At 37.2% G+C, this 121,896-nt stretch overlaps 6 protein-coding genes across 19 annotated transcripts; 2 read left to right on the top strand and 4 right to left on the bottom strand.

Moving 5' to 3' along the window:
- The first annotated feature begins 2,151 nt into the window (after positions 1-2,151).
- On the top strand, positions 2,152-13,254 carry sgtb (small glutamine rich tetratricopeptide repeat co-chaperone beta). 4 transcript variants are annotated; one of them, XM_058789473.1, is made up of 12 exons: positions 2,152-2,226; positions 3,029-3,144; positions 4,716-4,819; positions 4,948-5,023; positions 5,222-5,321; positions 5,401-5,505; positions 6,721-6,859; positions 7,048-7,110; positions 8,828-8,865; positions 9,049-9,132; positions 9,349-9,469; positions 12,481-13,254. In XM_058789473.1, exons 2-11 carry the CDS (start codon positions 3,045-3,047, stop codon positions 9,458-9,460), a joined length of 921 nt encoding a protein of 306 aa, XP_058645456.1. In that variant the 5' UTR covers positions 2,152-2,226; positions 3,029-3,044; the 3' UTR covers positions 9,461-9,469; positions 12,481-13,254. The 4 variants fall into 4 exon arrangements, with proteins under 4 accessions (XP_058645456.1, XP_058645461.1, XP_058645457.1 ...); XM_058789474.1 differs by having other exon boundaries at positions 2,221-2,342; XM_058789475.1 differs by lacking the exon at positions 2,152-2,226 and adding an exon at positions 2,318-2,336.
- A 79-nt stretch (positions 13,255-13,333) lies between these two features.
- On the bottom strand, positions 13,334-32,227 carry trappc13 (trafficking protein particle complex subunit 13). 4 transcript variants are annotated; one of them, XM_058789469.1, is made up of 13 exons: positions 32,096-32,227; positions 30,492-30,560; positions 26,665-26,764; positions 25,746-25,830; positions 25,523-25,650; positions 21,202-21,274; positions 20,844-20,888; positions 20,470-20,487; positions 18,961-19,094; positions 17,829-18,027; positions 17,206-17,306; positions 16,973-17,120; positions 13,334-13,662 (listed from the first exon to the last, which is right to left on the bottom strand). In XM_058789469.1, exons 1-13 carry the CDS (start codon positions 32,175-32,177, stop codon positions 13,555-13,557), a joined length of 1,290 nt encoding a protein of 429 aa, XP_058645452.1. In that variant the 5' UTR covers positions 32,178-32,227; the 3' UTR covers positions 13,334-13,554. The 4 variants fall into 4 exon arrangements, with proteins under 4 accessions (XP_058645452.1, XP_058645455.1, XP_058645454.1 ...); XM_058789472.1 differs by having other exon boundaries at positions 30,482-30,560; positions 32,096-32,127; XM_058789471.1 differs by lacking the exon at positions 32,096-32,227 and adding an exon at positions 26,995-27,028 and having other exon boundaries at positions 30,492-30,548.
- Positions 32,228-39,287: 7,060 nt separating this feature from the next.
- On the top strand, positions 39,288-48,053 carry pum3 (pumilio RNA-binding family member 3). Its single transcript, XM_058790067.1, is given in 19 exon segments — positions 39,288-39,366; positions 39,686-39,761; positions 39,935-40,108; positions 40,229-40,367; positions 41,093-41,168; positions 41,251-41,344; positions 41,438-41,504; positions 41,671-41,845; positions 41,956-42,059; positions 42,468-42,546; positions 42,631-42,729; positions 42,831-42,884; positions 43,035-43,115; positions 43,242-43,384; positions 43,537-43,759; positions 46,691-46,778; positions 46,993-47,083; positions 47,827-47,855; positions 47,858-48,053. Coding segments are annotated over 18 exon segments (1,881 nt in total). The 5' UTR covers positions 39,288-39,366; positions 39,686-39,691; the 3' UTR covers positions 47,953-48,053.
- Positions 48,054-48,203: 150 nt separating this feature from the next.
- kcnv2a (potassium channel, subfamily V, member 2a) lies at positions 48,204-53,147 on the bottom strand. Its single transcript, XM_058790068.1, has 2 exons — positions 50,232-53,147; positions 48,204-49,703 (listed from the first exon to the last, which is right to left on the bottom strand). Exons 1-2 carry the CDS (start codon positions 51,543-51,545, stop codon positions 49,461-49,463), a joined length of 1,557 nt encoding a protein of 518 aa, XP_058646051.1. The 5' UTR covers positions 51,546-53,147; the 3' UTR covers positions 48,204-49,460.
- A 1,299-nt stretch (positions 53,148-54,446) lies between these two features.
- Positions 54,447-73,824, bottom strand: vldlr (very low density lipoprotein receptor). Of its 3 annotated transcripts, XM_058789395.1 has the most exons (20): positions 73,473-73,824; positions 68,693-68,812; positions 66,049-66,171; positions 64,750-64,872; positions 63,504-63,875; positions 63,066-63,188; positions 62,583-62,705; positions 60,280-60,399; positions 60,020-60,145; positions 59,576-59,747; positions 59,178-59,396; positions 58,914-59,032; positions 57,968-58,107; positions 57,706-57,847; positions 57,387-57,536; positions 57,090-57,152; positions 56,590-56,631; positions 56,208-56,288; positions 55,566-55,735; positions 54,447-55,315 (listed from the first exon to the last, which is right to left on the bottom strand). In XM_058789395.1, exons 1-20 carry the CDS (start codon positions 73,537-73,539, stop codon positions 55,280-55,282), a joined length of 2,631 nt encoding a protein of 876 aa, XP_058645378.1. In that variant the 5' UTR covers positions 73,540-73,824; the 3' UTR covers positions 54,447-55,279. The 3 variants fall into 3 exon arrangements, with proteins under 3 accessions (XP_058645378.1, XP_058645376.1, XP_058645377.1); XM_058789393.1 differs by lacking the exon at positions 56,590-56,631 and having other exon boundaries at positions 73,473-73,823; XM_058789394.1 differs by lacking the exons at positions 56,590-56,631; positions 57,090-57,152 and having other exon boundaries at positions 73,473-73,823.
- A 3,354-nt stretch (positions 73,825-77,178) lies between these two features.
- On the bottom strand, positions 77,179-107,953 carry sh3bp2 (SH3-domain binding protein 2). Of its 6 annotated transcripts, none has more exons than XM_058789402.1 (14): positions 107,887-107,953; positions 105,010-105,047; positions 86,990-87,129; positions 85,059-85,161; positions 83,340-83,457; positions 83,172-83,239; positions 82,797-82,867; positions 81,834-81,890; positions 81,063-81,591; positions 80,031-80,142; positions 79,539-79,594; positions 79,118-79,196; positions 78,308-78,367; positions 77,179-78,057 (listed from the first exon to the last, which is right to left on the bottom strand). In XM_058789402.1, the coding sequence occupies exons 3-14, from the start codon at positions 87,123-87,125 to the stop codon at positions 77,902-77,904; spliced, it is 1,545 nt and encodes a 514-aa protein (XP_058645385.1). In that variant the 5' UTR covers positions 87,126-87,129; positions 105,010-105,047; positions 107,887-107,953; the 3' UTR covers positions 77,179-77,901. The 6 variants fall into 6 exon arrangements, with proteins under 6 accessions (XP_058645385.1, XP_058645381.1, XP_058645384.1 ...); XM_058789398.1 differs by lacking the exons at positions 105,010-105,047; positions 107,887-107,953 and adding exons at positions 94,559-95,058; positions 96,458-96,525; XM_058789401.1 differs by lacking the exons at positions 105,010-105,047; positions 107,887-107,953 and adding an exon at positions 96,458-96,540.
- Between the last annotated feature and the right edge of the window lie 13,943 nt (positions 107,954-121,896).

The raw sequence follows: 121,896 nt of genomic DNA, 5'->3' as shown, positions 1-121,896 counted from the left end.
TTCACGTGCTGGTCCTAAGCTGCTCATAATCAACTAGCTCCTGCTCAGAACCAGCTTAAACCAGCTCAAACCAGCAGCCATGCTTCAAAACATACCTAACCAGCATATTATGCTGTTTTTTTCAACAGGGTTGTGAATAGCACACTGACACTGTTTGGGTGTTTATATAAGTCAGTTTAGCTCTAAACCACACCTTTATTCTCATTTCATTGATTGGACTCCTGGTTTGTTAACATCTGATTCCAGTGACACCAGAAGCCCAGTGTTTCACTTACTTTTTCCATCACTTTGTATGTTTAACGAGCGTGCTCAATAAAGACACGAAAGATGATGATTGTTTGTGTTTTATCAGCTTAGAAATATTGTGTTTGTTGATATTTGTGACTTTGGGGAAAATTCTAATTTCATGACCTATTTATGCAGAAAACCAGAAAATTTAAAATGGTTCACTTTTTCTTGCCACTGTATTATACAGGTGCATCTCAATAAATTAGAATGTTGTGAAAAAGTTATTTTTTTCTTGTAACTTATTTCAAAAAGTGAAACTTTCATATATTTTAGATTAATTACATGTAAAGTAAAACATTTTAAAAAAAATATTTTGTTTTAATTTTGATGATTAGAGCTTACAGCTCATGAAAGTCAAAAATCAGTATCTCAAAATATTAGAATATTTACATTTGAGTTTGAATAAATGACCATCCCTACAGTATAAATTCCGGGTATCTCTTGTTCTTTGAAACCACAATAATGGGGTAGACTGCTGACTTGGAAATGATCCAGAAGACGAACATTGACACCCTCCACAAAGAGGGTAAGTCACAGAAGGTCATTACTGAAAGGTGTGGCTGTTTACAGAGTGCTGTATCAAAGCATATTAAATGCGAAGTTGACTGGAAGGAAGAATTTGGGTAGGAAAAGGTGCACAAGCAACAGGGATGACGACCGCAAGCTTGAAAGCCGATTCAAACACTTGTGAGAGCTTCACAAGGAGAGAACTGAAGCTGGAGTCAGTGCATCAAGAGTCACCACGCTCAGACGTCTTCAGGAAAAGGGCTACCAAGCCACTTCTGAACCAGAAACATCGTCAGAAGCATCTTAACTGGGCTGTGGAGAAAAAGAAATGGACTGTTGCTCAGTGGTCCAAAGTCCTTTTTTCAGATGAAAGTAAATTTAGCATTTTGTTTGGAAATCAAGGTCCCAGAGTCTGAAGGAAGAGTGAAGAGGCACAGAATCCATGTTGCTTGAAGTCCAGTGTGAAGTTTCCACAGTCAGTGATGATTTGGGCTGCCATGTCATCTGCTGGTGTCGGTCCACTGTGTTTTCTGAAGTCCACAGTCAATGCAGCCATCTACCAGGAAATTTTAGCGCACTTCATGCTTCCTTCTGTTGACAAGCTTTATGGAGATGCTGATTTCATTTTACAGCAGGACTTGGCACCTGCACACACTGCCAAAGGTACCAAAAGCTGGTTCAATGACCATAGTGTTACTGTGCTTGATTGGCCAGCAAACTCGCCTGACCTGAACCCCATAGAGAATCTATGGGGTATTGTGAAGAGGAAGATGAGAGACACCAGACCCAACAATGCAGATGAGCTGAAGGCCACTGTCAAAGAAACCTGGGCTTCCAGACCACCTCAGCAGTGCCACAAACTGATCACCTCCATGCCACGCTGAATTGAGGCAGTAATTAAAGCAAAATGAGCCCCTACCAAGTATTGAGTACATATACAGTAAATGAACATACTTTCCAGAAGGCCAACAATTCACTAAAAATGTTTTCTTTATTGGTCTTATGAAGTATTCTAATTTGTTGAGATAGTGAATTGGTGGGTTTTTGTTAAATGTTTGCCTAAATCATCACAATTAAAAGAACCAAAGACTTAAACTACTTCAGTCTGTGTGCATTGAATTTATTTAATACACAAGTTTCACAATTTGAGTTGAATTACTGAAATAAATGAACCTTTCCACGACATTCTAATTTACTGAGATGCACCTGTATACATAAGAGTTAATTGAATTCTATTATAATTAAATAAATAATGGCCACACACACAGCACACATTATATAAATTAGCCCCTTTTCCGTAGTAGGATCCATAAAATCTTCATTGTAGTCTTTGAGCAGGCATATTTCCGGCGCGGCGGCGCATGCGCAGTGCAGAGCGTCAGTTTCACGCGACGCTGTGTCTGGCGCGAGCGCTGCAGCCTCTTTCTCCAGGTAGGTGGGCGGGGGCGCGCACAGCATCCACAAGAATATATAACCGTATTGATATTTTTGCGCTGAATATGAGATGCGAGGGTCCTGAAGAGCACCAGAGACCCACGCTTGTAAAGGTTTCTCCTTCTCTCCGTTAATTAAACTGCGAATGTGTTCAGCCATTGCAGCCTCCTGCAATCTCCTCTGTGTAAACCAATGTAAACATCAACCATCTGTGAGGCTCATCTACAGTTAACGGGGTTATTCTGACATGTACCTGAGACTAAATCATATTTCATGTTTGTGGGATGAAATTCTGATTCCTTTGTCAGCATTACATCACAACTGCATCATATGTGTTTAGGCTTGTGTTATTTATGCATGAATAACTCACTGTGTGTTACAGTTGCATGAAACTATTCTATGTACTTTGTAATGGGATCAGAACAGATTTATGTTTCAGAATACAATCATATAGCTTTGGTGAGTAGAAGCTTATAAAGTAACTGATAGATGAATGTTATGTAATTAACCCCTGCAACAACATGGCGTGTATAAATATGCTTAGTTATAGATAGTCAAGTTGGTTAATCGGATCATTTTATTTGCACAATGTACTGACAGCCTTGACAACTTATAAAGCATGTTTTCTGTTTTATTGGAATATCTTGGAAGTGGAAAATGCTGTCTCTCTTGGCCTCTTGTTTTATGATCATTGCTCTTTCAGCTGACCCATCCACGCCAGCCTTTCCTGTACTGTTCTGCCTGATTCAATTAAAAAGGAGCTTTTTCAGCGATCCTTTTCCAACAAATCTTTCCCCAGGTTTCTCCCAGACAAAATGGCAGTGGAAAAGCGCTTGGCGTATTCTATCGTTCAGTTCCTCAGAGATCAGACTCACTGTGGCTCGCTGAATTCAGATGAACAGGAAAGTCTGGAAGGTAGGTCACCCTCATGTTTAAAACATTTAAAGTCACAGGCCTTTTTTCCTCTTGGGCTGGCTGTTCAGATTCTGCTCACTGTCGGATCAAAGGACTGAAAATCAGCACAGCAAACTATTGTACTTACCTGTTTAATGACATTATTATTATTAGTGATATATATGATTTATCAGGCAGGTGGATTAGCTGGGTGATATTTGGTGAGATTATCCGTATGGACTGATAACCATCATTTAAATTTGACTTTAAAGTATATTTTAAACATTTATGTTTTAAAAACCTTTTGTTGTGTTTTAAAGAAGTACTAAAGTTAATATATTAAAGTTAAAAATTGCAACTTCATCATTACAAATGTGTTTCAAGAGAAATAACATTATATTTTTGTTTATCATCATAAATGCTTGTCAGTGCATTCATCGGTACACTTTAACCATGCTGTATTTCATAAACAATACAAGAAATAATGAAATTATATATACAGATGTACTGAAGTGCTGCAAAGCTCAGCAAATTGTATTTAATATAAATTTAAACGCAATATATTTTAATTTCATTGTAAATAACATGCAATTAAGTGTCTAAAAGCAAGGCATTCAGTTTGCACTTTTCATATTTCTTAGTATTTTTTCATATTATTATTATTCCATTTATTTATTTATTTGTACTTTTTCAGAAGAGCATATCCGCGTGGGCCGTTAATGCAGCGGATAGCTAAAACTCTTGTGTCAGTTCCACAATCTGAATGATTTTCTGCTCTTATTCTATTTTTTTTTTTAATCTCATTTGTAATAATTAGATTAATTTGTGTGTACATGAAATAATCTTTCAGATCTTTAACCTCTTTAACTGTGGGCACAGTGGACCAAAAAATAGAAAAAAAGCAGAAAAATAAACTCAGTTTAGAAAATAAGCTCCCACACACTTTTCACACACTTACTAGTTTATTTTATTCATCTACCAACATTGTCCAAAAGTGTGTGTACATGCATTACAGGAGCATCCTGTAATTTCTTTCTAAACTGGCTCCATCACATTTCAAATTTTTTGATGTAATTTAAATGAAATTTTAAATATTTTTATAATAAAATGGCCAACTACTAGTCTGTTTGCATAGCGAGCATTATATGCATCCTAAATAGACACAAATAACTAATAATAAATAAAAAAATGTCATACTTATTGCATAATTTAACTAAAGTGCAATTCGACTGGAAATGATGTTAATGAGTAATATTTCTCTGTTATCAAACATTATTATTAACATGCTCTTCACTGACCATGTACCAAGCACACTGATTATTAATATAAAAATGTATGTAAAATATACATATTATTATTGACAAAACCAAAATTTGTGTAAAAATGGGTATCATTAATGTTTACAAAATAATTCTGTATTTATTTATATCTCAGTAAATCATAACATCACAGTAGCATTTTACATTATATTCACAGAACAATTCAAAGAAAAACACTGAATTCTTGTTAGTTTTCACAAAAGCGCTCATTGTTGAAGAAACACCCACATAATTATGACACTCTTTCTGGATACATTGCTCTCCTGTTTGCAGTTGCAGTACAGTGTCTGGAGACGACTTTCAAGATCAGCTCCAGTGACAACCATCTTGCCGGCCCTCAGCCGCTGAGAGAGATATTCCTCAATTCCCTCCTCAAAGTAACTACATTTATTACACACCGACCTTTCGTTATTTTGATGACTGTTGTTATTATTCACTGTATTATGCAGCTAGCAAGATTTTAGACACACTTTCCTAAAGCTTCCTGTCTAACTGTTGTTTACAGAATGATATTGTTTCATTACCTGAGACGTTTCCATCTCCAGAGGACATCGAGAGAGCTGAGCAGCTGAAAAATGAGGGCACGTCACACTTTCCTTCTGTATTTAGACTCAAAACAAGTCATTTCTCAGAATGCATTATGTGTAACTAAATGGCATCTGTCATCACGTTTTTCCACTTTGATGATGCAAATAAAAACTCAATTCATCAATAATTGATGAATGATGTATTCCCGATGCTCTGTGCACTCACACGCTGTTGTCTTTTGTCTTTATCAGGGAATAACCACATGAAAGAGGAGAATTATAGCAGCGCTGTGGACTGTTATACAAAAGCCATTGAGTTGGACCAAAGAAACGCAGTGTATTACTGTAACAGGTGAATGCGTTGAGAGTGTGTCAGTCATAGAGACGTATGTTTCAATGTTTGGTGTTGACTGCTGGGATTGTTCTCTCAGGGCTGCGGCACATAGTAAACTGGGAAACTACACAGAGGCTACGGGAGACTGTGAACGAGCGATTGCCATCGACTCGACGTACAGTAAAGCTTATGGCAGAATGGGGTGAGATGCTTTAATTATTGCGCTATAACTGGAAGTGTTGTTATTGTTAACTAGAACTAAAACTGTTGAAAATAGTTGAAATCAAGCTGAAACTGTGTAAAACACAAATATTAGATGAAAAACATTAACTTAAATGAAACTTAGAAATGTTGCCATGAAGACTAACTATAAAAAAAAGTTCTACAAATAAAATACAATTATAAAATAAAATAAGTATTAAAATGGCTAAAACTAAAATGGAAATAAAAATATGAAAGCTAAATAGAAATATTAAAAAACAAACCAAAACTACATAAAAATGACAAAAACCTGAACTAAAATGAAAATGAACAATTAAAAGTATAGAAATAAATTTTAATTTCAAATATTAGTAAATAAGTAATAATAGTATAGAAATAGTATGTATAGTATAGAAATAATACTAAATATTAACAAATATTCGATAAAAACATGAACTTAAAAACTTTTGCAACTAACTATAACAAAAACTATAAACAAAACACAACTGTAAAATAAAATATGTTTAAGTATTAATATTACTAAAACTGAAATAAAAATATATAAAAGCTTAATAAAAATATTTAAAAATACAAAAATGAAAATATACAAATAAAAGCTCATTTAAAATATTGGTAAATAAATACTATAATAGGATAGAAATAATACTAAATATACTGATAACTGTCCTTTCATTATGATTCTAAACAGCCAAGTTGTGTTTATTTATTCATATTCCCATAAAGTTATCAATTTGCCTGAATTAGGAATAAAATTTGTTTTGAGAACAAATTCCAATTTGGTTTTATTCTTGAACATCGGCATTAATAATACATGAACACTGTTGCCGTCTAGAAGAGAATATGATGAAAGAGAAAAAACGAGTGCCATAAATAGCAACAACAAATTTTGTAATTGCAAACAAATCACTTTTTAAAGAGTTTAAACCTCAAGTCTTAAATATTTGGTCGCGATGGAACTTCTTATTTAGTATTTTTGGTTAGGAACAATTATTGGACTAAAATTCATTAATGGAATCATTTTGGAGCAAAAAAACAACAACAATCAATCAAATGAATCAGAATCAGAATCAGTACATGCCATTTGATTCCCGTCCCTGCTGAATTATACAACATATTTGAAAAGTTAATCTAAAATGTTTTTTTTTTAACTGTAACCATTTGACAAAATGACGGTACTTTATCTTTATGATTCTAGATTGGCACTAACTTCTATGAGCAAGTATCCTGAGGCGATATCTTATTTTAATAAAGCTCTGGTGTTAGATCCTGAAAACGACACCTACAAATCCAACCTAAAGATTGCAGAGCAGAAACAAAAAGAAGCGTCCAGCCCTGTGAGTAGAAGAAGCTGCTGTCATAAAAATCTAGATCATTGCATTTAAATTTGACCTATACTATTAAGACCATCAGTCTATCTTAGTTTTTTATGAATGTATATTGAGTATCCCAGTTGAGTAATTAAATATGAGAGCTAGCCAGTAATAACTCCTAACATTAGCTTTTACATGTTGTCTTCCTGCAGACGGCCACAGGACTGGGGTTTGACATGGCCAGCCTCATCAATAACCCCGCTTTCATTAGCATGGTATGCGCAAGTGGGCGGTTTCGCATTTCTCTGTTAATAGTATTTATGAAAAGGGTCATAAATCGTCCCTGCGACCCCTTTCATCTGTCTGGAATGCAGCCCATGCCAGAGTTAAAGGGCCAGTCAGCTGGTGGCCTGAGCGTGAGCGTGTGGTTTCTAGCACACTGCAGCAGTTTAGAAAATGGGACACATTCATAAAAAGAACTCGCACAATTTTAAGACCTAAATGCACAAAATCTAAGACACGGTATGAAAGCTTTGGATGTGCTTTTAGGTTTAGAAGTTCGGAGTAGCATACGTCCATGCAGTAGTACTGTCAGTATTTCTTGTGTATACTGTGCACAGTTGTATGCCGTTTTTCTGTATGCATGGATGATCTGCTAAATTTACATTGCAACGGAGCATACTGTGTGGAATACTGTATCCCACAATGCAGTGCTTTTGAAATGAGCTTCAATTTCTGATGTCACCATTAAGCCAGGTGCCATTTATTCTATTAAGTTATTTTAACAAGCTGCCAAGATTTAAGAAATCATATGCAATATGCAATACGTTTTTATTTTTTATTTTATTTTTTAACTGAAATGTAAGTGTTTATTGTTGCATAATGCATACTTATCATTTTAGAAAATTGTAGACAATAAATATACAGTACGCAGTAGGCTAGAATTCATAGTTTTTGATAGAAGTCTCTTATGTTCACCAAGGGTGCGTTTGATCAATAATACAATAAACAGTAAAATTCTGAAATATTATTACAATTTGCTATTGTAATATATTGTAAAATGAAATTGATTAATTCAAAGCTGAATTTTCAGCATCATTAATCCAGTCTTCAGAAATCATTCTAATATGCTGATTTACTGCTCAAGAAACATTTCTGATTATTATCAGTGTTGAAAACGGTTTGTTGCTTCATATTTTTGTGGAAACTGATATATTTTCAGGATAAATCGAAAATCCAAAAGAACAGTATTTATTTAGAATAGAAATCTTTTGTAACATTAAAAATCTCTATACTGTCATTTTTGATCAATTTATTGCATCCTTGCTGAATAGAAGTATTAATTTCTTTACAAAAAAAATCTTTCATATGGAAGTGTATATCTAAAAGTTTATTTGGATGGTTTTTAAAGTGCCCCTATTATGGGTTATGAAAGGTTCATATTTTGGTTTTGGGAGTCCCCAATAACAGGCTGACATGCATGCAAGGTCAAAAAACACTTTCATTTTCTTATAATATGCATTTATTTTTACCTTATTCGCTCAACGATTCATTTTTCCAAACCCCTCCTTTGCGTGACACTAATCTGCAGTGATTGGTCGATTTCATTTAAAGCAGTGTTTGTGAGCTTTTAACGCTCCAAAAGCGGCACCTAGTGGCAAAGAATGAATTTGCATTTTCATTCAGACCAACACGAAAATCAAGTTTTCCCGGGTCTGCGCGCACAACAAGTGGGCGGGCAATATGTTTCATGTCAACATGAAACGTCTTGAGATTCTTTCAGAGTCGACTCTTTCTTTTGAGAGACAATAACTTTATACACGGTGCACTTTCAGATTTAAAACGTTTTCATTCACTTAGAGCTGTGTTACACACTGTGTGAAATCTCATTTTCAAAAATCCATAATAGGGGCACTTTAAGATAATAAACATTGTCTAAAAGACTAAATTTGATGTTTATATCCACTCAAAAACTTTCTCTTTTCACTATAGGCTGCCAGTGTGATGCAAAACCAGCAGGTGCAGCAACTGTAAGTTTAATCATTTTGACTCTGCACAATTCACACAGCTGGGATTCTGTTTGCTCAATTAAAGCTTTTTTGTATGAACTATCCCTTTAAGCAGCTAATATTACAACAGATAACTCTTAATATAGGTCACACACACTATATCATCTCATAGCACGGTGTTTGTGATTAACTCTCCAAAACCAGCATGTCTGGCATGATGTCTAACGCGGTGGGGGGACCTGCAGCCGGAGTCGGTGGATTATCTGACATATCCAGTCTCATTGAAGCGTGAGCATCTTCCCTTTGACATTTGATTGACTTGACATGTGTTACACTAGCAGTCTTAAGAATGATGAGCTACACAGATATTCAAAGGTGATGTGTATAATAATATACAGCTGCACCAAGCAGAATTATAATCATAGCATGATGCTTTGATGTGCCACATGAAGAGTTATTCATCTAACTGTGGTTTGAGATGTTCTGTGTTGGTGTTTCTCTCAGTGGACAGCAGTTCGCCCAGCAGATCCAGCAGCAGAATCCAGAACTGATCGAACAGCTGAGGAACCACATCCGGAGTCGCTCTTTCAGCGGCAGCGCCGAGGAACACTCCTGATCCCAGCAGGTCTGAGACGCCACACTCATCCTGTTTAAAGAACTGTATGCTTGCATGCTGTTTTAATGGGAGTAAATGCACTCGTTAGAGTTGGAGACGCGAGTTAGTGGTTTTAGTGCAACACATTGAGCTGTGCTGCTAAATACAGCTAAAAAATACAGCTTGTGACATTTCTAACCCAGACTCAATGAAAAAATGAGCTTCTACTTTCATTTTTACTCCAAAACATTTACTGCAATTTTCATCGGAATTGAACACTAGAGGCACGTAAAACACAAAACTTCTTTCCATACAAATTATGAATAATAGATTACTAGATTATTTTTTACTATACAGGTGCTGGTCATATAATTAGAATATCATCAAAAAGTTGATTTATTTCACTAATTCCATTCAAAAAGTGAAACTTGTATATTATATTCATTCATTACACACAGACTGATATATTTCAAATGTTTATTTCTTTTAATTTTGATGATTAGAGCTTACAGCTCATGAAAGTCAAAAATCAGTATCTCAAAATATTAGAATATTTACATTTGAGTTTGAATAAATGACCATCCCTACAGTATAAATTCTGGGTATCTCTTGTTCTTTGAAACCACAATAATGGGGAAGACTGCTGACTTGGCAATGATCCAGAAGACGAACATTGACACCCTCCACAAAGAGGGTAAGTCACAGAAGGTCATTACTGAAAGGTGTGGCTGTTTACAGAGTGCTGTATCAAAGCATATTAAATGCAAAGTTGACTGGAAGGAAGAATTTGGGTAGGAAAAGGTGCACAAGCAACAGGGATGACCGCAAGCTTGAGAATACAGTCAAGCAAAGCCGATTCAAACACTTGTGAGAGCTTCACAAGGAGAGAACTGAAGCTGGAGTCAGTGCATCAAGAGTCACCACGCTCAGGCGTCTTCAGGAAAAGGGCTACCAAGCCACTTCTGAACCAGAGACAAAGTCAGAAGCATCTTAACTGGGCTGTGGAGAAAAAGAACTGGACTGTTGCTCAGTGGTCCAAAGTCCTCTTTTCAGATGAAAGTAAATTTAACATTTCATTTGGAAATCAAGGTCCCAGAGTCTGAAGGAAGAGTGGAGAGGCACAGAATCCATGTTGCTTGAAGTCCAGTGTGAAGTTTCCACAGTCAGTGATGATTTGGGCTGCCATGTCATCTGCTGGTGTTGGTCCACTGTGTTTTCTGATGTCCACAGTCAACGCAGCCATCTACCAGGAAATTTTAGCGCACTTCATGCTTCCTTCTGCTGACAAGCTATATGGAGATGCTGATTTCATTTTCCAGCAGGACTTGGCACCTGCCCACACTGCCAAAGGTACCAAAAGCTGGTTCAATGACCATAGTGTTACTGTGCTTGATTGGCCAGCAAACTCGCCTGACCTGAACCCCATAGAGAATCTATGGGGTATTGTGAAGAGGAAGATGAGAGACACCAGACCCAACAATGCAGATGAGCTGAAGAGCAACCTGGGCTCTCATAACACCTGAGCAGTGCCACAGACTGATCGACTCCATGCCACGCCGCATTGCTGCAGTAATTCAGGCAAAAGGAGCCCCAACTAAGTATTGAGTGCTGTACATGCTCATACTTTTCATTTTCATACTTTTCAGTTGGCCAAGATTTCTAAAAATCCTTTCTTTGTATTGGTCTTAAGTAATATTCTAATATTTTGAGATACTGATTTTTCACTTTCATGAGCTGTAAGCTCTAAAAACTTGCTCAGTAGCGCACCTGGTACAGCATTGTACTTGCAATGCAAAGCGCTCAAGTCCTGTGAAACACCAGTCACAACACTCAAAGAAGCTCAAAGACTTGTAGAAGCAAAATAAAGTGGCATGGTTGCTTCAGCAATTGTTAAAGGGATGGTTCACACAAAACGGAAAATTCTGTCATCGTTTACTCACCTTCATGTTGTTCCAAACCTGTATGAGGTTATTTATTCACATTTGTTTATGTTGGTAACCAAAGAGTTGACAGTATCCGTTGATTTCCATAGTACTTTTTTTCCATATTATGCAAGTCAATGGCTACCAGCAATTGTTTAGTTACCAAAATTCTTTAAAATACCTTCTTCTGTGTTCAAGAGAAAGTAGAAATATTTGGAATAACCTGAGGGTGAGTAAATAATTACAGAATCTTCACTTTCGAGTGAATTATCTCTTTAAAACTATTGGTTTCGTTTGGGTTAGGGTTGGGTCGAGTATAAGTAGTACGTTACATTCAAACAAAATTTTCTAACCTTTTAGCGCCACTCATTTCATTTCTGAACTGCAGCAATATGAACATCAGCCTACTAAATAAAATGTTGCCAGATTCACGTTCATCTGTTTCAGATGGAATTTAACACATTTTATCACCATTCACTTTGAAAGTGTTGCAAAACATGCAAGAAGCAATGTAATATCATTTTGCAGAAATGTCGCAACAGGTTTACCATTACCACTCACTGTCTGCAACTGTGAAGAATTTTCATATAATATTTATAGTGCTGTAAATTTATTAAATGCAGTGGTGTAAAGTATTTTACAGTATTACATTTTGCATGATACCTAACTTTTTCTGTAGTAGTTTATTTCTGCTACAAAACAAAATAATATCGCCATCTACAGGGCTTTGACGGTACTATAGCGTGTGCATTTTGCTGATTTATTGCCATTTTTAGGCGTTTGGTTTCCTTTTTGATTTTAGAAAATAAACGTGGATTACTCTTCTCACAATTTAACTGTTTCTTGGTTTTCAGTGGCATTTCTCTTAGTTGAGGACTAATGCATCTTTGAGCCTACATTCAGTACAAGTAAACACTTAAGTACTGTTAAAATCAGATATTCTAAGACTTTCATTCAAATCGTACTAAAATAGGTGACTTGTAATGGAGTCATTTTTGCTGTACTTTTAATGAAGTATGGTTTTCAGGTTCTCTTCACACCTCTTATTAAATGTTTATGCAACTGTGTATTCCTGCAGAATTATGAAAACTATGAATCTCTGTCTTCTGGTCTATACAGGATCAATAACTGAAGGAGGGCAGGTGGAGAGGAGTCGTGAGTGCAATCGTTTAAATCATTCTTCTATTCTAGTCGAACCCGAGATGGAGGGCATGGCACTTTATAAGGAAGCATCAGAAAAGAGGAAAAAACACATTTAAAATCACCTAATACACAGAGAACATTATCTTAATACCCGAGTGAGGTTTCTTTGTGTTTGTCTGTGTAGATAACGTTTCAGTCCTCTCTTTATGAATGTAGCTGGACACATCAGAGTTGAGTTTATTTTACTAAACGAATGACTGATCATACGTTTGTGCCTATTAACTAGATGTGGGGCCATGGTTATTAATATCCAAGGACATTTTTTAGGGATAGTTTAGTCCTTAAAAAGACAATTCACTCTTGTTGTTTGGTCATGAGGGTGAGTAAATGATGACAGAATTGTCGTTTTTGGTTGAACTATCCCTTTAACACATACTCTGATTATTTTTACTATATATTCTGTTCGTTTTAGGAACAAGAGACATTTGTGTGCGATAATCACTATATCGGCTGCTTCACCAGTCCTGTTTGTTTAGTCGTTTAATTCACCAGTAATGACAGCAAAATATTGCTACAATAAGCATATTCATAATCTCACCGTTTGCAGTTTTCTTTTGCATGCTCCATAATCTGATATTTGCAGTCAGATGAGTGATTGAAGCCTATGTAATATGCTTATGAAACAGAACAGTATAATGTTTTTGTCAAAAAAAGAAACCAATAATGTTAATAAATGTGTCTTGAAATCAATCTAAAAATATCAGTGTCCTTTGTGTTAAATACTATGATATTTGGTAATTATCCAGAAGAAATGTCTCTCCAAACTCCTCCTTTTGTACAGGAAGCCTTTATAATTGTTTTATAACACACTTTTTTCATTTACATTTTATTTACATTGACAGACAGTTAAAATCATGATTAATCATGATTTAAAAATGGCATTTTAAAACAACACGCTTAAAGGTAAAGAGCAGAAGGTGTTATATTAATAGCTGCAGAACAGATGGGAGTTGGTCCATTGACATAGACAGTGCAAAATGCCACAGGGTTTCAGCTCTCTGGACTGGTGTAAGGACACACCACACAGACCTGTGCAATGTCATCATACTCATATGTCCTCTTCAGGAAGGTGTCTGTTAGCCTCAGTCCTGATATGCTCTAAAAAACAAATATCAGAAATGAGAAATGAATTGTGCTGTATTTTTTATGTTTTTAAAGAGGTCATATGCTACACTTAAATCAGTTTATTTCCTCCCAGCAGTCCAATTATGATATGATTACCGTGCTTAAAAATGAATTATTTCATTTCAAATGATTATTTCAGTAATCACATGCCAACTTCTCTATGGTCCCTTTTTTAAATACTGTACCTTTAGGAGAAATCTAAATCTTTAAATGACAGATTTTATGACTGGCATGTTATAGCAGGTATTGGTCAGTCATTTCACATGCAAAGTTGATAAATATTAAATAGAACTTAGTAATTTGAATATTATATATATATATATATATACACACACACATATACAGTGGGTACGGAAAGTATTCAGACCCCCTTAAATTTTTCACTCTTTGTTATATTGCAGCCATTTGCTAAAATCATTTAAGTTCATTTTTTTTTTTCCTCAATGTACACACAGCACCCCATATTGACAGAAAAACACAGAATTGTTGGCATTTTTGCAGATTTATTAAAAAAGAAAAACTGAAATATCACATGGTCCTAAGTATTCAGACCCTTTGCTCAGTATTTAGTAGAAGCACCCTTTTGATCTAATACAGCCATGAGTCTTTTTGGGAAAGATGCAACAAGTTTTTCACACCTGGATTTGGGGATCCTCTGCCATTCCTCCTTGCAGATCCTCTCCAGTTCTGTCAGGTTGGATGGTAAGCATTGGTGGACAGCCATTTTTAGGTCTCTCCAGAGATGCTCAATTGGGTTTAAGTCAGGGCTCTGGCTGGGCCATTCAAGAACAGTCACGGAGTTGTTGTGAAGCCACTCCTTCGTTATTTTAGCTGTGTGCTTAGGGTCATTGTCTTGTTGGAAGGTAAACCTTCGGCCCAGTCTGAGGTCCTGAGCACTCTGGAGAAGGTTTTTGTCCAGGATATCCCTGTACTTGGCTGCATTCATCTTTCCCTCGATTGCAACCAGTCGTCCTGTCCCTGCAGCTGAAAAACACCCCCACAGCATGATGCTGCCACCACCATGCTTCACTGTTGGGACTGTATTGGACAGGTGATGAGCAGTGCCTGGTTTTCTCCACACATACCGCTTAGAATTAAGGCCAAAAAGTTCTATCTTGGTCTCATCAGACCAGAGAATTTTATTTCTCACCATCTTGGAGTCCTCCATGCAGGCTTTCATGTGTCTTGCACTGAGGAGAGGCTTCCGTCGGGCCACTCTGCCATAAAGCCCCGACTGGTGGAGGCTGCAGTGATGGTTGACTTTCTACAACTTTCTCCCATCTCCCGACTGCATCTCTGGAGCTCAGCCACAGTGATCTTTGGGTTCTTCTTTACCTCTCTCACCAAGGCTCTTCTCCCCGATAGCTCAGTTTGGCGGACGGCCAGCTCTAGGAAGGGTTCTGGTCGTCCCAAACGTCTTCCATTTAAGGATTATGGAGGCCACTGTGCTCTTAGGAACCTTAAGTGCAGCAGAAATTTTTTTGTAACCTTGGCCAGATCTGTGCCTTGCCACAATTCTGTCTCTGAGCTCTTCAGGCAGTTCCTTTGACCTCATGATTCTCATTTGCTCTGACATGCACTGTGAGCTGTAAGGTCTTATATAGACAGGTGTGTAGCTTTCCTAATCAAGTCCAATCAGTATAATCAAACACAGCTGGACTCAAATGAAGGTGTAGAACCATCTCAAGGATGATCAGAAGAAATGGACAGCACCTGAGTTAAATATATGAGTGTCACAGCAAAGGGTCTGAATACTTAGGACCATGTGATATTTCAGTTTTTCTTTTTTAATAAATCTGCAAAAATGTCAATAATTCTGTGGTTTTCTGTCAATATGGGGTGCTATGTGTACATTAATGAGGAAAAAAAATGAACTTAAATGATTTTAGCAAATGGCTGCAATATAACAAAGAGTGAAAAATTTAAGGGGGTCTGAATACTTTCCATACCCACTGTATATATATATATATAGAATTCAATGAAATTTTTATAAAGAACTTACAGAAAGTCATATAACTGGTTTAAGTGTCATTTTAAAAATATACTGCATTTTTCAAAATGATTACTCAAACGTTATTAACGTATAACTTTTTTCTGAAACGTGAGATTATATTAATAATCAATGTTTGAAATGTCAAATGTTAACTTTCTATTTAAGAGCCATTGTGGAAGAGCAAAATTTATCCCCCAATTTTGTGTCAATATTTATTTCTATAAACTATTCTGAAAACAACGTGTTTGACATTTTGCATTGCTTTAGGAAAAATGTAGCTTTTAATAAAAGTATTTTTGATGACAGTATTGTCATTTTAGAAAAATATGTTGATTAATTTGAATAAACAGGCATAAATTGTCGACCGATATTGGTTTTTTGACGGCTGATGCCGATATCTTGGAAAGCAGCGATGACCGATATAACGCAGATATAACTTTGTTTATTTTAATTAATATTTACAAAATTTTTAATCATTTGAAAATGGATTAAAAATAAATGTGTAAAATAAACCAACTTATGCTTTAGATGACAAAGTATTTTTCACAAATAAATAAATATTTAATAATAATATAACTAAAAAGGAAGTAAACACTGTAACCAACAGGGCACTCAGTATTGTGTGCATTGGGAATCATATTTTTTCAAATAAAGCCAAGGTAACACTCATTTTACATACAGCACACTGTGAAAAGGACATGAATATGACAGTGGGCAAATGCATAATGTGCAGCATAATTTGAAATCACGAGTTTAAAATTTGCCGATTGCGCGTCTCCAGTGAAGTTGAACTCTCCTCCTGTCCGGATTCAATTCACACAGACCGACCGTCACGCAGAGAACACGCGATCATGCAGGATACAAATGCACACTTCACAAGATCTCAACTAGATTCGACTAAGTTTTTTTTTTTTTTTTAAAAGACTTTTAGTTTTTTCAACCGCATCAGCCAAACAGAAAAACCGATCGGCCAATGCCGATATTTGAAAAATGCCAAATATCAGCCGATATATCGGTCGACCACTAATAAATAGTTACAATTTATACATTTAAAATTAAATAGTATATAGTAGTTATGTTACATCTGTCGAGTATGAGACTAATGAAATTCCTCTGCTGTGTGACTGTGTTGAATTTTTTGGAATTATAATTGAGTAAAATCCTATTATCATTCCGATTCAGATTTAATTTTAACATCCTGTGGACTGAAAAGGATTTCTTAACTTAAAAATTTTGCCTTTGCTATATGTATGAAAAAAAGCCCATTGATGATGTCTGCGTTTGGTGTACCTGTAAGCCCTGGACGGAGGACAGTAGCTTGAGAGGAATGGAGAGGGAAGCGCTGGGGCTGAGTTTCCCCAGCTGTCTGCCTGACACCCCACACCAGTGAATGGAGCGAGTGTTGCACATCTCCAGCACCAGATCCATGGTCCTCTCACTGACGACAAACAAACCAGTGGTTAACACTCGCAGATTACAGAACACACACACACACACACACACACTCGCAGCAGCGCTCTTACCTGCAGTTTGTGATTTTACAGGTGATGTCGAAGGGCTCCTCTAGACTGACCGTGTCTGGGATCAACTCAAGGGAAAGCCTGACGTCACCGTAACCAGGAGCCTAGAACAGAAGATCGGAATCATATCAGTGTCGGGGGTAACACATTAAGTATCATGAGTTATGTAATCAGATTACTTTTTCAAGTGACTAGTAATGCATTACTATTAAATATCAGAGTTACTTTTCCGAATAAGTAACGCAAGTTACTTTGTTTTCCAATTTATTCACTTGTGTTGAAAGAAATAGGGAGTGAGTTGCAGAGGGTCTTCCTTCAGCCTGAGTCTTATTAATTTCACTTTTGGTGTAAAAGAGTCTTTACAGTTGACAAAAATATAACTTTTGGGGTTTTTGTTATTAAAAAACAAATAAGCAAGCCCTGCTGACATGACAAAAAGTAACGTAATGCATTACTTTCCATAAGGAGTACCTAAGTAACGCAATATCGTAATGCATTACTTTTAAAAGTAACTTTCATGCTGCTTTGTGCGGAAAGGATTGATGAAATAATTCATGTGATAAAATATGCTGGATTTTTGCAGCAAGTCTTTATTTATTTTTAAATCCACACTAAATCCAGCACACCATTCTCTGGAGTTGGCTGGTCTGTAGACGTCCTCTCTCCCCAAGGTTGGTTTTCCATACAATGTCTAGTTTGCCGATCACCGTCACCCCCTTGATGACCCCGGCTTTCTCTGCAAACTCTGGCTTGGGCTTCAAACAGTACAAATACTGCCTCGTGTCCAATGGCTGCAGATACGACATCTTCCCAAACGTCGACTCGCTGTAGAGACAGAAGGAAAGTCATAAACAATGATTTGTAGAGCAAATAGTTTTACAGTTTACTAGACTTCCAGTTTATTCTTCTAGTTATTTACCTAAAGAATCAGAAATATGGCAAATTCGCAGAAAACAGCTTACTAATTCATGAACGGTAAGGTGGACAAAGCAAACAATTGTGTCATTTACAGCAATGCACGTACAATAGAAGTCTATAGGGCAAGACAATCTAGAGTGATAACAAAAATATGAGCTTCAAATTTGTTTTTGAAGCAAGAGTTGACAGATTGGATGTCATTTTGTCACACTAGTCTCATATTAAAACACTAGTCGCATTTTAACAATCGCAATTTCATTCCCCCGTAGACATCCATTGTAATTGCATTACTGTAAACATGATTTTTGTTTCAAGTCAAAATTATTTTCTGTAATAATGGATGACGTCACAAACTGTACATTCCTTAATTTACCTGCACTTTCTTGGTTAAGAAGTTTGTAATTAGTAAATTGTTTTTAAAATGCTCACCAAGGTTGCAAAACACAGTAAAACTCTAATATTATGAAATTTTATTATAATTTAAAATGACTTATTTTATTTTATTTATTTGAATATATTATAAATTTGATTTATTCCTGTGATCAAAGCTGAATTTTCAGCATCATTACTCCAGTCTTCAGTGTCACATGATCCTTCAGAAATCATTCTAATATGCTGATTTACTGCTCAAGGAAACCATCATACATTTAAGGATTTTTTGATTAACAAAGTTCAAAAGAACAGCATTTATTTGAAATAGAAATATTTTGAAACATTTGTAACAAATGTCTTTTATCAATTTAATACATCCTTACTAAAAAAGTATTAATGTCTTTTGAACAGTCGTGTACATCACAAATACATGGCCAAATCCTGGTCAATGGTACATGTAAATGTTACCTCTCATAGCTAGCAGACACATTGTTGAGCTCAGTGACGTTGTACATAATAGAAGGTTCCAGAGAGACTTTCTCCATGAACATTGGGGATGTAGTGATGTTCTGGATCTGTGCCTCTAGAAACACCTCATCCGTCTGTAGGGTCAAAGGTCAAAAGTCAAAAGCATCAAATCAGACTGGCTGCCGAGATCCAATGATTTATTCAACCCTGGTAAAATTTCATGCAGTACTGTACTGTATGTACATTTATATTGTATACACAATATCCTGGAGAGATACTTTATTTGAAGGACTCCACATAAAGACTTAATGCAAATGATTAAATACATTTACCTTTAAAGATCAACTAAAAGTGTGTGTTCATATTCGTAATATGATTTCAGATCTGAGTGTTGCTGAATTTGTAAAAGTCTTTGAATGCGGCCCATCAAATCAAGCTCTTCAGACAAGTTCAAGTGAAATTTGTTGAATTTTTGCAGAGAGCCAAATAAAGCAGCTGTTCGCCCAGTTGATCTCCGGCTGGTAGATTAGTATTATTTTGAGTTGGTATTACAAGAGGAGGTTAGTTCATGCCTGTGGATCAACAGCACCTTTTGACAGAAGTATTGTTATTGTTACAGCATGAAGCAAAGATCCCATGCCAAGCCTGATTAATTCAATAATAAAAAAACAACAATTCTGAAAGGATGCATTTGCAATTAGACTATAACATGACACAACACAACATGTCTTTAAACTCTTCACTCCATTACAATTAAGAGAGAGTACGCGAAACGTTTTAAATCTGTCAAAGAAAACAGCAAATCAATAAAAAAAAACAACAACAACAACAACAACAACAAAAAAAACAACAAGAACCAATTTCTCCCAGTCTAAAAAAAACTAAAGAGTGAATATCCATTTTCTCCAGAGTCAGACATGTATAATTGATTTAGTTTAGCGCTGGTCAGATGAGTGAGCGGTGAAGCAAAAGCATTGAAAGGAAACAAGTCAAGGAAAACAGAAGAAAAATATTTCTCTCATCTCACTTTCAGACTCTTTAAATGATCAGCACGATTTGACCAATAAAAAATGATAACTTTTTTCCACTAAATCAAAATTACTGTAGCTTTTTGCTCGGCCTGTCTGTCTATTCCTCCTTTTTAAACAACTTAATTTTGGCTGGTGTCACACCTTGGCCTCTTAGGCTATAGGTTAATATTAATATTAATGAAACATTAATAGCCAAATACCTATTTAGGCCTTTTTTAGGCTACTGTTATAGGTAGTGTAACCTTTCTAAAATCTTGCCAATTGATAACACAGTAAACATTTTATCCAATAACGTTTTTGGCAATAATGGCAAATTTAAAAAACAGGTTTTACTAATGGGATAATAATTAATTAATCTATTGAATATTGAAATGCTTTTCTCATGTTTTCCTCTTGCTTGTTTCAAAAGACTTTAAAGAGAAGGAAAGAAACAGGTTATGCTGAAAAAAAAGTTGCAATGAGAAGGGAAAACAATTACCACTGAACTGAGGTCACTCTAATGGAGGAATAAAACACAAAAATAAACATTAGAGAAGTGAAGGTTACATGCACCAGAAAATGACAATGTCAGTTTTCTTCTTGAGGCAGCGTAAATGTGAACAAATCAACTAATTATGAATGAAACGCACACACACTACTTAGAAAAGAGATATCAAATGAAACAAATGAAAATGTATAAAATGGGTTCTTGAAAAGCATAGCCTCACTATAAATTATTTCATAAGCAGCGAGGCAGTGCAGAAAAGAAGGTTAAACAGTATGACCGTGAAAAATACTATAAACAATAAGTGTGTAATTTGCTTATGCATAATTCTCGAAACGTTATAAAAACACACATAAATGTAAACTTACCTCAGCATTGTAGAATTTTGTTTTCACATCTAGAGGCTTGAGAACCTGGTTCAAAATAGAGTTAAAACTGAAGTTTGAGCTGCAGTTTGATTCCACCTCAACAGAATCCATGTAAAATTCAATTTCAAGACAACTCAAGACTGCTTTCAAATGACGTGGCTTCAGTTCTTCAATACAACACTCTGTTAACTATCTTCTTATGTACAGAGCAGCATGAGATCTCATACTGCAGTTCAAATGTCAAGCTTTAGTGTAAATTAAAAGTCTCGGCTCTGTGCGAAATGGTTTACGAGTGAAGCTTGAAGCCGGCATCCAACCACAGCGCAGAATGACTGAGCAGAGGAGGAAATAAACTCACCTGAAATTTGAAGAACTTTCTAAAGTAAAGCTTCTCTCCCGTCTGAGTGGTGTAACTGACGGCACAGACCAAGCTGGAATCAGATGATAAACAAATATGGTGAGGACAACAGCATTTTGTACAAACATCTAAAAATGTTCTTGGTAGCAACATAATTGTCGCAGCATATAACAGCATTTGGTTTCAGTAATGTCACATATTTCTGATCTTAAAGTAGTTATAGGTATGGAAGCCCGTTTCCGCCACCGAATAGAATAAAAAAAAAAAAAAGGGTTATTGCGACTTTTTTCTCAGAATTGCGAGTTATAATGTCAGAATTGCGTTATACAAACTCACAATTCTGACTTTTTTTTTTTCACAATTGCAAAAAGTTACAATTGCAAGATAAAAACTTGCAATTCTGATAAAATCAGAATCAGAATTAGCTTTTATTGCCAGGTATGTTTACACATACAAGGAATTTGTTTTCGTGACAGAAGCTTCAACAGTGCAACAGAATGACAGTGACAGGACAAAAACACAGATAATAAAAAGAAGAATTAAAAAATAGAACAAGTAAATAAGGAATAAAAATACACAAATTGACAATTCTACGTACAGGTATATAACAATAGACAGTTGTATGTACAGGTATATTATGTGCAAATTGAAATGTAGACTAATGTGTGTTAGATAAATAAGTGTATAAATAGTGTGTGTTCCACAATTATTGTCAAGTGTTCATGAGATGGATTGCCTGAGGGAAGAAACGGTTCCTGTGCTGGCCGTTCTGGTGCTCAGAGCTCTGTAGCATCGACCAGACAACAACAGTTCAAGGAGGGAGTGTGCTGGATGTGAGGGGTCCAGAGTGATTTTGCCAGCCCTTTTGCTCACTCTGGATAAGTACAGTTCTTGGAGAGTAGTGAGGGTTGTACCAATGATTCGCTCAGCAGTCCGGACTACCCTCTGTAGTCTTCTGAGGTCAGATTTGGTAGCTGAGCTGAACCAGACAGTTATTGAAGTGCAGAGGACGGATTCAATGATGGCAGAGCAGAACTGTTTCAGCAGCTAGTGGCAGGTTGAACTTCCTCAGCTGGCGAAGGAAGTACAGCCTCTGCTGGGCTTTTTTAACAGTGGGGTCTATGTAATTGTCCCACTTCAGGTCCTGAGAGATAGTGGTGCCCAGGAACCTGAATGACTCCACTGCAGTCACAGTGCTGTTCATGATGGTGAGTGGGGGGAGAGCAGGAGAAACCCCCCTGAAGTCCACGATCATCTCCACTGTTTTGAGCGTGTTGAGCTCCAGGTTGTTAAGACTGCACCAGACAGCCAGCTCCTTAACCTCCTGTCTGTAAGCAGACTCGTCACTGTCCTGAATGAGGCCGATAAGTGTGGTGTCGTCTGCAAACTTCAGGAGCTTGACAGAGGGGTCTTTAGATGTGCAGTCGTTGGTGTAGAGGGAGAAGAGTAGTGGGGAGAGGACGCAGCCCTGAGGAGCTCCAGTGTTGATCGTATGGGTGTTGGATGTGTATTTTCTCAGCCTCACTAGCTGCTGCCTGTCTGTCAGGAAGCTGGTGATCCACTGACAGACGGAGGTGGGGACGGAGAGCTGAGTTAGTTTGGGCAGGAGGTTTGGAATGATAGTGTTAAAGGCCGAGCTGAAGTCCACAAACAGGATCCTCACATAAGTCCCTGGTCTGTCTAGATGTTGCCGAACATAATGCAGTCCCATGTTGACTGCATCGTCGACAGACCTGTTTGCTCTGTAGGCAAACTGAAGAGGATCCAGTAATGTCCTTCAGGTGGGCCAGCACCAGTTTTTCAAAAGACTTCATGACCACAGACATTAGAGCCACAGGCCTGTAGTCATTTAGTCCTGTAATTTTGGGTTTCTTTGGGATGGGGATGATGGTGGAGCGTTTGAAGCGTGAACGGACTTCGCACAGCTCCAGTGATCTGTTGAAGATCTGTGTGAAGATGGGGGCGAGCTGGTCAGCACAGGATTTCAGACAGACTGGTGTAACACAATCTGGACCTGGTGCTTTTTTCCTTTTCTGCTTCCGGAAGACCTGGCGCACATCGTCTTCGCTGATATGAAGTGCAGGTGTGGGGGAGAGGGGGGTTGCAGGAGGTGTTGATGGTTGTGTGGAGAGGTGTTCAAAGCGGGTGTGGGATGTTTTTTCAAACCTGCAGTAGAGCTCATTCAGATCGTCTGCCAGTTGTTGATTCTTCACAGTGCTGGGGGATGGTGTCTTGTAGTTGGTGATCTCTTTCAGACCTTTCCACACTGATGCGAAGTCGGTGGAAGTGAACTGAATCCTTAGTTTTTCCAGAATAATTCCTATTTGCCACTCTGATCTCCTTTTCCAGGGTGTATTTGGCCTGTTTATACAAGACTTTGACCCCTTCCTGCGATCATCTTCTTTGGCCTGACGGAGCTGTCTGAGTTTTGCAGTGAACCACGGTTTGTTGTTGTTGTAGGTTAAATGAGTCCTGGTAGGAATGCACATATCCTCACAGAAACTGATATAAGATGTTACAGTCTCTGTGAGCTTGTCCAGATTGTTGGCTGCAGCTTCAAAAACACTTCAATCAGTGAGCTCGAAACAGGCTTGTAAATCCCACTCTGCTTCATTAGTCCATCTTTTAACAGTCCTTAAAACAGGTTTAGCTGATTTCAGTTTCTGCCTGTAGGTCGGTATAAGATGAACCAAACAGTGATCAGAGAGTCCTAAAGCTGCCTGTGGGACAGTGATATGCATCCTTTATTGCTGTGTAACAGTGATCCAGTATATTACTGTCTCTGGTGGGACATGTGATGTGCTGTCTGTATTTTGGCAGTTCACGGGAGAGATCGGCTTTATTAAAGTCCCCGAGAATGATTAAAACAGAGTCCGGGTGTTGTTGTTCTGTGCCTGTGATCAGATCAGCTAGTTTCTGTAAAGCTGTGCTCACGTGCGCTTGCGGTGGAATGTAAACACTCACAAGAATGAACGAGCAAAACTCCCACGGTGAGTAGAAAGGCTTGCAGTTAATGAAGAGCACTTCTAGATCTGAACAGCACATCTTCTTTAACACTGTTACATCTGTACACCACCTCTCATTGATGTAAAAGCATGTCCCGCTGCTGTGCAATTTCCCCGTTGATTCTGTGTCGCGATCCGCACTGAACAGCTGAAAGCCTGGCAGGCTTAACACGCTGTCCGGAATGGCGTCATTCAGCCAGGTTTCCGTGAAACACAGAGCAGCAGAGTGTGAGAAATCCTTATTTGTCCGGCAGAGCAGAAAGAGTTCGTCCGTTTTGTTGGTTAGAGAGCGGAGATTCGCCAGATGGATGCTAGGCAGTGCTGTCCGAAATCCGCGCTGTCTGCTTCCTCTGTCTGCTACAATGTCCAGCAAAACATCAGAATAGTCAAAAACCGGTGAAATATCAGGTTGTGTGTACTGCCGAATGTCCTGCAATTCGTCTCTGGTGAAACTGATTACAGGGATATAACTAAAGACAGGACAAACTAACAAAAACATAAAAACAACTGCGGATGACGCCACGGAGGCTGCCATGAGCGATCATCTTGGATCGTAAAGAAATTGAGCGTAAATCACTCAATTATATAATATCTCTCAATTCTGACTTTATTTCTCAGAATTGCATGATTTAAACTCGCAATTCTGACTTTTTCTTCATATTTTGCATCATACAGTTCTGAGAAAAAAAGTCAGAATTTTGAGATAAAAAGTTCCAATTTTTTATTCAGTGGCGGTAACAGGCTTCCAAAGAGATATAAAGCAAAAAAATAAAGAAATTTTCCCATGTAGAAAAGTGGGTTTGGTTAGATCTGAGTGTGCATTATTTAGTGTGTTGAGTGTGCAAGTATTATTTATTATAGTATGTATTAAAATTTTGAAGTCTTTTATTTTATATTTTCAGTTTTCTATTTAATTTTAGTATACATTTTAGTAATTTTAGTAAGTAGCCTACTTTTGTAATTTTTATATTTCTGTTTTTATTAGAGTTTTAGTTTTAGTTAATTAGTACTTTAAACTTATTTGCTTCAGTTAGTTTTCAGTCAGGTTTTTAATATTTATCTAAAAAAAATTATTTATTTATTTCAGCTCTATCACACTATCATTATTTGATTAGAAACCTTTATTATATTAATACAAACCATTTTATTTCATTACATTTAAAATATTTTTATACTTTTAGTTTTAGTTAACAATAACAACACGATTTAAAAACTGTCCTAAACTTTATTATATTAATGCAAACCTGCATTACATTACTTGGAACTAAAGGCTTTGAATGTTTAAATTAAACTTTAGACCATGAAAAGTGACGTACATGTGTGTCCCAATCTCCTTGACCTCATGATGGATAACATCATCAATGCAACACTCGGGCTTGAGCTCTGAAACGGCGGAGTTTGAAGCAGATAAATTTAATCTCTGGGAGCTTGTCTGCAGGTCCGCCTGTGAGAGGAGAGAATCATGGGACAGCAAAACAGTGAGACAAAACAGCTGCCACAACTACAGAAGATACTCTATTACTTCACACGAGCCGTTACCTTTACAAGAATATCTTTGACCACTTGATTGCTGTCGTTGTGGACGCTGATGTAACTGGAGAAGGTCTCGCCAAGGAAAATATTTCTGTACAGGAAATGGTGAGAATGCATAATTCGAATCGCTGGAGAACTGAGAGATTCAAACGGGCATGTGGCACTTTCCGTGAATAGGACCTGCGGTGCTTAAACCGCAGAAAATGCTGGTCATTAACCTCAGGAGGTCAGCTGAAATACTATATGAGCTGATTTATTTCTATTCTTTTCATGTAATGTTTGTGATTTTTGTAAACTGTTGTCTATATACTGTACTTCATTTCGCCATTTTTGGTAACACTTTGCAATAAGGTTCTATTTGTTGACATTAGCAATAACTACCAATAAAAAATACTTCTAAAGCATTTTTAAAAACTTAAATGTTAATTTCGATATTAACTATGATTTAAATTTTTTTATCAAAAATTGTTAATATTATTTCATGTACTTAAAAATACAACTATTTATTGTCAATTCAGTTCAACTTTTTATTAATGTAATTTTAACAAAGATGAATAAATACTATAACAAATGCATTGCATTTGCAAATTTATAGCATTATTCATTTACTTTATTTTGCTAGAAAATTGCAAAATTTCTGATTTGGGATGGAGAATTTGTGCGTTTTAAGCCATATTATAATGAAAGTTAATTTTGTTAGGATTATAGTTAATCAAACAAATCTAATAGTTATAATTACAAATACTAGAATTTTAGAGGCAAAAAATATTTTGCCATTTTGCCTCTAAATATTTAAAAAAGTCATGCAATACTAAGTGTACCATGTTTGTGGAAAGTGCCATGAACTCAAACAAATCCAAAAATAATTCAGAAACTTTTCAGTTATCAATATGCATATAATTAGATGTTATTAAACAAACATTACCCAAAATTCTGTGGCAGCGTGAGCATTTCCCCAAGGATTAGTGTTTCTGCCCCCTTTACGGTCGATGGATCGTCTTTCATGAGTCGTATAAACAAATCACCTGTAGACATGTGATATGCTGAGCTGTAAAACCGCTTGAGTGACAGTCGGTGCTTAGATTTAGATCACTATAGACATCTAAATCAATAGATCATTTTATCTGCGTCTTATTCATGCATAAGCAGCCATTTTTGACATGTAGGTCACAGGCTGTGAATTGCCAACATGTATAACATCTCCTGTATGACAAATATAACATCAACATGTATAAATCAAATTATGAGCAATTACCAAACAAACTGTTTGCAAGCCATGCTTCTGCTGACTATTTATACAAAAAAAAAAAAGCATAACACAAGGTCACTTCATGTTTCAACATTAGAATCTCATTCAGGCTGATTTATAGGGGAACATATTTCAGCTCCTTTTATATATAGAAGTGCTACTCAGAACTGTCATAGTGACATTCGGCTCTGGAGCAGGGCTGCTAGAGATTGCCTTTCAGGGGTCCGTCCTTCGTATGTCACTAACTCAGTTAGCTGGATTTGATTGTTGGCGATTTCACTTGATCTTGGATTGGTTGGTTCTTCAAAGCTCATCCTGGAGTTGCTGTCATAGCAACAGGTCCGTAAGCTTGCTTGGGAGCAAGCTTATTTCATGTAAACAGGATTAGATCACATCTTTTTAAGCAGAATTAATGCTTAAAATCTGTCCTAGCCACTGCTACTTTATTACAAGAGTACCCTACTGATCCAGGGACAGTAATTTAAAATAATAATAACTGAAAAATAATATAATAATGTTGTGTAGTCTATAATACTATAGACACAGCCAGTTTTACTCATTGAAATATTTATTCATGATAAAATAATTACTTTATAATTGTATTGGAGTCTTGATATACAGTTATACTTGTGTTATAACTGTTATAATTACAGTTAATCTGAGCTGTGCATTAATTTGAGTGGTTGCAGATAACTTCATCTTGACCCTTAAGAAACTAATTAATGCTATCATGTAACAAATCTGTTTCAAAGATAAAATTAAATGAATTGCTAATTACAACATTGAAATAAAAATGTAAAGCCTGTACAAATACTAGAAATCGCGAATATAAATAATCGGGAATCACATAAAAATTTTTAATTAAATAAAAACAGTGCACATTTCATTTATCTATTATAACATTTACGTAGTTTTGTTAGTTTAGCCAGCGATCAGTTATCAGGATTAGAAGATCTGGCATCTTTCAAATCATCTCAGATGTATTAAGCGAGGTACGAAGAACGAGCCCCAGAGTCATCGCTACCTGCAAAAGGAAAGCAAACATCGCAAACTGCTGATTTATCATATGGCCATCCTGGGGAAGGCATTATACCAGGGATCTCACAGAGCTGCCGCTAATAGCTTTCAGAGAAGCTCAATATTGGACTCAGCAATGGCTGATGTGTTGCATTACAACAACAAATGCTGCAACATAATACTTCAGACCAGAGATGGCCAAACCTAGGCCGCAGGCCAAAGCTGGCTGTGATGACCTTTGGTTTGGCCTGTCATGAAGTATATTTTTGTTGTAACACTTTGATTTATTTCTTCTTTTAAATGTAGAGATTATATACAGTATAAGCAATATCACACTCATGAGATATGACTGTATATCGGAACGACTGTGATTTGGCATTTATACAACAGTTTGATGGCACAAGTGTGTAAATACATAAAAAAATAAAAAAAAAACAATAGATCGTCTTTAAAAGCCCTCTTTTGTGCAGAATTACTTCCTTCCGCCACGGATTCAAATCTAAAGTTGACAGTTTAACAGCTGAGCCTAAGCCTCCGTCACTAATTCCAAAACATCATTTTAGAACTAGTAATGAATGAACGTTGAGGGGGGTGGGGTGGGTGAATAAAGGCCTCCTGTAGCGAATCAATGCATTTTTGTTAAAAAATAAAAAAATAAATAACATATTTAAAACGATTTAAATAGTTTTTTGTAACTTCTGCTAACTGTCGTACGTGCGTTCACAAGAGACTGCCTTTCCGGCGGATGACGTAGGATGTAGGTGCAGCGCATGCACATGTGAGTCTCGTGAAAACCAACGTTTGTTTACAGGAGCAAAGGAAACAAAGTTTCCTTACTTTACCAAAAGAAAACCAGTCTCCTCTTGGCTTTTATCGAAATCCTCCTACATTTTTCTTTACAAATCGTTGTTTTGTGCTTCTAATTCATGACCGGCATTTTCTTTTGTTCTCTTTCCTCTGCGCTTCCGCATTCGTCACTAATCACTGGCGTATGTCCTACGTCATCCGCCGGAACGGCTTCCGCCTACGACAGTTAGCAGAAGTGAAAGAAAGGTGTTTGTAACATTTTAAATATGGATATTTTTCTTACAAAAACGCATCGATTTGCTACAGGAGGCCTTTATTCACCCTCCGGAGCCGCGTGAGGCATGTTTTAATACAGATGGATGCGCTTTATTTCAGTACTTTTGGACTGTTGAACAGAAACACCCGCCTACTGCCATTACAAAGCTTGGAAGATCAAGGAATTTTTTTTAATATAACTCTGATTGGATTCTTCTGAAAGAAGAAAGTCATATACACCTAGGATGCCTTGAGGGTGAGTAAAACATGGACTAATTTTCATTTTTGGGTGAACTAACCCTTTAAAGGTGATTCCTGATGACAGCGCTGCTCGGTGCATTTGTTGGCTGCGTACAAGCTTTTTGAAAGAAAAAATAACTTCCTTGTACAAAACTGCACTTCAGTATTTTTTCATTCAAAAGTCTTTACTACTGACTCGTAAAACAGTCTCTAGTCGCCATCTAATGGTGGAACAATGTAACCAAAATCACCATCAACACACACACACTGCTTCCTAATACTAAATACTACTATTATTTATATAAAATATTTATTGAATAATAATATTTAATAAACAACAACAACAGTCATCATAAAAGTTGCTAGGCAATTCAGTCAAAAGTACAAAGGCAGCGCTCTGATATACAGCATTGAAGTTGGTGAGAACCATAAACATGGTGAGATTTTGCCAAAACTATTTGCTCTGGAACAAACAACAGATTAATGAGACCAAAGACCGCCTGTTAGATTTACCCAAAACAAATTATATCTCATGTTTAACCACTATAGAGACACCAGAGTAAATGAGGTGAGGCGCTCTCTCCACAGCGTCATGAGCGCTGAATGGCCCCTGGCACCCTGGAGCTCACATCTCCAAAAATGTTGAAGCAAATTTTTAAATAGACGTTATCTTTATTAACAAACCGCATATTTGTAGTCCAAACAAGTACATTCTCACCTAAAATGCTCTTAAAACTACCTTCCATGACACAAAAACAGTATTATTTTTAAATTATAGTTGATTTGGACGTCCGCCAGGATTCTGACTCGCTGTGAGAAATACGGCAAGCGGAGAGATACAACCGGTGAAGCGGTTAGAGGAGCTCTGTTATCACACTAATATCGCACTCTTATCTGCCAATCAGATTCGAGGTCCAGAAAGAACTGTTGTATGTAAGAATGTATACTATAATATAGTATACTGTAATAAAACACTTAGTTTCAGCTGTTCAATCAAGTTAAATTTCAGCCCTTCATAGTGAACAGTTTGGGGACCTCTGGATTTAATATTAATTTAACTAACAAATTATGAAATTAATTTTTACCAATGATTCTGTATTTGATTTAACAAAATACGTGTTTTCTTCAAATGTTTCTTGATTACTAATAAAATCCAAGTTAACGTAAGCCTCACTGGATTGTACCTGGAAGATCTCTGTCCTCACACGTCACTGGCATGTTTGTAAAAAGTGTAGGTTTGGTCAGCCGCATCACTGGAGAGAGAAACATAAGAGACTGTTAATATGAAAGAGTTACAATATTTAGATTTAAGTTTGATAAGAGTAACAGTAACAACTCATTGTGTAGTTGTATAGTTTTAAATGCTCAGTTGATCCAGTTGATTCAAGGCAATAAACTGATATTTTCAGTACATTGTAAATATGTAGTTCAATGTCTTCCTGAATCTATATCTCTGTGAGTCCACAGCTATAAAGAAGCAAATTATGAAGATCTAATAATATTTCACTGTTGCAGGATTGTACAAGATTGTTTGCACTCTGTAATTATTTTTGATGACAACTAAGTCAAGAACCTGTATGTAGCTAAATGTCACACAGTATTGAAAATCACCCAGACATAATACTCTATAGTCAATCTGATTAAAATCTACATGAAATTAAATTCGTTAATACAACACTATCATGATGTGTATCTACAATTGTGCATATAATTGTGGTTGATCCCCTGGTGGTCTTCAGTCATTTAGTTTATGTTTTTTCTTCTTCATTGGAATAGTAAGAAACCTGGTGACTTTTGTGGCACCTGCTAATATATGAACACACACAAAGAAAAACAAATTGTGGATGTTGACATGATTAGACAAAGTTAAATGGTCTTCAAAGTTCAAACACCAATCTGCCTTCCATAGATGTTATTTTTTTTATGAATATTTGTGTTTTTATAAAGAAATAAAGGTATAAATTTGATATACGAGTATTGTCTAGTACCACGAAATCCCCTCAAAATACAAAATATCGAAGCATAAATATTATTGAAACAAAATATAGCACATTTATCTCATTGAAAAAAAGTTACATTCATCAAATTCTTAAAGGTTCCAAAAAAGGCTTAATTTTCTTTATACAAAATATAACTTATTAATTCTTTATGTGCTTGTTTGTTTATGTTAATTTACACTAGTTTCGCTAACCTACTAAACATACCAAGATAACAAACATGAAAATGACTGTCAAGAATAAAATCATTTGTTGTTCTTCATACATTTTGCCAGCCTGAAAATTACGACAAAATTAAAGACATTATGCACAAGAATACTATATGACAGATTTAGGGTTATTTGACATTCAGCATAGAAGAGATAATAAAGATCCCCAGTACGCATGTGAGATTCACAACTGTTTTTCTATTATCTAATTCAATAATAGACTCAATAAAAGACAGAGATCTGTTTGTCTGATAATACAAAACAGCACCTGTCATTTGTTTTCTCCAGGACAATTCAATAGAAAATTACTATACGCAAATTAATGGACTGTTTTTAAGAAACGTACTCTGAAGGACAAAAAAATCTAAGTAAACATTGTACCGTGGCACAAACTTAATGAGCTGCAGTAACGTTAGATTTGAGATTTAGTCTCTGTACTCAGCAGAAATTAGCAGCTAGCAGGGATGATCACTTCACAGCTACAGCGGGGATTTCAGCGATATTTATGAATGAACCGCAACATTGTTCAGACATTCAGCTGTGCCCTCGATACTCTAGTAAAAAAGTAAACACCCGCAGTACCTTTTAAAGCGAGCAGATGCTCTTGTTTTGCCTGGTTGACCTCCATCTTGTCTGCTACACTGGACTGACCTTTGACCTGCATATCAGCTGCTCACGGCGAGTACAGAGGGACAAACCGCGTTTCAGCGGCACCGGTTGAACAAATCTTAAACTGATACTCGCTTCAAGTAAGACATAAATAATATCAGTATCAGCAGATATGTATGTTTATAATTTTAAAACTATTTTTATGTAACAAAATTAGTCATAAAATATACACGTTTTTAAAACTCTATAATGTCATAAGTGCGTGTTTTTATGAAAGGTAATGTAGTACTGTATACACTGGCTAATGATACTAGTTATTGTATGACACATTTTTTGTCACATAATCTATCCTATCTTACTTTATATAATTATATATAATTACACAATCTGCCTGATGCCTTTTAATTATATTTAAATGTATTCTATGTTTTGTGTTTATATTATTTATGTGGATAATTTAATTTTGTTGTAAAAAAACAAAAACAAAAAAACTTGGATTGGCCACAATTAACGGCACCCTTTTATTCAATACTTTTTGAAACCTCCATTTGCCAGTTTAACAGCTTTAAATGTTCTCCTATAATGCCTGATGAGGTTAGAGACACCTGACAAGAGATCAGAGACCATTCCTTCATCCAGAATCACTCCAGACCCTTTAGATTCACAGCTCCATGTTGGTGCTTCTTCTCTTCAGTTCACTCATTTTCTACAGGGTTCAGGTCAGAGGATTGGAATGGCCAGCAGAAGCTTGGTTTTGTGCTTAGTGACCCATTTTTGTGTTGTTTTTGAGGTTTGTGTTTGGATTATTGTACGGTTGGAAGATCCAAACATGGCCCTTTATAAGATTTATAACAGAGTCAGTCACTTATTGATTTTTTATCTGTTGGTATTTGATAGAATCCATGATGCCATGCGTCTAAACAAGATGTCCAGGACCTCCAGCAGAAATATAGGCCCACAACATCAAAAATACAGCAGTATATTTCATTGTACACATGGGGTACTTTTTATACCTGTGTTCACCAAACCCTTCTTGAGTGTTTGCTGCTAAAAAGCTCATTTTTTAGTTTCATTTGACCATAGAAGCCAGTCCCATTTGAAGTTCCAGTCGTGTCTGATAACTGAATATGCTGGAGTTGTTTTGGATGAGCGAGGAGAAGTTTTCTTGAAACCCTCCCGAACAACATGTGGTGATGTAGGTGCTGTTTGACAATTTTTTTTTTAAGGTTTTCTGACCCCGAGACTCAACTATTTTCTGCAATTCTCCAGCTGTGGTCCTTGGAGAGTCTTTAGCCACTCAAAGTCTCCTTCTTGCATTAGGATGATATAGACACACGTCCTCTTCCAGGCAGTTTCCTAACATTTTATGTTGATTGGAAATTCTTAATTATTGCCCTGATGGTGGAAATGGGAATTTTCACTGCTCTAGCTCTTTTCTTAAAGTCACTTCACTAATTTGTGAAACTCAATTATCTTTTGCTGCATATCAGAAATATATTCTTTGGTTTTCTCATTGTGATGGATGATTAAGGGAATTTGGGCTTTGTTTTCCCTCCTATTTATATTTCTGTGAAACAGGAAGCCATGGCTGGATAATTTCATGTTCATAATCACCCTGGAGTGCTGAAAATTGTGAATATGAATGGGAATATAATTCAGAAATATTTTACACATAAGAATTTATAGGGGTGCCAATAATTGTGTCCAACGTATATTTGAGAAAAACATTTATTTCATAATGATATTTCCCCCATTTTAAACTCTTATTATCCAATGAAAGGTTAGATTTTTGTGAATTTTTTAATAAAAGATCAAAAGGATTAACAATGCAGATTAATTTTCACAGCCTTCTTTGTTCATATTTACCAAGGGTGCCGATATTTACCTCCGTGAAGTTGGTACCCCATAAAAAGACATAATCACTAAAACTATGCCATTCATTTGTGCAATGTTTGTGCTGATTTGTGCCGCAAAAACAAAGTTTGTGCTGGTTTGGTGTTTGAGATATTAAACATTCTTTTTTTGACCATGTGACGTCACTCTCCACCCCATGTTGCCCAAATCGCTTCAAACCAGCGCAGTTCGTTTGTGCCATTAAAACAAACACTGTATCTATTTTCCTTCCTTAGATATAACCAAAATATTTTCGGGAGCTGTGACGTCACTCTCCACCCCAGTTCGTCTAAATCGCACAAAACTGGTCTCATTCGTTTGTGCTCGATTTGTGCTGATTTGTGCTGTTGAAATGAACTTCAAATATATTTCCCCTTCTTAGAAATAACAAAAACAATTCTGGGCAGTGATGTCACTCTCCACCCCATGCCGCCCAAATCTATCCAAACCGGTGCCATTTGCTTGTGCTTGTTTTGTGCCGTTTGTGCCGTTAAAAGAAGTAACTATGACCGCTTCTTTTATATAACGAAAATAAACTTTTTACGAACAGTGACGTCACTCTCCACCCCATGCAATCTAAATCGTTCCAAAACGGCGCCATTCGTTTGTGCTCGATTTGTGCTGGTTTGTGCCATTAAAAGAAACAATAACCATGACCTCTTCTTAAATATAACGAAAACTTCACTCTCCACCCTGTTTAGCGCTGCCGCAGAGTTTAATAAAAACAAAAGTTAGTGTTCGTGCTGCCTTGAAATTTTAGGTTTAGTCAGCTCCAAGTTTTCACTAACTTCATATTTCAAGTTGACTAAGCTTAAATTTCAAGGCAGCATTAAGTTGAAATGGTGAGAAGGTTTTTTTTTTTTTTTAACTGTGAGTCTAAATCGTTCTAATTCGTTTGTGCTCGATTTGTGCCATTATATTGAACATATTCCCCCGAGGAAGGAATAACAAATAGCATTTGCTAATTCAGGGCGCTCTCTGTCCACGCCAACGGCTCCGTTCGTTTGTGCTAGATGCCGTTAAAATGAACATTCTATTTATTTCTCCTCCGTAAAACATTACAAATATCTGGAGGAAAAGTGATGGTACACAAGCCGCTCGTCTAAATTATTGTCTAGTTTGCAAATCTGCTGGTTTACAACGTTTTTCTAAGTTTTATTGCCAGTGACTTCATCAAGCACCAAACCCAACATTTTCATTTCAAACGAGCGCAGAAACTGTGCTCGCAGTGCGTGCTCTTCAATACACACACAAAGGCTCCGGCACGCGCTGTATCCTGTATCATTTCATATCAAATCGCGAAAGAAACTACGAGCATGCAATGTCGTGATCAATTAAGTCATGAAGTTACCAAAAAGGCGATTAAAGCTGCCATAAATGGGCATGCATGTAATATGTTATAGGCCTATATGAGTTACATTAAGAACATGACTCTGAAATGGTTTTCAAAACTGTCCTGGAGCAGCCCAGCACGGTCTCTCTCATCTAACACACCCGATTAAACTCGTCAGCTCATTAGAGACTGAAATGGGTCAGAAAAGGTGATGAGAGTTGAGAGAAAATACAATGCCTGTCAGATCCGCGTCATGTTCAGCAGCGACATCTCTTAAAGAAATAGAAGCCAAAACAACCTAATAACCAGCAGATGTTCATCAAGAACAAAAGAAAAAAGAGGAAATCAATAATTTTTATATAGCTGTAAGTATTTAGTATCTGTATCTGTATCTGTATCTGTATCTGTATTTAGTTTAGAATTTAGTGTTTGATAACTTTATTCAATTTCTGTATATTTCTGCCTAGGGGCACAGGTAGATAAATATGACATTTATTATAATGGGTTTATGTGAAGATTGTTTTAAGTTCACTTAAATTAGAAGTTATTTTTAAAGTCTAATAAATGTTAAAATTGATAGCTCTTAATTATACTGTAAAGTTGAATGGCTATAGTCAATGGTTAAATATTAGGGGGAAACATTTGTCTAGGGAAATCAGTATTAATTGGTATCAGTGATACTGGCCTTCAGTCATAAAAAAAGATGCCATTAAACAGATATTTAAAATATACTGTCTTTATGTTGTTTGTACATTAATTTGAAGATTGAATGTGAAATTATTGCAATATAAAAGCATATTTAAAAACTTTTATGTTAGGTGGGATTAATCGCAATTAATCACGATTAATTTCAGAAAAATGTGCGATTTAATTAGTTACTTTTTTTTAATCGATTGACAGCACTAATATATATATACACATATATTAAGACCACCACCCAATGTAAGGTTTGTGCCAGAGCTACCAATTATTTTTTTGTTTCTGTAGTGGTTAATCCACACCAGTATGTGTACACAGTACTGTTTCTGATGCTAAAATACAATTATTGTTGGGATTTAACGGATTCAAAGATAGATTGCACAAAAGTTAAAAATTAAATATTTGCTTAGTTATTACCAAAGCTTGCTCAATTTTTTTTGTAGATCATTAAACTGTTACACTGCCTCAGAAGCCTGTCTAAAATCAGTTTCGTGAGGTGCCTTCATGCGCAAACGCTGCCTGCAAAGTCATTGCCTGATGAAGCAGTGAGGCAACAAGTCAGCAAGCTTTTGGAAATTTGGACGCAGCCCTAGTTTCCTAGTATGTGTGCTATTGTGTCCCTATCATTACAGGGGTGTATTCCAGAAAGCAGGTTATGTGACATACCCGGGTATGTTTGAAGATAAGTGGGGCTGATAACCTCAGCTTTTGGTTCCAAAATCGGAGGTTACTTTCAGGGTATGTAAGTAACCATAGTAACTTGCTCTCTGAAGATGTTCCAAGGTTAGTTCACTTCAGAGCCATCAGCAAATGTGTGACCTACTGACGAGCCTTCAGTGGGCGTGACAGATTATATATTATATACCCAACATTATATATTATTACAATGTAATATGTTATGTAATATGTGATCCTGGACCACAAAACCAGTCTTAAATTTCCTACTGTAAATATATCAAAACTTAATTTTTGATTAATATGCATTGCTAAGAACTTCATTTGGACAATTTTAAAGGCAATTTTTTAAAAGGCAACTACCCATTTACAGCCCCAGTTCTGTGGCCTGTAGCACAAAGCTGGTTTCAGTTTTTACCCAGGTAAGTTCACGTTTAGTTTGAGCAAACTCTTGAGTTTCGGGCTCAAGAAGATTGGTTGGTTTTGAGCGGGTTTCGTTACCACGGTAACATACGCTACACGGCTACCCTGCTCTAGAGCAGGTTTTATTTTGGGTTAGAGATCGCAAACCCAAACTGGACCAATCAGCTGTGAGCAAAGTGACGTATATCTGATGCAATGAAGCCACTGCCCCGTATCTCTCACTCCAAATGAAAGCAGTTTATAGTCAAAGAATTTTAGAGACAGAATTGCCCGACTTTTGCAGCTACTTATTTATTTATTTAATATTAATTGTCATTTTTTATAATTCATATAATATATTAATATAATTATTATATGAAGTGGCAATTAATTTTAAGCTTCGTATTTAAATGAAATATATATAGATCTAGATAAGCTTTAATATATCCAACTTTTAAAATGACGAAACTTTTATGTTTTCCTTTTGAGCTCTGTGTGAAACTATATAGATAAATAATTAAATTCAGTTGATTCCTTTGCGTAGTCATATTGTCTTTCTTCTGCCAAACTTTTGTTGCAGCATAAGTGTTTATTCCTGCCTTATAAATGCATTTAAATTTATTACATTTTTAATAAAGACATCTCTTAATCTTCAGCAGAAAAGTGCTGACTCGCGAGAAGTGAATCAAACTGATGCTTTGCTGATGCTCTCCACGCTCCATGTGATTGGCTGTTTGCTGCACGTGTCACACGTTCAGGTGCACGCGTTCCAGAGTTAATCACAAACTCCGAGTTCTCAGAGAATGTTTATATCGAGCTTTGTGAGCCCGCTAATCCTGACCTAAACCTGGGGCCTGTACCATGATGGTAGATTAACAAATTCAGATTCATAGGATAAGTTTTGACTTTACAAAACCATGATTTACCCTGCTTTCTCGGGTTTGACAAACCTCCCGTTTTGAAACGGAAAACCCAGAGTTTCCCTCATTTCAGGGTTAACGTACTCAGAGTTTTCACTTAACCTCCTTTCTGAAACGGGCCCCAGGTAACCTCTTTCATTGACGAAATATCACCTTAACTGGCTTGCTGATGGATTTTGTCCATGGAAGGTGTTTTCTGTTATCCACAAAATTTAAAGCACATTGCCCATTATGTCCATGAAATGGAATGAATTTATACAACATCTAGGCTACAAATAAAATAGCATCAGTGAACATCTGTACATTTGCTAACGCATGTCAGAATGATAATATTAATTATCAAAATAATTGAAACTCTCTGAATAGGTTGGAAATGTTCAACTCGACATGAAGATGGCACTCGTAAAAGACCAAACCTGAGGAGGTGGTCTTCACCAGGAGATGGCACTCTTACTCCAGAGAGAGATTTGCTTCTGTGAAGATTATAGGTTCAGGACCGCATCACACAGGATCGCATTAGTTGGTTTAGGATTTAATAATGCATGTACAATAATATGATTCTTAACACGGTGAGAGACACATCAAATTTTGCTGTTTAGGCTCTGTATTTCATGTGTTGGGTGTGCACAGTTTTTGGCTGATTTATTTATTTAATTTATTTATTTTTGGCAATTTGTTCTAACTTCATTTTACGCTCTTTGTTAACGTATCCTATATATAATGTTTTTTATATAATTGTATTGTATATAATTATTAAAGCAAACATTATTAATTTAAAATGTTCATCCCTGCTTATATTGTATTAAGCTTGCTTAATAATTGTGTGTGAGTAGCCTAGTTTTTGTAAAGCTTTTTGTAAAGATAATGTTTATTTTGAAAGATTTATAGGCTATACATTACAATTTTTAACTCATATCCTAAAATTAAGTAAATAAAGCTACACTTAATATAGGCTACACCTTTGCATGTAGAGTAAGAAACCACTCTAAGTGTGTTCAGTCTGATTCATACTGGATCATCACCCGTTTGACGTGTTCATTCAAAAGAACCGACTCAAATGAGTGATTCATTCGCGAATCGGACATCCTCTCGCTATTTTAACAAAAACACCTTAACCTCTTTCATAGCAACTGAAATGTTCAATTACATTAAATGGTATTTTAAAATATATTGCTAAAAGATGTTAGCATATACATGCTAGAGATGTTTAAGCTACATTTGCCTTCAGTTACGACAGATTGTCGCAAACAGACTCTCACAGTTCCTTACGACACTTGCGTGGACTTCAGATGCCGTAAAGTGATTTGTCTGTACACACATGGGTAAGTGTGAAAACGTGTTTCATCGTTTTGTTGGAGAACAACGAAATTGTCTCTCTTTTTGGACAAGAAATGTTTCAGTATTGTATATGTGTAACATTTATTAGACTACATGCCTGCCAGTAATTTTAAAATAATCTATAGAAACGTAAATTGCCATCAGCGTTAACGTTACTTGGTTCTTAGCGAGGTGTCGATACGGACACAGGGTTTTCTCGCCATGGTTTTATAACGAAAGAATGCGTTTAATTTTTCAGCTTCTAGAATTGCAATATACATTTGTTAAATCTATATTTTAACAAAGTTAATTAACCACTTGCAGTACAGTATGGAGGCCAAACCAAGAAAGAAGTCATTCACGCCTAGAGACGGGAAGAAACCATCATTCAAGTCAAAAGGTATCTTTTTGGTTTTTAAAAAAAAATATTATACCGTAAGATCTCTAACCAGACTTCGTTTTCAAGTTTGCAGTGTGATTGTAAACAATCCACACACTAGCAGGTCTGTATTGACAATCTCTGCTTACTTACATATTCTTAAAAATGCATTAATATCTGTTGACCTTTATTAGGTAAACCAGGAGGAAAACCACCAGGCAAACGACCATTCAAACCTCACAACACAGACAAAGGAAAGACTTTTAAAAAATCAGCTGGAGATGGAGGACCGCAGAAATTCAACAGAAAACCAGCAGATGGGAAGTTCACAAAGAAGAGAAAACACCCAGGAAGCAAAAACGATGGAGGTACAAATATCACAATTATCTTCAGAATTGTCTTATGTTGGAGTGATTTTTTTTTATTATGTATTGTGAAGTTTTGTGTTTTTTCGGGGGTTTATTAATCAATAACTTTTTCTTTGACAGGCTCTGAAGGGAAGAAACCTAAATGGGATGAATTCAAACAAAAAAAGAAAGAGTTGAAGCAGAATCGCCAGCAGAATGAGAAAAAAGAGAGTTACCAGATTATAAACCGAGCAAAGCAAGTGTGGGAAATTGTAAGGCGGTAAGTGTTTATAATTATTTGTTACATGGGAGAATGTTGTCTATGGGTGTTTCTTTTGTTATGGTTCTTTTAAGCCGTTTTGATGCTGTCAAATAATACTAACAATAATAACAATCTCTCATAAAACATCTCAGAAGCAGCAGTTATTTTTTTGAACCATCGTCAGCAAATGGCATTTCCATCACATTTCAAATTCTGTGTCGGGAAGTAATGATTTTATGCATCCTAAATGCACACAATGAATGATATTTTCACACATCTTGCATAATTTGATAAAGAATTACAGCTTGATTAGAAAAGAGGCAGAGTAGTTTTCTTAACTACTTTCTTCACTGACACTGTTGCTTGTTATGGTCAGATTGTTATGTACAGACAATGTTGTTATTTATCTGACTTTGTCATAAAATTGATTTGTTTAGACAGCAATTGTTTTGTAAGTCATTTTGACAATACTTAAGTGGTTTATGTGTGTGGCACTTAGCATAAGTTATATAGTTGTTTATTTAATAATATTTTAACAAAAGTGACACAAAAACATATAAATGTGATTTTCTTAAAACAAAAGATAAGTACATATATTTTAGTTCAAATCATTTAGTTTTAATATCAAAGCAAAGATCATTCCTAACAAATGAACGAAGTAATTTTTAAATAAATATCTTAGGACAAAACCAAGTGCCAAGGTTTAAGAAACATTCAAATCTGTGTGTTTTGTGGAAATACAGGAAGGATTGTGACAAGCAAAAAAGAGCCAAACTGATGAAAGAACTACAGAGACTTGTGAAGGGAAAGATTAAAACAGTAAGTAAAAATATTCACTGTTTGAAATTATATTACAAAATTTGATTGTAAAACGCTTTTATGCTTGCCTTTTCTTTGCTAGATTGCATTTGCTCATGACTCCACCCGAGTGCTTCAGTGTTTTATTCAGTTTGGCAGTGATGAGCAGAGACAGGAGGTCTTCGATGAACTCAAAGGTTGGTCTTCTCATCAGTACAGTGAACCTGAATTCATGTGATTTGTGTGTTTGTCTCTCCTCATACTTTTTACCGGGGTGCTTTCCTTTCTAGAGCACATTGTGGAGTTGAGTAAATCGAAATATGCCAGAAACATTGTGAAAAAGTTTCTAATGTATGGGTAAGTCACATCAGTTTCTCAGTAAATTATAATGCAGTTATTCTGAAAAACATGGACTAAATGTAAAAGTGTTTCCATTGTTTGACTTCAGGCTTGATTCAGAATGAGAAAGATCCATGATTTTATGATCCATTCAAATGTTAAATAATACTGATTTCTCCTGTAGGAGTAAACGGCAGGCGGGGGAAGTGATGTCGGCTTTTAAGGGGAACGTCAGACAGATGCTCAGGCACTCCGAGGCGTCTTCAGTAGTCGAGTACGCTTACAACGATAAGGCCGTCCTGTCCCAGAGACTCATGCTCACGGAGGAGCTCTACGGAAACACATTCCAAGTCTGCAAGGTACCCGAGCTCTGAGCTGTTGGGTTCTTGGAAACTTTGTTTCTGAAGTACATAGAAAGATCAGTGTGCTAGTTATCTGCAACGATGGTGATAACATGTTCTTTTTTCAGTCCTCAGTTTGTCCCACGTTAAATGATGTTTTAAAAGCAAATCCAGAAAAATTAGAGAGCATCATGGATGAAATGAAGCAGATCCTCACACCAATGGCACAGAAGTGAGTTTTTAGGGTTGTCTACTGGAATCAGTTTTGCATTTTATTATTTTTTTTAATTGTCTGCGGTTTATTTTTAATTGCTATATTTATGTATACGTGGTCAGTTTTTTGTTTGGGGTATGACAGCCCTCAAGATAGAATAGAAACTAAAATGTGAAAAGCACATAGTAAAATTGCTAACATTTCAACAAAAATTAAAAAGAAAACTAAATATAAAAATCAAATTCAAAATATGCATAAATGCTACAAGAGTAATGCAAAAATTACACTTTGTACTAAAAATTCATCCAGTTAAAAAATTTTTTTTTACTGTCATACATCATACCTTCCATCAATACTGGCATGTGATTCAGTCTTCTCTTAATATGTAATTTTCGGGTGTATTAATGCATTACGTTCCCTCTACAGGGAGGCCGTCATTAAACATTCATTGGTCCACAAAGTGTTTCTGGACTTCTTTGAGCACGCTCCAGCCAAACAGAGAACGGTGAGTGTTGAGACCAGTGATGTCCACCAATGGATTTACTGTTGCTTGCTGTTTAATGTCTGTTGTGGTGTGATGTCCCTTCAGGAGATGATAGAGTCCATCAGAGAGGCGGTTGTGTACATGGCTCACACTCATGATGGAGCCAGAGTCACCATGCACTGTTTATGGCACGGCACACCCAAGGTTAGCACTCCTTTAGACACATTATTTTAAACAACATGATTGCTGCCGTTTGCTTCTAGTTTGCGTGACACTTTTTTTTCTGTCTGTGCTCTTTTTTTCAGGACCGAAAAGTTATAGTAAAAACTATGAAATCATATATTGCAAAGTTTGCAATGGTAAGCTGGCTTTCTTATCTATACAAGCTATGGATTGGTGAATCTCACAGAATTCTGGATTATATTTTATCCCAAAAAAAAAAGAAAACCCAATCACCCAGTTAACGGATTAATTTCAGTCCATCAAATTAAAAATGTATGTATTTTCAGGGTGAATATGCTCATCTTGTACTGTTGGCTGCATTTGATTGCATCGATGACACCAAGTTGGTTAAACAAATTATCATCTCAGTAAGTGCTCTTTAGTTTCTCTCAAGTTAGATATTATTTCTTTATTAATTGGTGGTTTATCCGGTTGATAATTTCTAATATTTTAATGATTTAATATTTCTAATATAATGTTTATTTTACTCTCAGGAAATGGTTAGTTCCCTATCTGAAGTAATCAGCAATAAATATGGTAAAAAGGTACTGATTTACCTGCTGAGCCCAAGAGACCCTGCCCATCACTTACCTGAGATCATTCAGGTGCTTGAGAAAGGTGACGGCAATGCACACAGGTATGTTGTGTGAGAAAATGTCCTCTCTTCTATTGACGTACTGCATTTGAGTCATAAGTGCCAACCACAGCACTAAAACAGTGTCCGATGGAAGATAAAGGATGAAGAAGTGCACTACTCAAATGCTGAAGCGTATGTTTTTCCTCTTATAGTAAGAAGGATGTCGCGATCAGGAGGAAGGAGCTTCTGGAGGCCGTGTCTCCTACTCTGCTGGAGTACTTGTGTAATAATGCTCAGTCTATGGTCATGGATAAAGCGTGTAGTGTGGCCGTGAGTGACATCCTGGGCGCCGCCATCGGAGATCTCAGACCTGCCATGGAGGCTGTGGCGGCCCTGGCAGCCGAACCCCTCATACCAGGAGGAAGTGATGGCCAGGTAACTAATCTACAGGTTTCAGACCTAATGCTGAAGATATTTATAGCACTGGCAGTAATGCCAGCATTAAAGGGATAGTTCACATAAAAATGAAAATTCTGTCATTAATTACTCACCCTCATGTTGTTCCAAACCCATAAGACCTTCGTTCATCTTCAGAATACAAATTAAGATATTTTTGATGAAATCTGAGAGCTTTCTGACCCTTCATAGACAGCAAGGGTACTACCACGGTCAAGGTCCAAGAACCGTAATTTTATGAAGCTACGAGAATACTTTTTGTGCAAAAAAAAAAGAAAAATAATGACTTCATTCAACTATTTCTTCTCTTCTGGGACAGTCTGCCGCCATTATCGACGCATGCGCGTGCTTTCCTCTGCTTGTAAACAACACATGCGCGTGGTGCTGCTGTTTACGTGCACATGCATGCGTCGATAATGGAAGCAGAGGGTGACTCGGGAGAGAAGAATTGTTGAATAAAGTCGTTATTTTTGTTCTTTTTGCGCAAGGTATTCTCGTAGCTTCATAAAATTACGGTTGAACCCCTGATGTCACATGGATTATTTTAACAATGTCCTTGCTCCGTTTCTGTGCCTACCTCTGATGGTAGTACCCTTGCTGTCTACAGAGGGTTAGAAAGCTCTCGGATTTCATCAAAAATATCTTAATCTGTGTTCTGAAGATGAACGAAGGTCTTACGGGTTTGGAACGACATGAGGGCGAGTAATTAATGACAGAATTTTCATTTTTGGGTGAACTATCCCTTTAATTAGTTACTTTGAATTGACCCTATTTATTTGTTTGTTTATTTATATTTAAATAACATTATCTTCATTTAAAAATTGCTGCATTAATGGCACAAAATGAATTATATATCGTAGATATATTTTTAATCATTATTTTGGTATTACTTAAAGGGAAAGTTCAACCAAAAATAAAAATTGTCACTATTTATTCACCGTCATGTTGTTCCAAGACTATATGAATTTCTTTCTTCTGATGAACACAAAAGAACATATTTTGAAGAATATTGGTAACCAAACAATTGATGGTAGCCATTACCTTCTATAGTATGAAAGGTTCTAACATTAGATTAGACAATTTTAATTAACGCAAACTAACAATGAAAAATACTTCTAAATCATTTGTTCATCTTATTTTCAAAATCTACGGTAACACTTTAGTATAAGGACCAATTGTCACTATTATGTAGTTGCTTATTAGCATGAATATTACTAGTATATCGGCAGTTTATTAGTAAGTTTATAAAGCACATATTAATGCTTTATTCTCCATGACCATAGTTTAATTCCGTTAATTCTACCTGAAATTAACAACTATCTTGCTAACTATTAAAGGTGCACTAAGTGATTTTTGCCAAACGATGTTGACATTTGAAAGCACCAAAACAAACATGCCCATAGCCCAACAGGACCTCGCCCCTATTTTTATATCTCCGCCCCACACATACGTACACAACCCTGGCATAATGACGATCGCGGAAACAAGCGAAGATGACACACAAGCATATTCAAACAAAGGCCAACACAGATAAGTTTTTGTGAAACAAAGCCAAAATCAACGTTACTCACCTATCAAAAAGAAACAACGCAACCTCTGCGTTCGATTTGAGCCATTCCTGCTCTTTGAGTTTCTCTCCGCTGCTGGAAATCTGCGACATTTACGCAGGTCCCACCTCTTGCCTGATCGTAACCCTTCTTTTTAATGTTTTGTTGCTCTTTTTTATCTTCCATTTCTCTATCTATAATCAATCTGCCAATATCCGTCAAATGGAGCGCTCTCTTCTCTCTATCATAACAAGACACGCCCCTTACTGCTGACTGGCTGCTTAGTGCACCTTTTAATAAGCAGCAAATTAAGAGTTTGATGCAAAAGTTGTACCTAATAGTTAGTTAATAGTGAGAATTGGCCCCCAAACTAAACTATCTGTTCATATTGTTTAATGGATTTGAGCTAACATGAACTAACAATAAACAAGTTGTATTTTTATTAATTAACATTAACAAAGATTAATAAATATTGTAATAAATGTATTGCTTTTTGCTGCCTAATGTTAGTTAGTGCATTAACTAATGGGATACTATTATAAATTGTTAGGCTTTTTCAATAGAAATATTTGACATGAACTAAAAATGGAAAAAAAGGAATTTGTTCATTTTAAGTGCAAAATTGACTAATACATAATTAACATCAAAAGTTGTATTTGTTCATGTGACACTGGACCACAAAACCAGTCTTAAGTGTCAATTTTTCAAAATTGAGATTTATACATCATCTGAAAGCTGAATAAATAAGCTTAGCATTGATGTATGTATGGGTTGTTAGAATAGGACAATATTTGGCTGAGATACAACTATTTGAAAATCTGGAATCTGAGGGTGCAAAAAAATCTAAATATTGAGAAAAACGCCTTTAAATTTGTCCAAATGAATACTTAGCAATGCATATTACTAACCAAAATTGACGTTTTGATATATTTACAGTAGTAAATTTACAAAATATCTTCATGGAATATGATCTTTACTTAATATACTAATGATTTTTGGCATAAAAGAAAAATCTATAATTTTGACCCATACAATGTATTTTTGGCTATTGCTACAAATATACCCCAGCGACTTAAGACTGGTTTTGTGGTCGAGGGTCACATATTATTTAATGGACCTGAGCTAACATGAACTAACAATGAACAGTTGTATTTCTTATTAACTAACATTAACAAAGATGAATAAGTACTGTAACAAATGCTTGTTGTTAGTTAATGCATCAAATAATGGGACCCTATTGTAAAGTGTAGAAATATTCTATAAAACTATAGAAATATTCAGAAACTGAAACATACAGGGGTCCAGTGTGAAACATTTAGATTTTTTTTAAAAGGTTATGGTTTGATAATTGTGTTTCCTGTAGCTTCACATGGCAGAACACCCCGCTGGTCATCTGGTGTTGAAATGGTTGATCGAGCAGGATGCTAAGATGAAGGAGGCAGAGAGAGAAGGCAAGTACAAAATGTCAAACCCTGACACACTCGCGTCACGGGTCGCAACTTTGGGCTTAAAAGCTTGATGGGAATTTTGAGAATATTTTTGGATTTCCTTTTCCATTCTTAGAAGTCATTTTCTTTATGTAAACTTGCTAATAAAAACAAATTCAGCCGTTTTCCAGTGCGAGCAAATGTTTACTGGCCTGTCCTGCCTTATTTTATTCCCCAGAGCGTTTTTCCAGGATTCTTCTGGAGAAGGTGGGGTTGGAGAACCTCAAGACGTGGGCTTCAGTCAACCGTGGTGCCATTGTTCTTTGTTGGTAAGTTTATGACCTCCACAAATGAACGGATCTAAAAATAACAAAATACACTCCCTTTTATGCACTCTAGTAAGATAGAAAACTTGCTTTTGAATTGGTGGGCGTAACACAGCACAGGAGCCATTGTTCTGTTAGCTCTGGTTAAATACTGAATACACACAGAAGAACATCCCTGTACAATCATTCATGTTTAAAGCCCCTGCTTTACAAAGCCTCCAAAAGTGCTTATACTATGACATCCCAAGCTCTCTATCGCAGCAAATTTGCTGCTTTTCCATCACGCTCTCTTTTAAACCACGATTATTAGCTGGAGGAGTTCCCTACAGTGAGCTTTAGGTTAAGCACATCTTCCACAGTCCTGCTTCATTATTCTATGCTGTTGTCTGTATGCTAATAAAGGACTAAACTGTGTCTCCCAGCTGCCATTGAAGCAGGCAAACCCTTGAGTTACATGCCGCAAAGGATTATGGGTTCTTTCCACTCCCCATCTCAGCCTCAGTCTTTGTGCATGACCTTTTATAATCTCCCTAAGACTTTAAGCAGTGAGAGAGATGTTTCTTTATATTTTTAGCCTAGACTGTTTGTTTATGCTGATGTCATTTTCCCACCAATCAAATATCAAATAAATGAACCCTCTGCTGTATGTAGAGACACATTTAATGTATGAGTGGATCTGTGCATTGGTTAATTGAATTTGATTGAAGTTTCAGCTGCTTTTTTTGGTTTTCATTGTGTTTCCACAGCCTTCTTCAGAGTGCAGATGAAAGTGTTGCTGAAAAGTGAAAGTTATGCTGAAATCCATCCTTCCTGAACTACAGAAGGTCCAGAACTCTAAAGGAGTTGAGGTTCTGCTTGAAAAACTGGCCTGATCTGCCAATTCAGATTTGTTTTGTTAGTTTTTTTCTTTCCTTTGGATTTTTAATTGTGAATTTATATGCTGATGTATGTAAATACAAAACACGTAAAAATACTTGAGTATTTTATTTCTTTTTTATTACTATTTTTCTTTTTAATCTCATGAAGCCAATCAATAACATGTCTATACAGGTTATGTTTCACCCCAAAAATCAATGGAAACATTTTCATGAAAATTAAGCAAATGATGGTATAATGTGGACAGAAATGAAATACGATAAACTAATTAAAATGTCAATACAAAATACTTAACGGACATACCATTCTTTTTATCAGTTTTTTTTTTCTTTTGATTTTTGAGGTGAAATACAGTCCAGAGATTTCTATACGAGATTTGTTAAAATTAAATTTAATGCAGATTCTGAATGAATTACTTTTGAAGTATATTTTATGTTAGCTTGTATTTAAATAATTATAATAATAGAATAGTAGAAATAATACAATCTTTCTTTTTTCAAAATAAAGAAAACATGTTAAAAGGTTAGTTTCACCCAAAAATAAAAATTATAGGTAAAATATAAAAACGGTAGCTTTGAATATGGAGGCATGCATGCGTGCTTAAAGTAATTTTGTTGCCCTGCTCTACTTCCATCTGTCCTTGGGACTTCAATGATCCCCAAGGATTAATCTTTCAAGGATTATCAATGCCTGCATGAGCATGCTTTTCAGATTTAATTACATTTTAGTTGTCTACATTCTTATGGACTTCACAATGGCCACCCTTTATTAAGTCAACAAGTTTTTGTAATTGTCACACAGCACACCAAGCTATTGTTGTGAGGATGTCAGTTCTGAATTTTTTTTTTTTTTTAAGCACTGTAAGTTGTTGCCAGATAGCCCTATCAATACAGAAGTTAACCTTATAGGAAATCTCTTTGCAATCTGTGCTTCCAGAGGAAACCAGTTGATGGAAATCATAAATCGGCTTTTCTTGATTGAAATTTACACAAATGCCTATACAAATTATATATAGATATATTTAAAAAAAAGTATTGAAACTGAGCTTGTGCTCTGCCAGATGTTAAAACCTTCAACTGATTATTTGAAGCAGTGTTTGTCTACCCTGGATTACTTCCTTTTGTTTTAACATTGCCCATAGTGGTCGCAATGGTTAATTTTAATGACATTGTTTAAAAAAAACCTTGATTTTTACTATGCCATAAAGTAATAGTAAGAAACAATTGATCTTAGACAATAAACATTTTTGTGCCAAGGCAAGTATTTATTAACAGCATCCTTGTAAGAGCATCCTTGGTTTGTTTGAAAAGAAATTACTTTTGTTTATAGTACAAAAGTTCCAATATGCATGTATCCAGCAGCACAAAAGCAAGCAGTGGCTAATTTGTTTGAAGACAGTTTCTTAATTGGTCTGTTTGGTTTGAATATTTTGAAAAGAAGACCACCAAGTCCATGAATTAAAAATCAGTCTGTTGATGGAAAGAGTAGGTCAGCACATGGCAGCCTAAAAACATTCTACAACCTTCATTGCAGCCCTTTTCACAAACCTCACTTTCCCGCGGTTCTTTATAGAGGACGTGTATTCATAGGCTTTCAGCTTTGAATAGTAGTCTGAGAATTTATTGAACAGGATGGAGATTGGCATGCCGTTGAGAATAATTCCAAACGAGATGCATGCAAATGCAAAAATCCTGCCCAGATGAGTCTCTGGAAACATGTCGCCATAGCCCACAGTGGAGATGCTCACCTGTGGAAGAAATGCATGAGAAATACTTGAGTGTGCCAGTAAAATGAATAATGACACACAATCTTTAATAAAAAAATCAGTCATGAATTCTCATATGCCAAAAATAAACAACAACATCATACTAAAGATAAATAGAAGGGTTAAGAAGAGCATTATGGGACTAAAAATAGTGGGCAAGCGACACATTGACGGCAGATGCAGTACTCCACTTAGACTTATCACAGTTGTGAGGAAGCATTTAATAGCATTATAGCCGACAGACACCAGGTACTCTGGTTCTGTCAGTACTTTACAGAAAGAAAAAACTATCATGATGTTACAATGATTTTTGGACATGTACCTTAGATATACCATCATAATCATAGAAGTATTGTGGAGTACCATGTATATCCCATAGTATATGGATAATCATTCAGTACCATGGTGTATACTAGTATCATTGCATTATGTCCTAATACCACCACGATACCGAAGTACCACCAAAGTACCACTTATCCCAGGAATGAACTTGAAAAAACATGTACTTACAGCTGCCCACCACCATGCATGTGGAATACTGGTGAAGTTTGTTTGATGCACATCATGCTCTACGGTATAGACCATGGCAGAGAAGGTGAAAATTCCCATTGCAATGAAGAGGAAAAGACAGCCCACTTGTTGGTAGCATTGCCGGAGTGTAAAGCCAAAAGCTCGAAGTCCAGTTGAGTGACGTGCTAGTTTTAGGATACGAAATATCCTCATGAGGCGCATGATGCGGAGAACTTGCCCCAATTTACCAACCCGTCCTACAGTCTCAATATCACTACCATGTTTCCCATGGTGTTCATTCTCGAAAGACTCTAAGATCATCTGAAGATATAATGGAAGGATGGCAATCAGATCCACAGCATTCAGCACGCTCTTTCCAAAGTGTTTGAGTTTAGGTGTGGACACAAGTCGGAGCAGATATTCCATGGTAAAAAACGCAATGCAGAAAGTCTCAACATACTCACAGTAGGTCTTCCCACTCAGCTGGCCGTTGGTCGTCGTATATTGCATTTCCTCTACTGTATTGAGAGTCATTGCCACGAGTGATACCAGCACGAAGAAACTGGATGCTACTGCCATAAGCTTGGCTGTGACCGATGAGAAGGGCTTCTCCATCATGTTCCAAATGAGGAAACGTGTATGACCGAAAGCCATATCCTGAAACAAGTCCTCATGCTCCTCAGTTTCCACCTCTGCCTCGAGTTCCCGTTGTACCTTCAGCTGTTCATTGAGTTCATCTTGCCGTTCCTCGAATGAAATGCGGCAGCAGCGATGGGTGTTCTTGATACGAACACCCCAGTAGTTGATCTCCTCCAAAAAATTGCGTGGGCACAATTCATCTTTGATCCAGAGAACTCCAGTCCTATAGAAGTTGAAGATGTTGTGGAAGATGTCTGGATCCCTGTCAAAGAAAAACTCATTGTTATGGACAGTGTAATCATCACAGAGATCGAGTTTCCTGTTGTGGTCCGTATACGTTGCAAGTCGGCCAATTCTTGTCTTGGGATATTTTGCTGCCACCCTGTAAGAGATCTGGTAGACCTTGCCTCCTACGTTGATGTTCAGCATGTAGTTTTTAGTCGGAGAGGACATTTTACTGGGGGTCGACATCAACCTCTCTTCTTCATCGTCTTCATACTCTGCATAGATGTCATATATATCCTTACTTAATTCCTGCATCGAATTCCATGGTTTTACCCAGTTCTGTTGACCAAAAGGAAGCTCAGAATCCTCTGGATCCTTGGGAGCAGGGACTGAGACCCCAAGTTTATAATTGGGGAAAAGGCTTTGCCTCCTGCGTTTAAGCTTGTTCATGGTGCCAATGTCCTCTCAGTCTGGCAGATGCACAGGTTACTGGGGGTGTAGAGGCATTAGATGCCTCTAATACCTCTGAATCAGACCCCTGAGCAACTGCAGGAAGCAGCACCGACTAATGTTGCTGACAGATAGGATCTGAGTGCTTAAAGGTTTAAATACTATGATCCTCTTCCAGACTCTCTCCACCAACCCTGATGTCTTTCATTGCCGTACATTCACCAATCACCAATAGAATATGAGGATATTGCACACACTTTCCAATAAAGATATGATGTATTGGAGTAATATGATGATATGGAGTTGATAAAACGATACAAACTTGTTCGTCAAGATGTCAATTCTTTTTGTATCTTTTTGTTGGAAAGACATTTATTTTCTGAAAAGTAAGAAATTTACTACAAATCAATGCTCTAACTGCAGAAATGATAGTAATTACCTTTTTCTTTTTTTTTTTGCTGGTAAACTGGAAAAAATGCAGCATAGGTGCTATGCTGTAAGATCTTAAAGTGCCCCCATTAAGTTATGAAAGGTTCATATTTTGGTTTTGGGAGTCCCCAACAACAGGTTGACATGCATGCAAGGTCAAAAAACACTTTCATTTTCTTATAATATGCAGTTATGTTTACCTTATTTGCTCAACGATTCGCTCAAGATTAATTTTTCCAAACCCCTCATTTGCGTGAGGACTAATCTGCTGTGATTGGTCGATTTCATTTAAAGCAGTGTTCGTGACCTTTTAACACTCCAAAAGCAGCACCTAGTGGCAAAGAATGGATTTGCATTTTCATTCAGACCAACACGAAAATCAAGTTTTCCCAGGTCTGCGCGTGCAACAAGTGGGCGGGCAATATGCTGATGTTTCATGTTGACTTCAACATGAAACGGCTTGGGATTCATTTTGAAAATGACTCGTTTCAATGATTCAGAGTCGACTCTTTCTTTTGAGAGACAATAACTTTATACACAGTGCACTTTTAACTTTATCCACGGTGCTCAGATTTAAAACTTTGCAGGATGTTTTCATTCACTTAGAGCTGTTACACTGCACGAAAGGTCATTTTCAAAAACTCCATAATAGGGGCACTTTAAAAAGCACTGTTGTGGTACTAACCCCACCAAACACAACAATGGCCAAAAGTAATTTTTTATGACCCTACATTTCACTTAAACCATCAAAATACAAGGGGAAAAAAACACTGACCAGTGTAGCCAAATGCTTTTTATTGAAAGTAGCTAAAACGGGTCGCTAAATGCTAAACGTCATAATGGCGAGTTCACTGATGTATATAAATATAGATCACTGGGAGAGCCTCAGAATCTAGATAAGGTTTATACAAGAAATTGATTTGTTGCTAGACTTTTGAAAAAAGTCTCAAAAGGGGTGAAGAAGTCACTAAATCTAGTGAAAAATTGTTAAATTGGTAAAACTGGCATTGACTACAGTTATTAATATTTCATTGGTCCTGTCTTGTTTTTGCATGTGTTCATAATTTCTTTGTATGACAGCATGGCCAAATATTATGACCGCACAATTTGGCATGTTTCATTGCGTTATCACAAATAAAAAAATTGAATTTAAGAAACTATGCAGTATGCATTGCTTACAAAATCTTTAACACATTTTTTGAATTAAGGGTAAATATGTCAAATTTCCTAGGCCAGACATCACTTTTGGCCACTACTATATGACAGTTCATTGACTTTCCAACTGACCATCAAACCATGCTGCAAAAACAAGCCACTTTTATGAGGATTAGGGCTTTCCTGGAGTTGTTGGAGCTGTTGATGGAACTCATGTTCACATTATTGATAAATGAGACATACCAATAGAAAAGGATCGCAACTTTTCATTTTCCGCCGGTCTTAGTACACGATATAACTACAGAAGAGTCAAGTTTTAAATAGGACAAATATCGAAACTCTTTGGTCATTTTTGAACGCGATGCTACTGGTCTAATCGGATTCAATGATCTATGCTAAGCTATGCTAAAAGTGCTATCGCCAGACCCGGAGATCGGCTGAATGGATTCAAAAACGGTAAAACTCAACTTATTAACTCTGGGGGAGTTGGAGAATGAGCCTATTTCCAAAAAAAGTGGAGTGTTCCTTTAAGAAGTTGTAATAAGTTGTTTTTTTTGCTGGAATAAAGTGATATTTTGGGCAGTTTAACTTTCCTCTCACTTTCCAAAGACAGGAAGCCATTTTTAGTTCTAGTATGAAAAAAATGAAAAGCAATCATTAAGCCAGGCGCATACTGCATCATTGACAACTGTTGTTTTTCAGTCTGTATCTGACGCCAGTGAGATCCTGGGTAAAGCCATCAACATTTATGTCAGACTCTCGGATACACATCATAGCCAAAACTTTTGTCCAGCAAACACCCTGCCCAAAAGCAAATTACAGACACTTTTCATAGGTTAATATTTATTGCAAAGGCCACGGTGGCCATTGTGAAGGTCACGCCAAGATTGGCGAATTTGCCATACAAGAGGAGAAATCTTTACCAATCCCTTAAATGTCTCTCAGACAGCAAAATTGTAATGTGAACCCAACTGTAATTGATGTTACACCTACATAATTCATTATCCTTGTGCTGCCTCTGCAAACATGAAGTTCTAAGTATCAGTTTGCATCATGATCCTTTTATTGACCAACTCAATGTTAAGAAAGTCTAGAGTTTACCAGTAATTCTGAAATTGATGGTAATTACATGAGTGCATATAAATGCTATCATTCTGATTTCAGTGTAGCTTTAAGTGCAGGCGACCAGACTTTGAGCCTGGCTCAAATCCTACCGTTACCCTAACCTAGTCTCAAGGGAGCCTATAAAAACGATAGAATATATGCAATTAAATATTCAAGCGTAAGGTTAATTTTCATTTAGACCAAGAAAGAAACTTATTTTAAACTTTAATTTTATTTTACGTTTGCAAATGTTTCCTTTTCACAATACAGAGCATTTTGTTCCCCTGCACACTGCTATAAAAAGGTCACAGGAACAGCACACAAACATACAAAATAGTTTTAACAAACTTCATTTTTTAAATACATTTTCCTCTACCCTGGTACAGTGCCCAACCATAGCAAAATTGTCTCAGTCAAATGTATACAATCTTATTTACAGAGGAACATTTGATCAAAGTGCTTGAATCCTGATTATGTTTTCCAGAGAGGGATATATACACAATGTTTTACAAATGTTGTAACAGCACTTTTCCCTATAGAGCTTTTTCAAACCCAGAAAGACACACAAAGCTTCATAATAATGCATCTCTGGGAAACAATGCCCATTAGGAAAACTGAAAGAAAGAAACTTACACTTTAAAGACATGATCATCTAAAATATGCATTTTCATTTAAATATTTCAGGCATCCACACACACTACTGGCCATCTAATCTGCATTCTGGTTCTCCAGCTATGCCATCATCCTTGTAAATAGGAATTAAGGCTGTTGAATCATTGTGGGGCCGTTATGGTGTACGTGAAGGAAAAAAACCCAGGCCTTCAGAATTCCTTGATGCTTTTGGAGCACCCTCAGCGTGAGCAGGGTGCAAATACTTTCTCGTACCATAAATGGCATCCTCTTATTGGAGAGAGAGAAGAAAAAAGAAAAAAAAAACTTGGAAATGCACTTCAGAAGGCAGCTGGTTGTGAAACCTCTGAAACAGCAGCAGTTGCCATTGGTGCCAAGTGGCTAGTAAATAAACTGGAGCATTGTGGGAGCTTGGGTTATGACAAGTCGTCTTCTGTGTTTACCATTGAAATCTGCAGAAAGATGATAAGAAAATTAGGGAACTGAAGGTCCAGATGCATTACAGCCCATTAGAAAAACTAAGCATTTAGCAAATTGAAACTGGTGTCTGGCATAAAATATAAATACTTGGTTTTGGGATTATTTGGTTTTGGAAAATGGCTAATTGCCACTCTTTACTTTCGGCATTACAGCACAGCAGAAAGAATAGCTCAAAAGAAATTATTCCACATATAATGACTATGCTGATTATGCATTACTCACAGCAGGGTACGTGTGGCCTACAGAAGCGCTGTGTCTGCTGATATCGATATTGAGGTCTTCCTCGGTCGTCTTCAGATATACTGGATTATCAAAGTTCATGCTCTTCTTATTTTTGATCTGCCAGTTGCGCCACATTAAGTAACCACCAGCAGCAGCCATGGCCAATAACACTGTAGGCAAAGAACAATGTACTGAATAACTCTATAACAACTCGACTGTAGGGACAGTGGAAATGTTCCAGCAAATATGTAAACGTAAAAATGACTGCAAAAAGTGTCCTGACAAATTAATTTTTCTTTCCTATGTAATATGCCCAAACTTCCTGCTTTAATATTTTTAATAGCTAAATGGCTGTTATTACATCACAGCCAAGAAACTTGTCAAGGGAGATACTTTCATTCTACCTAGCATTTGATTGGACAAAAACAAGTGTAGTACAAGTCAATCTGCTAAAGATCAGTCAGCTTTTAGGACTACACTGACATATAGATGACTTGAATTAAAAAATAAATAAAACAAAAGCTTCAAAATTTTGATTTCATCAAGTCTCTAAATTGTAGCAACTTAAATTAAACAGTTGCATTATTTATGATCCATATATGTTTATTAAACATATTACAGGAGTAGAAACAGTGTACTTACACACAGGTAGAATAGCCCAGGCAGCAGCAGATCCTTTGGCTGATGAATTTACTTCATGTATGGAGGTGCTTATGTTTCCTTCTGATAATAATAATAATAATAAAATAAAATACATTTTAAAAAAAAAAGGAAAGAAAGAAAGAGATGTTGAAGAAAAAACAAATGTAAAAGACCAAAACAAATTACATCAAGAGTCAGCCAAGCGAGATAATATTTGAGTAATGGTGTAAATGCAGATTGGATATGAGGGTGTAAGCAGACAAGCAGCAGCAAAAGAATGAATGGAATTTCTTAGACAAACACTTTCACAGCCACTATTTCCAGTCATGTTATTTAGAATTGGAAGGTTTTTCTATTTTAAATGGGAGGCAACTAGCCTTACCAGCCCAAACTGGTTCAGAGGCAACCTTCGGTTTTGCAGATGCTTTAAAACAAAATTATGTTTATGAGTATAAACACTGGAGGCTCCTTTTCCCATTTTCCACATTAACGTGTTCCATTGTCATTTTCTTTAAAATGCATGCTACAAATAATCCAACGACATTCAATATTTACCTAAAAGTTACCTAAAGTTTAAGCAGAAATGAAGCCGCAGATCTTTGTTGTAACCAGTAGAAATTCAAGAAATTTCACAAATACTTTAATATCCCACAATATGTGCTCATATTAGCAGAGATTAGTTCAATTTCCCAAAACTTCACAGTACTGATTTTATTAACAGGTCACACCCATCAGCCTACCTCAATACAAGCTTGAAGGAAATGTTAACATGTGCCACTTCTATAGACTTCAACTGTGAAGCCATCTATTATTATGGCGGTAAGCAAATCAAAGGCATTAATCTCCATGCACATGCAGTTAACATCCTAGCAACTGCTTTACCTTTAGGGTGACTGGGGTGAAGGGTCACCCTCCCTACATCTTGAGGGGCGGCAGTAGGTGCCTCTGTCATAAGAGAGCAATACAGAGCCATAGCAATAAAATGACTAATTCTTAGATTTATGGTAACTTGTGCAGCTTGTTTTTAGCACGGCAGTCAGAACACTGGCCAAAGACATCCAAAAAATGATGGATCATGAATGAAAATAAAAATGAATGGTACACACACACACAAAATTAATGCAAATGAAAGCTTGATCAGCAATATATAAATTGTGTTACAAAGTGATAGTTACGTGCCTGGTCTGCAGCGCAGGCCATCCGAGGCAAGTGTTTGACCTTGAGGACACACGCAAGTGAATTTAGGGGAATGTTTGTTAACTTGTGGAGCTGGCAGGCACATGAAGGAACAGCCTCCATTCTCCAACTTCTCGTTACACCAGTTGGTCCCTGGTTTGAGAAAACAACAGTATCTGGTTACTGCCAACATCTCACGACTCTTCAAGATCAAATCAGAGCTCTAAGATTTTAAGGTTTCTGTTCCTTCTACACAGGCTTTTGAGTCACAGAATCAGCAAAACATGTTGATGCTACCGTTCAAAATAAATTCAGGACACACCAGACAGCTGAATTAGCTCATGGTACACAATGATGTCTTGGGGTTCGTTGAGGTTGCTGGCCAGTAGAGTTACATCAGATCCTGTGAACTTGTTTGCGCCGTAGATGGCCTCATTCTCACCATCTGTCCAGAACACTCGATCCTGGGATGGGATAAAGAGAAAAACTGTTAAATCAGATCACCAAATGCTACAGTATTGCATAATTTGATACTACTGTGGATCCATTGTAGTTGGCAGTTGTAATTGATCTAGTTGGTGTACCTCAAAAACAGTAAGGGCAAAAGGGTGGGCCAGGTAGTCTGGTGACTGCAGCACCTTACGGCGGTTGTCTCCATTCAAGTCTACACTACAAAGCATGTGCAGCTTTGAATCCACCCAGTAGAGTCGGCCCTTAATCAGATCTACAAGACAAGAGTAATGGTCAGGGGATAATTCATGATTCTGGCTGGTTGCTAGTTGGTCACACAATGCCCAAGTCAACACATCCCACCCCTTTAATTTTCCTGGAGGACCACAGTCCTTCAGAGTTTAGCGTTAACCCTAATTAAAAACACCCAAACCAGCCAAGCAAATCCTCCAGAATTACCCAAATACTAATTCTGCCTGGTAAATGGCAGGTATGTTGTTGCAGGGTCACATCTAAACATCTGCAGGACTATGGCCCTCTAGAAAGTGAATTTGACCCCTCTCCTCAAGCATATTCTTTCAATTTTCATATGGTCTACCAAGCAGAAATTGTCCAAAAGTCCACATGCTTCCACAAACTCCAAACCCATAGATGTTTAACTCCACTCTTGAAAGGGCCAGAGTCCTGCAGAGTTCAGTTTCAAAACCCTGAAGCAGAGTTGGAACTAAACTCTCCAGGACTGTAGACCTTCAGGAGCAGAGTTTGACACGCCCTAACCCAAAATATGAGCAATAGCAATCGACTTGGCAAATGCCACTAACTTCTGGAATAGCAGGAGGATACCCTTATTGCAGGGGTAGCCAACTCTGCTCTTGGAGGTTTACCATTCAGCAGAGTTTGGCTCCAACCCTTATCAAATACACTTCCATCAGTGTCCAGGATTACTTAAATAACTGGTAGGTCTGTTCACTTGAACTGAAACCTGCAGAAGGTTAGCCCCTCCAGGAGCAGGGTTGGCTACTCCTGCCTTACTGGTTCAGGTAAATTAAAGTAACAAACATCATGCTAAACGTTACGCACCAAGAGTAATTCCATTGGGCCACTGAATGTCTGTCTCTACTAGGACCTGTCTGTCAATCCCATTCATACCAGACTTCTCAATCTTAGCTGGCTCGCCCCAGTCTGACCAATACAGGAACCTGTAATTGAAGGACAAGGATGCAAATTATCTGAACTTTGCATTAGCTCAAACCAGAGGACCACTTTCAAAACGTTTTAACTGAGCAAATCTGAAAATTAGGAAACTTTTAAAAAGCAGTGGAAATGTTTTGATAATCAAATTACCCTGATAGAGGATCTACAGCAATAGAGGCTGGTTCCTTCAGGCCGCTGTTAAAGAGTACCTTCCTCTTGGTCCCATTGAAGTTGGCCACTGCTATACTCCTACTGCCCAGGTCTGACCAGTAGATGTTTTTGTAAATCCAGTCCACTGCAATCCCAACAGGCATCTGAATGTTGTCAATCACTTTCATATGACTTGCCTCCTGCTTATCCAATACTGTGCTGTGGGGGGAAAAAAAGCACCAAATCACCAGGCAAATATGGGTTAAGCCATGAAAAGAGGTTAGAAAGACAACAACATTGCTAACACAAATTCCTATTCCTATAGTAGTTCACATACAGTGTTGCACTAGTTCAAAGTTGCTGCCTTTAGGCTAAGTCAACAGAGACTCAACGCTTACCTAAAAATCGCCTTCTGCCCCAGGTCAGCCCAGAATATTGTCTGCTGAACGAAGTCAGCATCTACAGCTACTGTGTTCCGCAGCTGCTCCACAATCTGAGTATATTCACGCCGCTCCAGTCCTAGTTTACGGATGTCTCTTCGATTGGTGAAAATAAGACAGGGCTCTTTACCTAGAAATGCAAAAAGAAGGTACCATAAATGCCGGAGATCAAAGTTACTGGGATTCTTTGGTCTGTTGTGAACATGTAACATCACTGATTCTGCATGTCTGAATTACTGAAAATAAACGGCACTTTTACCACAGGTGTGAATTAAATTTTCAATGGTTTTCTTACTTGTTTGAATGGAAAACCAATCCAAATCACCATTTGTAGAAAATCAGCCAAGCCAAAATAAAAAAAGGGTTGAATTCCAAGTGAATTTCACCTTGCCTAGCTCTTACCTACAGCCTTGCACACTCCAGTCGTGGGGTCCATCTGATAGCCATTGTGACACTCACATTTGTATCCTCCTTTAAGATTTATACATATTTGACTGCATATACCAGGGTTGAGGCACTCATTGACATCTGTGGAGAAACAATCATAGTCTTAGTTCCTGTTGAAGAACATTCAACAAAGATCCATTTTCAGGACCCAAGATAAATCAATACTAAAGTCATTTTTCTGACTACATTTGAACAGCACATGTGGCTATTCATACCACCGCAGGTCTTGCGATCGATGAGCTGGAGTCCTGGCGTGCAGTCACACTCATAGCCAATCGTCAGGTCGCGGCAGATGTGCGAGCAGCCTCCATTATTGAGCAGGCATTCGTTCATATCTAAAACAAATGGTGGATGACTGCGTTAAACACTTGGAATTTCAATGTGGCATATTCACAGGAGATGCACGGATATGCTCAGATTTACACGGATCAATAATTCAGAGGGGCTCCATATGATCAATGCCCCGCAGGGTGATACTCAATGTCCTTGGATCACGTTTGAAAACATGGAGCATGCTACTTAGTATTGACTCCATGTTGGACAAATGTGCCATTGTGTTTTATGGCTTGGGTGACTGATTGTTTTTTTTTTTTTGAGCCCATGTCAACTTGGTTTTAGCCTCAGACGTCATGGCCACGGACTGCTGGCTGAACGTCTGATGCATATGGCAAACAAAATTGGAAACACTTCAGGAGTTTCAAAGTCGTCACTGGATTGGTTGAATGTGTGTCATCTGCCTGGTAACAAAGCTGCCTTGATGCCAAACAAGAGTGTTTACAACTGTGACAATGAGCACTTGTCAGGATCAACTAAATGCTGGATTTTCTAAAGTATGTGAAATATGTAAAGTTCACGGCATAGACTCTTTAATATACGACCAAGAGTTTTACACACACCGGTTATAGTGGGGACATTTCCACACACCTAAACATGACACGGCACAAAACAAAACGTGATTGGTTGCTTTACCTGTCAAGACATATGGCCTCTTGGGCGGTTCCCAGACCTTCTGCAGTCAGTCTGAAGGTCTGGCTATGCAAGACTAATATCAACTGGTCAGAGATTACATCTAGTTGTGCTTGTTCAATATGGCAAAAAAACTGGCAAAATTCCTGTCAAAGCTGGCCATGAGATTGCTGATGCTGCACACCATGAAGGGAGTAATTTCCGTTAAGTAAATTTAGTAGCTAATAAGCCCCACTTTGGACCAAAAAATGCAACCCTGACATTTGACAAGACAATATCACTAAAGGGTCCTATTGAATAAAACATAACAGCAGAAGTTCTGATCAGTTCTGCTTCGGACGTCTTTTCAAACTTGATTTACAAAGAGCACAAGTGACTCGGACAGCAAGTCTGCAACCAAACACGATGCATAGAAACATCCTGATAACTAAATTTTAGACTTCCATTGTATGGGACATCTCAAAATATCTGTTGTTTTCTTGTTCCACGGCAGAAAAAAAAAAAAAAATTCACATAGGTTTGGAATGCCAATAAAAATGAACTTTTCATTTCTGAGTGAACTATCAATTTAACCCCAGAGAATAGAACATTTTTTCCATTTGATTCACATTGTGGTCTATTACAAGGGTCTTTTAAAGAAGACTCAAGTGTGAAAACATCCTAAATGTGATGAGAAAATTCTTAAGAGCTAAAATGACCCTGCAACAGATGCATTAACAGTGGGGAGGAATTCCTGTACAGCATCTCTCTTACCCATTCAATGGTCCGTTCACACCCCTAACATCTGGAACCGTTTAAGCAGCATTTAGGTCAAAACAAGACAGCTTGAAACAATTTACTCAAACTTTCAGACTCAACAACCCTGTCTAACAGACTACTGTTACTGTGTGAACTAATTATACTGCAGGTTCTCCCTATTCATGCACCCATGATGCTTTAGTCTGCATTTTAGTAAGTCACTTAACTTGAGCACTACACACAAATTAAACGATTTCAAGAAAACTGTTCTTAGACTAAAGTCTGAAAATTGTCTCATTGACCTACATTTACAATGCTTGCTGAAGTGATTTTAATGAATTGTGATTGTTTTGTGCATTGAATTGTTTATTTGCATGGTGAACTATGATCGTTTTTTCCTTTTTGTATCCATTTAATCATCTTTAAGCAGCCTTAAGATCGCAAGGACAACTTCAAAGATCTGATAAAGCAATTCAGTTATGCAGAGTTAAAAACCTAAGCTTTTTATTTATTTATACATCAAACTCAAGTCATAATTGTTAGACTTTATAATTTGCTAATTCTGACGTTAGGGGAAGTTGGGAATTATGCGTCAAATAACAGTGAAACTCTAAAAACAGTAATTATGTAAGGTGAAACCAGCAGAGCAATAACAGTTCTAAGAATAACCCACATTAAAAGTTTTCCTGACACATACAAGATGTTTTGTTCAAAGCTATGTGTGCACTGATAGACCTTTTTAGACATTTTCAAAATTTATATAGAAAATATGTCAGAATGCGTAATTAAAACAACATTAAAACACTTTACTTACTACACTCTTTGATGGGTTCATCACTCCAGTCAGGACAGTCACGGACCTTATTACACACTTTACTCATCTCAATACACTCTCCACTCCGACACTTGAACTGGTCAGGACCGTTGCACTGAGTTACTGAGCAAAGAAACGAGGAGAGTAATTTCAGTCCATAAAATAAATCAAACAAACACTGACGTGAGCTAGTCTAAAAAAAAAAAAAAAAAAAAAATGCACAAATACATAGTTATATGGCTAATACTAATTCAATATTTGGTTCAGTGTTTGCTTCATGTGGTGAATAAATTCTAAAATATTATTAAACGACAATATATACCACTGTCTACTTTCCTATTCAGCCTACATCATAATCTTGCATATATTACTGGCCTGCTAATAGTACTATTAAAATCTTTCTTGCATTTCAAGGATATTTGTTACTTTTCCAGGTAATTCTAAGTATTCTAAGAAAATGTTTTTCCAGTTTAAGAGACTCACAGTTTTTGCAGTTGACTTCATCTGTGCCATCTGCACAATCTCGGAAGCCATTGCACTGTCGGCTGCCATGGATACAGCTGCCGTCATCACACTTGAACTGGTCGGGTCTGCAGGTACGGGCAGCTGGAAATGACATGGACAAACAGAGACCAGTTAGGCTAGTTATCCAAAAACCAGAGACCAAAACATGCAGAAAACAAGGGTGCCGTTTCCATGACACAATATATTCCAGGCATATATTCCAGAAGAAAACAAAAAAAAAATTATGAATAAAATATAAGCTAAAATATGCATAAAGCAAAACATCCTGTTTGAACAACACTTAGAATATAAAGGCTGAAATATATTTGAAAAAGCTAAAATACGCAGAAAACAAAAGGTGATGTTTCCATGACAATATATTCCAGCCATATGACAAAAAACAAAAGCCACACTTACAGCAGTTTTTCTCGTCGCTGCCGTCCTTGCAGTCTGGATCCCCATCACAGCGCCACTTCCTGTGAATGCATTCCCCAGAGCTGCACTGCATCTCGCTGGGTGAACACTTAGCCGGCGGTGTGGGGTTGCGGCCGCAACGCTCTGGCGACTCGTCCGATTGGTCCTGGCAGTCCACATCATCATCGCACAGCCAACTCCTAGGAATGCAGGTATTATTCCCACAAGGGACTTCACTCGGGCCGCAGGAGGAAGGAGCACAGTCTTGTTCGTCGCTGCCATCCCCACAGTCGTCCTCACCATTACAGACGAAATTACGAGAAACGCAGCGGCCACTGGCACAGGTGAACTCCAGAGGAGCGCATGTAATGTTACCTAAACAAGATGACACAGGAAAACGTCTTAAGTGGCCATCAAAGGAATCAACAGATGTGACCCTGGACCACAAAACCAGTCACAAGTGTCAATTTTTTCGAAATTGAGATTTATACATCATCTGAAAGCTGAATAAATATTCTTTCCATTGATGTATGGTTTGTTAGGATCTGACAATATTTGGCGCGAGATACAACTATTTGAAAATCTGGAATCTGAGGGTGCAAAAAAATCTAAATACTGAGAAAATTGCCTTTAAAGTTGTCCAAATGAAGTTCTTAGCAATGCATGTTACCAATTAAAAATTAAGTTTTAATATATTTACGGTAGGAAATTTACAAAATATCTTTATGGAACATGATCTTTACTTAATATCCAAATGATTTTTGGCATGAAAGCCATTGGCTATTGCTACAAATATACCCGTGCTACTTAAGACTGGTTTTGTGGTCCAGGGTCACAAATGTTTCAGGATTTCAGAATGATAACGTAGACACAGGCAAATGGAGATCTCTGAAAATGTCTAGAAATTACAACTTTAAGTAGGCCTCAATTTACCTCAACAACTGTTTATTTGTTTGCATAGTTTAAGCAACTTTAGAGGGGAAATTAGTATATTACTCTTTTGTTCAGGACAAAAACACGGATGTATTTTATTGAATTGACCTGTTCTAGCCTAATTCAAACAGAGCTGAAAAGAAACAACTGAAATTAAAACCCTTGTGATTTTTCTGAGGAGTTTCACTTTGGATCTCAGTGGCTCATTTCCAATTACTGCCTTTACATGCAAAGAATCAGGAGATGAGACGAGCGAAACGGGAACTCAAATTGATTGTAAGAGGCGGATCAGCCGGTGTTGTGCCTAGTGACTCACCACAATTAATCTCGTCCTCTCCGTTGTCGCAGTCTTTCTCACCGTCACACTTCCAGAAGACCGGAATGCACTGCGTGGAGCCGACACCACAGCTGAACTCGTTCACTCGGCAGGTCCTCGTGTCTGAGAGAAGAAAAATAAAAAAAATTCAGGATGATAAGACTTTAATCATCAGATTTCACAACTCTTCAAACAATTTGGTGAACCAAAGCATGCTTAGACTCGTAATCCTGGAATTTGGATCTTGAATTCCCCAAGAATTAGAGTTAGAGTTCCCCAAAATGAGCTTTCACATGTCATAATTGGTGAAATAATCCATTCTAAGTGCTTGCCAGGCTTAGTATAAACAAACATTGTTTTACAGCCTGAAACATGGGTGTAAACCTTAACATAGAAACAACCTTTAGACTGGTGTGAACAATTAGGTTGAAACATTCACCTCTTTGGCTACACTCCAAAGACGCTGGCAGCTCGTAAACACAACGGGAAATGTAATATCAAAGGAGGAACGGTGCTATAGGTCTGTTGCGTCATCCATGAAACCTTTGATATTTTACACTTCAAGTTCAAACATAACATCCTCAACATAAACGACCAAATTAAAAGCTAATTCGGTGTCTAGATTGACATATTGAGCTTAAAGCCAAAGATCACTTGTGTGTTTATAGCCACCCGTGTGCAAATGCTCACGAACACATTGTTGGTCCATTTCCATTTTCTGCTGACTAACTTTCCAACAGCTGGTCAAACAAGAATTGATATAGAGAGCAGCCATGCATAACTGCACGTACACTGTACTTCTGTGCTGGACTGTACTATAGAATGTACAGCCACTGTACTTTAATAAAGCAATATTCCCCATTAGGGTTGCAAAGGGGGTGGAAAATATCCGATAAATTTCCAGAAACTTTCCAGAAAACCCTGGAAAGTTTCCAAAATTTCTGGAATATTTCCAAAATTTACTGGAAATGTTCCACCTTTTTGCAACCCTATTCCCCGTTGTAATAAGTGCCTCAAACCATTAAACTCTAGTTTTCTGCAAAAAAAAAAACATGGACATGCAAAAGATATCCGTGTGCTTTTATAATGGATGTCATGAAGAACTAATAAGAGCTAATCTAAATATAACCCACATTTGAGATAAAAGACTAACGCTCAAGTTAAAAATAAACAGGAAATTGTATGGTCAAGCCTTGAAAGTAACTTGGGATTTACAACCCACTCAGAGTTCATGCAGCAAACACAAAGCCATGATACCGCTGAATAAATATGGTGTGTTAAAGATGAAATCGGACTCACGGCACATTTCGATGCTCTCATCTGAGCCATCCTCACAGTCTGGTTCCCCATCGCACTGCCATCTCTTGGGAATGCACTGGCCACTGTGGCAGACATAGTCCACCTCGGCACAGGTCTTCCTCACTGAAACGGTCAAGACGACAGGAATGTTATAAAACCTACCCTTCAGTTGATATTAGCATAGGCTCAAGGGGAATGAAAAACAAACAATGCATAAGAAGGTCTGCTCAGGAGTACATGAAATGCTTGAAAATGAACCCAAGGTATCCAAGCTGAGGTTTACAAAGGCTGCTTAGGAGTCTGAAATGCAAATCTTAGACTTTGGCACATAGTTTGACCACTTAAGAAGCAATGTGCATTGCAACGTGGAACTATTTCAGGAATTATTTAGATTTAGGATCTAGGCTGCTTGAAATAGCGGTTCAGAAAACTGTGCCATTTACTCACTGCTGCAGTCTAACTTTATTGTGTGAAACAAAAAAAATACTTTGATCACAGGAATAAATTACATTTTAGCAGTATATTACAAAAGACAAGTTATTTTGAATTGAAATATTATTTCAATATTTTGTATCAACATCAAATAAATGCTGCCTTTATGAACCTTGATACACACACACTTCAGGCTAGAGACATGCACTACAGCGTAATGTCAGTTATTTCCCTAGAGCCCATCTAATTTTGCTCATATCTCTTAGAAGTAAAAGCAATAACCTGTCTGCATCTCTGCAGAGTCCTTCAGTCAGCCGTCAACATTTCAGTGTGTTTGAATGAGGTCTACAAAACCAGCACTGCTCCACAGGCCTGCACATTTTTGCGCAATTCAGCACTGGATATTGATTTAAAAGAAAACACTTCAATCCTAGAGAGGCGCTTTAAGACGGGGGCACTTTGAATCCTACAGTATGAAGTAAAGAGCAGCTCCCTCCCATCTCAGACACATTCACAGTCTCTTCATGTCCACTCACATCACAAGTGCATACTCTGAGCAGGAGGCCTCCTGCGGACTGAATGGCAATAGGAGACGGAGCAGAGCAAACTAACAGGCTGACATTCTCAACACAGGGCCGAGTGTTTACTGCCACTGCTGGGATACAGTACAGAGCTGCTGGACCATTTCTGCAATGGAGGCAAAGCACATTCTTCGTTTTTATGTCCAATCTAAATGCATGATCCAAATGGATTTGATTACATATTTTTCAGGTCAAAGGTTTGTGGTACAATATTTACACATACAGTCAACAAGAAACTTATGCATACAATCTTTTTCATAAAATCTTTAAATTTGCTGCTCTAGAAACATTACCTGTGATCCTTGAAATCATTTTTACTGCTTAATATTTTTATGGAAACTGTGATACATTAGCATGCAAAAGCTTGGGTGGGTATGTAGATGGGTAGCTAGACAGATAACAATTGATCAACAATAAAATTAATTTGACAATAAAGACACTTATAATGTTACAAAAGATGTCTCTTTCAAACAAATGTAGACATTTCTACTCAAATCCTGAAATTTCTGCATTTTTTTTTTTTTTACATTATTAATTAATTAAGCACCAATAATAAGTGATAAATTAAGCAGCATATTAGAATGATTTCTGAAGGATCATGTGACACTGAAGACTGGAGTAATGATGCTAAAAATTCAGCTTTGACTCACAGGAATAAATTACATTTCAACATATTCATATAAAAAACAGTTATTTTAAATTGTAATAAAAATAAAAGTTTTTACTGTATTCTAAATCAAATAAATGCAGCCTTGATGAGCATAAGAGTTGACTTATATAAAATTGTAAATATTTTATCACTTTATCGGGTTATATATTGTTGACACCGCAATAATAATACTAATGAAACCATTTCCAATTATATAAAAATACAAAAATATACTTACTGTACGTTTCCAAGTCAAATAGGTTGCAAACTGCAATTCACATTCTCTTTTGTAATTTGACAAAAACACAAGTATACATTCACAGTCACCTCAAGAGAAGCAAAAGACGCGTTGCTGTTGGAAAAATAGCGATTAACATACTAAATTAGTTTAGATTTCAAAATGTTTTTTTCTGTTCTGTCATTTACTTTATTCTAGAATTATAAGGTGGTGCTGGCTTCTCCGAGGAAACGCCCCTGAGTAAAAGGTGAAGAGGCCTAAATGGGAACACTAGGATCCAAAAAAAGACTTCAGCTCATTTTATCTGTGCCGGCCCCCATCTGTAATTCCTCTCACATCAATGACCCAGTTAGCACACTGATGAGCGTTATAGATCACCTAGGTGGGAAAATCTTTACATATAAAACCACTTGGTGTTCAGTCATACTATGAAGGCGTGGCAAGCAAGCCACTGTCCCTCATCAATATTTTAACTTTGCTGTGCTTTGTCCAAACTGCAAGCCAATCTGTTTCTGCCTCCATTATGACAGATTACCCAAGAGTTACATCAGCTCTCGAGATCAGGACTAGTTTAACTGCGGATCAGGGAAATCACACACTGGCTGGTAGGTGTGGCTATTCTGGCGAGCATCAAGACAAACACGCCCACACATCAGAACAATGACGGATGTTGTGCCGCTGAGCTGATGTAATTCTCAGATGACTGTTTTCAGCTCTCATACACACCAATGCACACAGACTCACCGCAGGACGTCTCGTCGCTCCCGTCCGAGCAGTCCAGGTCACCGTCACACTGCCACACAGACGGGATGCACCGGCCGTTCCGACACAGGAACTGAGACTGCTCACATTCTGTTTGGGAAGCTGCGAGGCACAAAGAGGCGGCGTCAGTGGCTAGTTACAGTCAGCCTTGTAATGACTTGATGCAAGAAACTGGAGTTTTGTATATAAATGTCCCACATAGAAGTTTGTGATATTGGTTACGTTTTCTAGGATTTAGTCAGTAACGATAAATATATCTTGAATTTCAGGGGCATTCTAAACACAGTCTAACAGGCTACATAAAGTTTTTTTTTTTTTTGTAAATTGAGCAATATACTGCGTGAATAAAACATTTATGATGCTATCATACACAATTTCACCATCCATGAGGAAAAATAAATTTTTTAACAGTTTCAAAGGTAGTGTAACATCTTCAGTTAAAATTTTTGCTTCCATTCTAGATTAATGTGCAGAGAAATACACCATCTTTGTTCGTGGGCGCTCCATTCTGCAGCCAATGACTTGAGCCGTAAATGCCATGAAACTCACTGGAACTAGAGGAAAAATGACACTAAGCTCCCATTCGCGTTTTTGTGCCATTCCGTTATCGACAAATGAAAATGAGTTTTAATTTTTTTAATTAAATTAAAATAATATAATATTTGTAAAATGTATCCAACCTGTTTGATTGGATGACGTATTGAAAAAATTTAATAAAAAAAAAAGCCTTTCAACCATTTTTATACATAATTGTGTATTCTGTGTACACTAGCATTCTCTATTCTTTTTCTATTATATGTACTTGTTTTCTTTTTATTTATTATAATTATTTATTTATTTATTAATTAATTCTAAAGAAAAAGATCACCTAACATTAACACTATTATATTTCTATTCTATTAACTTTGCTTTTATTATAAAAAGTTACCCTCTAACACTAGCGTTCTCTATTCTATTTCTATTATCTACAGTACTCGTTTTCTTTATATTTATCAGGAAAAAAAATGTACCGCTCTAACACTAGCATATTCTATTCTGTCTACTTGTTTTCTTTGTTTATTATAAAAATAAAAAAACCTTCCTACATGTGCTGTGTTAGACTATCCAGGACTTGTCATAGCACTTACATATTGTTGCTCTTTTGTTGGTTTTGATTGCTGCTATTGTCCTCATTTGCAAGTTGCTTTAGTCTGCTAAATGACTAAATATAAATAACAGACAAAGTAGTAATAGCATCAGTAGTAGTAGTAGTAGTAGTAGTAGTATACATTAAAAATAATCAATAAATCTGTGAACATACCAACAAAAACCTTGACAACCAAAACATTTTGAAACGTCTCTGATAAGATGACCTAACCGCTCATGTTTGTAAAATAATCTGACTAGAGCAGCCCTCTGTGGAAGATCTGACTAAATGCCATTAAAAGGGTACAGTATGAACGGTATGGAACGGGTGCATTAACTACAAATCGGATAAAAATAGTTTTTGGCAAGACTAATGGTCTTCCGTTACAGTGTACATTAGATCTGGAATGAGTCCTTTCAAATTTACGCCATCTTTCAAACAGCCATTACTGGTCAAAACACCACAAATAACAAAACTACAACCTGCAAACCTCTGAATAACATGAACTGCATTTCTTCTGAACGAGGGCCAGTCCTTTGAAACAATGCGGTCACTTCATTCATGGGCACCCGCTTCCCCCTTATGACATTAGCTAATGTCAGCTGCTCGTATTATGACTGCCATTCAGTCAAATCAGAACAGTCCAAGATCAGTCCCCAGCTGGGACAGGAACATTATCAATGCTAATTAAATCTGTACCCCTCCATCAACCTACTCAAAATGACAAAACAGCATGGCAGATTTATTTGAACTAGCTATGAGCTTTACAGTGATCAGACTGTGCACATGTGAGACAGCTGTTCTTGACTGTGACTCTGTTTGAGAATCTTGTCACAGCTGCACAACTCCAACAAAGGTTTCAAATGGTTGAATGCTACATTATTATATGACTGCATCATTTTGCATAAGCAATTCAACAAGCAAAGTCTACATATCATTATGCATCTTTAAATATAATATTAACAATAAATACATAACCAAAAGGCATGCAGTACATTTTCTGATAGCAATCGCAATTGAGTATTTTATTTTTTTTTTTTTTTGGACTAAAAGCATATTTTACAGCTCTATTAAACTATAAGACAGCATTTTTTGACAGTAGTATGCCATTTATACCAGAGCTGCCAAAGCATCTGCCAAATAAGTAAATCCTAATCAACTAATCAACTGATGGGTGCATTGCGCAAACCATTTGGCATTTAAAGTAATTTTGACGTTTACAAAATGCCGTGCCGGCAATCTGTAAACACTCCTTAAAGAAAACGACAGTTCTGAGATTGGCTTTTAGGATGTGAAGATCACTTGCAACATTTTAGCCTAGCAAGAGAGATGGAGCTTTGCAGCTTGTCAGAGGCCCAGAAGCCTTATTTTCATATGCGTGCAAGTAAAACATTTACCACAAGACTCCCAAAGCTCTGATTCATCAGAATATCTAATCTTTACTTCATCACAGACAGATGCTGAGAACGCAGAAGGGACCTTAATCTAAAGCACCGCTGGACCGTTTGGAGCAGCCCGACCTTAAGACTCAAAACAAAACCCCTCCTCACATCAGCACTACATACTCCCATGAGAAATCAACCATATGAGGAACACATCAAATAGTACTTCCTTCAGATAAACCCATTAAATTTATTTTTTTTCAAATCACCACAATTACTTCTAGTACTACTTACTTCTAAATTGTCATTTAGCAAACATTTTTAATGCATATATAGTACCTCTCATTACAAGGTCAGTCCCCACCAGAGAGACCTGAGGTACTTTGCTCAAGGGCACAATGGAGGCAGGTCATGGAGGAGCTCAGCTAGGGTTTAAACCAGGGGTGTCAAACTCCGTTCCTGGAGGGCCGGAGCTATGCAGAGTTTAGATGCAACCCTAATTAAACACACCTGATCCAGCTAATTAAGTCATTCAGGCTTATGTGAAAACTAGATGGTTTGTGTGTTGGAGCAGGGTTCCATTCAGTTACCAACCCACATCTTTAACCACTAAGCCATCCCAATCTTGTTGTACTTGCGGTTAAAGCGCAATTATGAAAATTACGAAAACTAAAATTAGTCACCTGCATAGATATGTAACATGCTTAATCCCAAACTAAAAAAAAAACAAAAAACATTTTAAAAAACACAGCACCATCAGTGCAGTCGGATTTCCAAACAATGAATCGTATGAGACCGATCTTTTTACTGTAATCAGTGCGATTTCTCATTAGAAAACGTATGCATTTTACAAGGTACCAATTCCACATAGATTTGTATGATGATTTCAATAAAACAATATGATTTTAAAGAAGAAATCAAGCATGAAGGCCTGTATATAAAGTGGGGAGAAAGCAGATCATACAAAAACGTAGGCTACAAATGAGATTCAAAGATTCATACAATTTTCCAAAACAAAAAAACAGTATGAATAAATCTTATGAAATTATTCTTTTGGTCAATTAAAAACCAGTGGAAGTGGTTACTGCTTTAACCAGTCTCTAGAACTATAAGTTACTTGACTCAAAATGAACTCAAAAGAACAGTTAAGGTACATGAGAAATGGGTGATAGTTGCACATATGACAATATTAAGCATAATATGAGCTGTTGTAATCAGTGGAATATTTGAATGAATGTCTTTAATACATTAATACAGCTAGAAATGATAATGAATAGGCCAAGCATTTACATCTGTCCAGTTGAAATCTGAAATGATCTAAAAGAATCGTTAAGCCATTCAGAAACGGGAATCGATCAGATGAATCAGAATCGTTAAATTCTTTACGATTTCCCTGCTTAATGTTTACATGGTGTAGTAATTAACACACAAACACAAAAAAGCTCAAACAGAACGCGTCCTATGTGAACGCCCCCTTACACCGCGCTCGAGCTGCTTTTGAACGCAAGAACGCGTCCTCTTAACGCACTGTTTAGACGTTAGATTGTGTAAATCACGTATATAACATCACATATAACATATCAACACTTAAAAAGTAGAATACAGCCTGAAGCTAATAAACAGGCCAAGCGGTCCGCTTCACACGCGCTCCAACCGGAGTCACCTGTTTCATTACCGCAACCAAACACGCCTCGATTCTTCACCGAGCGAAGCGGCGTGCGCACGGATCGAGATTTCAAACAAGCATTTTAAATGAAAACACAAAAAGGCTCTGCTGTTAAATAACAGGCCTATATGTATACACACACACATGCATAAATACATAAGCAGGCGTTGGCGCAGATATGCCCAGCAACGCTTTCAAAACGCACATGATTACATTTGAAACAAAAAGGAGAAATCGTGCAATATCATTGAATTAAAGCATTCAAAAATAATACCACCAATAATGTTAAACGTAGGGTGGATTGCTATAATCCATTCGCAAGGGCCTATACATTTAGACGTTTTATACGAGCGATCAATGAGCCATCCAGTCAAACGCATTTTCCTCTGAAAGATCCACAAGAAAATATTTTTCTCTGGAGATTTACGCACGAATGATGTCAAGCAGGTCAGTTTATTAAAAGGAATTGAAATCTCCTCTGAGAATTAGATTGCAACACTGTAACCACAGACGTTCTGAGAACGCGGCATTGTTCTATATGATCTTCCCATGGCAACCATTGTTACCATCCTCGTTCTAAACACTCACCGCGCGAAAATCCACACAGCTGAAGACATACTGGCAGAATGAGGAGCCCCAGAATAGACGTGACCATTTCGCGCGAGAGAGCTGAACGCCGTGCTGTCTCTGTCTGTCTGTCTGTGGCCTCGTCCCTGATATTGTAGCACAGCCGATATGTCTTCGTGGGACAAACAGAAAGCGGCGTGATCCACGGGCTTTTATCTCATTTAGGCAGTTCCCCGGTCAGTCTCTCCACACACGCGAAGCGCTCGCGGAGCCGCAATCCATGTCCTAATTTACTGATAGCGTGAACCTGCAGCGAAAAACCGCGCCACTGCCGAACACAGGCGTGTTTTTTCTCCTTCAACATGTCATTTACACATTGTTAACCCTTTCTGTACCACATCTTCCACTAAACCTGCCCTACACGTCTGGTGCAGACGAATGAGCAATAATTAAATCATTAAACCTAAAACAGAGTCATCTTCCTCAGGCTCTGTAAGTTTCAGTCAGTTTATGGAGGAATAATCTTATACGTTCAATACCATACCAAACTGTTTAAGATCCCTCACTAATTGTAGAAAATGTACGTTTTTAATTTGGTTAAGAGCAACAAAGGACAAAACAGAAAAGTCATTTCACGATGTGACTAAAAACATTGCTGGCTCACACAGAAAACTACAGTATATAAGTTAAACAGATTCACAGTTTTGGGCCTTGGTTTTTACTTCATAATCTGAAAAGTTTAAGCATTGTTTCAAGTTCCAATATTATTCTAACGCTTCACATAACTGAGGAACATTCCCTCAATTTTATGGCAGATAAAGGGAGACTTTGGGGCTAGTGGTCACACTATTTACTCTCATATATTGAAAATAATGATAAAATATTTATGATTTATTTATTTATTTTTCATTCATTCACTCACTTACTTACTTTTTTGCTAAAAAGTAAATTTTATTAGAACATCTCTGCCCATTACTGCCCAGATAAATATTCAGTTTGAGGTTAGTAAAAAAAAATATTATTATTATATATTTTTTAATTAATACATTTATTCAGTGCAGGATGTATTACACTGATCAAAAGTGACAGCAGAAACATTTAAATTATTAACAAAAAATCAGTTTCAAAGGTGCTGTCTGTTTCAAATTTCTTTTGAAATGGCTATTTTTTTTATATTTATATGTCAATTTCTATAACCTAACCGGGGCCGAATGGAAATCTATTAAAATAGCATAAATCTTCCAATATTTAGGTAATGATTTATTTAATGCATAATCTTTTTGCATGATATTTCTGTTCCTTTGACAAATTTTGACGGATCAGCTGAATTTTTGGATCAGTCCACTGGGTTCATTCTGAATTCCTTACTAATAAAGTATGCAATATTCTGCTTCATTTGACTCTGCTGGATATGGTCACTTTGATCACAGTAAAGACATGAGGGATGGTGTATCAAACATCTGAGGAGAAGAGTACTGACCAAAGATCAAGGTGCTTTTTCTTTCTGAAAACAGGATTACACGAACAGGAGGGCTTCTGTTCCCAGATCAGAACTTACACTGGAACCTTTCATGCATATTGATCCTTATTCAGAGCAAATCAATGTTCCCCGCAGAAGCCAGACAGCTCCGTGTGCAAGCACTATATTTACCCTGTTCATTAATCATCAATCCTGACATCTTAGAGTCTTCTCTTCTCATTTGTTCTGGCTACATCTTCACCTCCACACATCTGATTAACGCTTTGAGAATATATATTAATATCCTATTTATCTTTATCTGATGTGGTGATAACTCTATGATTAGATCAGTGGTGCATGCTAAGGAAATCATCGCTATTTGTAAAGAAAGCGGTTTTAAAATAACCACTTTTGATCTCTTGTATTATTCTGATAAGTCAGTTTGTCCTAAAAATGCTTTCTTTGAAAATGGTTAAAAGCTAGGAATTAAGATTTTTAAATGTTTTTGAAATAAGTCTGTTGTGCTCACCAAGGTTGCATTTATTTGATCAAAAATACAGTAAAATATTTATAAAATATTTTTTAAAGTTAAATGAACTGTTTTGTGTGTACTGTAAATATATTTTAAAATGTAATTTAGAATTTTCAGCATCATTACTCCAGTCTTCAGTGTCACATGATCCTTCAGAACTGATTTACTGCTGAAAGAAACATTTGTTATTATTATTATTATTATCAATGCTGAAAACAGTTGTGCTGCGTAATATTTTTGCGGTACTTTTTTAAGGATGTTTTGATGAATAGAACAGCATTTATTTGAAATAGAAATATTTTTAGAAATATTATAAATGTTACAAATAATATAAATAATTATAAACATTATTTAATTATTATTATTATTATTTTTATTTTTATTTTTATTTATCTTACTTACCCCAAACTTTTGAAAGGTGTCATGGTCGCATTAAACATTTTTTTTTTTCAATTTGAACTTTTTTTCAACATTGATAATTATAAGAAATATTTTTTTAGCATCAAATCTGCAACCAAACTTTTGACTGGTAGTGTATATTATTTGACATGCAAAAAATGTTGTTTTTCGGCTTCCCATTTAGGCTCTTTGCAGGAAGTCCTGCTATTACAGTTCAGTTTCCATTTGCTTAAGAAAAAGTATAGAGCTAAATTTTAATAATCTTCCATTACGATCATTTATTTAACAGCCTCACTTTAATATGGTCAGGCTGTTGCATATGAAATCTCTGTAAGTCGACTGTGTCGGCTTTCTGGATGTACAGTGTATATCTAAGACTATGCAAAAGAATTGCATACATAACTGTGGACTTAAAATAGCACAGGAAACATATTGGCTTGAGACACTGAAATCATTAATTATGCCACTTGTAAAATAAGCCTTTAATGCATTGCTCAGGGTTTCACATAACTTATTCAACAGGTTAGCTTAGTGTGAAGCCATTTAGAGTTCTGTCTTCATTTTCAAGCATTACAGTATATTTGCCACAGGTCCAGTGTTGTGCTCCACAGAAACAACACAAACACAGTCAAATTAGTTTGTTCATCACTCACTGCTTTTTAAAAAATATTTTATTCTGAAAGTATTCAATTTCATTTTAGGATCATTTATACATATACTTACCAAATAACCATGTATATGGAATACTGATTTGAGGTTGAATCTTTTTATTAATAAAAAATCAAGAATAATCTTTATGAATTTTTATATGTAAATAAGAGCTGGTCTTTTTCATTTCTAAACAATTAGCTTTATTTTCACTGTGTATTTAGTTTCAAGTGGGTATAATTCACCTCACAACAGTGTACAGTGTATAAACACAACAATAACATCCAGTTATTAAATGACTTATATAATGTACAATATAATACAAAATTTGTACAATAAAATAATACTTACAGTATGAAATATCGCAATAACATTCGTTCTTGTGTTGGAATTAAAAACAACAATGAGAATATACATTGGGAGTTATTTTCCAGTGAGGAAGCATTGCATAGCAGTGTCTGTGGCTCCTGTGTGATATTCAGATCCATCACACATCATGTGCAGCAGCTGACTGCCATCAAATATTGTGACATAAACTGACATTTAACATGCTTTCATATAGTCAGGTGAATCTCACAAAGCATTACCCAAAAATCATCCAAAAATATGGTGCATAAAAAATTAAACATATTTGGTTTTCAATTTTCAATTTCCTCAATTCTCACTACTTTGATAAAAAAAAAAAAAAAAGATTTATATATATATATATATATATATATATATAATATATATAGCATATTGGGCTTTCCTTACATCACAACTTTTTATTATTATTACTTATTTGTTTATTTTTACTATTATCAGCTTAAATAAAAGGCAGCAAAATACTACCAAATATTTCCGAATTTAAATAATATTTTAAAAAATATTACAATATTGCATTACACAAATGCAATAATAACACAGTAACACAAATCCTAATGGTCCTAAAAATAAACTTAATTTTCCAACAAACAACTTCTAACAACTAAAACAACTAAAAAAAGTTTAGTGGCATCAAATCTTTGAAAGTTTTGTTTAAGCAACAATGCAAACAGTGATTAATCACATTACATGCCAATCAGTCAGTTCTTAGCCAGAAGAAGCTTCAGTATACTAACATATGCAGTACAGTACTAAAGTGCACATTTTCTATTTAACACTGTTTAATTCACTGGATTTTTGTCATTTTAATAGTAAGACTCCCTTCTGAACCCTGGACTTAAATGAACGCAGTCCATTGGTTCACTGGATTTATTATCCATTGATACTCAAGTATATCAAACTAGTGAGAGCATCCAGTGGACTGGGCGCTCGGGTGTGATGGGTGGCGTTCTCCAGTAGGTGGCGCTGTCAGCAGAAGTCTGGTCCAGGAGGGGCACCGGCTGAGCAGTGAGCGGGTGGGTGTTTCAGCATGGGACAGGGGGCCGATGTCACCTGGGTGGGTCGTAGCCGAACGGTAGATGTAAGCAGAAGGAGTAGTTGGGCATTGAATTGTTACTGCTGGGCAGTGGGTTGATATGATAATGTTCAACCAGGGCGGATAAAGAGGGGAACGTCAGCTCTGCCTCCAGATACACCCGCTGGTCCTGTAAATGTAAAAAAGAGAGGGTAAAATAGAATGAGTTTGATCTGGACTGACAAATAAAGGTGCTACTGTAGCATTGCCTCAATACTCGGTAGCATTTACGGTGCAAGTTATGTGCCGAATTTAAAATAGCTACTATTGGTTAGACTTAGAGGTTTGTTCAAATCCCTTAGTAAGAACAAATCTTGCCTTGGTAAAAACCACGATCTTCTGTACTGAAGATTTAGTGTCCGTGCAAAATAGCTACTAACCTCCTCAAAGAGCCTATAATTTCTGGCTTTGTTTATACCCGAGTCCCAAACAACCAGCACCTGTGTCAAACAGGGAAAAAAAAGTGCAAACATGTATAGACATACACAGATACATTTGTAAAAAAAACAAACAAACATAGATAGATATACTTTATTTATTAAAATTCTATTTAAATTGATTGTTTTTATAAACACAGACACATTTGAAAATCTACTATGCATAATTTACATGATTACAGGATATATATGGCTGATATATATATATATATATATATATGAATTATATACAGAATATCATTTATCTTTCACTTTTAGAAAGTAAAATATAAATTACATATTATTATTATTTTTTTTTTTACAAAATAATGACATTTTTGTTCATAATATGAAGATTTCAGATGCAAAAGCCTCCATCTGAGAATTCTTTTTTTTTTTTTTTTTAATTATCCTCTTATTAGGATTTTGTCAGGCCTATAAACATATCATTGGACATTTTTGAAAATAAGGCATTCAATAACTGATAACCTTTTCTTTGCCTTCAAAGTGAAATTACTGAACCTAAACATAGGGGCCCAATTAAAAAATGTTCTTTTAAAAGATAAAATGTAAAAAATATAATAAATTAATCTAGCTAATCTATCTATCTATCTATCTATCTATCTATCTATCTATCTATCTATCTATCTATCTATCTATCTAGGCATTAAAAATAGGCAAAAAAAAAAAAAAAAAAACATTTTTAAATAAATACAAGTTTTACTGCCAATCTATATTTATTAACCCTATATGCATACTGAGTCTGAGTTGTACCTGTGATGTTTTTCCTGTTCCTGATTTGCGGATGCAGTACAGACCGTTCGGTGGGTAGTTGTACGTATCCTTAAATAATCTGTAATCAGTAAGTGAAGACAATTAACAATGTAATGGAACACAGTGACACATGAACTAGATGAGTGGCTCTGGTTATCTAAATCTGCCTCTTCAAGCAAAAACAGTGCAATTACAACTCCATTCCACTAGAGGCCAGCAATACAAAGAAAAATACAGCTATCATGCTCATATACTGTACATGCCTTAATATTGTCTCAGATAAGGAACAAAAACAGTTTGGATTCACTGTTCTGAAGGATTCAGTTTCTTTATTGAAATCAATGCATCAAACCGTTGATTTCTATGAGTAACTAAAATTCACAAAATAAAAGTAATAAACACAAGCATTGTTTTCCTTTACCTTTCAACATTACTGGTTTCCATTGTGTCCACGAAGACAGAGTTAGGCAAATTTACCTGAGAGAAAAAACGTGACAAAAAGGCATTATTATTGTTATAACTAAACAAGGCTAAATGTTAGGTGATCATATGGTTGAAAAAATAACTTGTCTTGGTAAATGTTGCAACAGCAAAAGAAAACAGTTTTATGAAATTATGTCAAATCATCCACAATCTATTTCGATTCAAAATGTCACTGAGAAAGTGACTCATGTTTTCTGCTTCGGCAGACAGAGGAAATTTTATAAAGATGTTGAACATCTCTCCTTAAAACGCTCAAATTTAACAAGCCTATAAGCTCCACGAATTAATTTTTTATTTTTTTTCCCTCAAGAATTAAGATGTACACAGCAGATCCTGAAACGTCTAGTAAAACGTCTAAATAAAAATATGCCTTTATTAAAATGAACTTGAATTTATTTCCACAATATCAGTGTCGACGAGGTAAACTTACATTTTCATAGTCGTCATCATCTGAGTCTTCTTTAATTTTGCCATGCACTCGGTTTTTTAAAGGCTTTTCTTCAATTGAAGAACGAAAACTCTGTCCATCTGGTGACGCTCTTCTGAGAAAAAGGCACAGACAATTTGTATAAATAATCTTCAGGGTCTAACAACAAGCTAAAAGCTAAAAATCATAAAATAAATAAATAAATTGTGAACAAACAAACAAACAAACAAACTAATTAATTAATACTTTTAATTTAAAAAATAATTAAAAAAGAGTCATGTGGTGCGACCGACATGCAAATATATGCAGGAAAAACATAAAAAAACATAAAAAGGAAATCGATATGATATGATTTGATGATAAAAAAGACCTCTCATGACATTAATATGACAAGGCACAGTTAGTTCAGGTTTTAAAATGTCAAGTATAAATTTAAAAAAAAAAAAACAATGAAAAAACATAATAGTTCCGAATTACTAATTGTAAAAATACTTGTTCCCTTGAAAAATATTGAATAGAATATCAGATAAAATATGAATTAAATAATCAGCCAATTAAAACCATAAATCACTGTTATAATAATGTTTAAGGTATGTAAAGAAATTTTGAACTAATTCTTATTTGACGGTTACACCACATGACATTTTCAGAGTCATTACATTTCTTAAAAATGAATGTTTTAAAACCATACGAAATCAACATGAATACCAAGATGTCGATTTTTAAAATATTTCAATGTTTTATGCAAACACTAACACTGTATATTACAAGACGCTTTAAGGACTTGTAATGTAGGAAGTTTTATTCTAATCTTTGAAGCGTTTTGTGACACTCTCACATGTGTGGTTAAACACTCTCACATATGTGTGTAAAAAGTCATTCTAGTTAAAGAACGCAGTTGTTATTCTTTTTCTATAACAGGACTGAGCATGAGCATATTTAACCCTTAAAACAGCAGTCTTAATGCATTTGTAGCCATGCGGTACAACACCAAACCAGACACAGGTGTCAGTAACAAGAATGAAAGACTCTTACTGGAAGGAGGGTCTGCTGGGTTTCGGTTTGCTTGGTAACGGAGGCTTGGGGATCTGGCTGAGCGCCCTGCTGCTGACAGAGCCGGACAGGTGAGGCGAGACGGGCCGTGGCTCAGGTGTGGGCTTCACCCCCAGGTGTTGGCCGGAAATGGACGGCTTCGACGAGTTCAGAATCACTTTCTGCAGGTTCTCAACGATGTGTAGAGTAGCTGGCGTATTGCCGATGAGAGAGGCATTCGGCTTCTTTTCGTAAGCAGGCATGGTGGAAAAGGGCCCTGTCATGGGCTTCATGCTGGTTGGCAGGGGTAAAGGAGGCATGGGGCCAGCGGGGCCTCTGTTTGACAGGTGTATGTCTGGTTTCTCTAGGTGCGGGGCGTACGGCAGCGGTGGAGGAGGACCTTTGGCTGTACAGGATGGTTTTTTGAATGGAGGGGGCAGCGGAGGTGGCGGGCCTTTTGTGAGGCGGATTTCTCTCGGTTGAACAGGAACAGGGGGCGGAGGATATGGTGGAGGAGGAACCGTGGGTCGACCTGGAAAAACACATCAAACAGTTATTCCACCATGTGGGTACTCTCTAAGGTAAATATTCTCAGTGAATCTGAAGACAGCTACTGAAATGTGACAATGAGCCCATTCAGAAAAGAGGTGCAAAACTATCACTGGGTTCAAAATGATCACTTTTTCAATATGTTCACTTTAAGTCCTAATATGTACCATTTAGGGGTAAATAAGGTACAAATATGTATCTTTTAGCTTTGTGACCGACATCTACCTGCTGACACTGGTGATATATCATCTCCATCGCTGTCTTCATCTTGTGTCATATAATCTAAATGAAAATACACAAGTTAAGTAATGCACAACGCACATAAATTCAGTCATGCACAATTTTTTATTGTATTTATTTTTGCAATTCATTTATTTACAGAATCAAATATTTAGTAAAATAAAAATTACATTTTTCAATTATAATTTAAAAAACAATACTTCTAAATGATCATTTTCCTATGCATTATGTAGCATTTTGGTAACACTAACTAACAATGAACAATGCATTTGACATCTTTTAGTTATTTCATGATTTTTGTTAATGTAAGTTAATAAAAATGCAGTTGCATCAGCTTTTTACAGCAATTATTAATCTAACTAATACTTTGCAAACATTTGTTAACATTAGTTAACTATATTAGTTAACATGAACCCAACAATTTTATAAATTTTATTTAAAATTTTAATTTTAGCATTGACTAATACATTATTAAACTCAGTTAATATTTTTTAATGAACCGGCTAATATGAACTAACAATTGACAGTTGTATTTTTATTAACTAACATTAACAAAGTGTGATATTCATTGTTTGTTCATGCTAGTTCACAGTGCATTAACGAATGTTAATGATTATTAATGATATCAAAGTATTGTTAATTGTAAGCTCATGTTAAATAATATTACGAAACAAGACTTTATTATAATTTTAAAATAAATAATTTTTTTGTAGACATAATTTGTTGAAAATTAAACTATTAAATACCACTATGAAATATTTTTTAAATGTTTATTATTATTATTATTATTATTATTATTGAATTTTTTTTTAAAATATATTATTCATAATTGTGTATACTTTTACATAAATATTTTATAGACACATATATTTTGTTATATGGTTACACTATGTAAAAGCATAAGCAGAGACATGTTATTTCAAACCCTTAGTGTCTGTCTCTGTGTACCTGCTTCAGGATCTTCTTCAATAGGACTGATTTCCAGCGGCTCCTCTAACTGCCCATAATCTAAATCATCACTATTAAAACACAAGAAATTTGGGAGTTAAAATCTTCAATGCAGAATTACATTACCAAGCAGTGATTATAAGAAAGAGGAAGAGGTTACAGCTGTCGTTTAAAAAAAGTCCCGAAAAATTGAAGCTAAAATGTGAAGTAAAAACCATATTGTGTAAGAATGATATAAATATAATTCATGCATCATTAGTGTTTTAAAAAGCACAAATGAAAATACAAGTAGCCTAAATGTGTTATAAATGCAACGTGACCTAACATCGGACATCAGTGCTTGAGCATTTCAATGATGTTTAAGTTCAAGTTTACCTTGGAAGAGGCGCATCTCTTTTATCATTATAATAGCTGATTTCTTTTCTTAAGTGCCGCATCCATTTCTGTCAGACATAAAAATACACACATTTTGTTTTAATTAAACCTAAAAACCCCCAAAATTTCATGGTTGTGCAGTGCTCTCTGATATGCCTATGATCTCACCCTTCTCTCATCCTCACTCGCCGCTGAGAAATACCACGTACGGTGTCTCTTACTGAAGTGGACGATCTTAAAAGGAAAAACATTGCTAGATGTTGTTTCCTCTGCTGCCCGTAAGACTCTGCCAAGCAATAAAAACAAAGGTCTTTAAAAATATATTAATTTAATTTAAATCTCTACTATTCAAAAGTTAGATATATATATTTAAATGCACACTACTGTATTATTTATTTATTTATTTTGAAGAAATTAATACTTCAATTCAGCAAGGATACATTAAATTGATCAAAAGTAGTCAAACGACTAATCGTGATTAATCGCATCCAAAATAAAAGTTTTTGTTTATGTAATATATGTGTGTGCTCTGTGTATATTTATTATATATATATATATATATACATAATAAATATATATATATATATTTATTATGTATATATATATATATATATATATATATATAAAGACACAAACATACAGTATATATTTTGAAAATATTCACATGTATTTACATGCATATACTTATATAATTTATATTATATATAAATATATTTAATATGCAAATATAACACAGTATTAGTCAGATTAGTCGTTTGACAGCACTAATCAAAAGTGACAGTAAAGTCATTTAGAATCTTTCAAAAGATTTATATTTCAAATAAATGCTGTTTATTGAACTTTTTAATTCATCAAAGAATCCTGAAAAATTCAAAATAAAAGTTTCCATAAAAATATGAAGCAGCACAACTGTTTTTAACATTGATAATAATAATAATAATAATAAATGTTTCTTGAGCAGCAAATCAACATTTCTGAAGGATCACGTGACACTGAAGACTGGAGTAATGATGCTGAAAATTCAGCTTTACATCACAGAAATAAATTATATTTTAAAATGTATTCAAATAGAAAACAGTTCATTTTAATTGCAATAATATTTCAAAATATTGCTGTTTTTACTGTATTTTTGATCAAATAAATGCAGCCTTGGTGAACATAAGAGACGGTAATAAAAAAACATTAAAAAAATATATAAATTTGTATCATCCCCAAACTTCACGTGATACTTAGTCGTGCTTTCCAAGGCTTTCCATTACTATTGTTTTCTTGTTATTAATAATTTATATCTAGAAGTAATGATTTGTACAAATCCCGCTGTACAACATTTTTAAAAATGTGCTGTAAACTACTGTTTTCCTGCATCCTCAGTGTCAAAATACATGGCTAAAGGTCCATATATATATCTTGCTCATCCCAGAACACTCCCTGCGCACTGCTGTATTAATTTAGAGGGCTATTTTTACCCAACCACAGCAGGAAAAATCATGCACAATAATTACATGTTCACCATGTGCTGAGGAAGAACTACAGCAGGAATCTAAACACTTTCCACCACTTTAACTTCATGGAAAGTATGACCTTAAACAGAACATACGACAGACACGCGATTGTTGCATTCGCATGTACAGGAAAAACGTATGAAGGCCAGTTCGGTGCAGAATCGAAACTCTTGCACTTGAAAAGGCACAGCTGTGGACAGGATGTGGCCTGCGATCGTGCCGAGATGGCCACTGGTAACTTAACATACAGATTGAAAAATTGAGTACAGAGAGGTGAGCCCGCTGAAACTTTCTCTGCCTGAATGATCACAGATGCATGAGAGCGTCATATGAACAAATGCAGTGTTATAAGGGAGACCGATGGAAATAAGAACTAATAACCAACCTGTTGTAGCCATTGAGTGAAAATGCTCCTTGAGGTGCGGCAGAAGTACTGCTCTTGAAATAGTAGATGCAGCCTTTGTGGATTATGATGAAGCGAAGAGGCCCTGTGAAAATGACAGAAACTCAATATATGTCCACATTACACAGCACAATACTTTCAGCACATAAATGAAAGCAAAATTGTTTGTAGCAGTACTTCAGTGTTCATTTCTTATAGTAGTATTTGGTAACACTTCACAGTAAGGTTCGATTTGTTAATGCGTATAGGTATTATGAACAATGAACAATTTGCATTATTTACTGATCTAAATTTACCTGAACTGTTTGAAATGTTTTAACATATGTAAAAAAATGAACAATAACTTTACCATTAGCTTCCATGGTCACACTTTATTTTAAGGTCTAGGTCTCACTATTAACAAACCATTAACTACAACCTTTGCCCCAAAAAAACTTAGTAAGGTAGTTGTTAAGTTTAGGTATTGGGTAGGATTATGGATGTAGAATATGATCATGCACAATGTGCTTTATAAGTATAAACAAGTCAAGTCACCTTTATTTATATAGCGCTTTTACAATACAGATTGTGTCAAAGCACTTAACAGTATCAAATTGGAGGATAGAGTGTCAGTAATAATGATAAGATTAAACACTCAATTTTCAATTTTTCAGTTAAAGGCATTTCATTATTGAATTCAGAGTTGTCATTGTCTAGCTCAGTTTAGTTTAAATAGTATCTGTGCAATCAAATCGGCGATAATCGCTGGAAATGAAGTGTCCCCAACTGAGCAAGCCAGAGGCGACAGCGGCAAGGAACCAAAACTTCCTCTGTGACAGAATGGAGAAAAAAACCTTGGGAGAAACCAGGCTCAGTCAGGGGCCAGTTCTCCTCTGACCAGACGAAACCCGCAGTTCAAAAGTTTATATTTCTATTTTAATTTTGTTACAATTTCTAACAATAGTAGTATTATGTAGTTAGGTATTTTATTATATTTTAGTTATTTTGTTATTTTTTTTATAAACAGCCAATATATTAATAATATGCATGTTAATAAGCTACTAGTTAATAGTGAAAATTGGTCCCTAAAGTGTCACTGGTTCCATTTGTTTCCATTAGTTAACCACATTAGGTAACGTGAACTAACTATTTGCAACAGTATCTATTAATCATACTTGATGTAAATTTCAACATTTATTAATACTCAAATCAATTATCAAATCAAAAGCTGTTAATATTATTTAATGGACCTGAGGCGAAATGAACTAACAGTTGTATTGTATTAACTAACCTTAACAGAGATGAATAAATACTGTAACAAATATATTGCTCATTGTTAGTTATCGCACAAATTTTGTGGCATTTTTTCTGATAACCCGTGTAAAGGAACTTAAATTACTCCGTCATTTTTGATTGTGCAGATGAGAGAAATACATCAATCGAATCTGTAAAGGGTCTACTTATATTTGTATACACTCATAATAACAACAAAACTAACAACAACTACAACCTTATTATAACGTGTTACCAAAGTGGTATTTTCTAATGCTGATTTACGACACCTAATGCATTATCTAATGTTAACAAACTCAAACTTATAGTAAATTGTTACACATACCTGCATGAATTTATGTTTTGCACAGTACACAAACAAGAATTATCTACAGAATGTTTCTGTTTTAGGAATTGTTTGCACGATGTGGTCCAAGCAACACCGAACCCCATTTACTGTCACAACATTTTTCAAAATATCATCTTTTATGTTCCACAGAAGAAAGTCATAAAGGTTTGGAATGAAAGAGAAGGTGTGTAAATGAAGACAGAACTCAAATTTTTGGGTGAACTATCCCTTTAAATCAGAGACACTAATGTTGATGTATGTTTGATGTTTTGTCTGTTGACTGATAGATTCTAATGAGCCGTGCTAAACTCACATTTCATCAGGCTGAACTGGCTGCCCCCTTTCTTGTGCAGATATCCAGATGTGGCGACTCCTCCCGGCATGGTGAGTAGATTCTGAGCTCCGATAGCCCTCATGGGAACGGGCCAGGAGACCGGCGTAGCAGCCATGTTTCTGTAAGCAACAATAAAGGTTTATTTTTGATTTATTTTCATACTCAAAGGTTACCCCAGAACACTTTATGCCCTACTGTAACAACTACCAGAACATCTTAAGCCTACAGCCAAATCACAGCTGTGCTCATAGTCAGATTACATCACTGAATTATTGGTATAAACACTATTCCAAAAGAGTGATGCCAGCATAGAAGAACCACTTTGTGGTTCCCCAAAGAATATGAAGAACACTTAAAAAAATCAATGGAAACGTGTGTAATGGAAAGTTTCCATGGTTCTTCACGGAACCATATATGCCAAAGAACCTTTCTGTGCCAAAGAAATATAACTTTCAAAATCAAATCTTAATGAACTTTACTTTTTAAGTTTGAAGACCTGTTATTAACATCCCTTTGCTGTTGAGCCAATACATTAAAAAAAGTTTAAAAATGCAATCTCGTCTTCTTCCAATTCAATGGTAACCTACAACTATGTAAAGAAAAGAAGGTCGGGGTACAACGGTGGCAGATATGCAGAGAAGCTTAGATTATATATTTTCCGATAAACATCTTGCAGAAGTTTCTTATAATCAGAGATCCTTGTGAAGTTAATCAGATTCATTCTGAGATGACGTTCCTGGGCAACCTCGGGTAAACCGCAAACCATCAGATTCATTCGTTCAGAAGAGCACTTCTGATGTACCGATGTAATAAACCAGAACAATGTCCCTCTGCAAGTAACATACAGTATTTTTTAGTATTTCCGGCTCCATCGTCCTGAAGTCAATGAGTTTTGAAAGTGTTTTTAGTCAAATGCCTGAAATAAGCACATTTTATTCTACAACATAAATTTAGTAAGTGATACCCCCTTGTGATTTTTTAAAGCTTTTGGTTATCATGAAAAAGGAGGTTGCTAACAAGTGTCTAATTGTCACTAAAGATGTTGTCAGGACATTAAATGCCATCGAGCTGAACAGATGAACTCATTTACTCATCACTTTCACGTCCTCATTGTGTTTTAAATCAGGCTCATAAAACTATTCTAACTCAAACTTTTGCGGAAATATTTTTTTTTTGTATAGAAAGACTGAAAGAGTTGCAGGAAGCTAAGTGATGGTTATGTTGAAGTCATGCAACCAGTTCATTTATAATCTACATTTAGCTTTTTACTTTTGTATTTAGGCTTCAAGATTCATGGATGGTGTGAAAATCAGCAAACCTTCAAGGTGGTGTGAAGGTGACTTTAAAATAAGATAAAACAAACATTAAAGTAAACAATTAAAACGCAAGATATTTCTGATTTTATGTCACTTACTCAATAGCAGTTTCTTTGAAAAACCATGGCTGGAAAACCTGAATATATGAAGTTGCCTTGTTTTAAAAGCGTTTAAAAGTATTTCTATTGACCTAGAAAAGTCATGTAATTTAATTTCATTAAACTGTATAAGTCCATGTGAATTTTGTGTACATTTTTTTTTCTAATTATGCCCAGCTTTAAAATATTCCATTGGGTAGAAATTGTGAGTGAAATAATGTTTTTTAAATCCTTCTCCTTAATCCAAAAAATCATGAACAACAGGAAAAGTCAAGAGGACTTGTGAGGCCTTGGAGTCAAATAGTTTGAGAACCACTGTGAAAACGAAAACCTTCAACATCTAAACAGATAATACTGCAACCAGACATAACAAATCACCAACCAAACAAATTAAAATACATTCTTTTAAACAAAGTGAGCAAACCCAGTCAAAACACAGAGATGAGACAATCATAATCAATGAAAAAACACAACAACAATCAGAAGAACCATAACAAATTTCCTGCTACACAATTTCCATGTAGCTTGTTAGTAATATCAAGCGAATTCCCAGGAATATGACAACATAAGAGTATTTTTGTGATCATGAACACCACATAATTCTACATCACTTAAACAACACCCAACTCCAAACAAACTTCTCCAAACACCAACCCACGCGTCCCATGATCCCACACGCTTACCTTCTGCTGACACATCTTCTGATGCTCTGCACTGCTTTACTCTCTCTCAACATACTGCCAGAAGAAACCAGAGACCATCAAGAGTTTGAGGACATGCTCGTCTCACCACAAAATTCACAGCTATCTCCAAACCTCCAGCAAAAACCTTGAATCTGACCAGGACAAAGAAAGGACAGGAAACCCTACATTTCCTCTGGAAAGTTCGAGCCCCTCCTGGGCTGTGGAGCGCACAGTGGAATTTGCTATTGCTTCTCCGTGATACTGGACGTCTGAGTGCCAGTCAGCAGATACAGACGGGAACGGAGGAAAGTCCATCTAACACTGGGTGGAGTGGGGAGATTAGAATCCCATGGGACAATCGTGACCTAAATGAGAAGTGTAATGGTAGCGTAGTGTGTCTCATCATGACATTATAATATCCAACCAAAGAATTATGGTCCAGGAGCGTGCTTGTGGCAAAGGGACGCTATTTTTAGGAGTTAAGTAGAAGTTTAGTGTGGCACTGTCAGCAAAATGCTCTTGACCTTCTTACAGACTTCACTTCAAGAAAATTAAAAGACCAGCAACAGTATTTTAATTCCATTGTAGCTTGTTTCTGGCAGCGACATGCCTTCTTATAGAAGTTCTTCTTTCTCTTGAGGTTTTAGTGTTGATGTAATGAGGTTAAAAAGAGTCTGCATAAGAACTCTACCAGCAGACTGTCTGTTCATCTCTGTTGCTCAATGTTTCCAACCATGATTGACATCAGGTGTCATTTAACACAAGATAGAGGCATGTGTGTTTTGTTGACACTTATGTATATAATTTTTTTTTTTTTTCTTTTCAGTAGTGTTTCTAAGACTATTTGAAGTCTTAGAAGTCATATTGTCTTCAAGTTGTCACTATTACTATTTGAACTTGAGAAAATAAAAATCTAACATTTTCAATAAAATCTGGCATACACAACATATGCTCCTTAAACATCTTAACCACTATTTAAAAAAATAAAAATAAAATAAAAAATGTAATGTAATGCCTCTAAAAATGTAAAAATAAATATATTTTTTACACCTCACTATACATTTTTATAATTATTTTCAAAAAGTGTTTTCTTATTCACAAATATCACAAATTATTAGGCAAACAAAGGTTTTCAAATATTTATAATATATAGTGTTTCATTGCTTTTTTAAACCTCAACAATTTAAGACATTTCTTACGTGCTTCAAGCAATATAAAATTAAGTTTGAATTACACTAGTGGATCAAAACCTTTCATCAAAGTTGTCCTAAAACCGAAATGCGTTCTTGTCTTATTAAATTTTTGATCCACATCCAAAACATGTAAAATGAGTTTGTATTTAAATCTTTTCTCAACAAATTAACCACTACATTATATTTACTATTTTGTTTACATTATACATGTCCCTGTGGTAAATTCCATGCACTTCCAACTAAACATTACAAAAAAACCAAAAACACTTTTTGGTAACATTATTTGTGTCCTTCTTACACGTGCTATATGTACTTACTATTATAATAACAATTAATGATGCATAATTACATGCAAGTAACCCTAAGCCAAACCCTATTCAAATAATAAGTACACGTAGTTAATTAATATTACTCAGTATTTAAATGTATAATAATTACACTGTAACAAGGACACCTTAAAATAAAGTGTAACCCACTTTTTTTTAACAGTGTCCTTTTTACATGTTGCATTTAATTATTACAGTATTTATGCAAATTTACATTCAGCTAACCCTAATCCAAACCCTACTGTAAGAACATGTTTTTAAATTAATATTACTCATTATACTTACTTATATAATTACGTTGTAATAAGGACACCTTAAAATAAAGTGTAACCAAAAAACTAGTCAAGTATTCAAGTATTACTCAGAATGACCCAGTAATGCCCTTCCAATGCAAACAAACATACGGGTTACTCTAAGCTATGAAATATTAATCTTAAATCTCCAGAAGAACATAAACACAGACGGTAATCAGACACAGGATGGTCATGCTCTATAGAAACTCAAACAAAAAAGCAGGGTGGGGTGGCGAAGATTTTAGCCTTGACAACTTCCTGAGCCTAGAAACGTAACTTCATGTGTTGATAAGCATGAAGTGCTAAGAGGTCAAACACAGTTTATGTTTTATTTTTAAAACGAGAGGCATTTCAGAGGGTACAATTTAGTACAGAACCGGATCATTAAATGGATCAAGAAAAGTGGGCTTAATGTACCGGAATGGAGCCACGCTGCTTTCAGAGGGGGAGCTAATGTAATAATTGATAACAATTTTGTAATTTTTCTTGTGTGTGGAATAACATGCGTATATAACCAGAAATGTGGGAAATGAAGAAGTAAATATGGAAGAAGTAAATATGGTCGTCTTGGAGGAATTCACGAATGCACACACAACCACAATATTCACTCTAATGTTCCCCCTTCTTGAAAGCACAAGAATTCAAGTCAGCCAGTCCACAAGAAGAAGGGAACTGAAACATATTTGGCTATTTTCCCCACCCACATTATTATGATGCCAATGTAGAAATGTAAGAAATGTAAAGTTACTTTGCAAGTTATCACAATTTGATTTAAGATTATAAGTAAAAGTATTTTTCTTTGGAATAGCACTATTCGCAATAAGACCAGGAACCTGCGAAGTGAATAGTATACATTTCCACTATATATATTGTACCTCAGTGGCATGTCAGACTTTCCACACAAGACTGTTTACTGCTTGAGACATTTTAACAATGTTTCCATCCACAATGACCAGAACTCGACCTGCTTGCACTTAAGGTGTGGGTGAGCATAATAACATGCTGCGTGTTGTTAACACACGATCAGGTGATATTTAATGTATAGAGGTGACTGCCACACAGTACTGACTTACTAGGCAACGTATAGAAGCTAAGACCTTCATAAAACTACTACACCAACAGATCAAACTATTCAATAAACCTGTAAATATAAACACTTTCCAGTTAGCATGCCTAGCTTTTTAGCTTCTAACCGGCATCCAAAAATACCTAAACTGAATGCTGATAGTCACTTTAAGCTAGTTGACTGGATAAAACACATCATCTAGCAACCAGACAAAGTGACTAAAAGAAGTGATAAATGAATGTCAGTTTGATCTGATAGTAAATCTTATTTGTCCAGTTCACCAGAGTTAGCGAAGCCAGTGGCTAGCTAATATATTCACAAATACTCTATCTTCACTTAAACTGGTGTTTCACTTGAAATTTCTTAGTCAAGCAAAGTTGTGACAGCTAATAGTTGTCTAGTCTTTAGTCAGTGTGTAAATCCCCTGTAAAAAAATAGAACAAGGTATTAAATGTTATTAGCACAGCTGGGTGTCACATTAAAACACCTGTTAAAACTAGTCCACATATTGTATGGTTAACCGTATGTGGGAAAAGAGTGATACTGAGGATGAACTAATCGGAATTTGTCAGGTTAGTGGCATGAAATATTAGCAGTACAGCAAGTACACTTATGTATGTCTGTACATTCCACTATATCTGGTACTTGTCCGCTAATTCTTTCTGGTGATTTTTTTTACAGCTGTTCACGGATGGCCGGGTCAGAGTAATTTTCCATGATGGTCTTTTAGGGTATTATCAATAATTTGACTTTCAGCCGTCCTAAATGATACATCAAACTAAACAAACTCTTGTCGGTCATTGAACATGTCAATCAAACAGTCTCTTCCTGTGTGGTCACCTCAGTGAAATTTTATGGGCAAACAGGTCTGTTGTTAATATTATAAAATTTAATGTGAAAACAATTTTCACTCAGAAATTGCTAGTAAATAAACTTCACGATTACAGAGAAATGGCAAGTAATACATTGAATTAAAATGAAATTTTGATGTAGAAAGACTGAAATAGTATTTTCTTTTAAAACATACTGTTTATATATACATATATATATATATATATATATATCTATTTTTTTTATTATTATTATTATTATTATTTTTTTTTAATGTGCCCAGAAGTCAACTTTGGAAGTTCAGTTTTCTGCTGGTCTGTGCAATGAATTTCACTTTGAACGTGTTGCGAAATCTGTGTGGGGAAATCTTTCACCCTCGAAATTCCTGATCGTGTGAATTTCTGTTGAAATAGCGGAATTTCATCATTTCATCGAACAACATTAAATGTGACCTTAAATAGACAGTTCTTTGAAAAAATAAACAAGTACACAGTGGACAGACTTTGTGCTGCTTCAAAAACATGTTTATACGAGGTTAATATGCTTAAACCCATTATATACTAATATAAAAGTATATATTCTGGTAACACTTTAGAATAGGGAACACATATCCACTATTAACACTATTAAAAGTTTTCCCTCAATTAACCCCTAATTTGCTGCTTATTGATATTAAGTAAGGTAGTTGTTGTAGTGTTTAGGTATAAGGTAGGGTTAAGGGATCTAGAATATGGTCACGCAGAATAAGTCATTAATATAGCACCTTATAAGTACAAATGAACAGTCAATGTGTTAGTAATATGCATGCTAATAGTTAATAGTGAATAGTGTTCCCTATCTTTGAAACAAATTTATCTCTATTTATGCAAAGTTTTCTCACTGAGGGCGCCGTTCTCTTATGTTAATGCATGTTACAAACCAAAGGTAAGAGAAGAGTCTGTGGGCAGCAGTTGCCGTTATTATTTTTGCTCTGCATCTACATCCTTCCTGCATTTCCTGCCTCCTAATATGTGCACATCACTTAAGAACGGAAAAAAGGCTTTAAAATAAAACAGGAGATGAGGCATGAAACGCAGCCTCCATCAATGGCACATGACATCTGTCTCAAACATCTGCCCACACAGGTTAGTTATAACAACATTTTTTCACAGTCAGTTGGATTCGCCCCCATATTCTAATGTGTACAGATGCATGTGCATCCAGACTGAAAAGGTCATGTAAACACATTTTACATGAGGTAGGAGTTTAGCGGTAAAGGTGTAATGTAAAGTACATTTTGCGGCCTTGAGTATGGTAGGGATTTTCCCTGCAAAAAAAACGTATTGAATGAAAAAAAAAAAAGGACATTTTCTTTACATTTAATCCACATCTTACATTTTACCTGGAGTCAAACTATAGATTAACACTCATAAGCACTATGGTATTTTGTGGGCACCATGTGGGTGCGCTTCAGTCCTTCACCACAAACTACCCACATTTTTACTGTACTTAAAATCCACAAGAAATCACAATCACATTTACTTTTTGGTCTAGCACAATACTAGTCCACAAACTGCAGTAATCCTCAAACTTGTGGGAATTACTAACTGTTTTACAATAGCTTTGCGATTTTAATATTTTATGCACTAGTCAAATCAAAAAGAGGCTTAAACAGCAAATAATCAATACCATCGTCAACTATCCGATTATTGATTTCTAGGAGGACTACAAAAACACAAAGGCGAAGAAACCCGCATACTTACTTGTTACAGAAATCTTGGATGCACATCTTCGTATGCGACTGTTGCAAATGACCAAAGGAACGCTTTTTTTTCACAGAAAGAGCCATTCGTACTGGCTGGTGTTTGTCACCATGTTCCCTGGTTGATGCTTGACGTACAGTCGGAAGTTGAGCGAGTTTGTTGAGGGTTCAGGCACGACTGATAGAGCGGAGGCAAGCGGAGACGGCCTGTGATCTCAGGCTCATGCACAGTGCAAGTCATTTCCTCTCAAGGACCACATTGGCGTAGTCTTTTTCTGTGTCACGAAGTCACTTCCTTTTGTTGGCTGTATGGACAAACTGATTGGCCAAAGTTCTTAGGACTTGAATTCACTGGCAGGGACTTTCCACCTCTTTTAAGATGAAATTACGTAGTCGAGGTGGCTAGTCTGACAAGCTTGCAACAGCGTTTGTTGACTCCTAGAAATATCTTGTAGCTTGTAGACCCCTATTTACATTCCTGTAACCAAAGACTACCAAAGTCTGAAAACAGAAGTGTAAATTGTGAAACTTTAAGGTTGTGTGCGAATAGACAGTCATCCGTTAGTGGTTAGTATTACTATTAGTAGTGCTCATATTAAGGTTAGAGATTTGAACAACAAACCCTAATCTTAAATATTACATTTTGACATGTAACTCCTCTGAAACGGTTTCTGCTACATGAATTGTAACTCAAATGTATACGATTACTTTTCTAAGTAATAAGATTTACAATCAAATCAAATCCAAAACTCTCTAGCCAAAACTTTTTGACCAATTAGCAAGCACCTAACTACCAAGAATAGCATTTGTATCATAAATAAATGCTTTTGAATTTTGAATTTCCAAAAGTCATATATGGTCAGGTTCCTGAACATGCGGGAAATATAGGTGTTCCCACAGGTAAACAAAGCCTTTTCTTACTTCCTTTTTATAAACACTGTTGCCTGTGTTATATAGAGCAAACTACATAAAAGCATGATACATGACACACAGCTTACCAAATTCGTAATACAAACGTACTTGCATCAGATTTTACAGAGAATTACAACTCAAATTCAGTTACCTCAGTTATTCGTCAAAGTCTAGTCAGATTTACATCTATAGTGCATCATCTATGTTTTCACAATACACATTCATTTCAAAGATGCTCTACAGAAAATGTTTATGGTTGTAATATCTTCACTTCTTCATGACTTATTTAGTTGGGCAATAATATAGTTACATTTTGCGACGACACAAGCAATCAAGCAGTTGCTATATATATATATGTATATATTTATATATATATATATATATATATATATATATATATATATAGTATATATTGCAAGTATATCCAACGTTAAGTAAAGAAATCTGGGCCAAAATGTAGTTACATTTTGTGACAAAATAAAAAACTAAACAGTTGAGTTGAGATTGTGTCGATAAACGTAATCCAAGTTTAATCTTTCAAGTAGAAAGATTTTAAAAAAAAAAGGACCCAACAATGTCTCCACTTTAACTCCACTTGATGATGTTTATCTACATATGTGACACCCAACACCATCCAAATGATCTTCAACTGATCCATACTTCAAAACCACCGAATTATGACAGAATTTTATGACCTACAGTCGTTTGCCATAGCAATTACAACCTTACTACTTACTATTTAGGAAAGGAAAGTGTACCTTCTACAACATCCTCTAAAAATAAAAACGAGCAGAAATCCCCTGAAAGAGGATGCAAACTCAAACGAGTTCCTTCTCTTTTTCATCAATTCGGATGGATGCACACAAGTTACATCGCCTCTCTGGATCCCCATGGTCTACCCCAGTATTTTTAGCCAAAAGCAAAATCTGTAAAGCAACAAGGTGTCATCATGTAGATGGATTTGTATCAAATGAATAAAAGGACTTACCCATTGAGATTATCTAATGGAGCTTAGCTTGTGTGCTTAATGTTAGTGGTTAGTAGTGAGCACAAGTCCACTTCCTCTCTGCTGCACTTGAATATGCTATTTATGATCCTCCCATTACAACTCTGCCTTTGTTCTGTCGCTCATCTAGAGCTGGTTTCAATCAGCCATGCCACCCACTGAACATCTTAATGCATCGATGAGTGCATGCATGATTCTTTACACTGCATAAGTTTCACATATTCAACTTACACTTCTATATTCTACCAATTCAGTTCAACTGAGTATTTTGTTTTAAAGGTTTTATGTGCCTAGCTGGAAACTACTGTTCAAAGCATCTATTACAAGCAAAAATACTTGTCTCATATGTTACATCATTCTTGTAGAGCAATTAGTTTTACATTTCCTGAAAGAATGATAGTGACTGCAAGATAGCTGAAGAAAAAGTGTCAAAGTTTTCACTAGCTTTGGGTTTTATCTCTGCATAAATAAAATGTTGCATCAGACATGTGCCGCTTTTGACCTGTTTTTTGTTGGCTGTGTATTATGAGAATCAGCATGCAATGCAACAGCATATTTGACTTATAAATGGTGACTATATGGTTAAATATAGATAAGAAAATAAAATGACCAGCAACAATTCATTATGCAATAATGAATGGCGGTTGCAATGTAGCTATAGAAATATTAATGATGTTGGTTACATCTTGATGCCACAGTCAGTGGAAGATTTTCCATCTTTTAATCTATAAAAGAAAAGAAAAGAAAAGAAAATAGCACAGTTCATATTCAAACCATGAGCCTGAATTAATTGCAAATGTTAAATAGGTTCTACTTAGCTTTAGAAAATGCCATAATGTTTATTGATTGATTGATGATTGCATAGTATTATTATACATGAAAATATACTACCCCCATTTGACATCTTAAAATCACCATGAAATTTAAACTTTGAAAAAATTAAAAGTTTGTTTTATGGTCTATATTGCTCTGCTTTTTATAATTATTTATGTATTAATTTATTTATTTTTTGCTAATTTTTTTTAGCTGTTACTCACATGAGATTTCAGCAATTAGTAAATGATCCAATTCAGCAATTCAGATATACATCAATAGGGCAGAAAAGACAGATCGCCATTTCCGTTTCATATTAAAACATTTTGACACTTCTATGATTAAAATAATGGACTATATAAATAATGAAATCATTATTAAATTATTTATACTAAATAATTGACACAAAATGCAAATAACTCATCTTTTTGGCTATTTACACAAACTCCACTCACCAGTGTCTGGTTAAACCACACACAATCTCAAAAGAAACAGATATGGTAACATGAGTAGTGTTGTGAAGAGAAAAGATAGTGGCTTTAGCTTTGATGTGACAAACCCGGTTTCAAAGAAAATATTCAAAAAGATTAAATAAATTTCCTAACGGGTTTAAGGGTGGGCTATAGGGACAAGCAAGGTCCCAATAAGGCAGCATCCACTTATGAATTTTATAAATGTAATCATATACACTGAATATGTTGTTATTATTGTATTCTGTTTCAGGCTACTACAATACACTGCGGTGCAAATAGCATCTGCTACTATTTGCACTAAGTATAAATAAATAGTGCAAATAGCCACTGCCTTAAAATAAAACCAATGCATAAAATCCGATTAAAAGCAACAGTTGACTGAAAAACGACACAAGCTCACGAACAGAGGAAGTACTATAGAGGCCGTGTGGTTGTAAACTTCCAGCAAGTGGCATGTAAATGAGCACAGTGAAATGAGAACTGACTGTGAGTGTCTTAATGTCTTTTTTGTTTGTTTTCCATGTACCTCACCACCATCTTCCACCCACACGGGGCTACTGAAGAACATCTGCATAAAGAGCCCACATGAAAAGCCGAACAGAAAGAGAAATTTAAGAAAAATAGACAGATTAGTAGATAAAACTTGCCTTACGGATATCAAAATAGTAATTATATAAATAGCTGTTGTCCATTTTTAATATCTATATTTTCTAACACAAATCTTATTGCAACAAAAAGTGGAAAATGATGAGTCAAGACCAGTGATACAAACTTTCCACTTCAGGCCGCATTCACAACTAAGCAGAATCAGCAATGTATATTTTGATATGAAACTCCACATAGCTGACAATCACTCTATTTAAAGAATATTTCTGAGTGATTTAAAGTTTTAGCATACTAATATCATCCCAGCTAACAAGGAACGTTCTGGCAAGGTTCTCTCAACGTTACGAACAAACATTTTCCCAGTAACATTTAATGTTCATTCAAAGTTTTAGTCTTAGGCTGTAATAACGTTCTAAAAATATAATTTAAACATCACTCATGGCACTTTTTTCTGAAATGTTTTAGTCAGATGTTCATTTGTTGAACGTTTTTAAAAAGTTACTACTTGTTTCCGTAGTGGAACGTTCTCTTAGCATTCATATAACCAAGAAAAAATAAACATTTTAAATAAAAAATAATAAAATAAGTAAATTTTAATTTTCATAGAAAATTCAGAAATAGCATTCTGAAACTTAATGGGTAATACGTTAGCAAAACATTCTTAGAACATATATTTTGTAAGCTGGAATGTAGTAGCGGTTATTTTGTACACGATTAATAGTGACTGTGAGATTGCCAAGTAAGATGTTTATTATTATAAGTATGTTAAAGCCTCAACGTAATCTCTAAATCTAGGTGTAAAATTCCAGGACTAAAAGAGGAAGATGCCAAAGGCTCACGGTTTGGTTGGCAAGCATGTTTCAGTGAGCACTTAAAGGTGCAGTAGGAGATCTTGGAAAATGCTAACTTTAGCCTGATAGCACTGAAAGTGAACGTCCCACCCTCCCTGCAAATCACCATCCAAAGCCACGCCCCCTGATCGCATATACGCACACACAGACCAGACTACCACAACATTACTAATACATCATGTGTCATTCACCGCTGAGAAAACTTTATAGTACAGTTAGCAAAAGAACTACAATACCAGGAAGCAAGATCGGGTTGTTGATGTTTGTCTGCCATTCTCGCTCTTGTCTGCACAGCGTACGTGATTGTGCTGATGACGTATCCTGTCTGCACGAACTGGGTGTGCAGCAGAGGTATGCAAATACATACGTTGACAGGCAGGTAGGAAAGTCAATTAAAACGCTCGGACCGAGCATTTTGATTGGACGAACATTTCTTCAAGTTCAAGTTCAAGTTCAAGTTGAGCTTTATTGTCATTCCGCTACATGCGGGGGCATACAGTGGAACGAAATGTCGTGCCTCACAGGACCACGGTGCTACATAAATACAGGCATACAACAATGGAGTAAGACAATATAAACCTATACACAACTATCCTACTGATAGATTTTGACTATAAATATAAATATACTATCTATAAAAAAGTACCTATACAAACTAAAAAATACAAACTATACAAACTATACGAATGCTTCAGATAAGTACTGTACATGTGCAAGGAGAAACATTGAGTTCAAGCAGCTGGCTGGGGAACAGTGCAGGATGATTTGTAGTGCATGAGCATGTAAACATATGTATATTACGGAGTTCTTTTTGTGGGATTTGTGTACACACAGCAGTGTGTGTGAAAAGTGACTAGTGCGCATAGAGGAGAGTGTGCTACTACAGGTGGTTTGTACAGGCCCACTCACCTGTGTGTAGCACACTTGAATTGCACGTTACATGTTACAGGAGGTAGGGGTTTGTATGGGGTTCAGAGAGGCGGGGTGATTTGAGTTCAGGGCTCTCACAGCCTGTGGGAAAAAGCTGTTGAGCAGTCTGGCAGAGCGGGCTCTGATGCTCCGGTACCGTCTCCCTGATGGTAGGAGCTGGAAGAGACTGTGGGAGGGGTGTGTGGAGTCCTTCACGATACTATTGGCTTTGCTGGAGCATCGTGTGAGGAAAATATCCAGGATGGAGGAGAGGGGCACCGATGATCCTTGCAGCGGTGTTCACTGTCCGTTGTAGGGTCTTGCGGTCTGCTGCAGTACAGTTCCCGTACCAGACAGTGATGCAGCTGGTCAGCACACTCTCAATGGTGCCCCTGTAGAAGGTGGTGAGGATGGGTGGAGGAGACTTGCTCTTTTCAGCCGGCGGAGGAAGTGTAGGCGCTGTTGTGCCTTCTTGGAGAGTGACATGGTGTTGGTGGTCCAGGTGAGATCCTCTGTGATGTGCACCCCAGGAATTTAGTGCTGCTGACTCTCTCCACAGGCGAGCTGTCGATGGTCAGTGGGGGTGATCACGGAGTTTCTCCTGAAGTCCATCACAACCTCCTTTGTCTTACTCACATTGAGGGACAGGTTGTTAGTGCCACACCATTCAGCCAGCTGTGCCACTTCCTCTCTGTAGTGCGTTTCATCGTTGTTGCTGATGAGGCCTACCACTGTTGTGTCATCAGCGAACTTGATGATGTGGTTGGAGCTGGACTTGGCAGTGCAGTCGTGGGTCAGCAGCGTGAAGAGCAGTGGGCTGAGCACACAGCCTTGTGGGGCACCTGTGTTCAGTGTGGTAGTGCTCGAGGTGTTGTGGCCGACACGGACTGACTGAGGTCTTCCGGTTAGAAAGTCCAGGATCCAATTGCAGAGGGAATTGTTAAGGCCCAGCAGGTTGAGTTTATTTATGAGCTGTTGTGGGATTATTGTGTTGAATGCTGAGCTGAAGTCAATGAACAGCATTCTAACATAGGAGTCTTTATTTTCTAGGTGGGTAAGAGCCAGGTGGAGAGTGGAGGAAATTGCATCGTCCGTGAGCGGTTCGGACGGTATGCAAACTGGAGCGGATCGAGTGTGTTGGGGAGGCTGGATTTGATGTTGTGCATGACTAACCTCTCAAAGCACTTCATTATGATTGGAGTCAGTGCTATGGGACGGTAGTCATTTAGACAGGACACAGGTGATTTCTTTGGTACCGGTATGATTGTTGTGGATTTGAGACATGTGGGGACGACTGCCTGGCTCAGCGAGGTGTTGAAGATATCTGTTAGGACATCTGTCAGCTGTGCAGCACAGTCTTTCAGTACACGGCCAGGTATGTTGTCGGGACCCGCAGCCTTGCGTGGGTTGATCCTAGATAGGGACTTCCTTCGTCGGCTGGAGACAGACAGAGCGCCTGGTCGTTGGGAGGTGTGGGCAGTTTTTGTGCAGGTGTGTCATTCAGCATTTCAAACCGTGAGTAAAAGTGGTTGAGTGTATCTGGGAGGGATGTGTCGTCATCATCACAGGCCTGTGGCGGGGGCTTGTAGTCTGTGATGGTCTGAATAGCTTGCCACAGGCTCCGTGTGTCACTGCTGTCTGTGAAGTGATTGTTGATTTTTTGAGCATATGACCGTTTTGCATTTTTGATGCTGCGGGACAGATTGGCTCTTGCTGTTTTGAGGGCTGCTTTATCTCCTGATCTGAATGCTTCATCTCTGGTCTTTAGCAGCCCACGAACCTCTGCTGTCATCCATGGCTTCTGGTTGGCGCGTGTGGTGATGGTCTTGGTGACTGTCACATCATCAGTGCACTTTTGGATGTAAGCAGTCACAGTTTCAGTGTACTCCTGCAGGTCTGTGTGGTTGTTGTAGGTGGCCGCCTCTTTAAACATGTTCCAGTCTGTGTCCTGGAAGCAGTCCTGCAGTGCTGAGGTGGCATTGTCTGGCCATACCTTGATCTGTTTGTGAACCGGTTTGGCCAGTTTCAGAAGTGGTCTGTATGCTGGGATTAGCATAACAGAGATGTGGTCCGAGTACCCGAGGTGGGGGCGGGGCTCGGCTTTGTAAGCATTCTTTTCTGTTGTGTAAACAAAGTCCAGTGTGTTATTTCCCCTTGTTGCAAAGTTCACATGTTGGTAGAACTTTGGCAAAACTGTCTTTAGGTTTGCGTGGTTGAAGTCACCGGCTATGATGAAAAAGCCGTCGGGGTTATTTGTTTGTTGTTCGCTGATGGCGCTGTACAGCTCATGAGCGCGTCCTGCGTTTGCGCGGTGGGATGTATACCGCGACAATAACAATGGCCGTGAACTCCGCGGCAGATAGAACGGTCGACACTTCACAAACATAAACTCCACCAGCGATGAACAGTGTTTTGTCACTACCCCAGCATTGTTACACCATTCTTTGTTGACGTACACACACAAGCCACCGCCGAGTCTTACCAGACAGTGATGAATCTCTGTCCGCGGTAGCAAGTTAGTCCGTGCAGCTGAATGGCGGAGTCCGGGATGTTGTCGTTCAGCCATGTTTCAGTGAGAACAAACACACAACAATCCCTTGTCTCATGCTGTGTAGATCGACTGAGTTGAATTAAGTCCAGTTTGTTTTCCAGAGAGCGAACGCTTGAGAGCATGAGTGTTGGAAGAGCCGGTCTTGTGGGGTTTTCCCTCAGCCTAGCTCAGATACCTCCGCGCTTACCGCGCTTCCGTCCTCTCTCACACCGCTTGCGGCGCCGCCTTGTGCGGGTAGCGACAGTAGGCGAGGCCGCGGTCTCGAGGTCCGGCTTCAGCAGTAAACAGAGGCCTCGTAGCTTCTCAGTAACCGCCGGCGAGTTGGTCTTTGTATGCGTTGCCGATATCCAAAAGTCTCTGGCGAACATATTTGAGTTTAGGAGTGATTTCCTTATGAACTAGCGGTAAATTTACACTATTTGAAGACGAACAGACGACATTAAAAGACAAAAAAGCACCGTCTTTGGGACCTGGAGCAGCCGCCGCGTCTGATCGCGCCGCCATCTTGGGTCAGAAATTCTTGGTCCTACGCCTTCCACAGAATATATAAATACAGATAAATACATTAAGAACACTTAACTTAATGATTGCTGTCGGGATGTGAAGAGACTTTCAACCAGAATAACAAAAAATGCTTCTGAAGACAATCACCTATTGCACCTTTAACTGTAAATAACACAGAACAGCATACAGCACACAAAGCAGTAGTACATACAGTAGTAGTGAAAGACACTTGATCTAAACTGAGTCTGCTAGAATCAAGAATTGGTGGATTAGTTATTGAAAGATTGATTGAACCTAGTCAAAACGTGTGATCATTGCATCATTCACTAAATGCAAATGGCTTTCATTTCCACATGCAACCGGACAAAACCTAGACAGATACCTTCATTCAACTTCCTGTGTGATACTCTTTTCTTAAAATACACTACCACTGCTGAATATATTGGGGTTGGTAGGATGCTTTTGAAAGAGTTGAATTAAATATTATTATTTAATTTAAATGTCATTATATCATTTAAAATAACTGTTTTCTATATGAATATGTCTTAAATGCAAATAATTCCTATAATGCAAAGCTGAATTTTCAGCATCATTTCTCCTGTTTTCAGTGTCACATGATCCTTTAGAAATACCCCCAGGATTTATTAGAAAGTTTAAAACAACAACATGTGTATTAAATATAAATCTGTAACAATGCAAAATTCACTTTCTCATTTTTGTTTAATTTAATGCATCCTTTCTGAACAAATGCATCTATAAAAATTCGAACCCCAAATTTTTGAATGGTATCACATGTCTTGCTAAAAAATAGATAGACGTACAGTACTAAACTGTCAAGTTCATTCTAAATTTGTGCATTTATCTCAGTATATTCAAGTCCTTTTCATGTTTGCGCTCATTATTGTTGCCTGCTTAATCGAATATGTTCGGTTAAATACCGATCTAATAGCAGTTAAATAGCAAAGTGGTTTCTTTGTGTGGCCTACCAAAAAAAAAAGCCACATCACAGGAGCCCTTGACTTCTGCAGATAATGAACAAACGGTACATTGAAGTAGATCATGAAAGCAGAACCGCTAATTACTGTCTATTAAAAGTAGTTAAGTAGCAGCACATGCCCTTTGAGTTACCTCAGGAGGAACGTTCAAACGAATCTGATAAAATGCATGTTTTGATGAAGCTTCGTTCTAGATCAACTTTTTCTGTTTAATCTTGTTTTTGGTGTATTTGCTTTGTACTGAATAACGGTGTATCATTATATTGTTTTGAAAGAGATTCAATAACAACTGTATACTGAGGTGTAGAGGAAGTGAAAGTGTGTCCGATGCAAGTCAACCCACATCTCAGAGTGCAACTGACGCATGTCTTTAGCCCACGCATCTGAGAGTGGTTTCTATTATTACCTTCCATTCAAAGGAAATATGTACAATGACTCAAAGTCCTGATTCTTTCTCAGACAAATATGGCGTCAATAATAATAATAATAAGAAGAAGAATAAGTTAATGAGTTCTCATCACTTAACTCCATAATCTGAAAAGAGAGAAAGCTTGGGATTTATTCTGGATTTATGTTAAAACTGTATGCAAACATAAAACAGACATTTGCATTTCATTCAGATAAACTGCTCCCATAAAACTGTATTTGTTTTGGAAGTTATTGGCATAAAGAGAAAGCCCTGAGACACGTTTGTTTCTCAATATCCCCCTCAAAAAAATGATGCATTATTGTATAGTTTTTCTCTGTCAAAACAAAGCACCACAAGACATGTCAGGCCAGCTCAGTACTTTAGAGCACTAATAAAAGGAATCCACCAACAGGAATCACATACCTTGTTCTTGTGACGCCACCTGCTGCTGGAGACACATACTGCAAAAAAAAAAAAAAAAAAAAGTGTGAGTGTTGAGCACACTTAACCTTCCTTAACTGGTTTCAGTTAACTACAGTAACTGCATTTTTTTCTATGACTACTTATTTTTGTTTTAAATAATAGTTTACCCCAAAATGAAAATATGTAGAAAATGTACTCCCTCTCAGGCCATCCAAGATGTAGATGAGTTTGTTTCTTCATCAGATTTGGAGAAATGTAGCATTGCATCACTTGCTCACCAATGGATGCTCTGCAGTGAATGGGTGCCGTCAGAATGAGAGTCCAAACAGCTGATAAAAACATCACAATAATCCACACCACTCCAGTACATCATAATGTCTTATGAAGACAAAAGCTGTGTGTTTGTAAGAAACAAATCCATCATTAAAAGGATTTTAACTTTAAACTCTCACTTCTGGCTAAAGTCATCTCGTCTGAATCATGTGAGAAATATGCACAGATCAAGCACCGTTTACAAGCCAAAACCGTCCAGAACAGCTCTAAACAAATATATGGGTGGGATTTTGATGTGAGAGGACAACAGGCGACGGACTTTTTCACTGGAGGAAGCATTATTATGGATTATGGATATATTTTGGACAGAAGCGACGGTTTAAAGTTTAAACGCCTTAATGATGGATATATTACAGACAACTTTTTCACTTATGTAATTAATTGATGGATTCGTCTACATCTTGGATGGCCTGAGGGTGAGTAATTTTTCAGCAAATTTTTATTTTTGGGTGAGCTATTCCTTTAAAGCCCTGTAACGTGACCCAAATAATAAACAAATATAAAAAACGCGAGTTACAAAAGAGGCATAATTAATTTGACCATTACATGTATAGTGATTCCTCAATTCCTGAGTCAGTGATGTTTTTATCAGCTGTTTGGGCTCTCATTCTGACGGCACCCATTCACTGCAGAGCATCCACTGGTGTAAAGTGATCACGGGTGGCCTTAGGGTCATTTTTGGGTTAACTATTCCTTTAAGTTGAATGATTTTCTCAGCTGAGTCCAAACAAAATTGGGCCTCACTGACTTGCAAGGACAGAAACAAATAAAATAAAATACATTTTTGAATATATAAATATTTTTTAGTAATCCACAGAAGAAATTAGTTCATGCCAAATAAAAAAAAAAAAAGATGCCTTATTGCTTGTTCTGCAAAACAAAACAAAACAAAAACAACATAGAGCAGATAAAATACATAAAACAGTATTTAAATAATTATTTTTTTAATTATTGCAATCTAACTGTTTAATAAATAAATGAACAAACAAACTAATAAAAATGAATACAATTTGTGATTTTGTACATCATTTTACCATAAAAATGCATATTTTCTGATACATTGCTTTCAATCAAAATGGTGAAACCCATCACATGCTTACCATTGATAACAGAAAAACACAGCCTATCATCTGCATCTGTCATTATACAAACAATTTTACCTCAGGTTTCTGTTTAACACTGTGGGTATAGCGGCACACTACATAACTATTACCTAACTGCACCAGTACTAAAGGAAAACATGTGTACTGCAGCCCGGACTGTCACTTAATTCCACAGGGCCCGGGACGGCCCTAATAACAGCAATTTGCTGAGACATCGACACCTTTTATTTCTTTGATGTCAGCTGATGCAGGTCACTGAGATTCCTCAATACACTTTCAAACAGAGATACTGTATGTGCATGTTGTTTATTACAATAATTCCTTTGGCACAAGAATATGGATGATATTGCTACACCAGAAGGCAATACTTAAAAAGTAAGAAAGTATTTTTGAATTGTGTGAGAAAGCGACAGCGCTGCTCTATTGCTCCCTCCCCAGCCCTTGTAAAGTCCCTCAAACAGACATTTTACAGGCTTCACGTCTCTGACAGGAAATGGGAAAAAAGTATGTCAGAAACCCCTGCCACGGTCGCCACTTAAAAATAGCCGCTTCTCAAGACAAGTATAGCATCAAATAAAAGATACAATCCTATTAAAAAGCCTAAGAAGGGCCAGAGATTCCTATACTTAAAACACTAATTAACTACTTTTAACTTTTTCTCAAGAGCACACCAAAGCATCTGTTGATTTAACAAAATATTATGTCAGGGGGCAATTATTAAAAGTCAGGTCATGCATAAGCATGAGTTATTTTTATGATTATTTTAATTATATAATTGTATTATAATATCCATGAATTATTACATACTTTTTTCATTGTGGAACAAGGTTTTTTGGTTTTATTTTTAATGTAAAATTTGACATACATGTCAGTTTGAAATTAAATTTACTTTCACAGATATTTCGGCCAATTAAACTGCAGGGTTCTTGTGGAGTTTCTGTTTTATGACAGTGATTCGGCACTACTGTTCTTCACAAATTAATCTGATAGTTTGAGGAATCGCTATACATGTAATGGCCAAATTAATTATGCCTCTTTTGTAACTCGCGTTTTTTATATTTTTTTATTATTTGGGTCACGTTACAGGGCTTTAAAGGAATAGCTCACCCAAAAATAAAAATTTGCTGAAAAATTACTCACCCTCAGGCCATCCAAGATGTAGACGAATCCATCAATTAATTACATAAGTGAAAAAGTCGTCTGTAATATATCTGTCACGGGCCAGGGTGCCTCCCTGGCTCCCTCTGCTGTCTGTGTGATCATGTCCTTTTCAGCGGCTCGTGACAGGTGCAATCAGCGCTGATCTGGCGGTGGGGCTGCACTTGTCACGAGCTGCTTCTATTCCACCTGTTGCTCATTACCCTTTCCTTTATATTTCTCTTCTGACTAGCTCCTGTTGTTAGTAGATTGTTTTGTGTTCTGTGTTTTGGTGTACACTCACGTCTGTCTGGTTGCACCCCAGGACGCATAGAGAGAAGGACTGCCACTCTCTGCCTCACTCCACTCTTTAGTGGTTGGCCCTGTGTGAGCGCTGGGTCTTGGGCAGTGATCCGCTCGTTGGGTCTGCATCTCACTGCCGACCGTAGCTGGATTACCCCAGAGACTTGCTCGCTGAATTTTGTTACAGTTTTATTTGTTTTGTTCACCTTTGGTAAATAAACCTTGTGCTCGAATCTATCCTCTGCCTTTGAGTCCTCTGTTCTCCTCGCGCCGTCACAGAATCTACTAACCACATTATGGACACAGCAGAGGAGGATGATTTGCGCCGAGCCCTTATGCAGCAGGGCGTTCTTCTGGGTCGTCATCAGGAGGAGATCGCGGCTTCCTGCCGCGCTTACTCTGAGATCTCTCTCCAGCTCAACCAGCTGGTTGAACGGTTGGATCAGATGCACACCAGCCCTCCCGCTGCTCCTACGGCAACCCCTCCTCCTGATCCCGATGGAACGAGTAACCGTCGCGCTGAACCACGGCTCAATCCTCCTGCCCCTTACTCGGGTGAGCCTAACACATGTCGCTCCTTTTTGTCCCAATGCTCTCTGATTTTCTCGCTGCAGCCGTCCTGTTTTCCTACGGAGCGGTCTAAGGTAGCTTTCACCATCACGCTCTTGGTGGGGCAAGCGAGAGAATGGGAAACGGCCATGTGGGATAACGAGCGGAGCTGCTGTTCCTCCTTTGAGAGTTTCTCGGGGGAGCTGCGCAAGGTGTTTGATCGCTCGGTTCAAGGAACTGAGGCGGCACGAGCCCTGGCGCTGCTACGGCAGAGAGAGGTTCTGTTTCCAGTTACTCGATCGAGTTTCAGACGCTCGCGGCGTCCTGTGGCTGGAACGACAAGGCTCTTTGGGATCACTTTCTCCACGGTCTGGCCGAGCATATCAAGGATGAGATTTATTCCCTTGAATTACCCTCGAGCCTGGATGAGCTCATCGACCTCGCCATCCGAGTGGAGAACCGGATTTCCCTCCGTTCGCCATCGGAGGAGCGTGTTTTACCTTGAGCTCGTCACTAGAGCCGCGTCAGGAGCGGCGGTGACGCGCCTCCCAGCATCTAGTTGTTTCCGAGGAGGAGCCAATGCAGGTCGGGAGAGCACGGTTGACCCTAAGAGAGCGGCGTTATCGCCTGGACAACCAACTGTGCCTCTACTGCGGGGAGGGAGGTCACGTGGCAGCGTCGTGCCCGGCAGTGAGGCGGCGCCACCGCTCAAGGGAGCACGAACGGTGAGTGTCACTAGTACTCAACTGCCCTCTGGTGGTCGTTGTGAGTTCCAAGCCTCGTTACTGTTCAATGGAGTTGTTCATCAGGTTTTGACTTTGATTGACTCTGGAGCGGAGGGCGATTTCATGGATTCTGGGCTGGCCACACGCTTGGGACTTCCATCTGTTGCCCTGGCCGAGCCTATATCGGCTAGAACACTTTGTGGCACCCTTCTCACCAGGATTACTCATGCCACTAAGTTTGTCACACTCACACTTTCCGGCAATCATGTTGAGGAGATTCGTTTCCTCCTCATCCATTCACCCACCGCTCCTGTGGTTTTGGGACACACCTGGCTGGTTAAGCACAACCCCCATATTGACTGGGCTCTTAACTCCGTGTTGGCTTGGAGCCCTTTTTGTTTAGCTCAATGTTTGGGTGCTGCATTTTCTCCTATAATGTCTTGTTCTGGGTTGCAGGAGGAGCCGGTGAACCTGGCGGATGTACCGGAGGCTTACCATGACTTGAGAGCGGTTTTCAGTAAGTCCCGAGCTTCATCCCTGCCTCCGCACCGCCCGTACGACTGTGCGATAGACCTGTTGCCTGGCGCTTCTCCGCCCAAGGGACGCCTTTACTCTCTGTCCAGGCCTGAGAGGGAGGCCATGGAGAAATATATTCACGATTCTCAGGTAGCAGGCATTATTCGACCCTCCTCCTCTCCGGCTGGGGCGGGGTTCTTCTTCGTGGGGAAGAAGGATGGTTCGCTGCGCCCCTGCATAGACTATTGGGGTTGAATGACATCACGGTGAAGAATCGTTATCCTTTGCCATTGATGTCATCCGCCGAGCTCTTGCAGGGGCAACCATCTTCACGAAGTTGGACCTCCGCAACGCTTATCACTTAGTTCGGATTAGAGAGGGGGACGAATGGAAGACCGCCTTTAACACCCCTACGGGGCACTTTGAGTATTTGGTCATGCCGTTTGGGCTTTCCAACTCCCCGGCGGTCTTCCAGGCACTCGTCAATGACGTGCTCAGAGACATGGTCGACCGGTTTGTTTTTGTTTACCTCGACGATATCCTGATCTTCTCCCAGAACGAGCGCGATCATGTCCAGCATGTCAGGCGAGTGCTTCAGCGGCTGCTTGAGAATCGTTTATTTGCCAAGGTGGAGAAGTGCGAGTTTCACGCACAGTCGGTTCCGTTCCTGGGATTTATCCTGTCTCCCGAGGGTATCCGTATGGATCCTGCCAAAGTGAAAGCAGTTGCTGATTGGCCCACCCCAGATAGTCGCAGGGTGGTCCAGCGATTTCTGGGGTTTGCCAATTTTTACAGGCGGTTCATTCGGAACTTTAGTCAGGTCGCCCTTCCTCTGACGAATCTCACCTCCACTAGGACACGTTACAGTTGGTCGTCGCAGGCTCAGACTGCATTCGAAAGTCTTAAGAGTCGCTTTATTTCGGCTCCAATTTTAACCACACCAGACCCGTCTCGTCAGTTCATTGTGGAGGTGGATGCCTCAGAGGTGGGGGTTGGGGCTATTTTATCCCAAAGATCACCCTCGGACGAGAGAATACATCCCTGCGCCTTCTTTTCTCATCGTTTAACCCCCCCGGAACGGAATTACGACATCGGGAATAGGGAGTTACTTGCTGTCAAGCTGGACCTGGAGGAGTGGCGTCACTGGTTAGAGGGCACGGGGGTTCCTTTTATCGTTTGGACTGACCACAAGAACCTCGAATACATCCAAACCGCCAGGAGACTAAATTCTCGGCAGGCTCGCTGGGCATTGTTTTTCGAGCGGTTTAGGTTTACCATCTCTTACCGCCCAGGGTCCAAGAATGGTAAACCCGATGCGTTGTCGCGGATCTTTGAGACTGAGGCTACTCCCACCCTCCCTGTGCCCATTCTGCCTCCCGAACGGGTGGTGGCAGCGGTCACCTGGGGGGTGGAGTCCAAGGTCCGCACGGCGTTACGCAGCACTGCTATTCCCGCGGGATGCCCAGAGGGTCTGTTGTTTGTGCCCGAGTCAGTCCGAACTAGCGTCCTACAGTGGGGCCACTCGTCCGAACTAGCTTGCCACCCAGGAGCGACTCGTACCTGCATGTTGATTAAGCAGCGGTTTTGGTGGCCGTCCGTGGCACGGGATGCCCGTTTGTTCGTGTCGGCCTGTCCGGTTTGTGCTGCGGGGAAGGGCTCCAATCGACCCCCAGCAGGGCTACTCCAGCCACTGTCTGTCCCACTGTCACTGGCCTACCCCCGTCTAGTGGCATGACGGTAGTCCTCACTGTGGTGGACAGGTTCTCTAAGGCGGCTCATTTCATTTCCCTCCCCAAATTACCTTCAGCGAGGGAGACAGCGACTGTTGTCTTGGATCACGTTTTCCGTATTCATGGCCTCCCGGTAAACGTGGTTTCTGACAGGGGTCCCCAGTTTGTGTCTAGGTTTTGGACAGAGTTCTGTCGACAGCTGGGGGCGACTGCGAGCTTATCCTCAGGTTATCACCCGCAGACTAACGGGCAGGCCGAGCGTGCTAACCAGGACTTGGAGAGGGTTCTGCGCTGCGTGGCATCTGCCGAACCGTCATCTTGGAGTTCCAGATTAACCATGGTAGAGTACGCACATAACTCCTTCCGGTCTCGTCTACGGGTTTGTCTCCTTCCAGTGCTGTTTAGGCTACCAGCCACCATTATTCCCTCCCAAGAGTCCGACGCTGTTGTTCCGTCCGGCGCATGCGTTTATTCAGAGATGCCTCCGCATTTGGAGGATCGCCAGAGAAGCCCTCACCCGGACTGGCGAGAGGAACAAGGCGTCAGCGGACCGTCACCGTACTAAGCCCCCACTTTACGTGTGCGGTCAGAAGGTCTGGTTGTCTTCTCAGGACCTCCACTTCAGACCCCCCTCACGTAAACTGGGATCCAAATTCGTTGGACCGTTCATTATTTCTAAGGTGCTCAGTCCGGTGTCGGTGCGGCTCAAATTAACCCCCCCTTTTAAGAATATTCACCCGGTTTTTCACGTATCTAAGATTAAGCCCGTCATTCGCTCCCCCCTTCAGCCCCAGACCTCTGCCCCCCCGCCTCCTAGACTCATCGAGGGGTAGCCAGCTTATACGGTACGGCGGCTAATCGATGTGAGGCGCAGGGGTAGAGGTCACCAATACCTGGTAGACTGGGAGGGTTATGGTCCGGAGGAGAGATGCTGGGTTCCGGCTCGCGACATTCTGGATCGTTTTGTGTTCTGTGTTTTGGTGTACACTCACGTCTGTCTGGTTGCACCCCAGGACGCATAGAGAGAAGGACTGCCACTCTGTCCCTGTGCGAGCGCTGGGTCTTGGGCAGTGATCCGCTCGTTGGGTCCGCATCTCACTGCCGACCGTAGCTGGATTACCCCAGAGACTTGCTCGCTGAATTTTGTTACAGTTTTATTTGTTTTGTTCACCTTTGGTAAATAAACCTTGTGCTCGAATCTATCCTCTGCCTTTGAGTCCTCTGTTCTCCTCGTGCCGTCACAATATCCATCATTAAGGCGTTTAAACTTTAAACCGTCGCTTCTGTCCAAAATATATCCATAATAATGCTTCCTCCAGTGAAAAAGTCCGTCGCCTGTTGTCCTCTCACATCAAAATCCCACCCATATATTTGTTTAGAGCTGTTCTGGACGGTTTTGGCTTGTAAACGGTGCTTGATCTGTGCATATTTCTCACATGATTCAGACGAGATGACTTTAGCCAGAAGTGAGAGTTTAAAGTTAAAATCCTTTTAATGATGGATTTGTTTCTTACAAACACACAGCTTTTGTCTTCACAAGACATTATGATGTACTGGAGTGGTGTGGATTATTGTGATGTTTTTATCAGCTGTTTGGACTCTCATTCTGACGGCACCCATTCACTGCAGAGCATCCATTGGTGAGCAAGTGATTTAATGCAGCAACTTTACAAATCTGTGAACATTGTTTGGTAGCTGATTATAGAAAACAATTAAAAAAAATTCGACTAAAGCAATGAAGAAAACTAGAAGATATGGTTTGTGTTACTACTCGTTTATACTCAAAATTAAATACAGACCCATGAAAAACATGTTACATTGGTGTTTTAGGAAAAAACAGTGCAGAGGAGGTCTTGTTACCAAAAATAACCTAAAACACGTAGACAGACCACACTCTTTGAAAACACCACACTTTCCTGACCTTTCTTAAAACATCTCCAGCATGTGGCTGCAATGTTTGGCACAGTGGCCCGTGTCTGAACAGGTCAACGCAATGGGCGTCACCCCAATCGTGACCATGTAAGTCCACTTCCTCCTCAGAGAAGGCTGAACTCAAGCCGATCTCACAGCCTCCGTGTGACTCTGTAATTACCTTTGAAGAGGCCCAGTCACGGGTGAGCGTTGGCGGCAACAAACCAACACCACATGCATCTTCCAGGAAGCTTATGCTACAGCTTTACCCACTTACAGTGTTTAGAAAAAGGACAGGATGCAGGAATGATGGGTATATTTGAGTCAAGGCGATGCCTATTGATCATATACAGTAGGTGTTCAGGTGTCAGTACGTTTGACTGTATTGAAGCTCTTTTTTGGTTCAATTGTGACAGCTGTTTTGACTGGACAGATAAATGGGAATTTGTGAAAAAATCTTGCATTAGATGACCAAACGGACTTTAAACAAACTTCTGCCCACTATTATTGACATTTCTGTGGTCTGCTATTGTTTGTTCATTTCTTTTTAGACTTGTTTGTCCTACAGAGAACAGGCTATATTTTTTTCAAAGCAAATTTAACAGAAGTAAGGAATTGTTTTATGTATTTATGGAATAGATTTCTGGGTATACGCCTATGCATGATCTGTCTTTTAAACATGAATATAAAAGCAGCTGGTAAAAACAACAGTTTTAAGACTATGCATTATGATTTTTCCTCTTTAATATCCTGTTCAGATTTGTGACATGTGAACATGGAACACAATTCATGCTGGGTAACATGCATCAGGTTTTTTAAAGCTGCTGTCATTAAAGCAAAATGGGGAGCCAAATAATTTAGTATTTGCAGAAGTTTGATAATTGAATTTTATTAAAACCAACATCTGAATCTTAATTATCTGAAGGGTGCAATGCCTTTACAGTTTTTTAAAAATTGCTTAAACACTAAAAGTGATACTTGAGGCCATTCACTCATACCTAATCTGCAAAACTATAAGCACATTACATGCTTTAAACTCAGTTTGATACTTTTTGCAAAACTCTACAGTTCTCTACATTACACACATCATTCGAAACTAACAGCTCTTTTGTTTTATTTGGGAAACACTCATTTACTGATGACCTGCAGTGATCATGTGTGAAAACACTTATACATCATTTGTTCACTTAGTAATTAAAACGCATTTTTTTTTGAAAGAAATTATTTTTACCCTCTTGCATTTTTGTTTACATTGCATCTATATTGTACAAAGCGGACTTGACTTGTATGCATATTCAGTGTGTGTGTGTATCTATCTATCTATCTATCTATACTGAACATGCATACAAACCAAGTCAGAAAGTCAACTTTATTTCTAAAGTGCTTTATACAATACAGATTGTTTCACAGCAGCTTCACAATAGTATCAAATTCACATTCTGCTGTAAAGCAGCTCTAACAAGTCAATAGTGTCATTCTACAGCTCAAGCCAGTTGAGTATTGATTCGGTGCAGTTGCATAACTCTGTAAAATTCATCAGTCATACATACTGTATATATAGTGTATATGTGCATATGCATGTACAGTATGTGCGAGTGCTATGACAAACTCATGTGCTTCACTGCACTCTGAACAAGCAAAGAGTAGTGTTTTACATTTTTCACATCCGTGTGTAGTTTGGTGTGTATGTGGCTAATTATTTTATGTTTGTGTGTAGAGTTACTATGCAAAAAATTACATTTTTAGAAGAGTTAAAACAGTTTTCAAAGAAGTGTTTGCTTTTGCAAGATGTGTGTGACGTTTTGTATGTTGTGTGTAGAGTTTTGAGAAATGGAGCCATAGACTAGGTTCACACTGCAGGCTAAAGTGGCCCAAATCTGACTTTTTGCCCAAATGTGACCCATATCTGATCGTCTTATGACAGTCTGAACAGCACAAATCTGATATGAGCATTAAGACCTGCAGTGTGAACTAAGCCATGGCTTCAAAAACTGTGTGTAAACATTTTGGAAAAAAAAGTATATATTGTTATACCCTTAACATCTTAAACTATAAACATACATTAAGTTTAGAACGATTTTTTATCTAAACAGTGTGTACAGATATAAACAATTTCAATACTTATTGTGAAAATAATTAATATACATTTTTCAAAAACTTTCACTGTCCCACTTCCATTATTTCCACCACAACAAGCAACTTTCCCCAGTTATTTTACATACTTTCCAATGAGACAACAGTGTATAAATAAGAAATTGAAAAAAGTAAACATCACCTGAACAGTACAGATTTTAGCTATAATTTTGTCAAATTATGCAAATGTAAGTTTCATTTAATTGTGTATATTTAGGATGCACAAAATGCTAGCTATGAAAGCAAAGCAGAGAAATTGGCCATTTTATTTCAAAAAAATATTTTAAGGTGTAATTTTCACCATAAAATGGTTTTACACAATACATGATTAAAGACGTGGGCAGGATTCTTCAAAAATAGATAGATAGATAGATAGATAGATAGATATAGATGTGTGTGAGTGTGTGCCTTCAGAAAATTAATTTTATATTGTTATTTGTAAAACATACATGCAACAAAACATAACACATATTTGTGCATTTGACAACTGTTGCGTTTATGAATTATGAGTCCAAAAAATATTGATAATGTTTCTAATTATATATATATATATATATATATATATATATATATATATATATATATATATATATATATATATATATATATATATATGAACGACATATAGTGTTTAAACATATAGTGTAATACAAGAATAAAGCTCATAAAACATGTATTCTCTCTTCTATAGTAAAGAATGAGCTCAACATCATTTCTGCTTTTAGTGTCATGAAAATTGAACATCATCTCTCGCCATAGGCAACATATTTTAAGTTGTACAAAACAACTACACATTTACAGTTATGTAACAAGCTGCTAAAATATATGTCGCACATACACAAATTCCTTTCAGTGTGCCAGTTGTCTCTAAAGTTGCAGCGTTGTGAAACAAGTATTCTCTCAGACAGAAGACGGCTCCCAAAGTAAACAGACAGCTGTGCCAGAGGTTTAGGGAGCTGATTTGTGTGGTGTGGGGCTCCAGCAGCTAGTTGTGGAGGATTTACTGTCGACCGCAACAGACTTCTCTCGATGAACACCCTTCTCCCACACACTGCCCAGGCAAAGAGCCTTTTTGCTGGCCTTTTCCCCATGTTATTCCTGAATATAGACAGACTTATAACACACTCGTACACAAAGTGGTTTCAAGGCTTAGGCCTCTTTTAAATGTATGTCTATATGATTTACGACAGTCAAAATTGTAAGTCGGATTGTGTAAAAAAAACTAATTGGCCTCTTTTCCTCAATAATCTGCATGATTTGAAGTATCACATGTCTGTAGTACAAACTAGGGACGAGTTACGTGCCAAAGTTTAATGCTTATTTTTAGGCATTTGATCCGTTCTCTAACCGTAAATGTGAGCAATAGTAATAGTGACGCTTGACTTAGTAAATACCACTAATGAAAGGACACAATTAGTCTGACCTCTCCTGTTAGTCACTGTAAAACAAGCTTGGCGTGGGAGGACTTTAAGTTTGTTTACATCTTCTTCTAAATTCCTAGAAATAATGGGGAAATATTTCCACACAATGGTCATGAACATGTTTTTATATATTTGCTCATTTGTTTTGTCAAGACTTTGAGGCTCTTGCAGTGACAAACATGGTTTGAAAAACATATTTTACAGGCCAGAACTTTTTTTGATGTTCCCTTCACTGGTATTTACTTATTTTGAAACTTTCCTTGGTACATCCAGAGATAATTTAAATCCTATTCCTTGGTAATTGTGCACAGGCTTAGTTTTACATAAAATAATAAATATGTATTTATTTTTTAGACTCACCAGAGGTTGACAAATGTGGCAATATGTGTTACATTTAGATGCATACATTATTTTAAAAAAACAATATAAAATGAATTGTCTGAGAGCATGATTTATTAATTCTTTACAAAATTATAAAGAACAATATGCAGAGTTTTCCTGCAGTAAAATAGCACTCCGCACAATACGTTCTTGTTCAAAACAAGCATGCAGTTCTGCAAGTGCTATTTGAGCTTCAGTACATAATCATAGTCTATAAACCATCTGAACTGGAGGTCAGCATACTATATAATAAGTCATAAAATTATAAAGCTATGAAGTAATAGTGGACATTTGTGCATGTGTTCAACAAGAGATCATAACTTTTTACAGATCTCTGAGGTCTCGTTCTACTGGGAATTTCCATTTCTCTCAGTTGTTCCATTGGCATTCTGATATGAAATTTATGACTTCTATTCCGAATATGTTGTCTATCTGGTGGTAAATCCATTAACTATGACTTTTACTGATAATCATTTTCCTCTTATGAAAAAATGAAAGTTTACAGTTTTGTTTAATTGGACTTTTATTGCATGTTCTGGTATGACCACATCTATTAAAACATTTGTTCATTCTGCTATAGAATAATAGACTACTACATTAAAAATAGACCAGTGGAGAACTTGACATGTTTAAAACAGAAACTTAAAAACATACATATTATGACATGCTACACATTTCCTTACTTGGAAAAATATAGGAATATATACTTTCCTGTTACTACCAGTCATGCTCTTATTCATTCCCAGCATCTATGAGACATTTATACCACTAAGGAACCTCACAGTTTTAAATATATGAATGGATTTGTCAAGTTGTTACTGAAATGGTAGTTTGTGGATAAAATATTGGCAGCACACTTTGTTATTACACCTTGTTATAGCACAATTAAATATTGAGACTTCTTGTACCTGAAGAAAACCACTTGAAATGCTAAAAAATCAAGGCGGCTATATATTTAGTGTATGGTACATTTGATTACTGAAGGAGTGGATGCCCAGCTGCCAGATCCTTCGTATTGATATTAATTATATTATTACATTATTTCTTGTTTAGCAAGAGGCGGCCTTGAACTTCTGATAAGTGCTCTATGTGTGTGTTTGCTGGTAGCTCTCTCTCTGTGTTAGAAGAATGTCTCTGCCAGTTGTCGCCATCCTGACCAAAAATAGGTATCCGGAAGACACCTATCTTGTATGATCCCTGATCGCTGATGTCTGCCCAATCAGATGGAGATATGCTTGAAGCGTTTACGTTCATATGGCAAGGCAAGGCAAGTTTATTTATATAGCACATTTCATACACAATGGTAATTCAAAGTGCTTTACATAAAAGGAAGTGAAATAGTCATTAAAAATAATAAGAAATTAAAAATAATAAAAATCACAACAATAAAAACAAAGTGATTTAAAAATTGATTTTAAAAGAATTTAAAACATTTAAGAATAGAAAGTGATTATACATAGTGCAATCAGTTCGGACGTAGCACAGTGCTCATTCAACAAATGCACAACTAAACAGATGAGTTTTGAGTCTGGATTTAAAAGTGGCTAATGTTTTAGCACATCTGATCTCTTCTGGAAGCTGGTTCCAACTGCAGGCGGCATAATAGCTAAAAGCAGACTCCCCTTGTTTTGTGTGAACCCTTGGTATTTCTAGCTGACTTGATCCTAATGATCTGAGTGGTCTGTTAGGTTTATATTCAGTGAGCATATCTCCAATGTATTTAGGTCCTAGGCCATTTAGAGATTTATAAACGAGTAAAAGTACTTTAAAATCAATCCTAAATGTAACTGGAAGCCAGTGTAAGGACCTGAGGACTGGTGTGGTATGCTCAGATCCTGGCAGCAGCGTTCTGGATGAGCTGCAGCTGTCTAATGGTCTTCTTGGGAAGGCCGGTGAGGAGACCATTACAATAATCCACCCTGCTGGCGATAAAGGCATGAACAAGTTTCTCCAAGTCTTGACTGGAAACAAAACATCTAATTCTTGCAATGTTTTTGAGATGATAGTATGCTGATTTAGTTACTGCTTTGACATGACTACTAAAACTAAGGTCTGTCTCCAGAAACACCCCAAGATTTTTGACTTGGTTTTTAGTTGATTGACCCCTAGAGTCAAGGTATGCATTCACCTTGATAACTTCATCTTTGTTTCCAAATGCAATGACTTCAGTTTTCTCCTTATTTAACTGAAGAAAGTTCTGGGACATCCAACAGTTTATTTCATCAATGCATTGGCAGAGGGAGTCAATGGGGCTGTAGTCATTTGGAGATAAGGCTAGGTAAATCTGCGTATCATCAGCATAGCTGTGATAGGCAATTTGGTTCTTTCTCATTATTTGACTTAGTGGGAGCATATACAGGTTAAACAAGAGTGGTACAAGAATTGAGCCTTGTGGTACTCCGCATGTCATGGACGTCCACTCAGACTTATGCTCTCCTATACTCACATAATAACCTCTCCCTTCTAAGTATGATCTGAACCATTTGAGTACCATCCCAGAAAGCCCGACCCAGTTTTCCAGTCTCTCTAGAAGTATGTTACGATCAACAGTGTCAAACGCTGCACTAAGATCTAGTAGTACCAGCACTGATATTTTGTCTAAATCAGAATTGAAGCGAATATCATTTATTATCTTAATGAGTGCTGTCTCTGTGCTGTGATGTGCTCGGAAACCAGATTGAAAATTGTCCAGGTATCCATTTAAGTTTAAGTAGTTGTTCAGCTGATTAAAAACTACCTTTTCAATAATCTTACCTATGAACGGAAGATTTGATATTGGTCTATAGTTGTTCAACATTGTGTTATCAAGATTGCGCTTTTTCAGAAGGGGCTTAACAACAGCAGTTTTCAGGGAGTTTGGAAAAGTCCCAGAAAGAAGTGAAGCATTCACCACTTCTAAGAGATCTGCTTCTAAACAGTTAAGCACACTTTTGAAAAAAGATGTGGGAAGTGTGTCAAGATAGCAGGTTGATGATTTAAGGTGCTGTACTATTTCTTTCAAAATTTTGCAATCAATTGCTTCAAAAACAGACATAGTCACTTCTTTTTGAAATTGCGGTCGAATCTGTGTGACCTCTGCAAAAGTAGATATGCCAATCTCCTTTCTGATATTATTGATCTTCTCAGAAAAGAAGGAAGCAAACTCATTGCATTTACTGTCGGAGAGCATTTCACTGGGAATCTGACTTGGGGGGTTTGTCAGTTTCTCCACAGTAGCAAAAAGAGTGCGAGAGTTGTTTAAGTTACTGTTTATAAGGTTTGAGAAGAAGGTCTGTCTAGCTGTGGCTAGTTCCACATTGAAAGCATGAAGGCTGTCTTTATAGATGCTATAGTGAATTTCAAGTTTCGTCTTCCGCCACATCCGCTCATCTTTTCTGCATTGTCTTTTCATACTCTGAACTGCTGTTGATTTTCTCCAAGATGATTTTTGTCTGCCATTCTTCTTGCAGACCCTTGTCGGAGCAATATCATCAATAACATTCTTAACTTTTGAGTTAAAATAATCCAGGAGAAGATCAACAGAGTCTGCAGAAATGCTTGGTGTTAAAGATATAGCCTTCATAAATAGCGCACTAGTTTTCTCATCAATGCATCTCTTTCTGACAGAGACAATATGTGGAAATTGTCTAAGTTTATCTAGGTTTTAGAACCAATCAGAATTTTGCTGACTGATGTATTGACGCAATTAGCATCCTCTGTTAGGGTATAATTACTGTTTTTTCTGTAATGTAAGCAGAGTCTTTAAACTGACTTCTGCTGATGAAAGTGCAAACTATCTTCTTCAGTAAATTTTCTTCATTTTTATCGAATTTTTGACTTCTGGTCTTCATTCAACACACCTGGTCCGAGGGTCTTTACTGTAAATTTCCCCTACACTACCATTTGGGAAAAGAATGACTAATCCTTCCTTAATTATGATAAACATACTATTTTAACCTGAAAAAAAACATTATTTGCATTTTACTTTTGTGCAAAGTAAATGCTCAGTGAAGATGTTAGGTATTCATACATCAGTGGGGATTTCTTTAAGACTACAAGGGAAGCTCGGCTTCCCCTATAATGTTAATTATAAAAATTAATGGTCAAATATGTACTATTGTGTTAACATTTTATTGACTAAAAATGCGTTAGAACACGTTCATCTCGAAGATGAGTTCGTTCAGAATCAGCTACATATAGAAGGTCGGCCTCGATTTCCTTCTCATACACTCCCGTAGCGTCAGTGCATTTCTCTGTTGAAGCCGAGCGTCCATTGACTTCAATGGGGCTGCTTTGAACAGTTTTTTTCAGTGCTTCGAAACTAGACGGTCATTGGATAAATGGTGCAATTATGTCCCGCCCACGGACCCTCAGCGTCTCTGGGGGTGAATGGAGGAGTGGGCTGGCCTGGACTCCGGGCTTCTGCGTGATGATTGGAGGGTCTGCATCTCCTTTTGATTGACAGCGGTTTTGTACTATAAAAAGTCGCTGACGCTGAAGCTATTCGAGCTCAGTCCCATCGCGGCTTTGTTCTTGGTTCTTATCAATCATTATACATTTTTTAATTCATTTATAATGTTATGTTTTAATATACATGCTGCTAACTCGGAAATTTCAAGATATGCGTCCCAATGTTCATCTATCCATCCTAAATAGTATGTGAGAA

This window comes from Onychostoma macrolepis, chromosome 10, assembly GCF_012432095.1.
Source record: "Onychostoma macrolepis isolate SWU-2019 chromosome 10, ASM1243209v1, whole genome shotgun sequence".
In the NCBI taxonomy this organism is placed as follows: domain Eukaryota; kingdom Metazoa; phylum Chordata; class Actinopteri; order Cypriniformes; family Cyprinidae; genus Onychostoma; species Onychostoma macrolepis.
Note: the sequence above shows the minus strand (reverse complement) of the source record. Positions and strands in the feature narration are given on the sequence as shown.

Coding starts and splice junctions, on each gene's coding strand:
- trappc13 (XM_058789469.1), bottom strand. CDS start 32,177: ATGCAGGTCAAAGGTCAGTCCAGTGTAGCAGACAAGATGGAGGTCAAC. Junction 25,651..25,745: donor TCAAAGATATTCTTGTAAAG/GTAACGGCTCGT, acceptor CTCCTCTCACAG/GCGGACCTGCAGACAAGCTC. Junction 21,275..25,522: donor AAGGAGATTGGGACACACAT/GTACGTCACTTT, acceptor ATCTGATTCCAG/CTTGGTCTGTGCCGTCAGTT.
- kcnv2a (XM_058790068.1), bottom strand. CDS start 51,545: ATGAACAAGCTTAAACGCAGGAGGCAAAGCCTTTTCCCCAATTATAAA. Junction 49,704..50,231: donor ATGCATGGTGGTGGGCAGCT/GTAAGTACATGT, acceptor TTTCTTCCACAG/GTGAGCATCTCCACTGTGGG.
- sh3bp2 (XM_058789398.1), bottom strand. CDS start 94,644: ATGGCTCTTTCTGTGAAAAAAAAGCGTTCCTTTGGTCATTTGCAACAG. Junction 83,240..83,339: donor CGAGTGAGGATGAGAGAAGG/GTGAGATCATAG, acceptor TATGTCTGACAG/AAATGGATGCGGCACTTAAG. Junction 78,368..79,117: donor GAACAGGAAAAACATCACAG/GTACAACTCAGA, acceptor TGTTTGACACAG/GTGCTGGTTGTTTGGGACTC.
- sgtb (XM_058789473.1), top strand. CDS start 3,045: ATGGCAGTGGAAAAGCGCTTGGCGTATTCTATCGTTCAGTTCCTCAGA. Junction 6,860..7,047: donor AAAAAGAAGCGTCCAGCCCT/GTGAGTAGAAGA, acceptor GTCTTCCTGCAG/ACGGCCACAGGACTGGGGTT. Junction 9,133..9,348: donor ATATCCAGTCTCATTGAAGC/GTGAGCATCTTC, acceptor TGTTTCTCTCAG/TGGACAGCAGTTCGCCCAGC.
- vldlr (XM_058789395.1), bottom strand. CDS start 73,539: ATGGTCACGTCTATTCTGGGGCTCCTCATTCTGCCAGTATGTCTTCAG. Junction 62,706..63,065: donor TGAAGTCAACTGCAAAAACT/GTGAGTCTCTTA, acceptor TTCTTTGCTCAG/TAACTCAGTGCAACGGTCCT. Junction 60,400..62,582: donor TGAACCCATCAAAGAGTGTA/GTAAGTAAAGTG, acceptor CATTTGTTTTAG/ATATGAACGAATGCCTGCTC.